We start from the raw sequence: 140692 nt of genomic DNA on the forward strand, positions 1-140692 counted from the left end.
GCAGGCAGAGAATTCCCTGCTAGCACCTTCTCTGTGCCTGTTCACATTGCTTCGCAGAATCGCTTTTGTGCAGAAAACACTAACACTTGTTCAGAACGAAAGAAAGCACAGAGCCCCAGATTTTATGTTGTCCTGGAGAGCTTGCAGAGCACTGGGGAAAGGCAGGCAGAGAATTCCCTGCTAGCACCTTCTCTGTGCCTGGGAAGCAGAAGTGTTCACATTGCTTCGCAGAATCGCTTTTGTGCAGAAAACAATAACACTTGTTCAGAACGAAAGAAAGCACAGAGCCCCAGATTCTATGTTGTCCTGGAGAGCTTGCAGGGCACTGGGGAAAGGCAGGCAGAGAATTCACTGCTAGCACCTTCTCTGTGCCTGGGAAGCAGAAGTGTTCACATTGCTTGGCAGAATCGCTTTTGTGCAGAAAACAGTAACACTTGTTCAGAACAAAAGAAAGCACAGAGCCCCAGATTTTATGTTGTCCTGGAGAGCTTGCAGAGCACTGGGGAAAAGCAGGCAGAGAATTCCCTGCTAGAACCTTCTCTGTACCTGGGAAACAGAAGTGTTCACATTTCTTCGCAGAATCGCTTTTGTGCAGAAAACAGTAACACTTGTTCAGAACGAAAGAAAGCACAGAGCCCCAGATTTTATGTTGTCCTGGAGAGCTTGGAGAGCACTGGGGAAAGGCAGGCAGAGAATTCCCTGCTAGCACCTTCTCTGTGCCTGGGAAGCAGAAGTGTTCACATTGCTTCACAGAATCACTTTTCTGCAGAAAACAGTAACACTTGTTCAGAACGAAAGAAAGCACAGAGCCCCAGATTTGCTGTTGTCCTGGAGAGCTTGCAGAGCACTGGGGAAAGGCAGGCAGAGAATTCCCTGCTAGCACCTTCTCTGTGCCTGGGAAACAGAAGTGTTCCCATTGCTTCGCAGAATCGCTTTTGTGCAGAAAACAGTAACACTTGTTCAGAACGAAAGAAAGCACAGAGCCCCAGATCTGCTGTTGTCCTGGAGAGCTTGCAGGGCACTGGGGAAAGGCAGGCAGAGAATTCCCTGCTAGCACCTTCTCTGTGCCTGGGAAACAGAAGTGTTCCCATTGCTTCGCAGAATCGCTTTTGTGCAGAAAACAGTAACACTTGTTCAGAACGAAACAAAGCACAGAGCCCCAGATTTTATGTTGTGATGGAGAGCTTGCAGAGCACTGGGGAAAGGCAGGCAGAGAATTCCCTGCTAGCACCTTCTATGTGCCTGGGAAGCAGAAGTGTTCACATTCCTTCGCAGAATCGCTTTTGTGCAGAAAACAGTAACACCTGTTCAGAACGAAAGAAAGCACAGAGCCCCAGATTTTATGTTGTCCTGGAGAGCTTGCAGAGCACTGGGGAAAGGCAGGCAGAGAATTCCCTGCTAGCACCTTCTCTGTGCCTGGGAAGCAGAAGTGTTCACATTGCTTCGCAGAATCGCTTTTGTGCAGAAAACAATAACACCTGTTCAGAACGAAAGAAAGCACAGAGCCCCAGATTTTATGTTGTTCTGGAGAGCTTGCAGAGCACTGGGGAAAGGCAGGCAGAGAATTCCCTGCTAGCACCTTCTCTGTGCCTGGGAAACAGAAGTGTTCACATTGCTTCGCAGAATCGCTTTTGTGCAGAAAACAATAACACTTGTTCAGAACGAAAGAAAGCACAGAGCCCCAGATTTTATGTTGTCCTGGAGAGCTTGCAGAGCACTGGGGAAAAGCAGGCAGAGAATTCCCTGCTAGCACCTTCTCTGTGCCTGTTCACATTGCTTCGCAGAATCGCTTTTGTGCAGAAAACAGTAACACTTGTTCAGACGAAAGAAAGCACAGAGCCCCAGATTTTATGTTGTCCTGGAGAGCTTGCAGAGCACTGGGGAAAGGCAGGCAGAGAATTCCCTGCTAGCACCTTCTCTGTGCCTGTGAAGCAGAAGTGTTCACATTGCTTTGCAGAATCGCTTTTGTGCAGAAAACACTAACACTTGTTCAGAACGAAAGAAAGCACAGAGCCCCAGATTTTATGTTGTCCTGGAGAGCTTGCAGAGCACTGGGGAAAGGCAGGCAGAGAATTCCCTGCTAGCACCTTCTCTGTGCCTGGGAAGCAGAAGTGTTCACATTGCTTCGCAGAATCGCTTTTCTGCAGAAAACAGTAACACTTGTTCAGAACGAAAGAAAGCACAGAGCCCCAGATTTGCTGTTGTCCTGGAGAACTTGCAGAGCACTGGGGAAAGGCAGGCAGAGAATTCCCTGCTAGCACCTTCTCTGTGCCTGGGAAGCAGAAGTCTTCACATTGCTTCGCAGAATCGTTTTTGTGCAGAAAACAATAACACCTGTTCAGAACGAAAGAAAGCACAGAGCCCCAGATTTTATGTTGTCCTGGAGAGCTTGCAGAGCACTGGGGAAAAGCAGGCAGAGAATTCCCTGCTAGCACCTTCTCTGTGCCTGGGAAACAGAAGTGTTCACATTTCTTCGCAGAATCGCTTTTGTGCAGAAAACAGTAACACTTGTTCAGAACGAAAGAAAGCACAGAGCCCCAGATTCTATGTTGTCCTGGAGAGCTTGCAGAGCACTGGGGAAAGGCAGGCAGAGAATTCCCTGCTAGCACCTTCTCTGTGCCTGTTCACATTGCTTCGCAGAATCGCTTTTGTGCAGAAAACACTAACACTTGTTCAGAACGAAAGAAAGCACAGAGCCCCAGATTTTATGTTGTCCTGGAGAGCTTGCAGAGCACTGGGGAAAGGCAGGCAGAGAATTCCCTGCTAGCACCTTCTCTGTGCCTGGGAAGCAGAAGTGTTCACATTGCTTCGCAGAATCGCTTTTGTGCAGAAAACAATAACACTTGTTCAGAACGAAAGAAAGCACAGAGCCCCAGATTCTATGTTGTCCTGGAGAGCTTGCAGGGCACTGGGGAAAGGCAGGCAGAGAATTCCCTGCTAGCACCTTCTCTGTGCCTGGGAAGCAGAAGTGTTCACATTGCTTCGCAGAATCGCTTTTGTGCAGAAAACAATAACACTTGTTCAGAACGAAAGAAAGCACAGAGCCCCAGATTTTATGTTGTCCTGGAGAGCTTGCAGAGCACTGGGGAAAAGCAGGCAGAGAATTCCCTGCTAGCACCTTCTCTGTGCCTGTTCACATTGCTTCGCAGAATCGCTTTTGTGCAGAAAACAGTAACACTTGTTCAGAACGAAAGAAAGCACAGAGCCCCAGATCTGCTGTTGTCCTGGAGAGCTTGCAGAGCACTGGGGAAAAGCAGGCAGAGAATTTCCGGCTAGCACCTTCTCTGTGCCTGGGAAACAGAAGTGTTCCCATTGCTTCGCAGAATCGCTTTTGTGCAGAAAACAATAACACTTGTTCAGAACGAAAGAAAGCACAGAGCCCCAGATTCTATGTTGTCCTGGAGAGCTTGCAGGGCACTGGGGAAAGGCAGGCAGAGAATTCACTGCTAGCACCTTCTCTGTGCCTGGGAAGCAGAAGTGTTCACATTGCTTGGCAGAATCGCTTTTGTGCAGAAAACAGTAACTCTTGTTCAGAACAAAAGAAAGCACAGAGCCCCAGATTTTATGTTGTCCTGGAGAGCTTGCAGAGCACTGGGGAAAAGCAGGCAGAGAATTCCCTGCTAGCACCTTCTCTGTGCCTGGGAAGCAGAAGTGTTCACATTGCTTCGCAGAATCGCTTTTGTGCAGAAAACAGTAACACTTGTTCAGACGAAAGAAAGCACAGAGCCCCAGATTTTATGTTGTCCTGGAGAGCTTGCAGAGCACTGGGGAAAGGCAGGCAGAGAATTCCCTGCTAGCACCTTCTCTGTGCCTGGGAAGCAGAAGTGTTCACATTGCTTCGCAGAATCGCTTTTGTGCAGAAAACACTAACACTTGTTCAGAACGAAAGAAAGCACAGAGCCCCAGATCTGCTGTTGTCCTGGAGAGCTTTCAGAGCACTGGGGAAAGGCAGGCAGAGAATTCCCTGCTAGCACCTTCTCTGTGCCTGGGAAACAGAAGTGTTCACATTGCTTCGCAGAATCACTTTTGTGCAGAAAACAGTAACACTTGTTCAGACGAAAGAAAGCACAGAGCCCCAGATTTTATGTTGTCCTGGAGAGCTTGCAGAGCACTGGGGAAAGGCAGGCAGAGAATTCCCTGCTAGCACCTTCTCTGTGCCTGGGAAGCAGAAGTGTTCACATTGCTTCACAGAATCACTTTTCTGCAGAAAACAGTAACACTTGTTCAGAACGAAAGAAAGCACAGAGCCCCAGATTTGCTGTTGTCCTGGAGAGCTTGCAGAGCACTGGGGAAAGGCAGGCAGAGAATTCCCTGCTAGCACCTTCTCTGTGCCTGGGAAACAGAAGTGTTCCCATTGCTTCGCAGAATCGCTTTTGTGCAGAAAACAGTAACACTTGTTCAGAACGAAAGAAAGCACAGAGCCCCAGATCTGCTGTTGTCCTGGAGAGCTTGCACAGCACTGGGGAAAGGCAGGCAGAGAATTCCCTGCTAGCACCTTCTCTGTGCCTGGGAAACAGAAGCCTTCACATTGCTTCGCAGAATCGCTTTTGTGCAGAAAACAATAACACCTGTTCAGAACGAAAGAAAGCACAGAGCCCCAGATTTTATGTTGTTCTGGAGAGCTTGCAGAGCACTGGGGAAAGGCAGGCAGAGAATTCCCTGCTAGCACCTTCTCTGTGCCTGGGAAACAGAAGTGTTCACATTGCTTCGCAGAATCGCTTTTGTGCAGAAAACAATAACACTTGTTCAGAACGAAAGAAAGCACAGAGCCCCAGATTTTATGTTGTCCTGGAGAGCTTGCAGAGCACTGGGGAAAGGCAGGCAGAGAATTCCCTGCTAGCACCTTCTCTGTGCCTGTTCACATTGCTTCGCAGAATCGCTTTTGTGCAGAAAACAGTAACACTTGTTCAGACGAAAGAAAGCACAGAGCCCCAGATTTTATGTTGTCCTGGAGAGCTTGCAGAGCACTGGGGAAAGGCAGGCAGAGAATTCCCTGCTAGCACCTTCTCTGTGCCTGTGAAATAGAAGTGTTCACATTGCTTCGCAGAATCGCTTTTGTGCAGAAAACACTAACACTTGTTCAGAACGAAAGAAAGCACAGAGCCCCAGATTTTATGTTGTCCTGGAGAGCTTGCAGAGCACTGGGGAAAGGCAGGCAGAGAATTCCCTGCTAGCACCTTCTCTGTGCCTGGGAAGCAGAAGTGTTCACATTGCTTCGCAGAATCGCTTTTCTGCAGAAAACAGTAACACTTGTTCAGAACGAAAGAAAGCACAGAGCCCCAGATTTGCTGTTGTCCTGGAGAACTTGCAGAGCACTGGGGAAAGGCAGGCAGAGAATTCCCTGCTAGCACCTTCTCTGTGCCTGGGAAGCAGAAGTCTTCACATTGCTTCGCAGAATCGCTTTTGTGCAGAAAACAATAACACCTGTTCAGAACGAAAGAAAGCACAGAGCCCCAGATTTTATGTTGTCCTGGAGAGCTTGCAGAGCACTGGGGAAAAGCAGGCAGAGAATTCCCTGCTAGCACCTTCTCTGTGCCTGGGAAACAGAAGTGTTCACATTTCTTCGCAGAATCGCTTTTGTGCAGAAAACAGTAACACTTGTTCAGAACGAAAGAAAGCACAGAGCCCCAGATTCTATGTTGTACTGGAGAGCTTGCAGAGCACTGGGGAAAGGCAGGCAGAGAATTCCCTGCTAGCACCTTCTCTGTGCCTGTTCACATTGCTTCGCAGAATCGCTTTTGTGCAGAAAACACTAACACTTGTTCAGAACGAAAGAAAGCACAGAGCCCCAGATTTTATGTTGTCCTGGAGAGCTTGCAGAGCACTGGGGAAAGGCAGGCAGAGAATTCCCTGCTAGCACCTTCTCTGTGCCTGGGAAGCAGAAGTGTTCACATTGCTTCGCAGAATCGCTTTTGTGCAGAAAACAATAACACTTGTTCAGAACGAAAGAAAGCACAGAGCCCCAGATTCTATGTTGTCCTGGAGAGCTTGCAGGGCACTGGGGAAAGGCAGGCAGAGAATTCACTGCTAGCACCTTCTCTGTGCCTGGGAAGCAGAAGTGTTCACATTGCTTGGCAGAATCGCTTTTGTGCAGAAAACAGTAACACTTGTTCAGAACAAAAGAAAGCACAGAGCCCCAGATTTTATGTTGTCCTGGAGAGCTTGCAGAGCACTGGGGAAAAGCAGGCAGAGAATTCCCTGCTAGAACCTTCTCTGTACCTGGGAAACAGAAGTGTTCACATTTCTTCGCAGAATCGCTTTTGTGCAGAAAACAGTAACACTTGTTCAGAACGAAAGAAAGCACAGAGCCCCAGATTTTATGTTGTCCTGGAGAGCTTGGAGAGCACTGGGGAAAGGCAGGCAGAGAATTCCCTGCTAGCACCTTCTCTGTGCCTGGGAAACAGAAGTGTTCACATTGCTTCGCAGAATCGCTTTTGTGCAGAAAACAATAACACTTGTTCAGAACGAAAGAAAGCACAGAGCCCCAGATTCTATGTTGTCCTGGAGAGCTTGCAGGGCACTGGGGAAAGGCAGGCAGAGAATTCACTGCTAGCACCTTCTCTGTGCCTGGGAAGCAGAAGTGTTCACATTGCTTAGCAGAATCGCTTTTGTGCAGAAAACAGTAACACTTGTTCAGAACAAAAGAAAGCACAGAGCCCCAGATTTTATGTTGTCCTGGAGAGCTTGCAGAGCACTGGGGAAAAGCAGGCAGAGAATTCCCTGCTAGCACCTTCTCTGTGCCTGGGAAGCAGAAGTGTTCACATGGCTTCGCAGAATCGCTTTTGTGCAGAAAACAATAACACTTGTTCAGAACGAAAGAAAGCACAGAGCCCCAGATTCTATGTTGTCCTGGAGAGCTTGCAGAGCACTGGGGAAAGGCAGGCAGAGAATTCCCTGCTAGCACCTTCTCTGTGCCTGTTCACATTGCTTCGCAGAATCGCTTTTGTGCAGAAAACACTAACACTTGTTCAGAACGAAAGAAAGCACAGAGCCCCAGATTTTATGTTGTCCTGGATAGCTTGCAGAGCACTGGGGAAAGGCAGGCAGAGAATTCCCTGCTAGCACCTTCTCTGTGCCTGGGAAGCAGAAGTGTTCACATTGCTTCGCAGAATCGCTTTTGTGCAGAAAACAATAACACTTGTTCAGACGAAAGAAAGCACAGAGCCCCAGATTCTATGTTGTCCTGGAGAGCTTGCAGGGCACTGGGGAAAGGCAGGCAGAGAATTCACTGCTAGCACCTTCTCTGTGCCTGGGAAGCAGAAGTGTTCACATTGCTTCGCAGAATCGCTTTTGTGCAGAAAACAGTAACACTTGTTCAGAACGAAAGAAAGCACAGAGCCCCAGATCTGCTGTTGTCCTGGAGAGCTTGCAGAGCACTGGGGAAAAGCAGGCAGAGAATTCCCTGCTAGAACCTTCTCTGTACCTGGGAAGCAGAAGTGTTCACATTTCTTCGCAGAATCGCTTTTGTGCAGAAAACAGTAACACTTGTTCAGAACGAAAGAAAGCACAGAGCCCCAGATTTTATGTTGTCCTGGAGAGCTTGCAGAGCACTGGGGAAAGGCAGGCAGAGAATTCCCTGCTAGCACCTTCTCTGTGCCTGGGAAACAGAAGTGTTCACATTGCTTCGCAGAATCGCTTTTGTGCAGAAAACAATAACACTTGTTCAGAACGAAAGAAAGCACAGAGCCCCAGATTCTATGTTGTCCTGGAGAGCTTGCAGGGCACTGGGGAAAGGCAGGCAGAGAATTCACTGCTAGCACCTTCTCTGTGCCTGGGAAGCAGAAGTGTTCACATTGCTTCGCAGAATCGCTTTTGTGCAGAAAACAATAACACTTGTTCAGAACGAAAGAAAGCACAGAGCCCCAGATTCTATGTTGTCCTGGAGAGCTTGCAGAGCACTGGGGAAAGGCAGGCAGAGAATTCCCTGCTAGCACCTTCTCTGTGCCTGTTCACATTCCTTCGCAGAATCGCTTTTGTGCAGAAAACAGTAACACTTGTTCAGAACGAAAGAAAGCACAGAGCCCCAGATTTTATGTTGTCCTGGAGAGCTTGCAGAGCACTGGGGAAAGGCAGGCAGAGAATTCCCTGCTAGCACCTTCTCTGTGCCTTGGAAGCAGAAGTGTTCACATTGCTTCGCAGAATCGCTTTTGTGCAGAAAACAATAACACTTGTTCAGAACGAAAGAAAGCACAGAGCCCCAGATTCTATGTTGTCCTGGAGAGCTTGCAGGGCACTGGGGAAAGGCAGGCAGAGAATTCCCTGCTAGCACCTTCTCTGTGCCTGGGAAGCAGAAGTGTTCACATTGCTTGGCAGAATCGCTTTTGTGCAGAAAACAGTAACACTTGTTCAGAACAAAAGAAAGCACAGAGCCCCAGATTTTATGTTGTCCTGGAGAGCTTGCAGAGCACTGGGGAAAAGCAGGCAGAGAATTTCCTGCTAGCACCTTCTCTGTGCCTGGGAAGCAGAAGTGTTCCCATTGCTTCGCAGAATCGCTTTTGTGCAGAAAACACTAACACTTGTTCAGACGAAAGAAAGCACAGAGCCCCAGATTTTATGTTGTCCTGGAGAGCTTGCAGAGCACTGGGGAAAGGCAGGCAGAGAATTCCCTGCTAGCACCTTCTCTGTGCCTGGGAAGCAGAAGTGTTCACATTGCTTCACAGAATCACTTTTCTGCAGAAAACAGTAACACTTGTTCAGAACGAAAGAAAGCACAGAGCCCCAGATTTTATGTTGTCCTGGAGAGCTTGCAGAGCACTGGGGAAAAGCAGGCAGAGAATTCCCTGCTAGCATCTTCTCTGTGCCTGGGAAGCAGAAGTGTTCACATTGCTTCGCAGAATCGCTTTTGTGCAGAAAACACTAACACTTGTTCAGAACGAAAGAAAGCACAGAGCCCCAGATTTGCTGTTGTCCTGGACAGCTTGCAGAGCACTGGGGAAAAGCAGGCAGAGAATTCCCTGCTAGCACCTTCTCTGTGCCTGGGAAGCAGAAGTGTTCACATTGCTTCGCAGAATCGCTTTTGTGCAGAAAACAGTAACACTTGTTCAGAACGAAAGAAAGCACAGAGCCCCAGATCTGCTGTTGTCCTGGAGAGCTTGCACAGCACTGGGGAAAGGCAGGCAGAGAATTCCCTGCTAGCACCTTCTCTGTGCCTGGGAAACAGAAGTGTTCACAGTGCTTCGCAGAATCACTTTTCTGCAGAAAACAGTAACACTTGTTCAGAACGAAAGAAAGCACAGAGCCCCAGATTTTATGTTGTCCTGGAGAGCTTGCAGAGCACTGGGGAAAGGCAGGCAGAGAATTCCCTGCTAGCACCTTCTCTGTGCCTGGGAAGTAGAAGCCTTCACATTGCTTCGCAGAATCGCTTTTGTGCAGAAAACAATAACACCTGTTCAGAACGAAAGAAAGCACAGAGCCCCAGATTTTAGGTTGTTCTGGAGAGCTTGCAGAGCACTGGGGAAAGGCAGGCAGAGAATTCCCTGCTAGCACCTTCTCTGTGCCTGGGAAACAGAAGTGTTCACATTGCTTCGCAGAATCGCTTTTGTGCAGAAAACAATAACACCTGTTCAGAACGAAAGAAAGCACAGAGCCCCAGATTTTATGTTGTCCTGGAGAGCTTGCAGAGCACTGGGGAAAGGCAGGCAGAGAATTCCCTGCTAGCACCTTCTCTGTGGCTGTTCACATTGCTTCGCAGAATCGCTTTTGTGCAGAAAACAGTAACACTTGTTCAGACGAAAGAAAGCACAGAGCCCCAGATTTTATGTTGTCCTGGAGAGCTTGCAGAGCACTGGGGAAAGGCAGGCAGAGAATTCCCTGCTAGCACCTTCTCTGTGCCTGGGAAGCAGAAGTGTTCACATTGCTTCGCAGAATCGCTTTTGTGCAGAAAACACTAACACTTGTTCAGAACTAAAGAAAGCACAGAGCCCCAGATTCTATGCTGTCCTGGAGAGCTTGCAGGGCACTGGGGAAAGACAGGCAGAGAATTCCCTGCTAGCACCTTCTCTGTGCCTGGGAAGCAGAAGTGTTCACATTGCTTCGCAGAATCGCTTTTGTGCAGAAAACAGTAACACTTGTTCAGAACGAAAGAAAGCACAGAGCCCCAGATTTTATGTTGTCCTGGAGAGCTTGCAGAGCACTGGGGAAAAGCAGGCAGAGAATTCCCTGCTAGCACCTTCTCTGTGCCTGGGAAACAGAAGTGTTCACATTGCTTCGCAGAATCGCTTTTGTGCAGAAAACAGTAACACTTGTTCAGAACGAAAGAAAGCACAGAGCCCCAGATTTTATGTTGTCCTGGAGAGCTTGCAGAGCACTGGGGAAAGGCAGGCAGAGAATTCCCTGCTAGCACCTTCTCTGAGCCTGGGAAGCAGAAGTGTTCACATTGCTTCGCAGAATCGCTTTTGTGCAGAAAACAGTAACACTTGTTCAGAACGAAAGAAAGCACAGAGCCCCAGATTTGCTGTTGTCCTGGAGAGCTTGCAGAGCACTGGGGAAAGGCAGGCAGAGAATTCCCTGCTAGCACCTTCTCTGTGCCTGGAAAGCAGAAGTCTTCACATTGCTTTGCAGAATCGCTTTTGTGCAGAAAACAATAACACCTGTTCAGAACGAAAGAAAGCACAGAGCCCCAGATTTTATGTTGTCCTGGAGAGCTTGCAGAGCACTGGGGAAAAGCAGGCAGAGAATTCCCTGCTAGCACCTTCTCTGTGCCTGGGAAACAGAAGTGTTCACATTTCTTCGCAGAATCGCTTTTGTGCAGAAAACAGTAACACTTGTTCAGAACGAAAGAAAGCACAGAGCCCCAGATTCTATGTTGTCCTGGAGAGCTTGCAGAGCACTGGGGAAAGGCAGGCAGAGAATTCCCTGCTAGCACCTTCTCTGTGCCTGTTCACATTGCTTCGCAGAATCGCTTTTGTGCAGAAAACAGTAACACTTGTTCAGAACGAAAGAAAGCACAGAGCCCCAGATTTTATGTTGTCCTGGAGAGCTTGCAGAGCACTGGGGAAAGGCAGGCAGAGAATTCCCTGCTAGCACCTTCTCTGTGCCTGGGAAGCAGAAGTGTTCACATTGCTTCGCAGAATCGCTTTTGTGCAGAAAACAGTAACACTTGTTCAGACGAAAGAAAGCACAGAGCCCCAGATTTTATGTTGTCCTGGAGAGCTTGCAGAGCACTGGGGAAAGGCAGGCAGAGAATTCCCTGCTAGCACCTTCTCTGTGCCTGGGAAGCAGAAGTGTTCACATTGCTTCGCAGAATCGCTTTTGTGCAGAAAACACTAACACTTGTTCAGAACGAAAGAAAGCACAGAGCCCCAGATTTTATGTTGTCCTGGAGAGCTTGCAGAGCACTGGGGAAAAGCAGGCAGAGAATTCCCTGCTAGCACCTTCTCTGTGCCTGGGAAGCAGAAGTGTTCACATTGCTTCGCAGAATCGCTTTTGTGCAGAAAACAGTAACACTTGTTCAGAACGAAAGAAAGCACAGAGCCCCAGATTTTATGTTGTCCTGGAGAGCTTGCAGAGCACTGGGGAAAGGCAGGCAGAGAATTCCCTGCTAGCACCTTCTCTGTGCCTGTTCACATTGCTTCGCAGAATCGCTTTTGTGCAGAAAACAGTAACACTTGTTCAGAACGAAAGAAAGCACAGAGCCCCAGATCTGCTGTTGTCCTGGAGAGCTTGCAGAGCACTGGGGAAAAGCAGGCAGAGAATTCCCTGCTAGCACCTTCTCTGTGCCTGGGAAGCAGAAGTCTTCACATTGCTTCGCAGAATCGCTTTTGTGCAGAAAACAGTAACACTTGTTCAGAACGAAAGAAAGCACAGAGCCCCAGATTTTATGTTGTCCTGGAGAGCTTGCAGAGCACTGGGGAAAGGCAGGCAGACAATTCCCTGCTAGCACCTTCTCTGTGCCTGTTCACATTGCTTCGCAGAATCGCTTTTGTGCAGAAAACAGTAACACTTGTTCAGAACGAAAGAAAGCACAGAGCCCCAGATCTGCTGTTGTCCTGGAGAGCTTGCAGAGCACTGGGGAAAAGCAGGCAGAGAATTTCCTGCTAGCACCTTCTCTGTGCCTGGGAAACAGAAGTGTTCCCATTGCTTCGCAGAATCGCTTTTGTGCAGAAAACACTAACACTTGTTCAGACGAAAGAAAGCACAGAGCCCCAGATTTTATGTTGTCCTGGAGAGCTTGCAGAGCACTGGGGAAAGGCAGGCAGAGAATTCCCTGCTAGCACCTTCTCTGTGCCTGGGAAGCAGAAGTGTTCACATTGCTTCACAGAATCACTTTTCTGCAGAAAACAGTAACACTTGTTCAGAACGAAAGAAAGCACAGAGCCCCAGATTTTATGTTGTCCTGGAGAGCTTGCAGAGCACTGGGGAAAAGCAGGCAGAGAATTCCCTGCTAGCACCTTCTCTGTGCCTGGGAAGCAGAAGTGTTCCCATTGCTTCGCAGAATCGCTTTTGTGCAGAAAACAGTAACACTTGTTCAGAACGAAAGAAAGCACAGAGCCCCAGATTTGCTGTTGTGCTGGAGAGCTTGCAGAGCACTGGGGAAAGGCAGGCAGAGAATTCCCTGCTAGCACCTTCTATGTGCCTGGGAAGCAGAAGTGTTCACATTGCTTCGCAGAATCACTTTTCTGCAGAAAACAGTAACACTTGTTCAGAACGAAAGAAAGCACAGAGCCCCAGATTTGCTGTTGTCCTGGAGAGCTTGCAGAGCACTGGGGAAAGGCAGGCAGAGAATTCCCTGCTAGCACCTTCTCTGTGCCTGGGAAGCAGAAGCCTTCACATTGCTTCGCAGAATCGCTTTTGTGCAGAAAGCAATAACACCTGTTCAGAACGAAAGAAAGCACAGAGCCCCAGATTTTATGTTCTTCTGGAGACCTTTCAGAGCACTGGGGAAAGGCAGGCAGAGAATTCCCTGCTAGCACCTTCTCTGTGCCTGGGAAACAGAAGTGTTCACATTGCTTCGCAGAATCGCTTTTGTGCAGAAAACAGTAACACTTGTTCAGACGAAAGAAAGCACAGAGCCCCAGATTTTATGTTGTCCTGGAGAGCTTGCAGAGCACTGGGGAAAGGCAGGCAGAGAATTCCCTGCTAGCACCTTCTCTGTGCCTGGGAAGCAGAAGTGTTCACATTGCTTCACAGAATCACTTTTGTGCAGAAAACAGTAACACTTGTTCAGAACGAAAGAAAGCACAGAGCCCCAGATTTGCTGTTGTCCTGGAGAGCTTGCAGAGCACTGGGGAAAGGCAGGCAGAGAATTCCCTGCTAGCACCTTCTCTGTGCCTGGGAAACAGAAGTGTTCCCATTGCTTCGCAGAATCGCTTTTGTGCAGAAAACAGTAACACTTGTTCAGAACGAAAGAAAGCACAGAGCCCCAGATCTGCTGTTGTCCTGGAGAGCTTGCACAGCACTGGGGAAAGGCAGGCAGAGAATTCCCTGCTAGCACCTTCTCTGTGCCTGGGAAACAGAAGTGTTCCCATTGCTTCGCAGAATCGCTTTTGTGCAGAAAACAGTAACACTTGTTCAGAACGAAAGAAAGCACAGAGCCCCAGATTTTATGTTGTCCTGGAGAGCTTGCAGAGCACTGGGGAAAGGCAGGCAGAGAATTCCCTGCTAGCACCTTCTCTGTGCCTGGGAAGCAGAAGCCTTCACATTGCTTCGCAGAATCGCTTTTGTGCAGAAAACAATAACACCTGTTCAGAACGAAAGAAAGCACAGAGCCCCAGATTTTATGTTGTTCTGGAGAGCTTGCAGAGCACTGGGGAAAGGCAGGCAGAGAATTCCCTGCTAGCACCTTCTCTGTGCCTGGGAAACAGAAGTGTTCACATTGCTTCGCAGAATCGCTTTTGTGCAGAAAACAATAACACTTGTTCAGAACGAAAGAAAGCACAGAGCCCCAGATTTTATGTTGTCCTGGAGAGCTTGCAGAGCACTGGGGAAAGGCAGGCAGAGAATTCCCTGCTAGCACCTTCTCTGTGCCTGTTCACATTGCTTCGCAGAATCGCTTTTGTGCAGAAAACAGTAACACTTGTTCAGACGAAAGAAAGCACAGAGCCCCAGATTTTATGTTGTCCTGGAGAGCTTGCAGAGCACTGGGGAAAGGCAGGCAGAGAATTCCCTGCTAGCACCTTCTCTGTGCCTGTGAAGCAGAAGTGTTCACATTGCTTCGCAGAATCGCTTTTGTGCAGAAAACACTAACACTTGTTCAGAACGAAAGAAAGCACAGAGCCCCAGATTTTATGTTGTCCTGGAGAGCTTGCAGAGCACTGGGGAAAGGCAGGCAGAGAATTCCCTGCTAGCACCTTCTCTGTGCCTGGGAAGCAGAAGTGTTCACATTTCTTCGCAGAATCGCTTTTGTGCAGAAAACACTAACACTTGTTCAGAACTAAAGAAAGCACAGAGCCCCAGATTCTATGCTGTCCTGGAGAGCTTGCAGGGCACTGGGGAAAGACAGGCAGAGAATTCCCTGCTAGCACCTTCTCTGTGCCTGGGAAGCAGAAGTGTTCACATTGCTTCGCAGAATCGCTTTTGTGCAGAAAACAGTAACACTTGTTCAGAACGAAAGAAAGCACAGAGCCCCAGATTTTATGTTGTCCTGGAGAGCTTGCAGAGCACTGGGGAAAAGCAGGCAGAGAATTCCCTGCTAGCACCTTCTCTGTGCCTGGGAAACAGAAGTGTTCACATTGCTTCGCAGAATCGCTTTTGTGCAGAAAACAGTAACACTTGTTCAGAACGAAAGAAAGCACAGAGCCCCAGATTTTATGTTGTCCTGGAGAGCTTGCAGAGCACTGGGGAAAGGCAGGCAGAGAATTCCCTGCTAGCACCTTCTCTGTGCCTGGGAAGCAGAAGTGTTCACATTGCTTCGCAGAATCGCTTTTGTGCAGAAAACAGTAACACTTGTTCAGAACGAAAGAAAGCACAGAGCCCCAGATTTTATGTTGTCCTGGAGAGCTTGCAGAGCACTGGGGAAAGGCAGGCAGAGAATTCCCTGCTAGCACCTTCTCTGTGCCTGGGAAGCAGAAGTGTTCACATTGCTTCGCAGAATCGCTTTTGTGCAGAAAACAATAACACTTGTTCAGAACGAAAGAAAGCACAGAGCCCCAGATTCTATGTTGTCCTGGAGAGCTTGCAGGGCACTGGGGAAAGGCAGGCAGAGAATTCACTGCTAGCACCTTCTCTGTGCCTGGGAAGCAGAAGTGTTCACATTGCTTGGCAGAATCGCTTTTGTGCAGAAAACAGTAACACTTGTTCAGAACAAAAGAAAGCACAGAGCCCCAGATTTTATGTTGTCCTGGAGAGCTTGCAGAGCACTGGGGAAAAGCAGGCAGAGAGTTCCCTGCTAGAACCTTCTCTGTACCTGGGAAACAGAAGAGTTCACATTTCTTCGCAGAATCGCTTTTGTGCAGAAAACAGTAACACTTGTTCAGAACGAAAGAAAGCACAGAGCCCCAGATTTTATGTTGTCCTGGAGAGCTTGCAGAGCACTGGGGAAAGGCAGGCAGAGAATTCCCTGCTAGCACCTTCTCTGTGCCTGGGAAACAGAAGTGTTCACATTGCTTCGCAGAATCGCTTTTGTGCAGAAAACAATAACACTTGTTCAGAACGAAAGAAAGCACAGAGCCCCAGATTCTATGTTGTCCTGGAGAGCTTGCAGGGCACTGGGGAAAGGCAGGCAGAGAATTCACTGCTAGCACCTTCTCTGTGCCTGGGAAGCAGAAGTGTTCACATTGCTTCGCAGAATCGCTTTTGTGCAGAAAACAGTAACACTTGTTCAGAACAAAAGAAAGCACAGAGCCCCAGATTTTATGTTGTCCTGGAGAGCTTGCAGAGCACTGGGGAAAAGCAGGCAGAGAATTTCCTGCTAGCACCTTCTCTGTGCCTGGGAAGCAGAAGTGTTCACATGGCTTCGCAGAATCGCTTTTGTGCAGAAAACAATAACACTTGTTCAGAACGAAAGAAAGCACAGAGCCCCAGATTCTATGTTGTCCTGGAGAGCTTGCAGAGCACTGGGGAAAGGCAGGCAGAGAATTCCCTGCTAGCACCTTCTCTGTGCCTGTTCACATTCCTTCGCAGAATCGCTTTTGTGCAGAAAACAATAACACTTGTTCAGAACGAAAGAAAGCACAGAGCCCCAGATTTTATGTTGTCCTGGAGAGCTTGCAGAGCACTGGGGAAAGGCAGGCAGAGAATTCCCTGCTAGCACCTTCTCTGTGCCTGGGAAGCAGAAGTGTTCACATTGCTTCGCAGAATCGCTTTTGTGCAGAAAACAATAACACTTGTTCAGAACGAAAGAAAGCACAGAGCCCCAGATTCTATGTTGTCCTGGAGAGCTTGCAGGGCACTGGGGAAAGGCAGGCAGAGAATTCACTGCTAGCACCTTCTCTGTGCCTGGGAAGCAGAAGTGTTCACATTGCTTGGCAGAATCGCTTTTGTGCAGAAAACAGTAACACTTGTTCAGAACAAAAGAAAGCACAGAGCCCCAGATTTTATGTTGTCTTGGAGAGCTTGCAGAGCACTGGGGAAAAGCAGGCAGAGAATTTCCTGCTAGCACCTTCTCTGTGCCTGGGAAACAGAAGTGTTCCCATTGCTTCGCAGAATCGCTTTTGTGCAGAAAACACTAACACTTGTTCAGACGAAAGAAAGCACAGAGCCCCAGATTTTATGTTGTCCTGGAGAGCTTGCAGAGCACTGGGGAAAGGCAGGCAGAGAATTCCCTGCTAGCACCTTCTCTGTGCCTGGGAAGCAGAAGTGTTCACATTGCTTCACAGAATCACTTTTCTGCAGAAAACAGTAACACTTGTTCAGAACGAAAGAAAGCACAGAGCCCCAGATTTTATGTTGTCCTGGAGAGCTTGCAGAGCACTGGGGAAAAGCAGGCAGAGAATTCCCTGCTAGCACCTTCTCTGTGCCTGGGAAGCAGAAGTGTTCACATTGCTTCGCAGAATCGCTTTTGTGCAGAAAACACTAACACTTGTTCAGAACGAAAGAAAGCACAGAGCCCCAGATTTGCTGTTGTCCTGGACAGCTTGCAGAGCACTGGGGAAAAGCAGGCAGAGAATTCCCTGCTAGCACCTTCTCTGTGCCTGGGAAGCAGAAGTGTTCACATTGCTTCGCAGAATCGCTTTTGTGCAGAAAACAGTAACACTTGTTCAGAACGAAAGAAAGCACAGAGCCCCAGATCTGCTGTTGTCCTGGAGAGCTTGCACAGCACTGGGGAAAGGCAGGCAGAGAATTCCCTGCTAGCACCTTCTCTGTGCCTGGGAAACAGAAGTGTTCACAGTGCTTCGCAGAATCACTTTTCTGCAGAAAACAGTAACACTTGTTCAGAACGAAAGAAAGCACAGAGCCCCAGATTTTATGTTGTCCTGGAGAGCTTGCAGAGCACTGGGGAAAGGCAGGCAGAGAATTCCCTGCTAGCACCTTCTCTGTGCCTGGGAAGTAGAAGCCTTCACATTGCTTCGCAGAATCGCTTTTGTGCAGAAAACAATAACACTTGTTCAGAACGAAAGAAAGCACAGAGCCCCAGATTCTATGTTGTCCTGGAGAGCTTGCAGGGCACTGGGGAAAGGCAGGCAGAGAATTCACTGCTAGCACCTTCTCTGTGCCTGGGAAGCAGAAGTGTTCACATTGCTTGGCAGAATCGCTTTTGTGCAGAAAACAGTAACACTTGTTCAGAACAAAAGAAAGCACAGAGCCCCAGATTTTATGTTGTCCTGGAGAGCTTGCAGAGCACTGGGGAAAAGCAGGCAGAGAATTCCCTGCTAGAACCTTCTCTGTACCTGGGAAACAGAAGTGTTCACATTTCTTCGCAGAATCGCTTTTGTGCAGAAAACAGTAACACTTGTTCAGAACGAAAGAAAGCACAGAGCCCCAGATTTTATGTTGTCCTGGAGAGCTTGCAGAGCACTGGGGAAAGGCAGGCAGAGAATTCCCTGCTAGCACCTTCTCTGTGCCTGGGAAACAGAAGTGTTCACATTGCTTCGCAGAATCGCTTTTGTGCAGAAAACAATAACACTTGTTCAGAACGAAAGAAAGCACAGAGCCCCAGATTCTATGTTGTCCTGGAGAGCTTGCAGGGCACTGGGGAAAGGCAGGCAGAGAATTCACTGCTAGCACCTTCTCTGTGCCTGGGAAGCAGAAGTGTTCACATTGCTTCGCAGAATCGCTTTTGTGCAGAAAACAGTAACACTTGTTCAGAACAAAAGAAAGCACAGAGCCCCAGATTTTATGTTGTCCTGGAGAGCTTGCAGAGCACTGGGGAAAGGCAGGCAGAGAATTCCCTGCTAGCACCTTCTCTGTGCCTGGGAAGCAGAAGTGTTCACATTGCTTCGCAGAATCGCTTTTGTGCAGAAAACAGTAACACTTGTTCAGAACGAAAGAAAGCACAGAGCCCCAGATTTACTGTTGTCCTGGAGAGCTTGCAGAGCACTGGGGAAAGGCAGGCAGAGAATTCCCTGCTAGCACCTTCTCTGTGCCTGGGAAGCAGAAGTGTTCACATTGCTTCGCAGAATCGCTTTTGTGCAGAAAACAGTAACACTTGTTCAGAACGAAAGAAAGCACAGAGCCCCAGATTTTATGTTGTCCTGGAGAGCTTGCAGAGCACTGGGGAAAGGCAGGCAGAGAATTCCCTGCTAGCACCTTCTCTGTGCCTGGGAAGCAGAAGTGTTCACATTGCTTCGCAGAATCGCTTTTGTGCAGAAAACAGTAACACTTGTTCAGAACGAAAGAAAGCACAGAGCCCCAGATTTTATGTTGTCCTGGAGAGCTTGCAGAGCACTGGGGAAAGGCAGGCAGAGAATTCCCTGCTAGCACCTTCTCTGTGCCTGGGAAGCAGAAGTGTTCACATTGCTTCGCAGAATCGCTTTTGTGCAGAAAACAGTAACACTTGTTCAGAACGAAAGAAAGCACAGAGCCCCAGATTTTATGTTGTCCTGGAGAGCTTGCAGAGCACTGGGGAAAGGCAGGCAGAGAATTCCCTGCTAGCACCTTCTCTGTGCCTGGGAAGCAGAAGTGTTCACATTGCTTCGCAGAATCGCTTTTGTGCAGAAAACAGTAACACTTGTTCAGAACGAAAGAAAGCACAGAGCCCCAGATTTGCTGTTGTCCTGGAGAGCTTGCAGAGCACTGGGGAAAGGCAGGCAGAGAATTCCCTGCTAGCACCTTCTCTGTGCCTGGGAAGCACAAGTGTTCACATTGCTTCGCAGAATCGCTTTTGTGCAGAAAACAATAACACCTGTTCAGAACGAAAGAAAGCACAGAGCCCCAGATTTTATGTTGTCCTGGAGAGCTTGCAGAGCACTGGGGAAAGGCAGGCAGAGAATTCCCTGCTAGCACCTTCTCTGTGCCTGTTCACATTGCTTCGCAGAATCGCTTTTGTGCAGAAAACACTAACACTTGTTCAGAACGAAAGAAAGCACAGAGCCCCAGATTTTATGTTGTCCTGGAGAGCTTGCAGAGCACTGGGGAAAGGCAGGCAGAGAATTCCCTGCTAGCACCTTCTCTGTGCCTGGGAAGCAGAAGTGTTCACATTGCTTCGCAGAATCGCTTTTGTGCAGAAAACAATAACACTTGTTCAGAACGAAAGAAAGCACAGAGCCCCAGATTCTATGTTGTCCTGGAGAGCTTGCAGGGCACTGGGGAAAGGCAGGCAGAGAATTCACTGCTAGCACCTTCTCTGTGCCTGGGAAGCAGAAGTGTTCACATTGCTTGGCAGAATCGCTTTTGTGCAGAAAACAGTAACACTTGTTCAGAACAAAAGAAAGCACAGAGCCCCAGATTTTATGTTGTCCTGGAGAGCTTGCAGAGCACTGGGGAAAAGCAGGCAGAGAATTCCCTGCTAGAACCTTCTCTGTACCTGGGAAACAGAAGTGTTCACATTTCTTCGCAGAATCGCTTTTGTGCAGAAAACAGTAACACTTGTTCAGAACGAAAGAAAGCACAGAGCCCCAGATTTTATGTTGTCCTGGAGAGCTTGCAGAGCACTGGGGAAAGGCAGGCAGAGAATTCCCTGCTAGCACCTTCTCTGTGCCTGGGAAACAGAAGTGTTCACATTGCTTCGCAGAATCGCTTTTGTGCAGAAAACAATAACACTTGTTCAGAACGAAAGAAAGCACAGAGCCCCAGATTCTATGTTGTCCTGGAGAGCTTGCAGGGCACTGGGGAAAGGCAGGCAGAGAATTCACTGCTAGCACCTTCTCTGTGCCTGGGAAGCAGAAGTGTTCACATTGCTTCGCAGAATCGCTTTTGTGCAGAAAACAGTAACACTTGTTCAGAACAAAAGAAAGCACAGAGCCCCAGATTTTATGTTGTCCTGGAGAGCTTGCAGAGCACTGGGGAAAAGCAGGCAGAGAATTCCCTGCTAGCACCTTCTCTGTGCCTGGGAAGCAGAAGTGTTCACATGGCTTCGCAGAATCGCTTTTGTGCAGAAAACAATAACACTTGTTCAGAACGAAAGAAAGCACAGAGCCCCAGATTCTATGTTGTCCTGGAGAGCTTGCAGAGCACTGGGGAAAGGCAGGCAGAGAATTCCCTGCTAGCACCTTCTCTGTGCCTGTTCACATTCCTTCGCAGAATCGCTTTTGTGCAGAAAACAATAACACTTGTTCAGAACGAAAGAAAGCACAGAGCCCCAGATTTTATGTTGTCCTGGAGAGCTTGCAGAGCACTGGGGAAAGGCAGGCAGAGAATTCCCTGCTAGCACCTTCTCTGTGCCTGGGAAGCAGAAGTGTTCACATTGCTTCGCAGAATCGCTTTTGTGCAGAAAACAATAACACTTGTTCAGAACGAAAGAAAGCACAGAGCCCCAGATTCTATGTTGTCCTGGAGAGCTTGCAGGGCACTGGGGAAAGGCAGGCAGAGAATTCACTGCTAGCACCTTCTCTGTGCCTGGGAAGCAGAAGTGTTCACATTGCTTGGCAGAATCGCTTTTGTGCAGAAAACAGTAACACTTGTTCAGAACAAAAGAAAGCACAGAGCCCCAGATTTTATGTTGTCTTGGAGAGCTTGCAGAGCACTGGGGAAAAGCAGGCAGAGAATTTCCTGCTAGCACCTTCTCTGTGCCTGGGAAACAGAAGTGTTCCCATTGCTTCGCAGAATCGCTTTTGTGCAGAAAACACTAACACTTGTTCAGACGAAAGAAAGCACAGAGCCCCAGATTTTATGTTGTCCTGGAGAGCTTGCAGAGCACTGGGGAAAGGCAGGCAGAGAATTCCCTGCTAGCACCTTCTCTGTGCCTGGGAAGCAGAAGTGTTCACATTGCTTCACAGAATCACTTTTCTGCAGAAAACAGTAACACTTGTTCAGAACGAAAGAAAGCACAGAGCCCCAGATTTTATGTTGTCCTGGAGAGCTTGCAGAGCACTGGGGAAAAGCAGGCAGAGAATTCCCTGCTAGCACCTTCTCTGTGCCTGGGAAGCAGAAGTGTTCACATTGCTTCGCAGAATCGCTTTTGTGCAGAAAACACTAACACTTGTTCAGAACGAAAGAAAGCACAGAGCCCCAGATTTGCTGTTGTCCTGGACAGCTTGCAGAGCACTGGGGAAAAGCAGGCAGAGAATTCCCTGCTAGCACCTTCTCTGTGCCTGGGAAGCAGAAGTGTTCACATTGCTTCGCAGAATCGCTTTTGTGCAGAAAACAGTAACACTTGTTCAGAACGAAAGAAAGCACAGAGCCCCAGATCTGCTGTTGTCCTGGAGAGCTTGCACAGCACTGGGGAAAGGCAGGCAGAGAATTCCCTGCTAGCACCTTCTCTGTGCCTGGGAAACAGAAGTGTTCACAGTGCTTCGCAGAATCACTTTTTTGCAGAAAACAATAACACTTGTTCAGAACGAAAGAAAGCACAGAGCCCCAGATTTTATGTTGTTCTGGAGAGCTTTCAGAGCACTGGGGAAAGGCAGGCAGAGAATTCCCTGCTAGCACCTTCTCTGTGCCTGGGAAGCAGAAGTGTTCACATTGCTTGGCAGAATCGCTTTTGTGCAGAAAACAGTAACACTTGTTCAGAACAAAAGAAAGCACAGAGCCCCAGATTTTATGTTGTCTTGGAGAGCTTGCAGAGCACTGGGGAAAAGCAGGCAGAGAATTTCCTGCTAGCACCTTCTCTGTGCCTGGGAAACAGAAGTGTTCCCATTGCTTCGCAGAATCGCTTTTGTGCAGAAAACACTAACACTTGTTCAGACGAAAGAAAGCACAGAGCCCCAGATTTTATGTTGTCCTGGAGAGCTTGCAGAGCACTGGGGAAAGGCAGGCAGAGAATTCCCTGCTAGCACCTTCTCTGTGCCTGGGAAGCAGAAGTGTTCACATTGCTTCACAGAATCACTTTTCTGCAGAAAACAGTAACACTTGTTCAGAACGAAAGAAAGCACAGAGCCCCAGATTTTATGTTGTCCTGGAGAGCTTGCAGAGCACTGGGGAAAAGCAGGCAGAGAATTCCCTGCTAGCACCTTCTCTGTGCCTGGGAAGCAGAAGTGTTCACATTGCTTCGCAGAATCGCTTTTGTGCAGAAAACAGTAACACTTGTTCAGAACGAAAGAAAGCACAGAGCCCCAGATTTGCTGTTGTCCTGGACAGCTTGCAGAGCACTGGGGAAAAGCAGGCAGAGAATTCCCTGCTAGCACCTTCTCTGTGCCTGGGAAACAGAAGTGTTCACATTGCTTCGCAGAATCGCTTTTGTGCAGAAAACAGTAACACTTGTTCAGAACGAAAGAAAGCACAGAGCCCCAGATCTGCTGTTGTCCTGGAGAGCTTGCACAGCACTGGGGAAAGGCAGGCAGAGAATTCCCTGCTAGCACCTTCTCTGTGCCTGGGAAACAGAAGTGTTCACAGTGCTTCGCAGAATCACTTTTCTGCAGAAAACAGTAACACTTGTTCAGAACGAAAGAAAGCACAGAGCCCCAGATTTTATGTTGTCCTGGAGAGCTTGCAGAGCACTGGGGAAAGGCAGGCAGAGAATTCCCTGCTAGCACCTTCTCTGTGCCTGGGAAGTAGAAGCCTTCACATTGCTTCGCAGAATCGCTTTTGTGCAGAAAACAATAACACCTGTTCAGAACGAAAGAAAGCACAGAGCCCCAGATTTTATGTTGTTCTGGAGAGATTTCAGAGCACTGGGGAAAGGCAGGCAGAGAATTCCCTGCTAGCACCTTCTCTGTGCCTGGGAAACAGAAGTGTTCACATTGCTTCGCAGAATCGCTTTTGTGCAGAAAACAATAACACCTGTTCAGAACGAAAGAAAGCACAGAGCCCCAGATTTTATGTTGTCCTGGAGAGCTTGCAGAGCACTGGGGAAAGGCAGGCAGAGAATTCCCTGCTAGCACCTTCTCTGTGCCTGTTCACATTCCTTCGCAGAATCGCTTTTGTGCAGAAAACACTAACACTTGTTCAGAACGAAAGAAAGCACAGAGCCCCAGATTTTATGTTGTCCTGGAGAGCTTGCAGAGCACTGGGGAAAGGCAGGCAGAGAATTCCCTGCTAGCACCTTCTCTGTGCCTGGGAAGCAGAAGTGTTCACATTGCTTCGCAGAATCGCTTTTGTGCAGAAAACAATAACACTTGTTCAGAACGAAAGAAAGCACAGAGCCCCAGATTCTATGTTGTCCTGGAGAGCTTGCAGGGCACTGGGGAAAGGCAGGCAGAGAAATCACTGGTAGCACCTTCTCTGTGCCTGGGAAGCAGAAGTGTTCACATTGCTTGGCAGAATCGCTTTTGTGCAGAAAACAGTAACACTTGTTCAGAACAAAAGAAAGCACAGAGCCCCAGATTTTATGTTGTCCTGGAGAGCTTGCAGAGCACTGGGGAAAAGCAGGCAGAGAATTCCCTGCTAGAACCTTCTCTGTACCTGGGAAACAGAAGTGTTCACATTTCTTCGCAGAATCGCTTTTGTGCAGAAAACAGTAACACTTGTTCAGAACGAAAGAAAGCACAGAGCCCCAGATTTTATGTTGTCCTGGAGAGCTTGCAGAGCACTGGGGAAAGGCAGGCAGAGAATTCCCTGCTAGCACCTTCTCTGTGCCTGGGAAACAGAAGTGTTCACATTGCTTCGCAGAATCGCTTTTGTGCAGAAAACAATAACACTTGTTCAGAACGAAAGAAAGCACAGAGCCCCAGATTCTATGTTGTCCTGGAGAGCTTGCAGGGCACTGGGGAAAGGCAGGCAGAGAATTCACTGCTAGCACCTTCTCTGTGCCTGGGAAGCAGAAGTGTTCACATTGCTTCGCAGAATCGCTTTTGTGCAGAAAACAGTAACACTTGTTCAGAACAAAAGAAAGCACAGAGCCCCAGATTTTATGTTGTCCTGGAGAGCTTGCAGAGCACTGGGGAAAAGCAGGCAGAGAATTCCCTGCTAGCACCTTCTCTGTGCCTGGGAAGCAGAAGTGTTCACATGGCTTCGCAGAATCGCTTTTGTGCAGAAAACAATAACACTTGTTCAGAACGAAAGAAAGCACAGAGCCCCAGATTCTATGTTGTCCTGGAGAGCTTGCAGAGCACTGGGGAAAGGCAGGCAGAGAATTCCCTGCTAGCACCTTCTCTGTGCCTGTTCACATTCCTTCGCAGAATCGCTTTTGTGCAGAAAACAATAACACTTGTTCAGAACGAAAGAAAGCACAGAGCCCCAGATTTTATGTTGTCCTGGAGAGCTTGCAGAGCACTGGGGAAAGGCAGGCAGAGAATTCCCTGCTAGCACCTTCTCTGTGCCTGGGAAGCAGAAGTGTTCACATTGCTTCGCAGAATCGCTTTTGTGCAGAAAACAATAACACTTGTTCAGAACGAAAGAAAGCACAGAGCCCCAGATTCTATGTTGTCCTGGAGAGCTTGCAGGGCACTGGGGAAAGGCAGGCAGAGAATTCACTGCTAGCACCTTCTCTGTGCCTGGGAAGCAGAAGTGTTCACATTGCTTGGCAGAATCGCTTTTGTGCAGAAAACAGTAACACTTGTTCAGAACAAAAGAAAGCACAGAGCCCCAGATTTTATGTTGTCTTGGAGAGCTTGCAGAGCACTGGGGAAAAGCAGGCAGAGAATTTCCTGCTAGCACCTTCTCTGTGCCTGGGAAACAGAAGTGTTCCCATTGCTTCGCAGAATCGCTTTTGTGCAGAAAACACTAACACTTGTTCAGACGAAAGAAAGCACAGAGCCCCAGATTTTATGTTGTCCTGGAGAGCTTGCAGAGCACTGGGGAAAGGCAGGCAGAGAATTCCCTGCTAGCACCTTCTCTGTGCCTGGGAAGCAGAAGTGTTCACATTGCTTCACAGAATCACTTTTCTGCAGAAAACAGTAACACTTGTTCAGAACGAAAGAAAGCACAGAGCCCCAGATTTGCTGTTGTCCTGGAGAGCTTGCAGAGCACTGGGGAAAAGCAGGCAGAGAATTCCCTGCTAGCACCTTCTCTGTGCCTGGGAAGCAGAAGTGTTCACATTGCTTCGCAGAATCGCTTTTGTGCAGAAAACACTAACACTTGTTCAGAACGAAAGAAAGCACAGAGCCCCAGATTTGCTGTTGTCCTGGACAGCTTGCAGAGCACTGGGGAAAAGCAGGCAGAGAATTCCCTGCTAGCACCTTCTCTGTGCCTGGGAAGCAGAAGTGTTCACATTGCTTCGCAGAATCGCTTTTGTGCAGAAAACAGTAACACTTGTTCAGAACGAAAGAAAGCACAGAGCCCCAGATCTGCTGTTGTCCTGGAGAGCTTGCACAGCACTGGGGAAAGGCAGGCAGAGAATTCCCTGCTAGCACCTTCTCTGTGCCTGGGAAACAGAAGTGTTCACATTGCTTCGCAGAATCGCTTTTGTGCAGAAAACACTAACACTTGTTCAGAACTAAAGAAAGCACAGAGCCCCAGATTCTATGCTGTCCTGGAGAGCTTGCAGGGCACTGGGGAAAGACAGGCAGAGAATTCCCTGCTAGCACCTTCTCTGTGCCTGGGAAGCAGAAGTGTTCACATTGCTTCGCAGAATCGCTTTTGTGCAGAAAACAGTAACACTTGTTCAGAACGAAAGAAAGCACAGAGCCCCAGATTTTATGTTGTCCTGGAGAGCTTGCAGAGCACTGGGGAAAAGCAGGCAGAGAATTCCCTGCTAGCACCTTCTCTGTGCCTGGGAAACAGAAGTGTTCACATTGCTTCGCAGAATCGCTTTTGTGCAGAAAACAGTAACACTTGTTCAGAACGAAAGAAAGCACAGAGCCCCAGATTTTATGTTGTCCTGGAGAGCTTGCAGAGCACTGGGGAAAGGCAGGCAGAGAATTCCCTGCTAGCACCTTCTCTGTGCCTGGGAAGCAGAAGTGTTCACATTGCTTCGCAGAATCGCTTTTGTGCAGAAAACAGTAACACTTGTTCAGAACGAAAGAAAGCACAGAGCCCCAGATTTTATGTTGTCCTGGAGAGCTTGCAGAGCACTGGGGAAAGGCAGGCAGAGAATTCCCTGCTAGCACCTTCTCTGTGCCTGTTCACATTCCTTCGCAGAATCGCTTTTGTGCAGAAAACAGTAACACTTGTTCAGAACGAAAGAAAGCACAGAGCCCCAGATTTTATGTTGTCCTGGAGAGCTTGCAGAGCACTGGGGAAAGGCAGGCAGAGAATTCCCTGCTAGCACCTTCTCTGTGCCTGGGAAGCAGAAGTGTTCACATTGCTTCGCAGAATCGCTTTTGTGCAGAAAACAGTAACACTTGTTCAGACGAAAGAAAGCACAGAGCCCCAGATTTTATGTTGTCCTGGAGAGCTTGCAGAGCACTGGGGAAAGGCAGGCAGAGAATTCCCTGCTAGCACCTTCTCTGTGCCTGGGAAGCAGAAGTGTTCACATTGCTTCGCAGAATCGCTTTTGTGCAGAAAACACTAACACTTGTTCAGAACGAAAGAAAGCACAGAGCCCCAGATTTTATGTTGTCCTGGAGAGCTTGCAGAGCACTGGGGAAAAGCAGGCAGAGAATTCCCTGCTAGCACCTTCTCTGTGCCTGGGAAGCAGAAGTGTTCACATTGCTTCGCAGAATCGCTTTTGTGCAGAAAACAGTAACACTTGTTCAGAACGAAAGAAAGCACAGAGCCCCAGATTTTATGTTGTCCTGGAGAGCTTGCAGAGCACTGGGGAAAGGCAGGCAGAGAATTCCCTGCTAGCACCTTCTCTGTGCCTGTTCACATTGCTTCGCAGAATCGCTTTTGTGCAGAAAACAGTAACACTTGTTCAGAACGAAAGAAAGCACAGAGCCCCAGATCTGCTGTTGTCCTGGAGAGCTTGCAGAGCACTGGGGAAAAGCAGGCAGAGAATTCCCTGCTAGCACCTTCTCTGTGCCTGGGAAGCAGAAGTCTTCACATTGCTTCGCAGAATCGCTTTTGTGCAGAAAACAATAACACTTGTTCAGAACGAAAGAAAGCACAGAGCCCCAGATTTTATGTTGTCCTGGAGAGCTTGCAGAGCACTGGGGAAAGGCAGGCAGACAATTCCCTGCTAGCACCTTCTCTGTGCCTGTTCACATTGCTTCGCAGAATCGCTTTTGTGCAGAAAACAGTAACACTTGTTCAGAACGAAAGAAAGCACAGAGCCCCAGATCTGCTGTTGTCCTGGAGAGCTTGCAGAGCACTGGGGAAAAGCAGGCAGAGAATTTCCTGCTAGCACCTTCTCTGTGCCTGGGAAACAGAAGTGTTCCCATTGCTTCGCAGAATCGCTTTTGTGCAGAAAACAGTAACACTTGTTCAGACGAAAGAAAGCACAGAGCCCCAGATTTTATGTTGTCCTGGAGAGCTTGCAGAGCACTGGGGAAAGGCAGGCAGAGAATTCCCTGCTAGCACCTTCTCTGTGCCTGGGAAGCAGAAGTGTTCACATTGCTTCACAGAATCACTTTTCTGCAGAAAACAGTAACACTTGTTCAGAACGAAAGAAAGCACAGAGCCCCAGATTTGCTGTTGTCCTGGAGAGCTTGCAGAGCACTGGGGAAAAGCAGGCAGAGAATTCCCTGCTAGCACCTTCTCTGTGCCTGGGAAGCAGAAGTGTTCACATTGCTTTGCAGAATCGCTTTTGTGCAGAAAACAATAACACCTGTTCAGAACGAAAGAAAGCACAGAGCCCCAGATTTTATGTTGTCCTGGAGAGCTTGCAGAGCACTGGGGAAAAGCAGGCAGAGAATTCCCTGCTAGCACCTTCTCTGTGCCTGGGAAACAGAAGTGTTCACATTTCTTCGCAGAATCGCTTTTGTGCAGAAAACAGTAACACTTGTTCAGAACGAAAGAAAGCACAGAGCCCCAGATTCTATGTTGTCCTGGAGAGCTTGCAGAGCACTGGGGAAAGGCAGGCAGAGAATTCCCTGCTAGCACCTTCTCTGTGCCTGGGAAGCAGAAGTGTTCACATTGCTTCGCAGAATCGCTTTTGTGCAGAAAACAGTAACACTTGTTCAGACGAAAGAAAGCACAGAGCCCCAGATTTTATGTTGTCCTGGAGAGCTTGCAGAGCACTGGGGAAAGGCAGGCAGAGAATTCCCTGCTAGCACCTTCTCTGTGCCTGGGAAGCAGAAGTGTTCACATTGCTTCGCAGAATCGCTTTTGTGCAGAAAACACTAACACTTGTTCAGAACGAAAGAAAGCACAGAGCCCCAGATTTTATGTTGTCCTGGAGAGCTTGCAGAGCACTGGGGAAAAGCAGGCAGAGAATTCCCTGCTAGCACCTTCTCTGTGCCTGGGAAGAAGAAGTGTTCACATTGCTTCGCAGAATCGCTTTTGTGCAGAAAACAGTAACACTTGTTCAGAACGAAAGAAAGCACAGAGCCCCAGATTTTATGTTGTCCTGGAGAGCTTGCAGAGCACTGGGGAAAGGCAGGCAGAGAATTCCCTGCTAGCACCTTCTCTGTGCCTGTTCACATTGCTTCGCAGAATCGCTTTTGTGCAGAAAACAGTAACACTTGTTCAGAACGAAAGAAAGCACAGAGCCCCAGATCTGCTGTTGTCCTGGAGAGCTTGCAGAGCACTGGGGAAAAGCAGGCAGAGAATTCCCTGCTAGCACCTTCTCTGTGCCTGGGAAGCAGAAGTCTTCACATTGCTTCGCAGAATCGCTTTTGTGCAGAAAACAATAACACTTGTTCAGAACGAAAGAAAGCACAGAGCCCCAGATTTTATGTTGTCCTGGAGAGCTTGCAGAGCACTGGGGAAAGGCAGGCAGACAATTCCCTGCTAGCACCTTCTCTGTGCCTGTTCACATTGCTTCGCAGAATCGCTTTTGTGCAGAAAACAGTAACACTTGTTCAGAACGAAAGAAAGCACAGAGCCCCAGATCTGCTGTTGTCCTGGAGAGCTTGCAGAGCACTGGGGAAAAGCAGGCAGAGAATTTCCTGCTAGCACCTTCTCTGTGCCTGGGAAACAGAAGTGTTCCCATTGCTTCGCAGAATCGCTTTTGTGCAGAAAACACTAACACTTGTTCAGACGAAAGAAAGCACAGAGCCCCAGATTTTATGTTGTCCTGGAGAGCTTGCAGAGCACTGGGGAAAGGCAGGCAGAGAATTCCCTGCTAGCACCTTCTCTGTGCCTGGGAAGCAGAAGTGTTCACATTGCTTCACAGAATCACTTTTCTGCAGAAAACAGTAACACTTGTTCAGAACGAAAGAAAGCACAGAGCCCCAGATTTTATGTTGTCCTGGAGAGCTTGCAGAGCACTGGGGAAAAGCAGGCAGAGAATTCCCTGCTAGCACCTTCTCTGTGCCTGGGAAGCAGAAGTGTTCCCATTGCTTCGCAGAATCGCTTTTGTGCAGAAAACAGTAACACTTGTTCAGAACGAAAGAAAGCACAGAGCCCCAGATCTGCTGTTGTTCTGGAGAGCTTGCACAGCACTGGGGAAAGGCAGGCAGAGAATTCCCTGCTAGCACCTTCTCTGTGCCTGGGAAACAGAAGTGTTCCCATTGCTTCGCAGAATCGCTTTTGTGCAGAAAACAGTAACACTTGTTCAGAACGAAACAAAGCACAGAGCCCCAGATTTGCTGTTGTGCTGGAGAGCTTGCAGAGCACTGGGGAAAGGCAGGCAGAGAATTCCCTGCTAGCACCTTCTATGTGCCTGGGAAGCAGAAGTGTTCACATTGCTTCGCAGAATCACTTTTCTGCAGAAAACAGTAACACTTGTTCAGAACGAAAGAAAGCACAGAGCCCCAGATTTTATGTTGTCCTGGAGAGCTTGCAGAGCACTGGGGAAAGGCAGGCAGAGAATTCCCTGCTAGCACCTTCTCTGTGCCTGGGAAGCAGAAGCCTTCACATTGCTTCGCAGAATCGCTTTTGTGCAGAAAGCAATAACACCTGTTCAGAACGAAAGAAAGCACAGAGCCCCAGATTCTATGTTGTTCTGGAGAGCTTTCAGAGCACTGGGGAAAGGCAGGCAGAGAATTCCCTGCTAGCACCTTCTCTGTGCCTGGGAAACAGAAGTGTTCACATTGCTTCGCAGAATCGCTTTTGTGCAGAAAACAATAACACCTGTTCAGAACGAAAGAAAGCACAGAGCCCCAGATTTTATGTTGTCCTGGAGAGCTTGCAGAGCACTGGGGAAAGGCAGGCAGAGAATTCCCTGCTAGCACCTTCTCTGTGCCTGTTCACATTGCTTCGCAGAATCGCTTTTGTGCAGAAAACAGTAACACTTGTTCAGACGAAAGAAAGCACAGAGCCCCAGATTTTATGTTGTCCTGGAGAGCTTGCAGAGCACTGGGGAAAGGCAGGCAGAGAATTCCCTGCTAGCACCTTCTCTGTGCCTGTTCACATTCCTTCGCAGAATCGCTTTTGTGCAGAAAACAGTAACACTTGTTCAGAACGAAAGAAAGCACAGAGCCCCAGATTCTATGTTGTCCTGGAGAGCTTGCAGGGCACTGGGGAAAGGCAGGCAGAGAATTCACTGCTAGCACCTTCTCTGTGCCTGGGAAGCAGAAGTGTTCACATTGCTTCGCAGAATCACTTTTGTGCAGAAAACAGTAACACTTGTTCAGAACGAAAGAAAGCACAGAGCCCCAGATTTTATGTTGTCCTGGAGAGCTTGCAGAGCACTGGGGAAAAGCAGGCAGAGAATTCCCTGCTAGCACCTTCTCTGTGCCTGGGAAACAGAAGTGTTCACATTGCTTCGCAGAATCGCTTTTGTGCAGAAAACAGTAACACTTGTTCAGAACGAAAGAAAGCACAGAGCCCCAGATTTTATGTTGTCCTGGAGAGCTTGCAGAGCACTGGGGAAAGGCAGGCAGAGAATTCCCTGCTAGCACCTTCTCTGTGCCTGGAAAGCAGAAGTCTTCACATTGCTTTGCAGAATCGCTTTTGTGCAGAAAACAATAACACCTGTTCAGAACGAAAGAAAGCACAGAGCCCCAGATTTTATGTTGTCCTGGAGAGCTTGCAGAGCACTGGGGAAAAGCAGGCAGAGAATTCCCTGCTAGCACCTTCTCTGTGCCTGGGAAACAGAAGTGTTCACATTTCTTCGCAGAATCGCTTTTGTGCAGAAAACAGTAACACTTGTTCAGAACGAAAGAAAGCACAGAGCCCCAGATTTTATGTTGTTCTGGAGAGCTTGCAGAGCACTGGGGAAAGGCAGGCAGACAATTCCCTGCTAGCACCTTCTCTGTGCCTGTTCACATTGCTTCGCAGAATCGCTTTTGTGCAGAAAACAGTAACACTTGTTCAGAACGAAAGAAAGCACAGAGCCCCAGATCTGCTGTTGTCCTGGAGAGCTTGCAGAGCACTGGGGAAAGGCAGGCAGAGAATTCCCTGCTAGCACCTTCTCTGTGCCTGGGAAGCAGAAGTGTTCACATTGCTTCGCAGAATCGCTTTTGTGCAGAAAACAATAACACTTGTTCAGAACGAAAGAAAGCACAGAGCCCCAAATTCTATGTTGTCCTGGAGAGCTTGCAGGGCACTGGGGAAAGGCAGGCAGAGAATTCCCTGCTAGCACCTTCTCTGTGCCTGTTCACATTCCTTCGCAGAATCGCTTTTGTGCAGAAAACAGTAACTCTTGTTCAGAACAAAAGAAAGCACAGAGCACCAGATTTTATGTTGTCCTGGAGAGCTTGCAGAGCACTGGGGAAAAGCAGGCAGAGAATTCCCTGCTAGCACCTTCTCTGTGCCTGGGAAACAGAAGTGTTCACATTGCTTCGCAGAATCGCTTTTGTGCAGAAAACAGTAACACTTGTTCAGACGAAAGAAAGCACAGAGCCCCAGATTTTATGTTGTCCTGGAGAGCTTGCAGAGCACTGGGGAAAGGCAGGCAGAGAATTCCCTGCTAGCACCTTCTCTGTGCCTGGGAAGCAGAAGTGTTCACATTGCTTCGCAGAATCGCTTTTGTGCAGAAAACACTAACACTTGTTCAGAACGAAAGAAAGCACAGAGCCCCAGATTTTATGTTGTCCTGGAGAGCTTGCAGAGCACTGGGGAAAAGCAGGCAGAGAATTCCCTGCTAGCACCTTCTCTGTGCCTGGGAAGCAGAAGTGTTCACATTGCTTCGCAGAATCGCTTTTGTGCAGAAAACAGTAACACTTGTTCAGAACGAAAGAAAGCACAGAGCCCCAGATCTGCTGTTGTCCTGGAGAGCTTGCAGAGCACTGGGGAAAAGCAGGCAGAGAATTCCCTGCTAGCACCTTCTCTGTGCCTGCGAAACACAAGTGTTCACATTGCTTCGCAGAATCGCTTTTGTGCAGAAAACAGTAACACTTGTTCAGACGAAAGAAAGCACAGAGCCCCAGATTTTATGTTGTCCTGGAGAGCTTGCAGAGCACTGGGGAAAGGCAGGCAGAGAATTCCCTGCTAGCACCTTCTCTGTGCCTGGGAAGCAGAAGTGTTCACATTGCTTCGCAGAATCGCTTTTGTGCAGAAAACACTAACACTTGTTCAGAACGAAAGAAAGCACAGAGCCCCAGATTTTATGTTGTCCTGGAGAGCTTGCAGAGCACTGGGGAAAAGCAGGCAGAGAATTCCCTGCTAGCACCTTCTCTGTGCCTGGGAAGCAGAAGTGTTCACATTCCTTCGCAGAAACGCTTTTGTGCAGAAAACAGTAACACTTGTTCAGAACGAAAGAAAGCACAGAGCCCCAGATCTGCTGTTGTTCTGGAGAGCTTGCACAGCACTGGGGAAAGGCAGGCAGAGAATTCCCTGCTAGCACCTTCTCTGTGCCTGGGAAACAGAAGTGTTCCCATTGCTTCGCAGAATCGCTTTTGTGCAGAAAACAGTAACACTTGTTCAGAACGAAACAAAGCACAGAGCCCCAGATTTGCTGTTGTGCTGGAGAGCTTGCAGAGCACTGGGGAAAGGCAGGCAGAGAATTCCCTGCTAGCACCTTCTATGTGCCTGGGAAGCAGAAGTGTTCACATTGCTTCGCAGAATCACTTTTCTGCAGAAAACAGTAACACTTGTTCAGAACGAAAGAAAGCACAGAGCCCCAGATTTTATGTTGTCCTGGAGAGCTTGCAGAGCACTGGGGAAAGGCAGGCAGAGAATTCCCTGCTAGCACCTTCTCTGTGCCTGGGAAGCAGAAGCCTTCACATTGCTTCGCAGAATCGCTTTTGTGCAGAAAGCAATAACACCTGTTCAGAACGAAAGAAAGCACAGAGCCCCAGATTTGCTGTTGTCCTGGAGAGCTTTCAGAGCACTGGGGAAAGGCAGGCAGACAATTCCTTGCTAACACCTTCTCTGTGCCTGTTCACATTGCTTCGCAGAATCGCTTTTGTGCAGAAAACAGTAACACTTGTTCAGAACGAAAGAAAGCACAGAGCCCCAGATTTTATGTTGTCCTGGAGAGCTTGCAGAGCACTGGGGAAAGGCAGGCAGAGAATTCCCTGCTAGCACCTTCTCTGTGCCTGGGAAGCAGAAGTGTTCACATTGCTTCGCAGAATCGCTTTTGTGCAGAAAACAATAACACTTGTTCAGAACGAAAGAAAGCACAGAGCCCCAGATTCTATGTTGTCCTGGAGAGCTTGCAGGGCACTGGGGAAAGGCAGGCAGACAATTCCCTGCTAGCACCTTCTCTGTGCCTGTTCACATTGCTTCGCAGAATCGCTTTTGTGCAGAAAACAGTAACACTTGTTCAGAACGAAAGAAAGCACAGAGCCCCAGATCTGCTGTTGTCCTGGAGAGCTTGCAGAGCACTGGGGAAAAGCAGGCAGAGAATTCCCTGCTAGCACCTTCTCTGTGCCTGGGAAACAGAAGTGTTCCCATTGCTTCGCAGAATCGCTTTTGTGCAGAAAACAGTAACACTTGTTCAGACGAAAGAAAGCACAGAGCCCCAGATTTTATGTTGTCCTGGAGAGCTTGCAGAGCACTGGGGAAAGGCAGGCAGAGAATTCCCTGCTAGCACCTTCTCTGTGCCTGGGAAACAGAAGCCTTCACATTGCTTCGCAGAATCGCTTTTGTGCAGAAAACAATAACACCTGTTCAGAACGAAAGAAAGCACAGAGCCCCAGATTTTATGTTGTTCTGAAGAGCTTGCAGGGCACTGGGGAAAGGCAGGCAGAGAATTCCCTGCTAGCACCTTCTCTGTGCCTGGGAAACAGAAGTGTTCACATTGCTTCGCAGAATCTCTTTTGTGCAGAAAACAATAACACTTGTTCAGAACGAAAGAAAGCACAGAGCCCCAGATTTTATGTTGTCCTGGAGAGCTTGCAGAGCACTGGGGAAAGGCAGGCAGAGAATTCCCTGCTAGCACCTTCTCTGTGCCTGTTCACATTGCTTCGCAGAATCGCTTTTGTGCAGAAAACAGTAACACTTGTTCAGACGAAAGAAAGCACAGAGCCCCAGATTTTATGTTGTCCTGGAGAGCTTGCAGAGCACTGGGGAAAGGCAGGCAGAGAATTCCTTGCTAGCACCTTCTCTGTGCCTGGGAAGCAGAAGTGTTCCCATTGCTTCGCAGAATCGCTTTTGTGCAGAAAACACTAACACTTGTTCAGAACGAAAGAAAGCACAGAGCCCCAGATTCTATGTTGTCCTGGAGAGCTTGCAGGGCACTGGGGAAAGGCAGGCAGAGAATTCCCTGCTAGCACCTTCTCTGTGCCTGGGAAGCAGAAGTGTTCACATTGCTTCGCAGAATCGCTTTTGTGCAGACAACACTAACACTTTTTCAGAACAAAAGAAAGCACAGAGCCCCAGATTTTATGTTGTCCTGGAGAGCTTGCAGAGCACTGGGGAAAAGCAGGCAGAGAATTCCCTGCTAGCACCTTCTCTGTGCCTGGGAAACAGAAGTGTTCACATTGCTTCGCAGAATCGCTTTTGTGCAGAAAACAGTAACACTTGTTCGGAACGAAAGAAAGCACAGAGCCCCAGATTTTATGTTGTCCTGGAGAGCTTGCAGAGCACTGGGGAAAGGCAGGCCGAGAATTCCCTGCTAGCACCTTCTCTGTGCCTGTTCACATTGCTTCGCAGAATCGCTTTTGTGCAGAAAACAGTAACACATGTTCAGACGAAAGAAAGTACAGAGCCCCAGATTTTATGTTGTCCTGGAGAGCTTGCAGAGCACTGGGGAAAAGCAGGCAGAGAATTCCCTGCTAGCACCTTCTCTGTGCCTGGGAAACAGAAGTGTTCCCATTGCTTCGCAGAATCGCTTTTGTGCAGAAAACACTAACACTTGTTCAGAACGAAAGAAAGCACAGAGCCCCAGATTTTATGTTGTCCTGGAGAGCTTGCAGAGCACTGGGGAAAGGCAGGCAGAGAATTCCCTGCTAGCACCTTCTCTGTGCCTGGGAAGCAGAAGTGTTCACATTGGTTCGCAGAATCACTTTTGTGCAGAAAACAGTAACACTTGTTCAGAACGAAAGAAAGCACAGAGCCCCAGATTTTATGTTGTCCTGGAGAGCTTTCAGAGCACTGGGGAAAGGCAGGTAGACAATTCCTTGCTAACACCTTCTCTGTGCCTGTTCACATTCCTTCGCAGAATCGCTTTTGTGCAGAAAACAGTAACACTTGTTCAGAACGAAAGAAAGCACAGAGCCCCAGATTTTATGTTGTCCTGGAGAGCTTGCAGAGCACTGGGGAAAAGCAGGCAGAGAATTCCCTGCTAGCACCTTCTCTGTGCCTGGGAAGCAGAAGTGTTCACATTCCTTCGCAGAAACGCTTTTGTGCAGAAAACAATAACACTTGTTCAGAACGAAAGAAAGCACAGAGCCCCAGATCTGCTGTTGTTCTGGAGAGCTTGCACAGCACTGGGGAAAGGCAGGCAGAGAATTCCCTGCTAGCACCTTCTCTGTGCCTGGGAAACAGAAGTGTTCCCATTGCTTCGCAGAATCGCTTTTGTGCAGAAAACAGTAACACTTGTTCAGAACGAAACAAAGCACAGAGCCCCAGATTTGCTGTTGTGCTGGAGAGCTTGCAGAGCACTGGGGAAAGGCAGGCAGAGAATTCCCTGCTAGCACCTTCTCTGTGCCTGGGAAGCAGAAGTGTTCACATTGCTTCGCAGAATCACTTTTCTGCAGAAAACAGTAACACTTGTTCAGAACGAAAGAAAGCACAGAGCCCCAGATTTTATGTTGTCCTGGAGAGCTTGCAGAGCACTGGGGAAAGGCAGGCAGAGAATTCCCTGCTAGCACCTTCTCTGTGCCTGGGAAGCAGAAGCCTTCACATTGCTTCGCAGAATCGCTTTTGTGCAGAAAGCAATAACACCTGTTCAGAACGAAAGAAAGCACAGAGCCCCAGATTTGCTGTTGTCCTGGAGAGCTTTCAGAGCACTGGGGAAAGGCAGGCAGACAATTCCTTGCTAACACCTTCTCTGTGCCTGTTCACATTGCTTCGCAGAATCGCTTTTGTGCAGAAAACAGTAACACTTGTTCAGAACGAAAGAAAGCACAGAGCCCCAGATTTTATGTTGTCCTGGAGAGCTTGCAGAGCACTGGGGAAAGGCAGGCAGAGAATTCCCTGCTAGCACCTTCTCTGTGCCTGGGAAGCAGAAGTGTTCACATTGCTTCGCAGAATCGCTTTTGTGCAGAAAACAATAACACTTGTTCAGAACGAAAGAAAGCACAGAGCCCCAGATTCTATGTTGTCCTGGAGAGCTTGCAGGGCACTGGGGAAAGGCAGGCAGACAATTCCCTGCTAGCACCTTCTCTGTGCCTGTTCACATTGCTTCGCAGAATCGCTTTTGTGCAGAAAACAGTAACACTTGTTCAGAACGAAAGAAAGCACAGAGCCCCAGATCTGCTGTTGTCCTGGAGAGCTTGCAGAGCACTGGGGAAAAGCAGGCAGAGAATTCCCTGCTAGCACCTTCTCTGTGCCTGGGAAACAGAAGTGTTCCCATTGCTTCGCAGAATCGCTTTTGTGCAGAAAACAGTAACACTTGTTCAGACGAAAGAAAGCACAGAGCCCCAGATTTTATGTTGTCCTGGAGAGCTTGCAGAGCACTGGGGAAAGGCAGGCAGAGAATTCCCTGCTAGCACCTTCTCTGTGCCTGGGAAACAGAAGCCTTCACATTGCTTCGCAGAATCGCTTTTGTGCAGAAAACAATAACACCTGTTCAGAACGAAAGAAAGCACAGAGCCCCAGATTTTATGTTGTTCTGAAGAGCTTGCAGGGCACTGGGGAAAGGCAGGCAGAGAATTCCCTGCTAGCACCTTCTCTGTGCCTGGGAAACAGAAGTGTTCACATTGCTTCGCAGAATCTCTTTTGTGCAGAAAACAATAACACTTGTTCAGAACGAAAGAAAGCACAGAGCCCCAGATTTTATGTTGTCCTGGAGAGCTTGCAGAGCACTGGGGAAAGGCAGGCAGAGAATTCCCTGCTAGCACCTTCTCTGTGCCTGTTCACATTGCTTCGCAGAATCGCTTTTGTGCAGAAAACAGTAACACTTGTTCAGACGAAAGAAAGCACAGAGCCCCAGATTTTATGTTGTCCTGGAGAGCTTGCAGAGCACTGGGGAAAGGCAGGCAGAGAATTCCTTGCTAGCACCTTCTCTGTGCCTGGGAAGCAGAAGTGTTCCCATTGCTTCGCAGAATCGCTTTTGTGCAGAAAACACTAACACTTGTTCAGAACGAAAGAAAGCACAGAGCCCCAGATTCTATGTTGTCCTGGAGAGCTTGCAGGGCACTGGGGAAAGGCAGGCAGAGAATTCCCTGCTAGCACCTTCTCTGTGCCTGGGAAGCAGAAGTGTTCACATTGCTTCGCAGAATCGCTTTTGTGCAGACAACACTAACACTTTTTCAGAACAAAAGAAAGCACAGAGCCCCAGATTTTATGTTGTCCTGGAGAGCTTGCAGAGCACTGGGGAAAAGCAGGCAGAGAATTCCCTGCTAGCACCTTCTCTGTGCCTGGGAAACAGAAGTGTTCACATTGCTTCGCAGAATCGCTTTTGTGCAGAAAACAGTAACACTTGTTCGGAACGAAAGAAAGCACAGAGCCCCAGATTTTATGTTGTCCTGGAGAGCTTGCAGAGCACTGGGGAAAGGCAGGCCGAGAATTCCCTGCTAGCACCTTCTCTGTGCCTGTTCACATTGCTTCGCAGAATCGCTTTTGTGCAGAAAACAGTAACACATGTTCAGACGAAAGAAAGTACAGAGCCCCAGATTTTATGTTGTCCTGGAGAGCTTGCAGAGCACTGGGGAAAAGCAGGCAGAGAATTCCCTGCTAGCACCTTCTCTGTGCCTGGGAAACAGAAGTGTTCCCATTGCTTCGCAGAATCGCTTTTGTGCAGAAAACACTAACACTTGTTCAGAACGAAAGAAAGCACAGAGCCCCAGATTTTATGTTGTCCTGGAGAGCTTGCAGAGCACTGGGGAAAGGCAGGCAGAGAATTCCCTGCTAGCACCTTCTCTGTGCCTGGGAAGCAGAAGTGTTCACATTGGTTCGCAGAATCACTTTTGTGCAGAAAACAGTAACACTTGTTCAGAACGAAAGAAAGCACAGAGCCCCAGATTTTATGTTGTCCTGGAGAGCTTGCAGAGCACTGGGGAAAAGCAGGCAGAGAATTCCCTGCTAGCACCTTCTCTGTGCCTGGGAAGCAGAAGTGTTCACATTCCTTCGCAGAAACGCTTTTGTGCAGAAAACAATAACACTTGTTCAGAACGAAAGAAAGCACAGAGCCCCAGATCTGCTGTTGTTCTGGAGAGCTTGCACAGCACTGGGGAAAGGCAGGCAGAGAATTCCCTGCTAGCACCTTCTCTGTGCCTGGGAAACAGAAGTGTTCCCATTGCTTCGCAGAATCGCTTTTGTGCAGAAAACAGTAACACTTGTTCAGAACGAAACAAAGCACAGAGCCCCAGATTTGCTGTTGTGCTGGAGAGCTTGCAGAGCACTGGGGAAAGGCAGGCAGAGAATTCCCTGCTAGCACCTTCTCTGTGCCTGGGAAGCAGAAGTGTTCACATTGCTTCGCAGAATCACTTTTCTGCAGAAAACAGTAACACTTGTTCAGAACGAAAGAAAGCACAGAGCCCCAGATTTTATGTTGTCCTGGAGAGCTTGCAGAGCACTGGGGAAAGGCAGGCAGAGAATTCCCTGCTAGCACCTTCTCTGTGCCTGGGAAGCAGAAGTGTTCACATTGCTTCGCAGAATCGCTTTTGTGCAGAAAACAATAACACTTGTTCAGAACGAAAGAAAGCACAGAGCCCCAGATTCTATGTTGTCCTGGAGAGCTTGCAGGGCACTGGGGAAAGGCAGGCAGACAATTCCCTGCTAGCACCTTCTCTGTGCCTGTTCACATTGCTTCGCAGAATCGCTTTTGTGCAGAAAACAGTAACACTTGTTCAGAACGAAAGAAAGCACAGAGCCCCAGATCTGCTGTTGTCCTGGAGAGCTTGCAGAGCACTGGGGAAAAGCAGGCAGAGAATTCCCTGCTAGCACCTTCTCTGTGCCTGGGAAACAGAAGTGTTCCCATTGCTTCGCAGAATCGCTTTTGTGCAGAAAACAGTAACACTTGTTCAGACGAAAGAAAGCACAGAGCCCCAGATTTTATGTTGTCCTGGAGAGCTTGCAGAGCACTGGGGAAAGGCAGGCAGAGAATTCCCTGCTAGCACCTTCTCTGTGCCTGGGAAGTAGAAGCCTTCACATTGCTTCGCAGAATCGCTTTTGTGCAGAAAACAATAACACCTGTTCAGAACGAAAGAAAGCACAGAGCCCCAGATTTTATGTTGTTCTGAAGAGCTTGCAGGGCACTGGGGAAAGGCAGGCAGAGAATTCCCTGCTAGCACCTTCTCTGTGCCTGGGAAACAGAAGTGTTCACATTGCTTCGCAGAATCTCTTTTGTGCAGAAAACAATAACACTTGTTCAGAACGAAAGAAAGCACAGAGCCCCAGATTTTATGTTGTCCTGGAGAGCTTGCAGAGCACTGGGGAAAGGCAGGCAGAGAATTCCCTGCTAGCACCTTCTCTGTGCCTGTTCACATTGCTTCGCAGAATCGCTTTTGTGCAGAAAACAGTAACACTTGTTCAGACGAAAGAAAGCACAGAGCCCCAGATTTTATGTTGTCCTGGAGAGCTTGCAGAGCACTGGGGAAAGGCAGGCAGAGAATTCCTTGCTAGCACCTTCTCTGTGCCTGGGAAGCAGAAGTGTTCCCATTGCTTCGCAGAATCGCTTTTGTGCAGAAAACACTAACACTTGTTCAGAACGAAAGAAAGCACAGAGCCCCAGATTCTATGTTGTCCTGGAGAGCTTGCAGGGCACTGGGGAAAGGCAGGCAGAGAATTCCCTGCTAGCACCTTCTCTGTGCCTGGGAAGCAGAAGTGTTCACATTGCTTCGCAGAATCGCTTTTGTGCAGACAACACTAACACTTTTTCAGAACAAAAGAAAGCACAGAGCCCCAGATTTTATGTTGTCCTGGAGAGCTTGCAGAGCACTGGGGAAAAGCAGGCAGAGAATTCCCTGCTAGCACCTTCTCTGTGCCTGGGAAACAGAAGTGTTCCCATTGCTTCGCAGAATCGCTTTTGTGCAGAAAACACTAACACTTGTTCAGAACGAAAGAAAGCACAGAGCCCCAGATTTTATGTTGTCCTGGAGAGCTTGCAGAGCACTGGGGAAAGGCAGGCAGAGAATTCCCTGCTAGCACCTTCTCTGTGCCTGGGAAGCAGAAGTGTTCACATTGGTTCGCAGAATCACTTTTGTGCAGAAAACAGTAACACTTGTTCAGAACGAAAGAAAGCACAGAGCCCCAGATTTTATGTTGTCCTGGAGAGCTTTCAGAGCACTGGGGAAAGGCAGGCAGACAATTCCTTGCTAACACCTTCTCTGTGCCTGTTCACATTCCTTCGCAGAATCGCTTTTGTGCAGAAAACAGTAACACTTGTTCAGAACGAAAGAAAGCACAGAGCCCCAGATTTTATGTTGTCCTGGAGAGCTTGCAGAGCACTGGGGAAAAGCAGGTAGAGAATTCCCTGCTAGCACCTTCTCTGTGCCTGTTCACATTGCTTCGCAGAATCGCTTTTGTGCAGAAAACAGTAACACTTGTTCAGACGAAAGAAAGCACAGAGCCCCAGATTTTATGTTGTCCTGGAGAGCTTGCAGAGCACTGGGGAAAGGCAGGCAGAGAATTCCTTGCTAGCACCTTCTCTGTGCCTGGGAAGCAGAAGTGTTCCCATTGCTTCGCAGAATCGCTTTTGTGCAGAAAACACTAACACTTGTTCAGAACGAAAGAAAGCACAGAGCCCCAGATTCTATGTTGTCCTGGAGAGCTTGCAGGGCACTGGGGAAAGGCAGGCAGAGAATTCCCTGCTAGCACCTTCTCTGTGCCTGGGAAGCAGAAGTGTTCACATTGCTTCGCAGAATCGCTTTTGTGCAGACAACACTAACACTTTTTCAGAACAAAAGAAAGCACAGAGCCCCAGATTTTATGTTGTCCTGGAGAGCTTGCAGAGCACTGGGGAAAAGCAGGCAGAGAATTCCCTGCTAGCACCTTCTCTGTGCCTGGGAAACAGAAGTGTTCCCATTGCTTCGCAGAATCGCTTTTGTGCAGAAAACACTAACACTTGTTCAGAACGAAAGAAAGCACAGAGCCCCAGATTTTATGTTGTCCTGGAGAGCTTGCAGAGCACTGGGGAAAGGCAGGCAGAGAATTCCCTGCTAGCACCTTCTCTGTGCCTGGGAAGCAGAAGTGTTCACATTGGTTCGCAGAATCACTTTTGTGCAGAAAACAGTAACACTTGTTCGGAACGAAAGAAAGCACAGAGCCCCAGATTTTATGTTGTCCTGGAGAGCTTGCAGAGCACTGGGGAAAGGCAGGCCGAGAATTCCCTGCTAGCACCTTCTCTGTGCCTGTTCACATTGCTTCGCAGAATCGCTTTTGTGCAGAAAACAGTAACACATGTTCAGACGAAAGAAAGTACAGAGCCCCAGATTTTATGTTGTCCTGGAGAGCTTGCAGAGCACTGGGGAAAAGCAGGCAGAGAATTCCCTGCTAGCACCTTCTCTGTGCCTGGGAAACAGAAGTGTTCACATTGCTTCGCAGAATCGCTTTTGTGCAGAAAACAATAACACTTGTTCAGAACGAAAGAAAGCACAGAGCCCCAGATTTTATGTTGTCCTGGAGAGCTTGCAGAGCACTGGGGAAAGGCAGGCAGAGAATTCCCTGCTAGCACCTTCTCTGTGCCTGGGAAGCAGAAGTGTTCACATTGGTTCGCAGAATCACTTTTGTGCAGAAAACAGTAACACTTGTTCAGAACGAAAGAAAGCACAGAGCCCCAGATTTTATGTTGTCCTGGAGAGCTTGCAGAGCACTGGGGAAAGGCAGGCAGAGAATTCCCTGCTAGCACCTTCTCTGTGCCTGGGAAGCAGAAGTGTTCACATTGCTTCGCAGAATCGCTTTTGTGCAGAAAACAATAACACTTGTTCAGAACGAAAGAAAGCACAGAGCCCCAGATTCTATGTTGTCCTGGAGAGCTTGCAGGGCACTGGGGAAAGGCAGGCAGACAATTCCCTGCTAGCACCTTCTCTGTGCCTGTTCACATTGCTTCGCAGAATCGCTTTTGTGCAGAAAACAGTAACACTTGTTCAGAACGAAAGAAAGCACAGAGCCCCAGATCTGCTGTTGTCCTGGAGAGCTTGCAGAGCACTGGGGAAAAGCAGGCAGAGAATTCCCTGCTAGCACCTTCTCTGTGCCTGGGAAACAGAAGTGTTCCCATTGCTTCGCAGAATCGCTTTTGTGCAGAAAACAGTAACACTTGTTCAGACGAAAGAAAGCACAGAGCCCCAGATTTTATGTTGTCCTGGAGAGCTTGCAGAGCACTGGGGAAAGGCAGGCAGAGAATTCCCTGCTAGCACCTTCTCTGTGCCTGGGAAACAGAAGCCTTCACATTGCTTCGCAGAATCGCTTTTGTGCAGAAAACAATAACACCTGTTCAGAACGAAAGAAAGCACAGAGCCCCAGATTTTATGTTGTTCTGAAGAGCTTGCAGGGCACTGGGGAAAGGCAGGCAGAGAATTCCCTGCTAGCACCTTCTCTGTGCCTGGGAAACAGAAGTGTTCACATTGCTTCGCAGAATCTCTTTTGTGCAGAAAACAATAACACTTGTTCAGAACGAAAGAAAGCACAGAGCCCCAGATTTTATGTTGTCCTGGAGAGCTTGCAGAGCACTGGGGAAAGGCAGGCAGAGAATTCCCTGCTAGCACCTTCTCTGTGCCTGTTCACATTGCTTCGCAGAATCGCTTTTGTGCAGAAAACAGTAACACTTGTTCAGACGAAAGAAAGCACAGAGCCCCAGATTTTATGTTGTCCTGGAGAGCTTGCAGAGCACTGGGGAAAGGCAGGCAGAGAATTCCTTGCTAGCACCTTCTCTGTGCCTGGGAAGCAGAAGTGTTCCCATTGCTTCGCAGAATCGCTTTTGTGCAGAAAACACTAACACTTGTTCAGAACGAAAGAAAGCACAGAGCCCCAGATTCTATGTTGTCCTGGAGAGCTTGCAGGGCACTGGGGAAAGGCAGGCAGAGAATTCCCTGCTAGCACCTTCTCTGTGCCTGGGAAGCAGAAGTGTTCACATTGCTTCGCAGAATCGCTTTTGTGCAGACAACACTAACACTTTTTCAGAACAAAAGAAAGCACAGAGCCCCAGATTTTATGTTGTCCTGGAGAGCTTGCAGAGCACTGGGGAAAAGCAGGCAGAGAATTCCCTGCTAGCACCTTCTCTGTGCCTGGGAAACAGAAGTGTTCACATTGCTTCGCAGAATCGCTTTTGTGCAGAAAACAGTAACACTTGTTCGGAACGAAAGAAAGCACAGAGCCCCAGATTTTATGTTGTCCTGGAGAGCTTGCAGAGCACTGGGGAAAGGCAGGCCGAGAATTCCCTGCTAGCACCTTCTCTGTGCCTGTTCACATTGCTTCGCAGAATCGCTTTTGTGCAGAAAACAGTAACACATGTTCAGACGAAAGAAAGTACAGAGCCCCAGATTTTATGTTGTCCTGGAGAGCTTGCAGAGCACTGGGGAAAAGCAGGCAGAGAATTCCCTGCTAGCACCTTCTCTGTGCCTGGGAAACAGAAGTGTTCCCATTGCTTCGCAGAATCGCTTTTGTGCAGAAAACACTAACACTTGTTCAGAACGAAAGAAAGCACAGAGCCCCAGATTTTATGTTGTCCTGGAGAGCTTGCAGAGCACTGGGGAAAGGCAGGCAGAGAATTCCCTGCTAGCACCTTCTCTGTGCCTGGGAAGCAGAAGTGTTCACATTGGTTCGCAGAATCACTTTTGTGCAGAAAACAGTAACACTTGTTCAGAACGAAAGAAAGCACAGAGCCCCAGATTTTATGTTGTCCTGGAGAGCTTGCAGAGCACTGGGGAAAAGCAGGCAGAGAATTCCCTGCTAGCACCTTCTCTGTGCCTGGGAAGCAGAAGTGTTCACATTCCTTCGCAGAAACGCTTTTGTGCAGAAAACAATAACACTTGTTCAGAACGAAAGAAAGCACAGAGCCCCAGATCTGCTGTTGTTCTGGAGAGCTTGCACAGCACTGGGGAAAGGCAGGCAGAGAATTCCCTGCTAGCACCTTCTCTGTGCCTGGGAAACAGAAGTGTTCCCATTGCTTCGCAGAATCGCTTTTGTGCAGAAAACAGTAACACTTGTTCAGAACGAAACAAAGCACAGAGCCCCAGATTTGCTGTTGTGCTGGAGAGCTTGCAGAGCACTGGGGAAAGGCAGGCAGAGAATTCCCTGCTAGCACCTTCTCTGTGCCTGGGAAGCAGAAGTGTTCACATTGCTTCGCAGAATCACTTTTCTGCAGAAAACAGTAACACTTGTTCAGAACGAAAGAAAGCACAGAGCCCCAGATTTTATGTTGTCCTGGAGAGCTTGCAGAGCACTGGGGAAAGGCAGGCAGAGAATTCCCTGCTAGCACCTTCTCTGTGCCTGGGAAGCAGAAGCCTTCACATTGCTTCGCAGAATCGCTTTTGTGCAGAAAGCAATAACACCTGTTCAGAACGAAAGAAAGCACAGAGCCCCAGATTTGCTGTTGTCCTGGAGAGCTTTCAGAGCACTGGGGAAAGGCAGGCAGACAATTCCTTGCTAACACCTTCTCTGTGCCTGTTCACATTGCTTCGCAGAATCGCTTTTGTGCAGAAAACAGTAACACTTGTTCAGAACGAAAGAAAGCACAGAGCCCCAGATTTTATGTTGTCCTGGAGAGCTTGCAGAGCACTGGGGAAAGGCAGGCAGAGAATTCCCTGCTAGCACCTTCTCTGTGCCTGGGAAGCAGAAGTGTTCACATTGCTTCGCAGAATCGCTTTTGTGCAGAAAACAATAACACTTGTTCAGAACGAAAGAAAGCACAGAGCCCCAGATTCTATGTTGTCCTGGAGAGCTTGCAGGGCACTGGGGAAAGGCAGGCAGACAATTCCCTGCTAGCACCTTCTCTGTGCCTGTTCACATTGCTTCGCAGAATCGCTTTTGTGCAGAAAACAGTAACACTTGTTCAGAACGAAAGAAAGCACAGAGCCCCAGATCTGCTGTTGTCCTGGAGAGCTTGCAGAGCACTGGGGAAAAGCAGGCAGAGAATTCCCTGCTAGCACCTTCTCTGTGCCTGGGAAACAGAAGTGTTCCCATTGCTTCGCAGAATCGCTTTTGTGCAGAAAACAGTAACACTTGTTCAGACGAAAGAAAGCACAGAGCCCCAGATTTTATGTTGTCCTGGAGAGCTTGCAGAGCACTGGGGAAAGGCAGGCAGAGAATTCCCTGCTAGCACCTTCTCTGTGCCTGGGAAGTAGAAGCCTTCACATTGCTTCGCAGAATCGCTTTTGTGCAGAAAACAATAACACCTGTTCAGAACGAAAGAAAGCACAGAGCCCCAGATTTTATGTTGTTCTGAAGAGCTTGCAGGGCACTGGGGAAAGGCAGGCAGAGAATTCCCTGCTAGCACCTTCTCTGTGCCTGGGAAACAGAAGTGTTCACATTGCTTCGCAGAATCTCTTTTGTGCAGAAAACAATAACACTTGTTCAGAACGAAAGAAAGCACAGAGCCCCAGATTTTATGTTGTCCTGGAGAGCTTGCAGAGCACTGGGGAAAGGCAGGCAGAGAATTCCCTGCTAGCACCTTCTCTGTGCCTGTTCACATTGCTTCGCAGAATCGCTTTTGTGCAGAAAACAGTAACACTTGTTCAGACGAAAGAAAGCACAGAGCCCCAGATTTTATGTTGTCCTGGAGAGCTTGCAGAGCACTGGGGAAAGGCAGGCAGAGAATTCCTTGCTAGCACCTTCTCTGTGCCTGGGAAGCAGAAGTGTTCCCATTGCTTCGCAGAATCGCTTTTGTGCAGAAAACACTAACACTTGTTCAGAACGAAAGAAAGCACAGAGCCCCAGATTCTATGTTGTCCTGGAGAGCTTGCAGGGCACTGGGGAAAGGCAGGCAGAGAATTCCCTGCTAGCACCTTCTCTGTGCCTGGGAAGCAGAAGTGTTCACATTGCTTCGCAGAATCGCTTTTGTGCAGACAACACTAACACTTTTTCAGAACAAAAGAAAGCACAGAGCCCCAGATTTTATGTTGTCCTGGAGAGCTTGCAGAGCACTGGGGAAAAGCAGGCAGAGAATTCCCTGCTAGCACCTTCTCTGTGCCTGGGAAACAGAAGTGTTCCCATTGCTTCGCAGAATCGCTTTTGTGCAGAAAACAGTAACACTTGTTCAGAACGAAAGAAAGCACAGAGCCCCAGATTTTATGTTGTCCTGGAGAGCTTGCAGAGCACTGGGGAAAGGCAGGCAGAGAATTCCCTGCTAGCACCTTCTCTGTGCCTGGGAAGCAGAAGTGTTCACATTGGTTCGCAGAATCACTTTTGTGCAGAAAACAGTAACACTTGTTCAGAACGAAAGAAAGCACAGAGCCCCAGATTTTATGTTGTCCTGGAGAGCTTTCAGAGCACTGGGGAAAGGCAGGCAGACAATTCCTTGCTAACACCTTCTCTGTGCCTGTTCACATTCCTTCGCAGAATCGCTTTTGTGCAGAAAACAGTAACACTTGTTCAGAACGAAAGAAAGCACAGAGCCCCAGATTTTATGTTGTCCTGGAGAGCTTGCAGAGCACTGGGGAAAAGCAGGTAGAGAATTCCCTGCTAGCACCTTCTCTGTGCCTGTTCACATTGCTTCGCAGAATCGCTTTTGTGCAGAAAACAGTAACACTTGTTCAGACGAAAGAAAGCACAGAGCCCCAGATTTTATGTTGTCCTGGAGAGCTTGCAGAGCACTGGGGAAAGGCAGGCAGAGAATTCCTTGCTAGCACCTTCTCTGTGCCTGGGAAGCAGAAGTGTTCCCATTGCTTCGCAGAATCGCTTTTGTGCAGAAAACACTAACACTTGTTCAGAACGAAAGAAAGCACAGAGCCCCAGATTCTATGTTGTCCTGGAGAGCTTGCAGGGCACTGGGGAAAGGCAGGCAGAGAATTCCCTGCTAGCACCTTCTCTGTGCCTGGGAAGCAGAAGTGTTCACATTGCTTCGCAGAATCGCTTTTGTGCAGACAACACTAACACTTTTTCAGAACAAAAGAAAGCACAGAGCCCCAGATTTTATGTTGTCCTGGAGAGCTTGCAGAGCACTGGGGAAAAGCAGGCAGAGAATTCCCTGCTAGCACCTTCTCTGTGCCTGGGAAACAGAAGTGTTCCCATTGCTTCGCAGAATCGCTTTTGTGCAGAAAACACTAACACTTGTTCAGAACGAAAGAAAGCACAGAGCCCCAGATTTTATGTTGTCCTGGAGAGCTTGCAGAGCACTGGGGAAAGGCAGGCAGAGAATTCCCTGCTAGCACCTTCTCTGTGCCTGGGAAGCAGAAGTGTTCACATTGCTTCGCAGAATCGCTTTTGTGCAGAAAACACTAACACTTGTTCAGAACGAAAGAAAGCACAGAGCCCCAGATTTTATGTTGTCCTGGAGAGCTTGCAGAGCACTGGGGAAAAGCAGGCAGAGAATTCCCTGCTAGCACCTTCTCTGTGCCTGGGAAACAGAAGTGTTCACATTGCTTCGCAGAATCGCTTTTGTGCAGAAAACAGTAACACTTGTTCAGACGAAAGAAAGTACAGAGCCCCAGATTTTATGTTGTCCTGGAGAGCTTGCAGAGCACTGGGGAAAGGCAGGCAGAGAATTCCCTGCTAGCACCTTCTCTGTGCCTGGGAAGCAGAAGTGTTCACATTGCTTCGCAGAATCGCTTTTGTGCAGAAAACAGTAACACTTGTTCAGAACGAAACAAAGCACAGAGTCCCAGATTTGCTGTTGTCCTGGAGAGCTTGCAGAGCACTGGGGAAAGGCAGGCAGACAATTCCCTGCTAGCACCTTCTCTGTGCCTGTTCACATTGCTTCGCAGAATCGCTTTTGTGCAGAAAACAGTAACACTTGTTCAGAACGAAAGAAAGCACAGAGCCCCAGATCTGCTGTTGTCCTGGAGAGCTTGCAGAGCACTGGGGAAAAGCAGGCAGAGAATTCCCTGCTAGCACCTTCTCTGTGCCTGGGAAACAGAAGTGTTCACATTGCTTCGCAGAATCGCTTTTGTGCAGAAAACAGTAACACTTGTTCAGACGAAAGAAAGCACAGAGCCCCAGATTTTATGTTGTCCTGGAGAGCTTGCAGAGCACTGGGGAAAGGCAGGCAGATAATTCCCTGCTAGCACCTTCTCTGTGCCTGGGAAGCAGAAGTGTTCACATTGCTTCACAGAATCACTTTTCTGCAGAAAACAGTAACACTTGTTCAGAACGAAAGAAAGCACAGAGCCCCAGATTTTATGTTGTCCTGGAGAGCTTGCAGAGCACTGGGGAAAAGCAGGCAGAGAATTCCCTGCTAGCACCTTCTCTGTGCCTGGGAAGCAGAAGTGTTCACATTGCTTCGCAGAATCGCTTTTGTGCAGAAAACACTAACACTTGTTCAGAACGAAAGAAAGCACAGAGCCCCAGATTTGCTGTTGTCCTGGAGAGCTTGCAGAGCACTGGGGAAAGGCAGGCAGAGAATTCCCTGCTAGCACCTTCTCTGTGCCTGGGAAACAGAAGTGTTCCCATTGCTTCGCAGAATCGCTTTTGTGCAGAAAACAGTAACACTTGTTCAGAACGAAAGAAAGCACAGAGCCCCAGATCTGCTGTTGTCCTGGAGAGCTTGCACAGCACTGGGGAAAGGCAGGCAGAGAATTCCCTGCTAGCACCTTCTCTGTGCCTGGGAAACAGAAGTGTTCACATTGCTTCGCAGAATCGCTTTTGTGCAGAAAACACTAACACTTGTTCAGAACGAAAGAAAGCACAGAGCCCCAGATTTTATGTTGTCCTGGAGAGCTTGCAGAGCACTGGGGAAAGGCAGGCAGAGAATTCCCTGCTAGCACCTTCTCTGTGCCTGTTCACATTGCTTCGCAGAATCGCTTTTGTGCAGAAAACAGTAACACTTGTTCAGAACGAAAGAAAGCACAGAGCCCCAGATTTTATGTTGTCCTGGAGAGCTTGCAGAGCACTGGGGAAAAGCATGCAGAGAATTCCCTGCTAGCACCTTCTCTGTGCCTGGGAAGCAGAAGTGTTCACATTGCTTCGCAGAATCGCTTTTGTGCAGAAAACAGTAACACTTGTTCAGAACGAAAGAAAGCACAGAGTCCCAGATTCTATGTTGTCCTGGAGAGCTTGCAGGGCACTGGGGAAAGGCAGGCAGAGAATTCCCTGCTAGCACCTTCTCTGTGCCTGTTCACATTGCTTCGCAGAATCGTTTTTGTGCAGAAAACAGTAACACTTGTTCAGAACAAAAGAAAGCACAGAGCCCCAGATTTTATGTTGTCCTGGAGAGCTTGCAGAGCACTGGGGAAAAGCAGGCAGAGAATTCCCTGCTAGCACCTTCTCTGTGCCTGGGAAACAGAAGTGTTCACATTGCTTTGCAGAATCGCTTTTGTGAAGAAAACAATAACACTTGTTCAGAACGAAAGAAAGCACAGAGCCCCAGATTCTATGTTGTCCTGGAGAGCTTGCAGAGCACTGGGGAAAAGCAGGCAGAGAATTCCCTGCTAGCACCTTCTCTGTGCCTGGGAAACAGAAGTGTTCACATTGCTTCGCAGAATCGCTTTTGTGCAGAAAACAGTAACACTTGTTCAGACGAAAGAAAGCACAGAGCCCCAGATTTTATGTTGTCCTGGAGAGCTTGCAGAGCACTGGGGAAAGGCAGGCAGAGAATTCCCTGCTAGCACCTTCTCTGTGCCTGGGAAGCAGAAGTGTTCACATTGCTTCGCAGAATCGCTTTTGTGCAGAAAACACTAACACTTGTTCAGAACGAAAGAAAGCACAGAGCCCCAGATTTTATGTTGTCCTGGAGAGCTTGCAGAGCACTGGGGAAAAGCAGGCAGAGAATTCCCTGCTAGCACCTTCTCTGTGCCTGGGAAACAGAAGTGTTCACATTGCTTCGCAGAATCGCTTTTGTGCAGAAAACAGTAACACTTGTTCAGACGAAAGAAAGTACAGAGCCCCAGATTTTATGTTGTCCTGGAGAGCTTGCAGAGCACTGGGGAAAGGCAGGCAGAGAATTCCCTGCTAGCACCTTCTCTGTGCCTGGGAAGCAGAAGTGTTCACATTGCTTCGCAGAATCGCTTTTGTGCAGAAAACAGTAACACTTGTTCAGAACGAAACAAAGCACAGAGTCCCAGATTTGCTGTTGTCCTGGAGAGCTTGCAGAGCACTGGGGAAAGGCAGGCAGACAATTCCCTGCTAGCACCTTCTCTGTGCCTGTTCACATTGCTTCGCAGAATCGCTTTTGTGCAGAAAACAGTAACACTTGTTCAGAACGAAAGAAAGCACAGAGCCCCAGATCTGCTGTTGTCCTGGAGAGCTTGCAGAGCACTGGGGAAAAGCAGGCAGAGAATTCCCTGCTAGCACCTTCTCTGTGCCTGGGAAACAGAAGTGTTCACATTGCTTCGCAGAATCGCTTTTGTGCAGAAAACAGTAACACTTGTTCAGACGAAAGAAAGCACAGAGCCCCAGATTTTATGTTGTCCTGGAGAGCTTGCAGAGCACTGGGGAAAGGCAGGCAGATAATTCCCTGCTAGCACCTTCTCTGTGCCTGGGAAGCAGAAGTGTTCACATTGCTTCACAGAATCACTTTTCTGCAGAAAACAGTAACACTTGTTCAGAACGAAAGAAAGCACAGAGCCCCAGATTTTATGTTGTCCTGGAGAGCTTGCAGAGCACTGGGGAAAAGCAGGCAGAGAATTCCCTGCTAGCACCTTCTCTGTGCCTGGGAAGCAGAAGTGTTCACATTGCTTCGCAGAATCGCTTTTGTGCAGAAAACACTAACACTTGTTCAGAACGAAAGAAAGCACAGAGCCCCAGATTTGCTGTTGTCCTGGAGAGCTTGCAGAGCACTGGGGAAAGGCAGGCAGAGAATTCCCTGCTAGCACCTTCTCTGTGCCTGGGAAACAGAAGTGTTCCCATTGCTTCGCAGAATCGCTTTTGTGCAGAAAACAGTAACACTTGTTCAGAACGAAAGAAAGCACAGAGCCCCAGATCTGCTGTTGTCCTGGAGAGCTTGCACAGCACTGGGGAAAGGCAGGCAGAGAATTCCCTGCTAGCACCTTCTCTGTGCCTGGGAAACAGAAGTGTTCACATTGCTTCGCAGAATCGCTTTTGTGCAGAAAACACTAACACTTGTTCAGAACGAAAGAAAGCACAGAGCCCCAGATTTTATGTTGTCCTGGAGAGCTTGCAGAGCACTGGGGAAAGGCAGGCAGAGAATTCCCTGCTAGCACCTTCTCTGTGCCTGGGAAGCAGAAGTGTTCACATTGCTTCGCAGAATCGCTTTTGTGCAGAAAACACTAACACTTGTTCAGAACGAAAGAAAGCACAGAGCCCCAGATTTTATGTTGTCCTGGAGAGCTTGCAGAGCACTGGGGAAAAGCAGGCAGAGAATTCCCTGCTAGCACCTTCTCTGTGCCTGGGAAACAGAAGTGTTCACATTGCTTCGCAGAATCGCTTTTGTGCAGAAAACAGTAACACTTGTTCAGACGAAAGAAAGTACAGAGCCCCAGATTTTATGTTGTCCTGGAGAGCTTGCAGAGCACTGGGGAAAGGCAGGCAGAGAATTCCCTGCTAGCACCTTCTCTGTGCCTGGGAAGCAGAAGTGTTCACATTGCTTCGCAGAATCGCTTTTGTGCAGAAAACAGTAACACTTGTTCAGAACGAAACAAAGCACAGAGCCCCAGATTTGCTGTTGTCCTGGAGAGCTTGCAGAGCACTGGGGAAAGGCAGGCAGACAATTCCCTGCTAGCACCTTCTCTGTGCCTGTTCACATTGCTTCGCAGAATCGCTTTTGTGCAGAAAACAGTAACACTTGTTCAGAACGAAAGAAAGCACAGAGCCCCAGATCTGCTGTTGTCCTGGAGAGCTTGCAGAGCACTGGGGAAAAGCAGGCAGAGAATTCCCTGCTAGCACCTTCTCTGTGCCTGGGAAACAGAAGTGTTCACATTGCTTCGCAGAATCGCTTTTGTGCAGAAAACAGTAACACTTGTTCAGACGAAAGAAAGCACAGAGCCCCAGATTTTATGTTGTCCTGGAGAGCTTGCAGAGCACTGGGGAAAGGCAGGCAGATAATTCCCTGCTAGCACCTTCTCTGTGCCTGGGAAGCAGAAGTGTTCACATTGCTTCACAGAATCACTTTTCTGCAGAAAACAGTAACACTTGTTCAGAACGAAAGAAAGCACAGAGCCCCAGATTTTATGTTGTCCTGGAGAGCTTGCAGAGCACTGGGGAAAAGCAGGCAGAGAATTCCCTGCTAGCACCTTCTCTGTGCCTGGGAAGCAGAAGTGTTCACATTGCTTCGCAGAATCGCTTTTGTGCAGAAAACACTAACACTTGTTCAGAACGAAAGAAAGCACAGAGCCCCAGATTTGCTGTTGTCCTGGAGAGCTTGCAGAGCACTGGGGAAAGGCAGGCAGAGAATTCCCTGCTAGCACCTTCTCTGTGCCTGGGAAACAGAAGTGTTCCCATTGCTTCGCAGAATCGCTTTTGTGCAGAAAACAGTAACACTTGTTCAGAACGAAAGAAAGCACAGAGCCCCAGATCTGCTGTTGTCCTGGAGAGCTTTCACAGCACTGGGGAAAGGCAGGCAGAGAATTCCCTGCTAGCACCTTCTCTGTGCCTGGGAAACAGAAGTGTTCACATTGCTTCGCAGAATCGCTTTTGTGCAGAAAACACTAACACTTGTTCAGAACGAAAGAAAGCACAGAGCCCCAGATTTTATGTTGTCCTGGAGAGCTTGCAGAGCACTGGGGAAAGGCAGGCAGAGAATTCCCTGCTAGCACCTTCTCTGTGCCTGTTCACATTGCTTCGCAGAATCGCTTTTGTGCAGAAAACAGTAACACTTGTTCAGACGAAAGAAAGCACAGAGCCCCAGATTTTATGTTGTCCTGGAGAGCTTGCAGAGCACTGGGGAAAGGCAGGCAGAGAATTCCCTGCTAGCACCTTCTCTGTGCCTGGGAAGCAGAAGTGTTCACATTGCTTCGCAGAATCGCTTTTGTGCAGACAACACTAACACTTTTTCAGAACAAAAGAAAGCACAGAGCCCCAGATTCTATGTTGTCCTGGAGAGCTTGCAGAGCACTGGGGAAAAGCAGGCAGAGAATTCCCTGCTAGCACCTTCTCTGTGCCTGGGAAGCAGAAGTGTTCACATTGCTTCGCAGAATCGCTTTTGTGCAGAAAACAGTAACACTTGTTCAGAACGAAAGAAAGCACAGAGCCCCAGATTTTATGTTGTCCTGGAGAGCTTGCAGAGCACTGGGGAAAGGCAGGCAGAGAATTCCCTGCTAGCACCTTCTCTGTGCCTGTTCACATTGCTTCGCAGAATCGCTTTTGTGCAGAAAACAGTAACACTTGTTCAGAACGAAAGAAAGCACAGAGCCCCAGATTTTATGTTGTACTGGAGAGCTTGCAGAGCACTGGGGAAAAGCAGGCAGAGAATTCCCTGCTAGCACCTTCTCTGTGCCTGGGAAGCAGAAGTGTTCACATTGCTTTGCAGAATCGCTTTTGTGCAGAAAACAGTAACACTTGTTCAGAACGAAAGAAAGCACAGAGCCCCAGATTTTATGTTGTCCTGGAGAGCTTGCAGAGCACTGGGGAAAAGCAGGCAGAGAATTCCCTGCTAGCACCTTCTCTGTGCCTGGGAAACAGAAGTGTTCACATTGCTTCGCAGAATCGCTTTTGTGCAGAAAACAGTAACACTTGTTCAGACGAAAGAAAGCACAGAGCCCCAGATTTTATGTTGTCCTGGAGAGCTTGCAGAGCACTGGGGAAAGGCAGGCAGAGAATTCCCTGCTAGCACCTTCTCTGTGCCTGGGAAGCAGAAGTGTTCACATTGCTTCACAGAATCACTTATCTGCAGAAAACAGTAACACTTGTTCAGAACGAAAGAAAGCACAGAGCCCCAGATTTTATGTTGTCCTGGAGAGCTTGCAGAGCACTGGGGAAAAGCAGGCAGAGAATTCCCTGCTAGCACCTTCTCTGTGCCTGGGAAGCAGAAGTGTTCACATTGCTTCGCAGAATCGCTTTTGTGCAGAAAACACTAACACTTGTTCAGAACGAAAGAAAGCACAGAGCCCCAGATTTGCTGTTGTCCTGGAGAGCTTGCAGAGCACTGGGGAAAGGCAGGCAGAGAATTCCCTGCTAGCACCTTCTCTGTGCCTGGGAAACAGAAGTGTTCCCATTGCTTCGCAGAATCGCTTTTGTGCAGAAAACAGTAACACTTGTTCAGAACGAAAGAAAGCACAGAGCCCCAGATCTGCTGTTGTCCTGGAGAGCTTGCACAGCACTGGGGAAAGGCAGGCAGAGAATTCCCTGCTAGCACCTTCTCTGTGCCTGGGAAACAGAAGTGTTCCCATTGCTTCTCAGAATCGCTTTTGTGCAGAAAACAGTAACACTTGTTCAGAACGAAACAAAGCACAGAGCACCAGATTTTATGTTGTGCTGGAGAGCTTGCAGAGCACTGGGGAAAGGCAGGCAGAGAATTCCCTGCTAGCACCTTCTATGTGCCTGGGAAGCAGAAGTGTTCACATTGCTTCGCAGAATCACTTTTCTGCAGAAAACAGTAACACTTGTTCAGAACGAAAGAAAGCACAGAGCCCCAGATTTTATGTTGTCCTGGAGAGCTTGCAGAGCACTGGGGAAAGGCAGGCAGAGAATTCCCTGCTAGCACCTTCTCTGTGCCTGTTCACATTGCTTCGCAGAATCGCTTTTGTGCAGAAAACAGTAACACTTGTTCAGACGAAAGAAAGCACAGAGCCCCAGATTTTATGTTGTCCTGGAGAGCTTGCAGAGCACTGGGGAAAGGCAGGCAGAGAATTCCCTGCTAGCACCTTCTCTGTGCCTGGGAAGCAGAAGTGTTCACATTGCTTCGCAGAATCGCTTTTGTGCAGACAACACTAACACTTTTTCAGAACAAAAGAAAGCACAGAGCCCCAGATTCTATGTTGTCCTGGAGAGCTTGCAGAGCACTGGGGAAAAGCAGGCAGAGAATTCCCTGCTAGCACCTTCTCTGTGCCTGGGAAACAGAAGTGTTCACATTGCTTCGCAGAATCGCTTTTGTGCAGAAAACAGTAACACTTGTTCAGAACGAAACAAAGCACAGAGCCCCAGATTTTATGTTGTCCTGGAGAGCTTGCAGAGCACTGGGGAAAGGCAGGCAGAGAATTCCCTGCTAGCACCTTCTCTGTGCCTGTTCACATTGCTTCGCAGAATCGCTTTTGTGCAGAAAACAGTAACACTTGTTCAGAACGAAAGAAAGCACAGAGCCCCAGATTTTATGTTGTCCTGGAGAGCTTGCAGAGCACTGGGGAAAGGCAGGCAGAGAATTCCCTGCTAGCACCTTCTCTGTGCCTGGGAAGCAGAAGTGTTCACATTGCTTCGCAGAATCGCTTTTGTGCAGACAACACTAACACTTTTTCAGAACAAAAGAAAGCACAGAGCCCCAGATTCTATGTTGTCCTGGAGAGCTTTCAGAGCACTGGGGAAAAGCAGGCAGAGAATTCCCTGCTAGCACCTTCTCTGTGCCTGGGAAACAGAAGTGTTCACATTGCTTCGCAGAATCGCTTTTGTGCAGAAAACAGTAACACTTGTTCAGAACGAAAGAAAGCACAGAGCCCCAGATTTTATGTTGTCCTGGAGAGCTTGCAGAGCACTGGGGAAAGGCAGGCAGAGAATTCCCTGCTAGCACCTTCTCTGTGCCTGTTCACATTGCTTCGCAGAATCGCTTTTGTGCAGAAAACAGTAACACTTGTTCAGAACGAAAGAAAGCACAGAGCCCCAGATTTTATGTTGTACTGGAGAGCTTGCAGAGCACTGGGGAAAAGCAGGCAGAGAATTCCCTGCTAGCACCTTCTCTGTGCCTGGGAAGCAGAAGTGTTCACATTGCTTTGCAGAATCGCTTTTGTGCAGAAAACAGTAACACTTGTTCAGAATGAAAGAAAGCACAGAGCCCCAGATTTTATGTTGTCCTGGAGAGCTTGCAGAGCACTGGGGAAAGGCAGGCAGAGAATTCCCTGCTAGCACCTTCTCTGTGCCTGTTCACATTGCTTCGCAGAATCGCTTTTGTGCAGAAAACAGTAACACTTGTTCAGAACGAAAGAAAGCACAGAGCCCCAGATCTGCTGTTGTCCTGGAGAGCTTGCAGAGCACTGGGGAAAAGCAGGCAGAGAATTCCCTGCTAGCACCTTCTCTGTGCCTGGGAAACAGAAGTGTTCACATTGCTTCGCAGAATCGCTTTTGTGCAGAAAACAGTAACACTTGTTCAGACGAAAGAAAGCACAGAGCCCCAGATTTTATGTTGTCCTGGAGAGCTTGCAGAGCACTGGGGAAAGGCAGGCAGAGAATTCCCTGCTAGCACCTTCTCTGTGCCTGGGAAGCAGAAGTGTTCACATTGCTTCACAGAATCACTTTTCTGCAGAAAACAGTAACACTTGTTCAGAACGAAAGAAAGCACAGAGCCCCAGATTTTATGTTGTCCTGGAGAGCTTGCAGAGCACTGGGGAAAAGCAGGCAGAGAATTCCCTGCTAGCACCTTCTCTGTGCCTGGGAAGCAGAAGTGTTCACATTGCTTCGCAGAATCGCTTTTGTGCAGAAAACACTAACACTTGTTCAGAACGAAAGTAAGCACAGAGCCCCAGATTTGCTGTTGTCCTGGAGAGCTTGCAGAGCACTGGGGAAAGGCAGGCAGAGAATTCCCTGCTAGCACCTTCTCTGTGCCTGGGAAACAGAAGTGTTCCCATTGCTTCGCAGAATCGCTTTTGTGCAGAAAACAGTAACACTTGTTCAGAACGAAAGAAAGCACATAGCCCCAGATCTGCTGTTGTCCTGGAGAGATTGCAGAGCACTGGGGAAAGGCAGGCAGAGAATTCCCTGCTAGCACCTTCTCTGTGCCTGGGAAGCAGAAGTGTTCACATTGCTTTGCAGAATCGCTTTTGTGCAGAAAACAGTAACACTTGTTCAGAACGAAAGAAAGCACAGAGCCCCAGATTTTATGTTGTCCTGGAGAGCTTGCAGAGCACTGGGGAAAGGCAGGCAGAGAATTCCCTGCTAGCACCTTCTCTGTGCCTGTTCACATTGCTTCGCAGAATCGCTTTTGTGCAGAAAACAGTAACACTTGTTCAGAACGAAAGAAAGCACAGAGCCCCAGATCTGCTGTTGTCCTGGAGAGCTTGCAGAGCACTGGGGAAAAGCAGGCAGAGAATTCCCTGCTAGCACCTTCTCTGTGCCTGGGAAACAGAAGTGTTCACATTGCTTCGCAGAATCGCTTTTGTGCAGAAAACAGTAACACTTGTTCAGACGAAAGAAAGCACAGAGCCCCAGATTTTATGTTGTCCTGGAGAGCTTGCAGAGCACTGGGGAAAGGCAGGCAGAGAATTCCCTGCTAGCACCTTCTCTGTGCCTGGGAAGCAGAAGTGTTCACATTGCTTCACAGAATCACTTTTCTGCAGAAAACAGTAACACTTGTTCAGAACGAAAGAAAGCACAGAGCCCCAGATTTTATGTTGTCCTGGAGAGCTTGCAGAGCACTGGGGAAAAGCAGGCAGAGAATTCCCTGCTAGCACCTTCTCTGTGCCTGGGAAGCAGAAGTGTTCACATTGCTTCGCAGAATCGCTTTTGTGCAGAAAACACTAACACTTGTTCAGAACGAAAGAAAGCACAGAGCCCCAGATTTGCTGTTGTCCTGGAGAGCTTGCAGAGCACTGGGGAAAGGCAGGCAGAGAATTCCCTGCTAGCACCTTCTCTGTGCCTGGGAAACAGAAGTGTTCCCATTGCTTCGCAGAATCGCTTTTGTGCAGAAAACAGTAACACTTGTTCAGAACGAAAGAAAGCACAGAGCCCCAGATCTGCTGTTGTCCTGGAGAGATTGCAGAGCACTGGGGAAAGGCAGGCAGAGAATTCCCTGCTAGCACCTTCTCTGTGCCTGGGAAACAGAAGTGTTCCCATTGCTTCTCAGAATCGCTTTTGTGCAGAAAACACTAACACTTGTTCAGAACGAAAGAAAGCACAGAGCCCCAGATTTTATGTTGTCCTGGAGAGCTTGCAGAGCACTGGGGAAAAGCAGGCAGATAATTCCCTGCTAGCACCTTCTATGTGCCTGGGAAGCAGAAGTGTTCACATTGCTTCGCAGAATCACTTTTCTGCAGAAAACAGTAACACTTGTTCAGAACGAAAGAAAGCACAGAGCCCCAGATTTTATGTTGTCCTGGAGAGCTTGCAGAGCACTGGGGAAAGGCAGGCAGAGAATTCCCTGCTAGCACCTTCTCTGTGCCTGGGAAGCAGAAGCCTTCACATTGCTTCGCAGAATCGCTTTTGTGCAGAAAACAATAACACCTGTTCAGAACGAAAGAAAGCACAGAGCCCCAGATTTTATGTTGTTCTGGAGAGCTTTCAGAGCACTGGGGAAAGGCAGGCAGAGAATTCCCTGCTAGCACCTTCTCTGTGCCTGTTCACATTGCTTCGCAGAATCGCTTTTGTGCAGAAAACAATAACACCTGTTCAGAACGAAAGAAAGCACAGAGCCCCAGATTTTATGTTGTTCTGGAGAGCTTGCAGAGCACTGGGGAAAGGCAGGCAGAGAATTCCCTGCTAGCACCTTCTCTGTGCCTGTTCACATTGCTTCGCAGAATCGCTTTTGTGCAGAAAACAGTAACACTTGTTCAGACGAAAGAAAGCACAGAGCCCCAGATTTTATGTTGTCCTGGAGAGCTTGCAGAGCACTGGGGAAAGGCAGACAGAGAATTCCCTGCTAGCACCTTCTCTGTGCCTGGGAAGCAGAAGTGTTCACATTGCTTCGCAGAATCGCTTTTGTGCAGACAACACTAACACTTGTTCAGAACAAAAGAAAGCACAGAGCCCCAGATTCTATGTTGTCCTGGAGAGCTTGCAGAGCACTGGGGAAAAGCAGGCAGAGAATTCCCTGCTAGCACCTTCTCTGTGCCTGGGAAACAGAAGTGTTCACATTGCTTCGCAGAATCGCTTTTGTGCAGAAAACAGTAACACTTGTTCAGAACGAAAGAAAGCACAGAGCCCCAGATTTTATGTTGTCCTGGAGAGCTTGCAGAGCACTGGGGAAAGGCAGGCAGAGAATTCCCTGCTAGCACCTTCTCTGTGCCTGTTCACATTGCTTCGCAGAATCGCTTTTGTGCAGAAAACAGTAACACTTGTTCAGAACGAAAGAAAGCACAGAGCCCCAGATTTTATGTTGTACTGGAGAGCTTGCAGAGCACTGGGGAAAAGCAGGCAGAGAATTCCCTGCTAGCACCTTCTCTGTGCCTGGGAAGCAGAAGTGTTCACATTGCTTTGCAGAATCGCTTTTGTGCAGAAAACAGTAACACTTGTTCAGAACGAAAGAAAGCACAGAGCCCCAGATTTTATGTTGTCCTGGAGAGCTTGCAGAGCACTGGGGAAAAGCAGGCAGAGAATTCCCTGCTATCACCTTCTCTGTGCCTGTTCACATTGCTTCGCAGAATCGCTTTTGTGCAGAAAACACTAACACTTGTTCAGAACGAAAGAAAGCACAGAGCCCCAGATTCTATGTTGTCCTGGAGAGCTTGCAGAGCACTGGGGAAAGGCAGGCAGAGAATTCCCTGCTAGCACCTTCTCTGTGCCTGGGAAGCAGAAGTGTTCACATTGCTTCGCAGAATCACTTTTGTGCAGAAAACAGTAACACTTGTTCAGAACGAAAGAAAGCACAGAGCCCCAGATTTGCTGTTGTCCTGGAGAGCTTGCAGAGCACTGGGGAAAGGCAGGCAGAGAATTCCCTGCTAGCACCTTCTCTGTGCCTGTTCACATTCCTTCGCAGAATCGCTTTTGTGCAGAAAACAGTAACACTTGTTCAGAACGAAAGAAAGCACAGAGCCCCAGATTTTATGTTGTGCTGGAGAGCTTGCAGAGCACTGGGGAAAAGCAGGCAGAGAATTCCCTGCTAGCACCTTCTCTGTGCCTGGGAAACAGAAGTGTTCCCATTGCTTCGCAGAATCACTTTTCTGCAGAAAACAGTAACACTTGTTCAGAACGAAAGAAAGCACAGAGCCCCAGATTTTATGTTGTCCTGGAGAGCTTGCAGAGCACTGGGGAAAGGCAGGCAGAGAATTCCCTGCTAGCACCTTCTCTGTGCCTGGGAAGCAGAAGCCTTCACATTGCTTCGCAGAATCGCTTTTGTGCAGAAAACAATAACACCTGTTCAGAACGAAAGAAAGCACAGAGCCCCAGATTTTATGTTGTTCTGGAGAGCTTTCAGAGCACTGGGGAAAGGCAGGCAGAGAATTCCCTGCTAGCACCTTCTCTGTGCCTGGGAAGCAGAAGTGTTCACATTGCTTCGCAGAATCGCTTTTGTGCAGACAACACTAACACTTTTTCAGAACGAAAGAAAGCACAGAGCCCCAGATTCTATGTTGTCCTGGAGAGCTTGCAGAGCACTGGGGAAAAGCAGGCAGAGAATTCCCTGCTAGCACCTTCTCTGTGCCTGGGAAACAGAAGTGTTCACATTGCTTCGCAGAATCGCTTTTGTGCAGAAAACAGTAACACTTGTTCAGAACGAAAGAAAGCACAGAGCCCCAGATTTTATGTTGTCCTGGAGAGCTTGCAGAGCACTGGGGAAAGGCAGGCAGAGAATTCCCTGCTAGCACCTTCTCTGTGCCTGTTCACATTGCTTCGCAGAATCGCTTTTGTGCAGAAAACAGTAACACTTGTTCAGAACGAAAGAAAGCACAGAGCCCCAGATTTTATGTTGTACTGGAGAGCTTGCAGAGCACTGGGGAAAAGCAGGCAGAGAATTCCCTGCTAGCACCTTCTCTGTGCCTGGGAAGCAGAAGTGTTCACATTGCTTTGCAGAATCGCTTTTGTGCAGAAAACAGTAACACTTGTTCAGAACGAAAGAAAGCACAGAGCCCCAGATTTTATGTTGTCCTGGAGAGCTTGCAGAGCACTGGGGAAAAGCAGGCAGAGAATTCCCTGCTATCACCTTCTCTGTGCCTGTTCACATTGCTTCGCAGAATCGCTTTTGTGCAGAAAACACTAACACTTGTTCAGAACGAAAGAAAGCACAGAGCCCCAGATTCTATGTTGTCCTGGAGAGCTTGCAGAGCACTGGGGAAAGGCAGGCAGAGAATTCCCTGCTAGCACCTTCTCTGTGCCTGGGAAGCAGAAGTGTTCACATTGCTTCGCAGAATCACTTTTGTGCAGAAAACAGTAACACTTGTTCAGAACGAAAGAAAGCACAGAGCCCCAGATTTGCTGTTGTCCTGGAGAGCTTTCAGAGCACTGGGGAAAGGCAGGCAGACAATTCCTTGTTAAGACCTTCTCTGTGCCTGTTCACATTCCTTCGCAGAATCGCTTTTGTGCAGAAAACAGTAACACTTGTTCAGAACGAAAGAAAGCACAGAGCCCCAGATTTTATGTTGTCCTGGAGAGCTTGCAGAGCACTGGGGAAAAGCAGGCAGAGCATTTCCTGCTAGCACCTTCTCTGTGCCTGGGAAGCAGAAGTGTTCACATTGCTTGGCAGAATCGCTTTTGTGCAGAAAACAGTAACACTTGTTCAGAACGAAAGAAAGCACAGAGCCCCAGATTTTATGTTGTCCTGGAGAGCTTGCAGAGCACTGGGGAAAAGCAGGCAGAGAATTCCCTGCTAGCACCTTCTCTGTGCCTGGGAAACACAAGTGTTCCCATTACTTCGCAGAATCGCTTTTGTGCAGAAAACAGTAACACTTGTTCAGAACGAAACAAAGCACAGAGCCCCAAATTTGCTGTTGTCCTGGAGAGCTTGCAGAGCACTGGGGAAAGGCAGGCAGAGAATTCCCTGCTAGCACCTTCTCTGTGCCTGTTCACATTCCTTCGCAGAATCGCTTTTGTGCAGAAAACAGTAACACTTGTTCAGAACGAAAGAAAGCACAGAGCCCCAGATTTTATGTTGTCCTGGAGAGCTTGCAGAGCACTGGGGAAAAGCAGGCAGAGAATTCCCTGCTAGCACCTTCTCTGTGCCTGGGAAACAGAAGTGTTCCCATTGCTTCGCAGAATCACTTTTCTGCAGAAAACAGTAACACTTGTTCAGAACGAAAGAAAGCACAGAGCCCCAGATTTTATGTTGTCCTGGAGAGCTTGCAGAGCACTGGGGAAAGGCAGGCAGAGAATTCCCTGCTAGCACCTTCTCTGTGCCTGGGAAGCAGAAGCCTTCACATTGCTTCGCAGAATCGCTTTTGTGCAGAAAACAATAACACCTGTTCAGAACGAAAGAAAGCACAGAGCCCCAGATTTTATGTTGTTCTGGAGAGCTTTCAGAGCACTGGGGAAAGGCAGGCAGAGAATTCCCTGCTAGCACCTTCTCTGTGCCTGGGAAACAGAAGTGTTCACATTGCTTCGCAGAATCGCTTTTGTGCAGAAAACAATAACACTTGTTCAGAACGAAAGAAAGCACAGAGCCCCAGATTTTATGTTGTCCTGGAGAGCTTGCAGAGCACTGGGGAAAGGCAGGCAGAGAATTCCCTGCTAGCACCTTCTCTGTGCCTGGGAAACAGAAGTGTTCACATTGCTTCGCAGAATCGCTTTTGTGCAGAAAACAGTAACACTTGTTCAGAACGAAAGAAAGCACAGAGCCCCAGATTTTATGTTGTCCTGGAGAGCTTGCAGAGCACTGGGGAAAGGCAGGCAGAGAATTCCCTGCTAGCACCTTCTCTGTGCCTGTTCACATTGCTTCGCAGAATCGCTTTTGTGCAGAAAACAGTAACACTTGTTCAGACGAAAGAAAGCACAGAGCCCCAGATTTTATGTTGTCCTGGAGAGCTTGCAGAGCACTGGGGAAAAGCAGGCAGAGAATTCCCTGCTAGCACCTTCTCTGTGCCTGGGAAGCAGAAGTGTTCACATTGCTTCGCAGAATCGCTTTTGTGCAGAAAACACTAACACTTGTTCAGAACGAAACAAAGCACAGAGCCCCAGATTTTATGTTGTCCTGGAGAGCTTGCAGAGCACTGGGGAAAGGCAGGCAGAGAATTCCCTGCTAGCACCTTCTTTGTGCCTGTTCACATTGCTTCGCAGAATCGCTTTTGTGCAGAAAACAGTAACACTTGTTCAGAAGGAAAGAAAGCACAGAGCCCCAGATTTTATGTTGTACTGGAGAGCTTGCAGAGCACTGGGGAAAAGCAGGCAGAGAATTCCCTGCTAGCACCTTCTCTGTGCCTGGGAAACAGAAGTGTTCACATTGCTTTGCAGAATCGCTTTTGTGCAGAAAACAGTAACACTTGTTCAGAACGAAAGAAAGCACAGAGCCCCAGATTTTATGTTGTCCTGGAGAGCTTGCAGAGCACTGGGGAAAAGCAGGCAGAGAATTCCCTGCTAGCACCTTCTCTGTGCCTGTTCACATTGCTTCGCAGAATCGCTTTTGTGCAGAAAACAGTAACACTTGTTCAGACGAAAGAAAGCACAGAGCCCCAGATTTTATGTTGTCCTGGAGAGCTTGCAGAGCACTGGGGAAAGGCAGGCAGAGAATTCCCTGCTAGCACCTTCTCTGTGCCTGGGAAGCAGAAGTGTTCACATTGCTTCGCAGAATCGCTTTTGTGCAGAAAACACTAACACTTGTTCAGAACGAAAGAAAGCACAGAGCCCCAGATTTTATGTTGTTCTGGAGAGCTTTCAGAGCACTGGGGAAAGGCAGGCAGAGAATTCCCTGCTAGCACCTTCTCTGTGCCTGGGAAACAGAAGTGTTCACATTGCTTCACAGAATCGCTTTTGTGCAGAAAACAATAACACTTGTTCAGAACGAAAGAAAGCACAGAGCCCCAGATTTTATGTTGTCCTGGAGAGCTTGCAGAGCACTGGGGAAAGGCAGGCAGAGAATTCCCTGCTAGCACCTTCTCTGTGCCTGTTCACATTGCTTCGCAGAATCGCTTTTGTGCAGAAAACAGTAACACTTGTTCAGACGAAAGAAAGCACAGAGCCCCAGATTTTATGTTGTCCTGGAGAGCTTGCAGAGCACTGGGGAAAGGCAGGCAGAGAATTCCCTGCTAGCACCTTCTCTGTGCCTGGGAAGCAGAAGCCTTCACATTGCTTCGCAGAATCGCTTTTGTGCAGAAAACACTAACACTTGTTCAGAACGAAAGAAAGCACAGAGCCCCAGATTCTATGTTGTCCTGGAGAGCTTGCAGGGCACTGGGGAAAGGCAGGCAGAGAATTCCCTGCTAGCACCTTCTCTGTGCCTGGGAAGCAGAAGTGTTCACATTGCTTCGCAGAATCGCTTTTGTGCAGACAACACTAACACTTTTTCAGAACAAAAGAAAGCACAGAGCCCCAGATTCTATGTTGTCCTGGAGAGCTTGCAGAGCACTGGGGAAAAGCAGGCAGAGAATTCCCTGCTAGCACCTTCTCTGTGCCTGGGAAACAGAAGTGTTCACATTGCTTCGCAGAATCGCTTTTGTGCAGAAAACAGTAACACTTGTTCAGAGCGAAAGAAAGCACAGAGCCCCAGATTTTATGTTGTCCTGGAGAGCTTGCAGAGCACTGGGGAAAGGCAGGCAGAGAATTCCCTGCTAGCACCTTCTCTGTGCCTGTTCACATTGCTTCGCAGAATCGCTTTTGTGCAGAAAACAGTAACACTTGTTCAGAACGAAAGAAAGCACAGAGCCCCAGATTTTATGTTGTCCTGGAGAGCTTGCAGAGCACTGGGGAAAGGCAGGCAGAGAATTCCCTGCTAGCACCTTCTCTGTGCCTGGGAAGCAGAAGTGTTCACATTGCTTCGCAGAATCGCTTTTGTGCAGACAACACTAACACTTTTTCAGAACAAAAGAAAGCACAGAGCCCCAGATTCTATGTTGTCCTGGAGAGCTTGCAGAGCACTGGGGAAAAGCAGGCAGAGAATTCCCTGCTAGCACCTTCTCTGTGCCTGGGAAACAGAAGTGTTCACATTGCTTCGCAGAATCGCTTTTGTGCAGAAAACAGTAACACTTGTTCAGAACGAAAGAAAGCACAGAGCCCCAGATTTTATGTTGTACTGGAGAGCTTGCAGAGCACTGGGGAAAAGCAGGCAGAGAATTCCCTGCTAGCACCTTCTCTGTGCCTGGGAAGCAGAAGTGTTCACATTGCTTTGCAGAATCGCTTTTGTGCAGAAAACAGTAACACTTGTTCAGAACGAAAGAAAGCACAGAGCCCCAGATTTTATGTTGTCCTGGAGAGCTTGCAGAGCACTGGGGAAAGGCAGGCAGAGAATTCCCTGCTAGCACCTTCTCTGTGCCTGTTCACATTGCTTCGCAGAATCGCTTTTGTGCAGAAAACAGTAACACTTGTTCAGAACGAAAGAAAGCACAGAGCCCCAGATCTGCTGTTGTCCTGGAGAGCTTGCAGAGCACTGGGGAAAAGCAGGCAGAGAATTCCCTGCTATCACCTTCTCTGTGCCTGGGAAACAGAAGTGTTCACATTGCTTCGCAGAATCGCTTTTGTGCAGAAAACAGTAACACTTGTTCAGACGAAAGAAAGCACAGAGCCCCAGATTTTATGTTGTCCTGGAGAGCTTGCAGAGCACTGGGGAAAGGCAGGCAGAGAATTCCCTGCTAGCACCTTCTCTGTGCCTGGGAAGCAGAAGTGTTCACATTGCTTCACAGAATCACTTTTCTGCAGAAAACAGTAACACTTGTTCAGAACGAAAGAAAGCACAGAGCCCCAGATTTTATGTTGTCCTGGAGAGCTTGCAGAGCACTGGGGAAAAGCAGGCAGAGAATTCCCTGCTAGCACCTTCTCTGTGCCTGTTCACATTGCTTCGCAGAATCGCTTTTGTGCAGAAAACACTAACACTTGTTCAGAACGAAAGAAAGCACAGAGCCCCAGATTCTATGTTGTCCTGGAGAGCTTGCAGAGCACTGGGGAAAGGCAGGCAGAGAATTCCCTGCTAGCACCTTCTCTGTGCCTGGGAAGCAGAAGTGTTCACATTGCTTCGCAGAATCACTTTTGTGCAGAAAACAGTAACACTTGTTCAGAACGAAAGAAAGCACAGAGCCCCAGATTTGCTGTTGTCCTGGAGAGCTTGCAGAGCACTGGGGAAAGGCAGGCAGAGAATTCCCTGCTAGCACCTTCTCTGTGCCTGTTCACATTCCTTCGCAGAATCGCTTTTGTGCAGAAAACAGTAACACTTGTTCAGAACGAAAGAAAGCACAGAGCCCCAGATTTTATGTTGTCCTGGAGAGCTTGCAGAGCACTGGGGAAAAGCAGGCAGAGAATTCCCTGCTAGCACCTTCTCTGTGCCTGGGAAACAGAAGTGTTCCCATTGCTTCGCAGAATCACTTTTCTGCAGAAAACAGTAACACTTGTTCAGAACGAAAGAAAGCACAGAGCCCCAGATTTTATGTTGTCCTGGAGAGCTTGCAGAGCACTGGGGAAAGGCAGGCAGAGAATTCCCTGCTAGCACCTTCTCTGTGCCTGGGAAGCAGAAGCCTTCACATTGCTTCGCAGAATCGCTTTTGTGCAGAAAACAATAACACCTGTTCAGAACGAAAGAAAGCACAGAGCCCCAGATTTTATGTTGTTCTGGAGAGCTTTCAGAGCACTGGGGAAAGGCAGGCAGAGAATTCCCTGCTAGCACCTTCTCTGTGCCTGGGAAGCAGAAGTGTTCACATTGCTTCGCAGAATCGCTTTTGTGCAGACAACACTAACACTTTTTCAGAACGAAAGAAAGCACAGAGCCCCAGATTCTATGTTGTCCTGGAGAGCTTGCAGAGCACTGGGGAAAAGCAGGCAGAGAATTCCCTGCTAGCACCTTCTCTGTGCCTGGGAAACAGAAGTGTTCACATTGCTTCGCAGAATCGCTTTTGTGCAGAAAACAGTAACACTTGTTCAGAACGAAAGAAAGCACAGAGCCCCAGATTTTATGTTGTCCTGGAGAGCTTGCAGAGCACTGGGGAAAGGCAGGCAGAGAATTCCCTGCTAGCACCTTCTCTGTGCCTGTTCACATTGCTTCGCAGAATCGCTTTTGTGCAGAAAACAGTAACACTTGTTCAGAACGAAAGAAAGCACAGAGCCCCAGATTTTATGTTGTACTGGAGAGCTTGCAGAGCACTGGGGAAAAGCAGGCAGAGAATTCCCTGCTAGCACCTTCTCTGTGCCTGGGAAGCAGAAGTGTTCACATTGCTTTGCAGAATCGCTTTTGTGCAGAAAACAGTAACACTTGTTCAGAACGAAAGAAAGCACAGAGCCCCAGATTTTATGTTGTCCTGGAGAGCTTGCAGAGCACTGGGGAAAAGCAGGCAGAGAATTCCCTGCTATCACCTTCTCTGTGCCTGTTCACATTGCTTCGCAGAATCGCTTTTGTGCAGAAAACACTAACACTTGTTCAGAACGAAAGAAAGCACAGAGCCCCAGATTCTATGTTGTCCTGGAGAGCTTGCAGAGCACTGGGGAAAGGCAGGCAGAGAATTCCCTGCTAGCACCTTCTCTGTGCCTGGGAAGCAGAAGTGTTCACATTGCTTCGCAGAATCACTTTTGTGCAGAAAACAGTAACACTTGTTCAGAACGAAAGAAAGCACAGAGCCCCAGATTTGCTGTTGTCCTGGAGAGCTTTCAGAGCACTGGGGAAAGGCAGGCAGACAATTCCTTGTTAACACCTTCTCTGTGCCTGTTCACATTCCTTCGCAGAATCGCTTTTGTGCAGAAAACAGTAACACTTGTTCAGAACGAAAGAAAGCACAGAGCCCCAGATTTTATGTTGTCCTGGAGAGCTTGCAGAGCACTGGGGAAAAGCAGGCAGAGCATTTCCTGCTAGCACCTTCTCTGTGCCTGGGAAGCAGAAGTGTTCACATTGCTTGGCAGAATCGCTTTTGTGCAGAAAACAGTAACACTTGTTCAGAACGAAAGAAAGCACAGAGCCCCAGATTTTATGTTGTCCTGGAGAGCTTGCAGAGCACTGGGGAAAAGCAGGCAGAGAATTCCCTGCTAGCACCTTCTCTGTGCCTGGGAAACACAAGTGTTCCCATTGCTTCGCAGAATCGCTTTTGTGCAGAAAACAGTAACACTTGTTCAGAACGAAACAAAGCACAGAGCCCCAAATTTGCTGTTGTCCTGGAGAGCTTGCAGAGCACTGGGGAAAGGCAGGCAGAGAATTCCCTGCTAGCACCTTCTCTGTGCCTGTTCACATTCCTTCGCAGAATCGCTTTTGTGCAGAAAACAGTAACACTTGTTCAGAACGAAAGAAAGCACAGAGCCCCAGATTTTATGTTGTCCTGGAGAGCTTGCAGAGCACTGGGGAAAAGCAGGCAGAGAATTCCCTGCTAGCACCTTCTCTGTGCCTGGGAAACAGAAGTGTTCCCATTGCTTCGCAGAATCACTTTTCTGCAGAAAACAGTAACACTTGTTCAGAACGAAAGAAAGCACAGAGCCCCAGATTTTATGTTGTCCTGGAGAGCTTGCAGAGCACTGGGGAAAGGCAGGCAGAGAATTCCCTGCTAGCACCTTCTCTGTGCCTGGGAAGCAGAAGTGTTCACATTGCTTCGCAGAATCGCTTTTGTGCAGAAAACAATAACACCTGTTCAGAACGAAAGAAAGCACAGAGCCCCAGATTTTATGTTGTTCTGGAGAGCTTTCAGAGCACTGGGGAAAGGCAGGCAGAGAATTCCCTGCTAGCACCTTCTCTGTGCCTGGGAAACAGAAGTGTTCACATTGCTTCGCAGAATCGCTTTTGTGCAGAAAACAATAACACTTGTTCAGAACGAAAGAAAGCACAGAGCCCCAGATTTTATGTTGTCCTGGAGAGCTTGCAGAGCACTGGGGAAAGGCAGGCAGAGAATTCCCTGCTAGCACCTTCTCTGTGCCTGGGAAACAGAAGTGTTCACATTGCTTCGCAGAATCGCTTTTGTGCAGAAAACAGTAACACTTGTTCAGAACGAAAGAAAGCACAGAGCCCCAGATTTTATGTTGTCCTGGAGAGCTTGCAGAGCACTGGGGAAAGGCAGGCAGAGAATTCCCTGCTAGCACCTTCTCTGTGCCTGTTCACATTGCTTCGCAGAATCGCTTTTGTGCAGAAAACAGTAACACTTGTTCAGACGAAAGAAAGTACAGAGCCCCAGATTTTATGTTGTCCTGGAGAGCTTGCAGAGCACTGGGGAAAAGCAGGCAGAGAATTCCCTGCTAGCACCTTCTCTGTGCCTGGGAAACAGAAGTGTTCCCATTGCTTCGCAGAATCGCTTTTGTGCAGAAAACACTAACACTTGTTCAGAACGAAACAAAGCACAGAGCCCCAGATTTTATGTTGTCCTGGAGAGCTTGCAGAGCACTGGGGAAAGGCAGGCAGAGAATTCCCTGCTAGCACCTTCTTTGTGCCTGTTCACATTGCTTCGCAGAATCGCTTTTGTGCAGAAAACAGTAACACTTGTTCAGAAGGAAAGAAAGCACAGAGCCCCAGATTTTATGTTGTACTGGAGAGCTTGCAGAGCACTGGGGAAAAGCAGGCAGAGAATTCCCTGCTAGCACCTTCTCTGTGCCTGGGAAACAGAAGTGTTCACATTGCTTTGCAGAATCGCTTTTGTGCAGAAAACAGTAACACTTGTTCAGAACGAAAGAAAGCACAGAGCCCCAGATTTTATGTTGTCCTGGAGAGCTTGCAGAGCACTGGGGAAAAGCAGGCAGAGAATTCCCTGCTATCACCTTCTCTGTGCCTGTTCACATTGCTTCGCAGAATCGCTTTTGTGCAGAAAACAGTAACACTTGTTCAGACGAAAGAAAGCACAGAGCCCCAGATTTTATGTTGTCCTGGAGAGCTTGCAGAGCACTGGGGAAAGGCAGGCAGAGAATTCCCTGCTAGCACCTTCTCTGTGCCTGGGAAGCAGAAGTGTTCACATTGCTTCGCAGAATCGCTTTTGTGCAGAAAACACTAACACTTGTTCAGAACGAAAGAAAGCACAGAGCCCCAGATTTTATGTTGTTCTGGAGAGCTTTCAGAGCACTGGGGAAAGGCAGGCAGAGAATTCCCTGCTAGCACCTTCTCTGTGCCTGGGAAACAGAAGTGTTCACATTGCTTCACAGAATCGCTTTTGTGCAGAAAACAATAACACTTGTTCAGAACGAAAGAAAGCACAGAGCCCCAGATTTTATGTTGTCCTGGAGAGCTTGCAGAGCACTGGGGAAAGGCAGGCAGAGAATTCCCTGCTAGCACCTTCTCTGTGCCTGTTCACATTGCTTCGCAGAATCGCTTTTGTGCAGAAAACAGTAACACTTGTTCAGACGAAAGAAAGCACAGAGCCCCAGATTTTATGTTGTCCTGGAGAGCTTGCAGAGCACTGGGGAAAGGCAGGCAGAGAATTCCCTGCTAGCACCTTCTCTGTGCCTGGGAAGCAGAAGCCTTCACATTGCTTCGCAGAATCGCTTTTGTGCAGAAAACACTAACACTTGTTCAGAACGAAAGAAAGCACAGAGCCCCAGATTCTATGTTGTCCTGGAGAGCTTGCAGGGCACTGGGGAAAGGCAGGCAGAGAATTCCCTGCTAGCACCTTCTCTGTGCCTGGGAAGCAGAAGTGTTCACATTGCTTCGCAGAATCGCTTTTGTGCAGACAACACTAACACTTTTTCAGAACAAAAGAAAGCACAGAGCCCCAGATTCTATGTTGTCCTGGAGAGCTTGCAGAGCACTGGGGAAAAGCAGGCAGAGAATTCCCTGCTAGCACCTTCTCTGTGCCTGGGAAACAGAAGTGTTCACATTGCTTCGCAGAATCGCTTTTGTGCAGAAAACAGTAACACTTGTTCAGAACGAAAGAAAGCACAGAGCCCCAGATTTTATGTTGTCCTGGAGAGCTTGCAGAGCACTGGGGAAAGGCAGGCAGAGAATTCCCTGCTAGCACCTTCTCTGTGCCTGTTCACATTGCTTCGCAGAATCGCTTTTGTGCAGAAAACAGTAACACTTGTTCAGAACGAAAGAAAGCACAGAGCCCCAGATTTTATGTTGTCCTGGAGAGCTTGCAGAGCACTGGGGAAAGGCAGGCAGAGAATTCCCTGCTAGCACCTTCTCTGTGCCTGGGAAGCAGAAGTGTTCACATTGCTTCGCAGAATCGCTTTTGTGCAGACAACACTAACACTTTTTCAGAACAAAAGAAAGCACAGAGCCCCAGATTCTATGTTGTCCTGGAGAGCTTGCAGAGCACTGGGGAAAAGCAGGCAGAGAATTCCCTGCTAGCACCTTCTCTGTGCCTGGGAAACAGAAGTGTTCACATTGCTTCGCAGAATCGCTTTTGTGCAGAAAACAGTAACACTTGTTCAGAACGAAAGAAAGCACAGAGCCCCAGATTTTATGTTGTCCTGGAGAGCTTGCAGAGCACTGGGGAAAGGCAGGCAGAGAATTCCCTGCTAGCACCTTCTCTGTGCCTGTTCACATTGCTTCGCAGAATCGCTTTTGTGCAGAAAACAGTAACACTTGTTCAGAACGAAAGAAAGCACAGAGCCCCAGATTTTATGTTGTACTGGAGAGCTTGCAGAGCACTGGGGAAAAGCAGGCAGAGAATTCCCTGCTAGCACCTTCTCTGTGCCTGGGAAGCAGAAGTGTTCACATTGCTTTGCAGAATCGCTTTTGTGCAGAAAACAGTAACACTTGTTCAGAACGAAAGAAAGCACAGAGCCCCAGATTTTATGTTGTCCTGGAGAGCTTGCAGAGCACTGGGGAAAAGCAGGCAGAGAATTCCCTGCTAGCACCTTCTCTGTGCCTGTTCACATTGCTTCGCAGAATCGCTTTTGTGCAGAAAACAGTAACACTTGTTCAGAACGAAAGAAAGCACAGAGCCCCAGATCTGCTGTTGTCCTGGAGAGCTTGCAGAGCACTGGGGAAAAGCAGGCAGAGAATTCCCTGCTAGCACCTTCTCTGTGCCTGGGAAGCAGAAGTGTTCACATTGCTTCGCAGAATCGCTTTTGTGCAGAAAACACTAACACTTGTTCAGAACGAAAGAAAGCACAGAGCCCCAGATTTGCTGTTGTCCTGGAGAGCTTGCAGAGCACTGGGGAAAGGCAGGCAGAGAATTCCCTGCTAGCACCTTCTCTGTGCCTGGGAAACAGAAGTGTTCCCATTGCTTCGCAGAATCGCTTTTGTGCAGAAAACAGTAACACTTGTTCAGAACGAAAGAAAGCACAGAGCCCCTGATCTGCTGTTGTCCTGGAGAGCTTGCACAGCACTGGGGAAAGGCAGGCAGAGAATTCCCTGCTAGCACCTTCTCTGTGCCTGGGAAACAGAAGTGTTCCCATTGCTTCTCAGAATCGCTTTTGTGCAGAAAACAGTAACACTTGTTCAGAACGAAACAAAGCACAGAGCACCAGATTTTATGTTGTGCTGGAGAGCTTGCAGAGCACTGGGGAAAGGCAGGCAGAGAATTCCCTGCTAGCACCTTCTATGTGCCTGGGAAGCAGAAGTGTTCACATTGCTTCGCAGAATCACTTTTCTGCAGAAAACAGTAACACTTGTTCAGAACGAAAGAAAGCACAGAGCCCCAGATTTACTGTTGTCCTGGAGAGCTTGCAGAGCACTGGGGAAAGGCAGGCAGAGAATTCCCTGCTAGCACCTTCTCTGTGCCTGGGAAACAGAAGTGTTCCCATTGCTTCGCAGAATCGCTTTTGTGCAGAAAACACTAACACTTGTTCAGAACGAAAGAAAGCACAGAGCCCCAGATTTGCTGTTGTCCTGGAGAGCTTGCAGAGCACTGGGGAAAGGCAGGCAGAGAATTCCCTGCTAGCACCTTCTCTGTGCCTGGGAAACAGAAGTGTTCCCATTGCTTCGCAGAATCGCTTTTGTGCAGAAAACAGTAACACTTGTTCAGAACGAAAGAAAGCACAGAGCCCCAGATCTGCAGTTGTCCTGGAGAGCTTGCATAGCACTGGGGAAAGGCAGGCAGAGAATTCCCTGCTAGCACCTTCTCTGTGCCTGGGAAACAGAAGTGTTCCCATTGCTTCTCAGAATCGCTTTTGTGCAGACAACAGTAACACTTGTTCAGAACGAAACAAAGCACAGAGCCCCAGATTTTATGTTGTCCTGGAGAGCTTGCAGAGCACTGGGGAAAGGCAGGCAGAGAATTCCCTGCTAGCACCTTCTCTGTGCCTGTTCACATTGCTTCGCAGAATCGCTTTTGTGCAGAAAACAGTAACACTTGTTCAGACGAAAGAAAGCACAGAGCCCCAGATTTTATGTTGTCCTGGAGAGCTTGCAGAGCACTGGGGAAAGGCAGGCAGAGAATTCCCTGCTAGCACCTTCTCTGTGCCTGGGAAGCAGAAGTGTTCACATTGCTTCGCAGAATCGCTTTTGTGCAGACAACACTAACACTTTTTCAGAACAAAAGAAAGCACAGAGCCCCAGATTCTATGTTGTCCTGGAGAGCTTGCAGAGCACTGGGGAAAGGCAGGCAGAGAATTCCCTGCTAGCACCTTCTCTGTGCCTGGGAAACAGAAGTGTTCCCATTGCTTCGCAGAATCGCTTTTGTGCAGAAAACAGTAACACTTGTTCAGAACGAAAGAAAGCACAGAGCCCCAGATCTGCAGTTGTCCTGGAGAGCTTGCACAGCACTGGGGAAAGGCAGGCAGAGAATTCCCTGCTAGCACCTTCTCTGTGCCTGTTCACATTCCTTCGCAGAATCGCTTTTGTGCAGAAAACAGTAACACTTGTTCAGAACGAAAGAAAGCACAGAGCCCCAGATTTTATGTTGTTCTGGAGAGCTTTCAGAGCACTGGGGAAAGGCAGGCAGAGAATTCCCTGCTAGCACCTTCTCTGTGCCTGGGAAGCAGAAGTGTTCACATTGCTTCGCAGAATCGCTTTTGTGCAGACAACACTAACACTTTTTCAGAACGAAAGAAAGCACAGAGCCCCAGATTCTATGTTGTCCTGGAGAGCTTGCAGAGCACTGGGGAAAAGCAGGCAGAGAATTCCCTGCTAGCACCTTCTCTGTGCCTGGGAAACAGAAGTGTTCACATTGCTTCGCAGAATCGCTTTTGTGCAGAAAACAGTAACACTTGTTCAGAACGAAAGAAAGCACAGAGCCCCAGATTTTATGTTGTCCTGGAGAGCTTGCAGAGCACTGGGGAAAGGCAGGCAGAGAATTCCCTGCTAGCACCTTCTCTGTGCCTGTTCACATTGCTTCGCAGAATCGCTTTTGTGCAGAAAACAGTAACACTTGTTCAGAACGAAAGAAAGCACAGAGCCCCAGATTTTATGTTGTACTGGAGAGCTTGCAGAGCACTGGGGAAAAGCAGGCAGAGAATTCCCTGCTAGCACCTTCTCTGTGCCTGGGAAGCAGAAGTGTTCACATTGCTTTGCAGAATCGCTTTTGTGCAGAAAACAGTAACACTTGTTCAGAACGAAAGAAAGCACAGAGCCCCAGATTTTATGTTGTCCTGGAGAGCTTGCAGAGCACTGGGGAAAAGCAGGCAGAGAATTCCCTGCTATCACCTTCTCTGTGCCTGTTCACATTGCTTCGCAGAATCGCTTTTGTGCAGAAAACACTAACACTTGTTCAGAACGAAAGAAAGCACAGAGCCCCAGATTCTATGTTGTCCTGGAGAGCTTGCAGAGCACTGGGGAAAGGCAGGCAGAGAATTCCCTGCTAGCACCTTCTCTGTGCCTGGGAAGCAGAAGTGTTCACATTGGTTCGCAGAATCACTTTTGTGCAGAAAACAGTAACACTTGTTCAGAACGAAAGAAAGCACAGAGCCCCAGATTTGCTGTTGTCCTGGAGAGCTTTCAGAGCACTGGGGAAAGGCAGGCAGACAATTCCTTGTTAACACCTTCTCTGTGCCTGTTCACATTCCTTCGCAGAATCGCTTTTGTGCAGAAAACAGTAACACTTGTTCAGAACGAAAGAAAGCACAGAGCCCCAGATTTTATGTTGTCCTGGAGAGCTTGCAGAGCACTGGGGAAAAGCAGGCAGAGCATTTCCTGCTAGCACCTTCTCTGTGCCTGGGAAGCAGAAGTGGTCACATTGCTTGGCAGAATCGCTTTTGTGCAGAAAACAGTAACACTTGTTCAGAACGAAAGAAAGCACAGAGCCCCAGATCTGCTGTTGTCCTGGAGAGCTTGCAGAGCACTGGGGAAAAGCAGGCAGAGAATTCCCTGCTAGCACCTTCTCTGTGCCTGGGAAACAGAAGTGTTCCCATTGCTTCGCAGAATCGCTTTTGTGCAGAAAACAGTAACACTTGTTCAGAACGAAACAAAGCACAGAGCCCCAGATCTGCAGTTGTCCTGGAGAGCTTGCATAGCACTGGGGAAAGGCAGGCAGAGAATTCCCTGCTAGCACCTTCTCTGTGCCTGGGAAACAGAAGTGTTCCCATTGCTTCTCAGAATCGCTTTTGTGCAGACAACAGTAACACTTGTTCAGAACGAAACAAAGCACAGAGCCCCAGATTTTATGTTGTCCTGGAGAGCTTGCAGAGCACTGGGGAAAGGCAGGCAGAGAATTCCCTGCTAGCACCTTCTCTGTGCCTGTTCACATTGCTTCGCAGAATCGCTTTTGTGCAGAAAACAGTAACACTTGTTCAGACGAAAGAAAGCACAGAGCCCCAGATTTTATGTTGTCCTGGAGAGCTTGCAGAGCACTGGGGAAAGGCAGGCAGAGAATTCCCTGCTAGCACCTTCTCTGTGCCTGGGAAGCAGAAGTGTTCACATTGCTTCGCAGAATCGCTTTTGTGCAGACAACACTAACACTTTTTCAGAACAAAAGAAAGCACAGAGCCCCAGATTCTATGTTGTCCTGGAGAGCTTGCAGAGCACTGGGGAAAGGCAGGCAGAGAATTCCCTGCTAGCACCTTCTCTGTGCCTGGGAAACAGAAGTGTTCCCATTGCTTCGCAGAATCGCTTTTGTGCAGAAAACAGTAACACTTGTTCAGAACGAAAGAAAGCACAGAGCCCCAGATCTGCAGTTGTCCTGGAGAGCTTGCACAGCACTGGGGAAAGGCAGGCAGAGAATTCCCTGCTAGCACCTTCTCTGTGCCTGTTCACATTCCTTCGCAGAATCGCTTTTGTGCAGAAAACAGTAACACTTGTTCAGAACGAAAGAAAGCACAGAGCCCCAGATTTTATGTTGTTCTGGAGAGCTTTCAGAGCACTGGGGAAAGGCAGGCAGAGAATTCCCTGCTAGCACCTTCTCTGTGCCTGGGAAGCAGAAGTGTTCACATTGCTTCGCAGAATCGCTTTTGTGCAGACAACACTAACACTTTTTCAGAACGAAAGAAAGCACAGAGCCCCAGATTCTATGTTGTCCTGGAGAGCTTGCAGAGCACTGGGGAAAAGCAGGCAGAGAATTCCCTGCTAGCACCTTCTCTGTGCCTGGGAAACAGAAGTGTTCACATTGCTTCGCAGAATCGCTTTTGTGCAGAAAACAGTAACACTTGTTCAGAACGAAAGAAAGCACAGAGCCCCAGATTTTATGTTGTCCTGGAGAGCTTGCAGAGCACTGGGGAAAGGCAGGCAGAGAATTCCCTGCTAGCACCTTCTCTGTGCCTGTTCACATTGCTTCGCAGAATCGCTTTTGTGCAGAAAACAGTAACACTTGTTCAGAACGAAAGAAAGCACAGAGCCCCAGATTTTATGTTGTACTGGAGAGCTTGCAGAGCACTGGGGAAAAGCAGGCAGAGAATTCCCTGCTAGCACCTTCTCTGTGCCTGGGAAGCAGAAGTGTTCACATTGCTTTGCAGAATCGCTTTTGTGCAGAAAACAGTAACACTTGTTCAGAACGAAAGAAAGCACAGAGCCCCAGATTTTATGTTGTCCTGGAGAGCTTGCAGAGCACTGGGGAAAAGCAGGCAGAGAATTCCCTGCTATCACCTTCTCTGTGCCTGTTCACATTGCTTCGCAGAATCGCTTTTGTGCAGAAAACACTAACACTTGTTCAGAACGAAAGAAAGCACAGAGCCCCAGATTCTATGTTGTCCTGGAGAGCTTGCAGAGCACTGGGGAAAGGCAGGCAGAGAATTCCCTGCTAGCACCTTCTCTGTGCCTGGGAAGCAGAAGTGTTCACATTGGTTCGCAGAATCACTTTTGTGCAGAAAACAGTAACACTTGTTCAGAACGAAAGAAAGCACAGAGCCCCAGATTTGCTGTTGTCCTGGAGAGCTTTCAGAGCACTGGGGAAAGGCAGGCAGACAATTCCTTGTTAACACCTTCTCTGTGCCTGTTCACATTCCTTCGCAGAATCGCTTTTGTGCAGAAAACAGTAACACTTGTTCAGAACGAAAGAAAGCACAGAGCCCCAGATTTTATGTTGTCCTGGAGAGCTTGCAGAGCACTGGGGAAAAGCAGGCAGAGCATTTCCTGCTAGCACCTTCTCTGTGCCTGGGAAGCAGAAGTGGTCACATTGCTTGGCAGAATCGCTTTTGTGCAGAAAACAGTAACACTTGTTCAGAACGAAAGAAAGCACAGAGCCCCAGATCTGCTGTTGTCCTGGAGAGCTTGCAGAGCACTGGGGAAAAGCAGGCAGAGAATTCCCTGCTAGCACCTTCTCTGTGCCTGGGAAACACAAGTGTTCCCATTGCTTCGCAGAATCGCTTTTGTGCAGAAAACAGTAACACTTGTTCAGAACGAAACAAAGCACAGAGCCCCAAATTTGCTGTTGTCCTGGAGAGCTTGCAGAGCACTGGGGAAAGGCAGGCAGAGAATTCCCTGCTAGCACCTTCTCTGTGCCTGTTCACATTGCTTCGCAGAATCGCTTTTGTGCAGAAAACAGTAACACTTGTTCAGAACGAAAGAAAGCACAGAGCCCCAGATTTTATGTTGTCCTGGAGAGCTTGCAGAGCACTGGGGAAAAGCAGGCAGAGAATTCCCTGCTAGCACCTTCTCTGTGCCTGGGAAACAGAAGTGTTCCCATTGCTTCGCAGAATCACTTTTCTGCAGAAAACAGTAACACTTGTTCAGAACGAAAGAAAGCACAGAGCCCCAGATTTTATGTTGTCCTGGAGAGCTTGCAGAGCACTGGGGAAAGGCAGGCAGAGAATTCCCTGCTAGCACCTTCTCTGTGCCTGGGAAGCAGAAGCCTTCACATTGCTTCGCAGAATCGCTTTTGTGCAGAAAACAATAACACCTGTTCAGAACGAAAGAAAGCACAGAGCCCCAGATTTTATGTTGTTCTGGAGAGCTTTCAGAGCACTGGGGAAAGGCAGGCAGAGAATTCCCTGCTAGCACCTTCTCTGTGCCTGGGAAACAGAAGTGTTCACATTGCTTCGCAGAATCGCTTTTGTGCAGAAAACAATAACACTTGTTCAGAACGAAAGAAAGCACAGAGCCCCAGATTTTATGTTGTCCTGGAGAGCTTGCAGAGCACTGGGGAAAGGCAGGCAGAGAATTCCCTGCTAGCACCTTCTCTGTGCCTGGGAAACAGAAGTGTTCACATTGCTTCGCAGAATCGCTTTTGTGCAGAAAACAGTAACACTTGTTCAGAACGAAAGAAAGCACAGAGCCCCAGATTTTATGTTGTCCTGGAGAGCTTGCAGAGCACTGGGGAAAGGCAGGCAGAGAATTCCCTGCTAGCACCTTCTCTGTGCCTGTTCACATTGCTTCGCAGAATCGCTTTTGTGCAGAAAACAGTAACACTTGTTCAGACGAAAGAAAGTACAGAGCCCCAGATTTTATGTTGTCCTGGAGAGCTTGCAGAGCACTGGGGAAAAGCAGGCAGAGAATTCCCTGCTAGCACCTTCTCTGTGCCTGGGAAACAGAAGTGTTCACATTGCTTCGCAGAATCACTTTTCTGCAGAAAACAGTAACACTTGTTCAGAACGAAAGAAAGCACAGAGCCCCAGATTTACTGTTGTCCTGGAGAGCTTGCAGAGCACTGGGGAAAGGCAGGCAGAGAATTCCCTGCTAGCACCTTCTCTGTGCCTGGGAAACAGAAGTGTTCCCATTGCTTCGCAGAATCGCTTTTGTGCAGAAAACACTAACACTTGTTCAGAACGAAAGAAAGCACAGAGCCCCAGATTTGCTGTTGTCCTGGAGAGCTTGCAGAGCACTGGGGAAAGGCAGGCAGAGAATTCCCTGCTAGCACCTTCTCTGTGCCTGGGAAACAGAAGTGTTCCCATTGCTTCGCAGAATCGCTTTTGTGCAGAAAACAGTAACACTTGTTCAGAACGAAAGAAAGCACAGAGCCCCAGATCTGCAGTTGTCCTGGAGAGCTTGCATAGCACTGGGGAAAGGCAGGCAGAGAATTCCCTGCTAGCACCTTCTCTGTGCCTGGGAAACAGAAGTGTTCCCATTGCTTCTCAGAATCGCTTTTGTGCAGACAACAGTAACACTTGTTCAGAACGAAACAAAGCACAGAGCCCCAGATTTTATGTTGTCCTGGAGAGCTTGCAGAGCACTGGGGAAAGGCAGGCAGAGAATTCCCTGCTAGCACCTTCTCTGTGCCTGTTCACATTGCTTCGCAGAATCGCTTTTGTGCAGAAAACAGTAACACTTGTTCAGACGAAAGAAAGCACAGAGCCCCAGATTTTATGTTGTCCTGGAGAGCTTGCAGAGCACTGGGGAAAGGCAGGCAGAGAATTCCCTGCTAGCACCTTCTCTGTGCCTGGGAAGCAGAAGTGTTCACATTGCTTCGCAGAATCGCTTTTGTGCAGACAACACTAACACTTTTTCAGAACAAAAGAAAGCACAGAGCCCCAGATTCTATGTTGTCCTGGAGAGCTTGCAGAGCACTGGGGAAAGGCAGGCAGAGAATTCCCTGCTAGCACCTTCTCTGTGCCTGGGAAACAGAAGTGTTCCCATTGCTTCGCAGAATCGCTTTTGTGCAGAAAACAGTAACACTTGTTCAGAACGAAAGAAAGCACAGAGCCCCAGATCTGCAGTTGTCCTGGAGAGCTTGCACAGCACTGGGGAAAGGCAGGCAGAGAATTCCCTGCTAGCACCTTCTCTGTGCCTGTTCACATTCCTTCGCAGAATCGCTTTTGTGCAGAAAACAGTAACACTTGTTCAGAACGAAAGAAAGCACAGAGCCCCAGATTTTATGTTGTTCTGGAGAGCTTTCAGAGCACTGGGGAAAGGCAGGCAGAGAATTCCCTGCTAGCACCTTCTCTGTGCCTGGGAAGCAGAAGTGTTCACATTGCTTCGCAGAATCGCTTTTGTGCAGACAACACTAACACTTTTTCAGAACGAAAGAAAGCACAGAGCCCCAGATTCTATGTTGTCCTGGAGAGCTTGCAGAGCACTGGGGAAAAGCAGGCAGAGAATTCCCTGCTAGCACCTTCTCTGTGCCTGGGAAACAGAAGTGTTCACATTGCTTCGCAGAATCGCTTTTGTGCAGAAAACAGTAACACTTGTTCAGAACGAAAGAAAGCACAGAGCCCCAGATTTTATGTTGTCCTGGAGAGCTTGCAGAGCACTGGGGAAAGGCAGGCAGAGAATTCCCTGCTAGCACCTTCTCTGTGCCTGTTCACATTGCTTCGCAGAATCGCTTTTGTGCAGAAAACAGTAACACTTGTTCAGAACGAAAGAAAGCACAGAGCCCCAGATTTTATGTTGTACTGGAGAGCTTGCAGAGCACTGGGGAAAAGCAGGCAGAGAATTCCCTGCTAGCACCTTCTCTGTGCCTGGGAAGCAGAAGTGTTCACATTGCTTTGCAGAATCGCTTTTGTGCAGAAAACAGTAACACTTGTTCAGAACGAAAGAAAGCACAGAGCCCCAGATTTTATGTTGTCCTGGAGAGCTTGCAGAGCACTGGGGAAAAGCAGGCAGAGAATTCCCTGCTATCACCTTCTCTGTGCCTGTTCACATTGCTTCGCAGAATCGCTTTTGTGCAGAAAACACTAACACTTGTTCAGAACGAAAGAAAGCACAGAGCCCCAGATTCTATGTTGTCCTGGAGAGCTTGCAGAGCACTGGGGAAAGGCAGGCAGAGAATTCCCTGCTAGCACCTTCTCTGTGCCTGGGAAGCAGAAGTGTTCACATTGGTTCGCAGAATCACTTTTGTGCAGAAAACAGTAACACTTGTTCAGAACGAAAGAAAGCACAGAGCCCCAGATTTGCTGTTGTCCTGGAGAGCTTTCAGAGCACTGGGGAAAGGCAGGCAGACAATTCCTTGTTAACACCTTCTCTGTGCCTGTTCACATTCCTTCGCAGAATCGCTTTTGTGCAGAAAACAGTAACACTTGTTCAGAACGAAAGAAAGCACAGAGCCCCAGATTTTATGTTGTCCTGGAGAGCTTGCAGAGCACTGGGGAAAAGCAGGCAGAGCATTTCCTGCTAGCACCTTCTCTGTGCCTGGGAAGCAGAAGTGGTCACATTGCTTGGCAGAATCGCTTTTGTGCAGAAAACAGTAACACTTGTTCAGAACGAAAGAAAGCACAGAGCCCCAGATCTGCTGTTGTCCTGGAGAGCTTGCAGAGCACTGGGGAAAAGCAGGCAGAGAATTCCCTGCTAGCACCTTCTCTGTGCCTGGGAAACACAAGTGTTCCCATTGCTTCGCAGAATCGCTTTTGTGCAGAAAACAGTAACACTTGTTCAGAACGAAACAAAGCACAGAGCCCCAAATTTGCTGTTGTCCTGGAGAGCTTGCAGAGCACTGGGGAAAGGCAGGCAGAGAATTCCCTGCTAGCACCTTCTCTGTGCCTGTTCACATTGCTTCGCAGAATCGCTTTTGTGCAGAAAACAGTAACACTTGTTCAGAACGAAAGAAAGCACAGAGCCCCAGATTTTATGTTGTCCTGGAGAGCTTGCAGAGCACTGGGGAAAAGCAGGCAGAGAATTCCCTGCTAGCACCTTCTCTGTGCCTGGGAAACAGAAGTGTTCCCATTGCTTCGCAGAATCACTTTTCTGCAGAAAACAGTAACACTTGTTCAGAACGAAAGAAAGCACAGAGCCCCAGATTTTATGTTGTCCTGGAGAGCTTGCAGAGCACTGGGGAAAGGCAGGCAGAGAATTCCCTGCTAGCACCTTCTCTGTGCCTGGGAAGCAGAAGCCTTCACATTGCTTCGCAGAATCGCTTTTGTGCAGAAAACAATAACACCTGTTCAGAACGAAAGAAAGCACAGAGCCCCAGATTTTATGTTGTTCTGGAGAGCTTTCAGAGCACTGGGGAAAGGCAGGCAGAGAATTCCCTGCTAGCACCTTCTCTGTGCCTGGGAAACAGAAGTGTTCACATTGCTTCGCAGAATCGCTTTTGTGCAGAAAACAATAACACTTGTTCAGAACGAAAGAAAGCACAGAGCCCCAGATTTTATGTTGTCCTGGAGAGCTTGCAGAGCACTGGGGAAAGGCAGGCAGAGAATTCCCTGCTAGCACCTTCTCTGTGCCTGGGAAACAGAAGTGTTCACATTGCTTCGCAGAATCGCTTTTGTGCAGAAAACAGTAACACTTGTTCAGAACGAAAGAAAGCACAGAGCCCCAGATTTTATGTTGTCCTGGAGAGCTTGCAGAGCACTGGGGAAAGGCAGGCAGAGAATTCCCTGCTAGCACCTTCTCTGTGCCTGTTCACATTGCTTCGCAGAATCGCTTTTGTGCAGAAAACAGTAACACTTGTTCAGACGAAAGAAAGTACAGAGCCCCAGATTTTATGTTGTCCTGGAGAGCTTGCAGAGCACTGGGGAAAAGCAGGCAGAGAATTCCCTGCTAGCACCTTCTCTGTGCCTGGGAAACAGAAGTGTTCCCATTGCTTCGCAGAATCGCTTTTGTGCAGAAAACACTAACACTTGTTCAGAACGAAACAAAGCACAGAGCCCCAGATTTTATGTTGTCCTGGAGAGCTTGCAGAGCACTGGGGAAAGGCAGGCAGAGAATTCCCTGCTAGCACCTTCTTTGTGCCTGTTCACATTGCTTCGCAGAATCGCTTTTGTGCAGAAAACAGTAACACTTGTTCAGAAGGAAAGAAAGCACAGAGCCCCAGATTTTATGTTGTACTGGAGAGCTTGCAGAGCACTGGGGAAAAGCAGGCAGAGAATTCCCTGCTAGCACCTTCTCTGTGCCTGGGAAACAGAAGTGTTCACATTGCTTTGCAGAATCGCTTTTGTGCAGAAAACAGTAACACTTGTTCAGAACGAAAGAAAGCACAGAGCCCCAGATTTTATGTTGTCCTGGAGAGCTTGCAGAGCACTGGGGAAAAGCAGGCAGAGAATTCCCTGCTATCACCTTCTCTGTGCCTGTTCACATTGCTTCGCAGAATCGCTTTTGTGCAGAAAACAGTAACACTTGTTCAGACGAAAGAAAGCACAGAGCCCCAGATTTTATGTTGTCCTGGAGAGCTTGCAGAGCACTGGGGAAAGGCAGGCAGAGAATTCCCTGCTAGCACCTTCTCTGTGCCTGGGAAGCAGAAGTGTTCACATTGCTTCGCAGAATCGCTTTTGTGCAGAAAACACTAACACTTGTTCAGAACGAAAGAAAGCACAGAGCCCCAGATTTTATGTTGTTCTGGAGAGCTTTCAGAGCACTGGGGAAAGGCAGGCAGAGAATTCCCTGCTAGCACCTTCTCTGTGCCTGGGAAACAGAAGTGTTCACATTGCTTCACAGAATCGCTTTTGTGCAGAAAACAATAACACTTGTTCAGAACGAAAGAAAGCACAGAGCCCCAGATTTTATGTTGTCCTGGAGAGCTTGCAGAGCACTGGGGAAAGGCAGGCAGAGAATTCCCTGCTAGCACCTTCTCTGTGCCTGTTCACATTGCTTCGCAGAATCGCTTTTGTGCAGAAAACAGTAACACTTGTTCAGACGAAAGAAAGCACAGAGCCCCAGATTTTATGTTGTCCTGGAGAGCTTGCAGAGCACTGGGGAAAGGCAGGCAGAGAATTCCCTGCTAGCACCTTCTCTGTGCCTGGGAAGCAGAAGTGTTCACATTGCTTCGCAGAATCGCTTTTGTGCAGACAACACTAACACTTTTTCAGAACAAAAGAAAGCACAGAGCCCCAGATTCTATGTTGTCCTGGAGAGCTTGCAGAGCACTGGGGAAAAGCAGGCAGAGAATTCCCTGCTAGCACCTTCTCTGTGCCTGGGAAACAGAAGTGTTCACATTGCTTCGCAGAATCGCTTTTGTGCAGAAAACAGTAACACTTGTTCAGAACGAAAGAAAGCACAGAGCCCCAGATTTTATGTTGTCCTGGAGAGCTTGCAGAGCACTGGGGAAAGGCAGGCAGAGAATTCCCTGCTAGCACCTTCTCTGTGCCTGTTCACATTGCTTCGCAGAATCGCTTTTGTGCAGAAAACAGTAACACTTGTTCAGAACGAAAGAAAGCACAGAGCCCCAGATTTTATGTTGTACTGGAGAGCTTGCAGAGCACTGGGGAAAAGCAGGCAGAGAATTCCCTGCTAGCACCTTCTCTGTGCCTGGGAAGCAGAAGTGTTCACATTGCTTTGCAGAATCGCTTTTGTGCAGAAAACAGTAACACTTGTTCAGAACGAAAGAAAGCACAGAGCCCCAGATTTTATGTTGTCCTGGAGAGCTTGCAGAGCACTGGGGAAAGGCAGGCAGAGAATTCCCTGCTAGCACCTTCTCTGTGCCTGTTCACATTGCTTCGCAGAATCGCTTTTGTGCAGAAAACAGTAACACTTGTTCAGAACGAAAGAAAGCACAGAGCCCCAGATCTGCTGTTGTCCTGGAGAGCTTGCAGAGCACTGGGGAAAAGCAGGCAGAGAATTCCCTGCTATCACCTTCTCTGTGCCTGGGAAACAGAAGTGTTCACATTGCTTCGCAGAATCGCTTTTGTGCAGAAAACAGTAACACTTGTTCAGACGAAAGAAAGCACAGAGCCCCAGATTTTATGTTGTCCTGGAGAGCTTGCAGAGCACTGGGGAAAGGCAGGCAGAGAATTCCCTGCTAGCACCTTCTCTGTGCCTGGGAAGCAGAAGTGTTCACATTGCTTCACAGAATCACTTTTCTGCAGAAAACAGTAACACTTGTTCAGAACGAAAGAAAGCACAGAGCCCCAGATTTTATGTTGTCCTGGAGAGCTTGCAGAGCACTGGGGAAAAGCAGGCAGAGAATTCCCTGCTAGCACCTTCTCTGTGCCTGGGAAGCAGAAGTGTTCACATTGCTTCGCAGAATCGCTTTTGTGCAGAAAACAGTAACACTTGTTCAGAACGAAAGAAAGCACAGAGCCCCAGATCTGCAGTTGTCCTGGAGAGCTTGCACAGCACTGGGGAAAGGCAGGCAGAGAATTCCCTGCTAGCACCTTCTCTGTGCCTGGGAAACAGAAGTGTTCCCATTGCTTCTCAGAATCGCTTTTGTGCAGAAAACAGTAACACTTGTTCAGAACGAAACAAAGCACAGAGCCCCAGATTTTATGTTGTCCTGGAGAGCTTGCAGAGCACTGGGGAAAGGCAGGCAGAGAATTCCCTGCTAGCACCTTCTCTGTGCCTGTTCACATTGCTTCGCAGAATCGCTTTTGTGCAGAAAACAGTAACACTTGTTCAGACGAAAGAAAGCACAGAGCCCCAGATTTTATGTTGTCCTGGAGAGCTTGCAGAGCACTGGGGAAAGGCAGGCAGAGAATTCCCTGCTAGCACCTTCTCTGTGCCTGGGAAGCAGAAGTGTTCACATTGCTTCGCAGAATCGCTTTTGTGCAGACAACACTAACACTTTTTCAGAACAAAAGAAAGCACAGAGCCCCAGATTCTATGTTGTCCTGGAGAGCTTGCAGAGCACTGGGGAAAGGCAGGCAGAGAATTCCCTGCTAGCACCTTCTCTGTGCCTGTTCACATTGCTTCGCAGAATCGCTTTTGTGCAGAAAACAGTAACACTTGTTCAGAACGAAAGAAAGCACAGAGCCCCAGATTTTATGTTGTCCTGGAGAGCTTGCAGAGCACTGGGGAAAGGCAGGCAGAGAATTCCCTGCTAGCACCTTCTCTGTGCCTGTTCACATTGCTTCGCAGAATCGCTTTTGTGCAGAAAACAGTAACACTTGTTCAGAACGAAAGAAAGCACAGAGCCCCAGATTTTATGTTGTACTGGAGAGCTTGCAGAGCACTGGGGAAAAGCAGGCAGAGAATTCCCTGCTAGCACCTTCTCTGTGCCTGGGAAGCAGAAGTGTTCACATTGCTTTGCAGAATCGCTTTTGTGCAGAAAACAGTAACACTTGTTCAGAACGAAAGAAAGCACAGAGCCCCAGATTTTATGTTGTCCTGGAGAGCTTGCAGAGCACTGGGGAAAAGCAGGCAGAGAATTCCCTGCTATCACCTTCTCTGTGCCTGTTCACACTGCTTCGCAGAATCGCTTTTGTGCAGAAAACAGTAACACTTGTTCAGAACGAAAGAAAGCACAGAGCCCCAGATCTGCTGTTGTCCTGGAGAGCTTGCAGAGCACTGGGGAAAAGCAGGCAGAGAATTCCCTGCTAGCACCTTCTCTGTGCCTGGGAAACAGAAGTGTTCACATTGCTTCGCAGAATCGCTTTTGTGCAGAAAACAGTAACACTTGTTCAGACGAAAGAAAGCACAGAGCCCCAGATTTTATGTTGTCCTGGAGAGCTTGCAGAGCACTGGGGAAAGGCAGGCAGAGAATTCCCTGCTAGCACCTTCTCTGTGCCTGGGAAGCAGAAGTGTTCACATTGCTTCACAGAATCACTTATCTGCAGAAAACAGTAACACTTGTTCAGAACGAAAGAAAGCACAGAGCCCCAGATTTTATGTTGTCCTGGAGAGCTTGCAGAGCACTGGGGAAAAGCAGGCAGAGAATTCCCTGCTAGCACCTTCTCTGTGCCTGGGAAGCAGAAGTGTTCACATTGCTTCGCAGAATCGCTTTTGTGCAGAAAACACTAACACTTGTTCAGAACGAAAGAAAGCACAGAGCCCCAGATTTGCTGTTGTCCTGGAGAGCTTGCAGAGCACTGGGGAAAAGCAGGCAGAGAATTCCCTGCTAGCACCTTCTCTGTGCCTGGGAAACAGAAGTGTTCACATTGCTTCGCAGAATCGCTTTTGTGCAGAAAACAGTAACACTTGTTCAGAACGAAAGAAAGCACAGAGCCCCAGATCTGCTGTTGTCCTGGAGAGCTTGCAGAGCACTGGGGAAAGGCAGGCAGAGAATTCCCTGCTAGCACCTTCTCTGTGCCTGGGAAACAGAAGTGTTCCCATTGCTTCTCAGAATCGCTTTTGTGCAGAAAACAGTAACACTTGTTCAGAACGAAACAAAGCACAGAGCACCAGATTTTATGTTGTGCTGGAGAGCTTGCAGAGCACTGGGGAAAGGCAGGCAGAGAATTCCCTGCTAGCACCTTCTATGTGCCTGGGAAGCAGAAGTGTTCACATTGCTTCGCAGAATCACTTTTCTGCAGAAAACAGTAACACTTGTTCAGAACGAAAGAAAGCACAGAGCCCCAGATTTGCTGTTGTCCTGGAGAGCTTGCAGAGCACTGGGGAAAGGCAGGCAGAGAATTCCCTGCTAGCACCTTCTCTGTGCCTGGGAAACAGAAGTGTTCCCATTGCTTCGCAGAATCGCTTTTGTGCAGAAAACACTAACACTTGTTCAGAACGAAAGAAAGCACAGAGCCCCAGATTTGCTGTTGTCCTGGAGAGCTTGCAGAGCACTGGGGAAAGGCAGGCAGAGAATTCCCTGCTAGCACCTTCTCTGTGCCTGGGAAACAGAAGTGTTCCCATTGCTTCGCAGAATCGCTTTTGTGCAGAAAACAGTAACACTTGTTCAGAACGAAACAAAGCACAGAGCCCCAGATCTGCAGTTGTCCTGGAGAGCTTGCACAGCACTGGGGAAAGGCAGGCAGAGAATTCCCTGCTAGCACCTTCTCTGTGCCTGGGAAACAGAAGTGTTCCCATTGCTTCTCAGAATCGCTTTTGTGCAGAAAACAGTAACACTTGTTCAGAACGAAACAAAGCACAGAGACCCAGATTTTATGTTGTCCTGGAGAGCTTGCAGAGCACTGGGGAAAGGCAGGCAGAGAATTCCCTGCTAGCACCTTCTCTGTGCCTGTTCACATTGCTTCGCAGAATCGCTTTTGTGCAGAAAACAGTAACACTTGTTCAGACGAAAGAAAGCACAGAGCAACAGATTTTATGTTGTCCTGGAGAGCTTGCAGAGCACTGGGGAAAGGCAGGCAGAGAATTCCCTGCTAGCACCTTCTCTGTGCCTGGGAAGCAGAAGTGTTCACATTGCTTCGCAGAATCGCTTTTGTGCAGACAACACTAACACTTTTTCAGAACAAAAGAAAGCACAGAGCCCCAGATTCTATGTTGTCCTGGAGAGCTTGCAGAGCACTGGGGAAAAGCAGGCAGAGAATTCCCTGCTAGCACCTTCTCTGTGCCTGGGAAGCAGAAGTGTTCACATTGCTTCGCAGAATCGCTTTTGTGCAGAAAACACTAACACTTGTTCAGAACGAAAGAAAGCACAGAGCCCCAGATTTGCTGTTGTCCTGGAGAGCTTGCAGAGCACTGGGGAAAGGCAGGCAGAGAATTCCCTGCTAGCACCTTCTCTGTGCCTGGGAAACAGAAGTGTTCCCATTGCTTCGCAGAATCGCTTTTGTGCAGAAAACAGTAACACTTGTTCAGAACGAAAGAAAGCACAGAGCCCCAGATCTGCAGTTGTCCTGGAGAGCTTGCACAGCACTGGGGAAAGGCAGGCAGAGAATTCCCTGCTAGCACCTTCTCTGTGCCTGGGAAACAGAAGTGTTCCCATTGCTTCTCAGAATCGCTTTTGTGCAGAAAACAGTAACACTTGTTCAGAACGAAACAAAGCACAGAGCCCCAGATTTTATGTTGTCCTGGAGAGCTTGCAGAGCACTGGGGAAAGGCAGGCAGAGAATTCCCTGCTAGCACCTTCTCTGTGCCTGTTCACATTGCTTCGCAGAATCGCTTTTGTGCAGAAAACAGTAACACTTGTTCAGACGAAAGAAAGCACAGAGCCCCAGATTTTATGTTGTCCTGGAGAGCTTGCAGAGCACTGGGGAAAGGCAGGCAGAGAATTCCCTGCTAGCACCTTCTCTGTGCCTGGGAAGCAGAAGTGTTCACATTGCTTCGCAGAATCGCTTTTGTGCAGACAACACTAACACTTTTTCAGAACAAAAGAAAGCACAGAGCCCCAGATTCTATGTTGTCCTGGAGAGCTTGCAGAGCACTGGGGAAAGGCAGGCAGAGAATTCCCTGCTAGCACCTTCTCTGTGCCTGTTCACATTGCTTCGCAGAATCGCTTTTGTGCAGAAAACAGTAACACTTGTTCAGAACGAAAGAAAGCACAGAGCCCCAGATTTTATGTTGTCCTGGAGAGCTTGCAGAGCACTGGGGAAAGGCAGGCAGAGAATTCCCTGCTAGCACCTTCTCTGTGCCTGTTCACATTGCTTCGCAGAATCGCTTTTGTGCAGAAAACAGTAACACTTGTTCAGAACGAAAGAAAGCACAGAGCCCCAGATTTTATGTTGTACTGGAGAGCTTGCAGAGCACTGGGGAAAAGCAGGCAGAGAATTCCCTGCTAGCACCTTCTCTGTGCCTGGGAAGCAGAAGTGTTCACATTGCTTTGCAGAATCGCTTTTGTGCAGAAAACAGTAACACTTGTTCAGAACGAAAGAAAGCACAGAGCCCCAGATTTTATGTTGTCCTGGAGAGCTTGCAGAGCACTGGGGAAAAGCAGGCAGAGAATTCCCTGCTATCACCTTCTCTGTGCCTGTTCACACTGCTTCGCAGAATCGCTTTTGTGCAGAAAACAGTAACACTTGTTCAGAACGAAAGAAAGCACAGAGCCCCAGATCTGCTGTTGTCCTGGAGAGCTTGCAGAGCACTGGGGAAAAGCAGGCAGAGAATTCCCTGCTAGCACCTTCTCTGTGCCTGGGAAACAGAAGTGTTCACATTGCTTCGCAGAATCGCTTTTGTGCAGAAAACAGTAACACTTGTTCAGACGAAAGAAAGCACAGAGCCCCAGATTTTATGTTGTCCTGGAGAGCTTGCAGAGCACTGGGGAAAGGCAGGCAGAGAATTCCCTGCTAGCACCTTCTCTGTGCCTGGGAAGCAGAAGTGTTCACATTGCTTCACAGAATCACTTTTCTGCAGAAAACAGTAACACTTGTTCAGAACGAAAGAAAGCACAGAGCCCCAGATTTTATGTTGTCCTGGAGAGCTTGCAGAGCACTGGGGAAAAGCAGGCAGAGAATTCCCTGCTAGCACCTTCTCTGTGCCTGGGAAGCAGAAGTGTTCACATTGCTTCGCAGAATCGCTTTTGTGCAGAAAACACTAACACTTGTTCAGAACGAAAGAAAGCACAGAGCCCCAGATTTGCTGTTGTCCTGGAGAGCTTGCAGAGCACTGGGGAAAGGCAGGCAGAGAATTCCCTGCTAGCACCTTCTCTGTGCCTGGGAAACAGAAGTGTTCCCATTGCTTCGCAGAATCGCTTTTGTGCAGAAAACAGTAACACTTGTTCAGAACGAAAGAAAGCACAGAGCCCCAGATCTGCTGTTGTCCTGGAGAGCTTGCACAGCACTGGGGAAAGGCAGGCAGAGAATTCCCTGCTAGCACCTTCTCTGTGCCTGGGAAACAGAAGTGTTCCCATTGCTTCTCAGAATCGCTTTTGTGCAGAAAACAGTAACACTTGTTCAGAACGAAACAAAGCACAGAGCACCAGATTTTATGTTGTGCTGGAGAGCTTGCAGAGCACTGGGGAAAGGCAGGCAGAGAATTCCCTGCTAGCACCTTCTATGTGCCTGGGAAGCAGAAGTGTTCACATTGCTTCGCAGAATCACTTTTCTGCAGAAAACAGTAACACTTGTTCAGAACGAAAGAAAGCACAGAGCCCCAGATTTTATGTTGTCCTGGAGAGCTTGCAGAGCACTGGGGAAAGGCAGGCAGAGAATTCCCTGCTAGCACCTTCTCTGTGCCTGTTCACATTGCTTCGCAGAATCGCTTTTGTGCAGAAAACAGTAACACTTGTTCAGACGAAAGAAAGCACAGAGCCCCAGATTTTATGTTGTCCTGGAGAGCTTGCAGAGCACTGGGGAAAGGCAGGCAGAGAATTCCCTGCTAGCACCTTCTCTGTGCCTGGGAAGCAGAAGTGTTCACATTGCTTCGCAGAATCGCTTTTGTGCAGACAACACTAACACTTTTTCAGAACAAAAGAAAGCACAGAGCCCCAGATTCTATGTTGTCCTGGAGAGCTTGCAGAGCACTGGGGAAAAGCAGGCAGAGAATTCCCTGCTAGCACCTTCTCTGTGCCTGGGAAACAGAAGTGTTCACATTGCTTCGCAGAATCGCTTTTGTGCAGAAAACAGTAACACTTGTTCAGAACGAAAGAAAGCACAGAGCCCCAGATTTTATGTTGTCCTGGAGAGCTTGCAGAGCACTGGGGAAAGGCAGGCAGAGAATTCCCTGCTAGCACCTTCTCTGTGCCTGTTCACATTGCTTCGCAGAATCGCTTTTGTGCAGAAAACAGTAACACTTGTTCAGAACGAAAGAAAGCACAGAGCCCCAGATTTTATGTTGTCCTGGAGAGCTTGCAGAGCACTGGGGAAAGGCAGGCAGAGAATTCCCTGCTAGCACCTTCTCTGTTCCTGGGAAGCAGAAGTGTTCACATTGCTTCGCAGAATCGCTTTTGTGCAGACAACACTAACACTTTTTCAGAACAAAACAAAGCACAGAGCCCCAGATTCTATGTTGTCCTGGAGAGCTTGCAGAGCACTGGGGAAAAGCAGGCAGAGAATTCCCTGCTAGCACCTTCTCTGTGCCTGGGAAACAGAAGTGTTCACATTGCTTCGCAGAATCGCTTTTGTGCAGAAAACAGTAACACTTGTTCAGAACGAAAGAAAGCACAGAGCCCCAGATTTTATGTTGTCCTGGAGAGCTTGCAGAGCACTGGGGAAAGGCAGGCAGAGAATTCCCTGCTAGCACCTTCTCTGTGCCTGTTCACATTGCTTCGCAGAATCGCTTTTGTGCAGAAAACAGTAACACTTGTTCAGAACGAAAGAAAGCACAGAGCCCCAGATTTTATGTTGTCCTGGAGAGCTTGCAGAGCACTGGGGAAAAGCAGGCAGAGAATTCCCTGCTAGCACCTTCTCTGTGCCTGGGAAGCAGAAGTGTTCACATTGCTTTGCAGAATCGCTTTTGTGCAGAAAACAGTAACACTTGTTCAGAACGAAAGAAAGCACAGAGCCCCAGATTTTATGTTGTCCTGGAGAGCTTGCAGAGCACTGGGGAAAGGCAGGCAGAGAATTCCCTGCTAGCACCTTCTCTGTGCCTGTTCACATTGCTTCGCAGAATCGCTTTTGTGCAGAAAACACTAACACTTGTTCAGAACGAAAGAAAGCACAGAGCCCCAGATCTGCTGTTGTCCTGGAGAGCTTGCAGAGCACTGGGGAAAAGCAGGCAGAGAATTCCCTGCTAGCACCTTCTCTGTGCCTGGGAAACAGAAGTGTTCACATTGCTTCGCAGAATCGCTTTTGTGCAGAAAACAGTAACACTTGTTCAGACGAAAGAAAGCACAGAGCCCCAGATTTTATGTTGTCCTGGAGAGCTTGCAGAGCACTGGGGAAAGGCAGGCAGAGAATTCCCTGCTAGCACCTTCTCTGTGCCTGGGAAGCAGAAGTGTTCACATTGCTTCACAGAATCACTTTTCTGCAGAAAACAGTAACACTTGTTCAGAACGAAAGAAAGCACAGAGCCCCAGATTTTATGTTGTCCTGGAGAGCTTGCAGAGCACTGGGGAAAAGCAGGCAGAGAATTCCCTGCTAGCACCTTCTCTGTGCCTGGGAAGCAGAAGTGTTCACATTGCTTCGCAGAATCGCTTTTGTGCAGAAAACACTAACACTTGTTCAGAACGAAAGAAAGCACAGAGCCCCAGATTTGCTGTTGTCCTGGAGAGCTTGCAGAGCACTGGGGAAAGGCAGGCAGAGAATTCCCTGCTAGCACCTTCTCTGTGCCTGGGAAACAGAAGTGTTCCCATTGCTTCGCAGAATCGCTTTTGTGCAGAAAACAGTAACACTTGTTCAGAACGAAAGAAAGCACAGAGCCCCAGATTTTATGTTGTCCTGGAGAGCTTGCAGAGCACTGGGGAAAGGCAGGCAGAGAATTCCCTGCTAGCACCTTCTCTGTGCCTGTTCACATTGCTTCGCAGAATCGCTTTTGTGCAGAAAACAGTAACACTTGTTCAGAACGAAAGAAAGCACAGAGCCCCAGATTTTATGTTGTCCTGGAGAGCTTGCAGAGCACTGGGGAAAAGCAGGCAGAGAATTCCCTGCTAGCACCTTCTCTGTGCCTGGGAAGCAGAAGTGTTCACATTGCTTTGCAGAATCGCTTTTGTGCAGAAAACAGTAACACTTGTTCAGAACGAAAGAAAGCACAGAGCCCCAGATTTTATGTTGTCCTGGAGAGCTTGCAGAGCACTGGGGAAAGGCAGGCAGAGAATTCCCTGCTAGCACCTTCTCTGTGCCTGTTCACATTGCTTCGCAGAATCGCTTTTGTCCAGAAAACAGTAACACTTGTTCAGAACGAAAGAAAGCACAGAGCCCCAGATCTGCTGTTGTCCTGGAGAGCTTGCAGAGCACTGGGGAAAAGCAGGCAGAGAATTCCCTGCTAGCACCTTCTCTGTGCCTGGGAAACAGAAGTGTTCACATTGCTTCGCAGAATCGCTTTTGTGCAGAAAACAGTAACACTTGTTCAGACGAAAGAAAGCACAGAGCCCCAGATTTTATGTTGTCCTGGAGAGCTTGCAGAGCACTGGGGAAAGGCAGGCAGAGAATTCCCTGCTAGCACCTTCTCTGTGCCTGGGAAGCAGAAGTGTTCACATTGCTTCACAGAATCACTTTTCTGCAGAAAACAGTAACACTTGTTCAGAACGAAAGAAAGCACAGAGCCCCAGATTTTATGTTGTCCTGGAGAGCTTGCAGAGCACTGGGGAAAAGCAGGCAGAGAATTCCCTGCTAGCACCTTCTCTGTGCCTGGGAAGCAGAAGTGTTCACATTGCTTCGCAGAATCGCTTTTGTGCAGAAAACACTAACACTTGTTCAGAACGAAAGAAAGCACAGAGCCCCAGATTTGCTGTTGTCCTGGAGAGCTTGCAGAGCACTGGGGAAAGGCAGGCAGAGAATTCCCTGCTAGCACCTTCTCTGTGCCTGGGAAACAGAAGTGTTCCCATTGCTTCGCAGAATCGCTTTTGTGCAGAAAACAGTAACACTTGTTCAGAACGAAAGAAAGCACAGAGCCCCAGATTTTATGTTGTCCTGGAGAGCTTGCAGAGCACTGGGGAAAGGCAGGCAGAGAATTCCCTGCTAGCACCTTCTCTGTGCCTGTTCACATTGCTTCGCAGAATCGCTTTTGTGCAGAAAACAGTAACACTTGTTCAGAACGAAAGAAAGCACAGAGCCCCAGATTTTATGTTGTCCTGGAGAGCTTGCAGAGCACTGGGGAAAAGCAGGCAGAGAATTCCCTGCTAGCACCTTCTCTGTGCCTGGGAAGCAGAAGTGTTCACATTGCTTTGCAGAATCGCTTTTGTGCAGAAAACAGTAACACTTGTTCAGAACGAAAGAAAGCACAGAGCCCCAGATTTTATGTTGTCCTGGAGAGCTTGCAGAGCACTGGGGAAAGGCAGGCAGAGAATTCCCTGCTAGCACCTTCTCTGTGCCTGTTCACATTGCTTCGCAGAATCGCTTTTGTGCAGAAAACAGTAACACTTGTTCAGAACGAAAGAAAGCACAGAGCCCCAGATCTGCTGTTGTCCTGGAGAGCTTGCAGAGCACTGGGGAAAAGCAGGCAGAGAATTCCCTGCTAGCACCTTCTCTGTGCCTGGGAAACAGAAGTGTTCACATTGCTTCGCAGAATCGCTTTTGTGCAGAAAACAGTAACACTTGTTCAGACGAAAGAAAGCACAGAGCCCCAGATTTTATGTTGTCCTGGAGAGCTTGCAGAGCACTGGGGAAAGGCAGGCAGAGAATTCCCTGCTAGCACCTTCTCTGTGCCTGGGAAGCAGAAGTGTTCACATTGCTTCACAGAATCACTTTTCTGCAGAAAACAGTAACACTTGTTCAGAACGAAAGAAAGCACAGAGCCCCAGATTTTATGTTGTCCTGGAGAGCTTGCAGAGCACTGGGGAAAAGCAGGCAGAGAATTCCCTGCTAGCACCTTCTCTGTGCCTGGGAAGCAGAAGTGTTCACATTGCTTCGCAGAATCGCTTTTGTGCAGAAAACACTAACACTTGTTCAGAACGAAAGAAAGCACAGAGCCCCAGATTTGCTGTTGTCCTGGAGAGCTTGCAGAGCACTGGGGAAAGGCAGGCAGAGAATTCCCTGCTAGCACCTTCTCTGTGCCTGGGAAACAGAAGTGTTCCCATTGCTTCGCAGAATCGCTTTTGTGCAGAAAACAGTAACACTTGTTCAGAACGAAAGAAAGCACAGAGCCCCAGATCTGCTGTTGTCCTGGAGAGATTGCAGAGCACTGGGGAAAGGCAGGCAGAGAATTCCCTGCTAGCACCTTCTCTGTGCCTGGGAAGCAGAAGTGTTCCCATTGCTTCTCAGAATCGCTTTTGTGCAGAAAACAGTAACACTTGTTCAGAACGAAACAAAGCACAGAGCACCAGATTTTATGTTGTGCTGGAGAGCTTGCAGAGCACTGGGGAAAGGCAGGCAGAGAATTCCCTGCTAGCACCTTCTATGTGCCTGGGAAGCAGAAGTGTTCACATTGCTTCGCAGAATCACTTTTCTGCAGAAAACAGTAACACTTGTTCAGAACGAAAGAAAGCACAGAGCCCCAGATTTTATGTTGTCCTGGAGAGCTTGCAGAGCACTGGGGAAAGGCAGGCAGAGAATTCCCTGCTAGCACCTTCTCTGTGCCTGGGAAGCAGAAGCCTTCACATTGCTTCGCAGAATCGCTTTTGTGCAGAAAACAATAACACCTGTTCAGAACGAAAGAAAGCACAGAGCCCCAGATTTTATGTTGTTCTGGAGAGCTTTCAGAGCACTGGGGAAAGGCAGGCAGAGAAATCCCTGCTAGCACCTTCTCTGTGCCTGGGAAACAGAAGTGTTCACATTGCTTCGCAGAATCGCTTTTGTGCAGAAAACAGTAACACTTGTTCAGAACGAAAGAAAGCACAGAGCCCCAGATTTTATGTTGTCCTGGAGAGCTTGCAGAGCACTGGGGAAAGGCAGGCAGAGAATTCCCTGCTAGCACCTTCTCTGTGCCTGTTCACATTGCTTCGCAGAATCGCTTTTGTGCAGAAAACAGTAACACTTGTTCAGAACGAAAGAAAGCACAGAGCCCCAGATTTTATGTTGTCCTGGAGAGCTTGCAGAGCACTGGGGAAAAGCAGGCAGAGAATTCCCTGCTAGCACCTTCTCTGTGCCTGGGAAGCAGAAGTGTTCACATTGCTTTGCAGAATCGCTTTTGTGCAGAAAACAGTAACACTTGTTCAGAACGAAAGAAAGCACAGAGCCCCAGATTTTATGTTGTCCTGGAGAGCTTGCAGAGCACTGGGGAAAGGCAGGCAGAGAATTCCCTGCTAGCACCTTCTCTGTGCCTGGGAAGCAGAAGTGTTCACATTGCTTCGCAGAATCGCTTTTGTGCAGACAACACTAACACTTTTTCAGAACAAAAGAAAGCACAGAGCCCCAGATTTTATGTTGTCCTGGAGAGCTTGCAGAGCACTGGGGAAAAGCAGGCAGAGAATTCCCTGCTAGCACCTTCTCTGTGCCTGTTCACATTGCTTCGCAGAATCGCTTTTGTGCAGAAAACAGTAACACTTGTTCAGACGAAAGAAAGCACAGAGCCCCAGATTTTATGTTGTGCTGGAGAGCTTGCAGAGCACTGGGGAAAGGCAGGCAGAGAATTCCCTGCTAGCACCTTCTCTGTGCCTGGGAAGCAGAAGTGTTCACATTGCTTCACAGAATCACTTTTCTGCAGAAAACAGTAACACTTGTTCAGAACGAAAGAAAGCACAGAGCCCCAGATTTTATGTTGTCCTGGAGAGCTTGCAGAGCACTGGGGAAAAGCAGGCAGAGAATTCCCTGCTAGCACCTTCTCTGTGCCTGGGAAGCAGAAGTGTTCACATTGCTTCGCAGAATCGCTTTTGTGCAGAAAACACTAACACTTGTTCAGAACGAAAGAAAGCACAGAGCCCCAGATTTGCTGTTGTCCTGGAGAGCTTGCAGAGCACTGGGGAAAGGCAGGCAGAGAATTCCCTGCTAGCACCTTCTCTGTGCCTGGGAAACAGAAGTGTTCCCATTGCTTCGCAGAATCGCTTTTGTGCAGAAAACAGTAACACTTGTTCAGAACGAAAGAAAGCACAGAGCCCCAGATTTTATGTTGTCCTGGAGAGCTTGCAGAGCACTGGGGAAAGGCAGGCAGAGAATTCCCTGCTAGCACCTTCTCTGTGCCTGTTCACATTGCTTCGCAGAATCGCTTTTGTGCAGAAAACAGTAACACTTGTTCAGAACGAAAGAAAGCACAGAGCCCCAGATTTTATGTTGTCCTGGAGAGCTTGCAGAGCACTGGGGAAAAGCAGGCAGAGAATTCCCTGCTAGCACCTTCTCTGTGCCTGGGAAGCAGAAGTGTTCACATTGCTTTGCAGAATCGCTTTTGTGCAGAAAACAGTAACACTTGTTCAGAACGAAAGAAAGCACAGAGCCCCAGATTTTATGTTGTCCTGGAGAGCTTGCAGAGCACTGGGGAAAGGCAGGCAGAGAATTCCCTGCTAGCACCTTCTCTGTGCCTGTTCACATTGCTTCGCAGAATCGCTTTTGTGCAGAAAACAGTAACACTTGTTCAGAACGAAAGAAAGCACAGAGCCCCAGATCTGCTGTTGTCCTGGAGAGCTTGCAGAGCACTGGGGAAAAGCAGGCAGAGAATTCCCTGCTAGCACCTTCTCTGTGCCTGGGAAACAGAAGTGTTCACATTGCTTCGCAGAATCGCTTTTGTGCAGAAAACAGTAACACTTGTTCAGACGAAAGAAAGCACAGAGCCCCAGATTTTATGTTGTCCTGGAGAGCTTGCAGAGCACTGGGGAAAGGCAGGCAGAGAATTCCCTGCTAGCACCTTCTCTGTGCCTGGGAAGCAGAAGTGTTCACATTGCTTCACAGAATCACTTTTCTGCAGAAAACAGTAACACTTGTTCAGAACGAAAGAAAGCACAGAGCCCCAGATTTTATGTTGTCCTGGAGAGCTTGCAGAGCACTGGGGAAAAGCAGGCAGAGAATTCCCTGCTAGCACCTTCTCTGTGCCTGGGAAGCAGAAGTGTTCACATTGCTTCGCAGAATCGCTTTTGTGCAGAAAACACTAACACTTGTTCAGAACGAAAGAAAGCACAGAGCCCCAGATTTGCTGTTGTCCTGGAGAGATTGCAGAGCACTGGGGAAAGGCAGGCAGAGAATTCCCTGCTAGCACCTTCTCTGTGCCTGGGAAACAGAAGTGTTCCCATTGCTTCTCAGAATCGCTTTTGTGCAGAAAACAGTAACACTTGTTCAGAACGAAACAAAGCACAGAGCACCAGATTTTATGTTGTGCTGGAGAGCTTGCAGAGCACTGGGGAAAGGCAGGCAGAGAATTCCCTGCTAGCACCTTCTATGTGCCTGGGAAGCAGAAGTGTTCACATTGCTTCGCAGAATCACTTTTCTGCAGAAAACAGTAACACTTGTTCAGAACGAAAGAAAGCACAGAGCCCCAGATTTTATGTTGTCCTGGAGAGCTTGCAGAGCACTGGGGAAAGGCAGGCAGAGAATTCCCTGCTAGCACCTTCTCTGTGCCTGGGAAGCAGAAGCCTTCACATTGCTTCGCAGAATCGCTTTTGTGCAGAAAACAATAACACCTGTTCAGAACGAAAGAAAGCACAGAGCCCCAGATTTTATGTTGTTCTGGAGAGCTTTCAGAGCACTGGGGAAAGGCAGGCAGAGAAATCCCTGCTAGCACCTTCTCTGTGCCTGGGAAACAGAAGTGTTCACATTGCTTCGCAGAATCGCTTTTGTGCAGAAAACAATAACACTTGTTCAGAACGAAAGAAAGCACAGAGCCCCAGATTTTATGTTGTCCTGGAGAGCTTGCAGAGCACTGGGGAAAGGCAGGCAGAGAATTCCCTGCTAGCACCTTCTCTGTGCCTGTTCACATTGCTTCGCAGAATCGCTTTTGTGCAGAAAACAGTAACACTTGTTCAGAACGAAAGAAAGCACAGAGCCCCAGATTTTATGTTGTCCTGGAGAGCTTGCAGAGCACTGGGGAAAGGCAGGCAGAGAATTCCCTGCTAGCACCTTCTCTGTTCCTGGGAAGCAGAAGTGTTCACATTGCTTCGCAGAATCGCTTTTGTGCAGACAACACTAACACTTTTTCAGAACAAAACAAAGCACAGAGCCCCAGATTCTATGTTGTCCTGGAGAGCTTGCAGAGCACTGGGGAAAAGCAGGCAGAGAATTCCCTGCTAGCACCTTCTCTGTGCCTGGGAAACAGAAGTGTTCACATTGCTTCGCAGAATCGCTTTTGTGCAGAAAACAGTAACACTTGTTCAGAACGAAAGAAAGCACAGAGCCCCAGATTTGCTGTTGTCCTGGAGAGCTTGCAGAGCACTGGGGAAAGGCAGGCAGAGAATTCCCTGCTAGCACCTTCTCTGTGCCTGGGAAACAGAAGTGTTCCCATTGCTTCGCAGAATCGCTTTTGTGCAGAAAACAGTAACACTTGTTCAGAACGAAAGAAAGCACAGAGCCCCAGATCTGCTGTTGTCCTGGAGAGATTGCAGAGCACTGGGGAAAGGCAGGCAGAGAATTCCCTGCTAGCACCTTCTCTGTGCCTGGGAAACAGAAGTGTTCCCATTGCTTCTCAGAATCGCTTTTGTGCAGAAAACAGTAACACTTGTTCAGAACGAAACAAAGCACAGAGCACCAGATTTTATGTTGTGCTGGAGAGCTTGCAGAGCACTGGGGAAAGGCAGGCAGAGAATTCCCTGCTAGCACCTTCTATGTGCCTGGGAAGCAGAAGTGTTCACATTGCTTCGCAGAATCACTTTTCTGCAGAAAACAGTAACACTTGTTCAGAACGAAAGAAAGCACAGAGCCCCAGATTTTATGTTGTCCTGGAGAGCTTGCAGAGCACTGGGGAAAGGCAGGCAGAGAATTCCCTGCTAGCACCTTCTCTGTGCCTGGGAAGCAGAAGCCTTCACATTGCTTCGCAGAATCGCTTTTGTGCAGAAAACAATAACACCTGTTCAGAACGAAAGAAAGCACAGAGCCCCAGATTTTATGTTGTTCTGGAGAGCTTTCAGAGCACTGGGGAAAGGCAGGCAGAGAAATCCCTGCTAGCACCTTCTCTGTGCCTGGGAAACAGAAGTGTTCACATTGCTTCGCAGAATCGCTTTTGTGCAGAAAACAATAACACTTGTTCAGAACGAAAGAAAGCACAGAGCCCCAGATTTTATGTTGTCCTGGAGAGCTTGCAGAGCACTGGGGAAAGGCAGGCAGAGAATTCCCTGCTAGCACCTTCTCTGTGCCTGTTCACATTGCTTCGCAGAATCGCTTTTGTGCAGAAAACAGTAACACTTGTTCAGAACGAAAGAAAGCACAGAGCCCCAGATTTTATGTTGTCCTGGAGAGCTTGCAGAGCACTGGGGAAAGGCAGGCAGAGAATTCCCTGCTAGCACCTTCTCTGTTCCTGGGAAGCAGAAGTGTTCACATTGCTTCGCAGAATCGCTTTTGTGCAGACAACACTAACACTTTTTCAGAACAAAACAAAGCACAGAGCCCCAGATTCTATGTTGTCCTGGAGAGCTTGCAGAGCACTGGGGAAAAGCAGGCAGAGAATTCCCTGCTAGCACCTTCTCTGTGCCTGGGAAACAGAAGTGTTCACATTGCTTCGCAGAATCGCTTTTGTGCAGAAAACAGTAACACTTGTTCAGAACGAAAGAAAGCACAGAGCCCCAGATTTTATGTTGTCCTGGAGAGCTTGCAGAGCACTGGGGAAAGGCAGGCAGAGAATTCCCTGCTAGCACCTTCTCTGTGCCTGTTCACATTGCTTCGCAGAATCGCTTTTGTGCAGAAAACAGTAACACTTGTTCAGAACGAAAGAAAGCACAGAGCCCCAGATTTTATGTTGTCCTGGAGAGCTTGCAGAGCACTGGGGAAAAGCAGGCAGAGAATTCCCTGCTAGCACCTTCTCTGTGCCTGGGAAGCAGAAGTGTTCACATTGCTTTGCAGAATCGCTTTTGTGCAGAAAACAGTAACACTTGTTCAGAACGAAAGAAAGCACAGAGCCCCAGATTTTATGTTGTCCTGGAGAGCTTGCAGAGCACTGGGGAAAGGCAGGCAGAGAATTCCCTGCTAGCACCTTCTCTGTGCCTGTTCACATTGCTTCGCAGAATCGCTTTTGTGCAGAAAACAGTAACACTTGTTCAGAACGAAAGAAAGCACAGAGCCCCAGATCTGCTGTTGTCCTGGAGAGCTTGCAGAGCACTGGGGAAAAGCAGGCAGAGAATTCCCTGCTAGCACCTTCTCTGTGCCTGGGAAACAGAAGTGTTCACATTGCTTCGCAGAATCGCTTTTGTGCAGAAAACAGTAACACTTGTTCAGACGAAAGAAAGCACAGAGCCCCAGATTTTATGTTGTCCTGGAGAGCTTGCAGAGCACTGGGGAAAGGCAGGCAGAGAATTCCCTGCTAGCACCTTCTCTGTGCCTGGGAAACAGAAGTGTTCACATTGCTTCGCAGAATCGCTTTTGTGCAGAAAACAATAACACTTGTTCAGAACGAAAGAAAGCACAGAGCCCCAGATTTTATGTTGTCCTGGAGAGCTTGCAGAGCACTGGGGAAAGGCAGGCAGAGAATTCCCTGCTAGCACCTTCTCTGTGCCTGTTCACATTGCTTCGCAGAATCGCTTTTGTGCAGAAAACAGTAACACTTGTTCAGAACGAAAGAAAGCACAGAGCCCCAGATTTTATGTTGTCCTGGAGAGCTTGCAGAGCACTGGGGAAAGGCAGGCAGAGAATTCCCTGCTAGCACCTTCTCTGTTCCTGGGAAGCAGAAGTGTTCACATTGCTTCGCAGAATCGCTTTTGTGCAGACAACACTAACACTTTTTCAGAACAAAACAAAGCACAGAGCCCCAGATTCTATGTTGTCCTGGAGAGCTTGCAGAGCACTGGGGAAAAGCAGGCAGAGAATTCCCTGCTAGCACCTTCTCTGTGCCTGGGAAACAGAAGTGTTCACATTGCTTCGCAGAATCGCTTTTGTGCAGAAAACAGTAACACTTGTTCAGAACGAAAGAAAGCACAGAGCCCCAGATTTTATGTTGTCCTGGAGAGCTTGCAGAGCACTGGGGAAAGGCAGGCAGAGAATTCCCTGCTAGCACCTTCTCTGTGCCTGTTCACATTGCTTCGCAGAATCGCTTTTGTGCAGAAAACAGTAACACTTGTTCAGAACGAAAGAAAGCACAGAGCCCCAGATTTTATGTTGTCCTGGAGAGCTTGCAGAGCACTGGGGAAAAGCAGGCAGAGAATTCCCTGCTAGCACCTTCTCTGTGCCTGGGAAGCAGAAGTGTTCACATTGCTTTGCAGAATCGCTTTTGTGCAGAAAACAGTAACACTTGTTCAGAACGAAAGAAAGCACAGAGCCCCAGATTTTATGTTGTCCTGGAGAGCTTGCAGAGCACTGGGGAAAGGCAGGCAGAGAATTCCCTGCTAGCACCTTCTCTGTGCCTGTTCACATTGCTTCGCAGAATCGCTTTTGTGCAGAAAACAGTAACACTTGTTCAGAACGAAAGAAAGCACAGAGCCCCAGATCTGCTGTTGTCCTGGAGAGCTTGCAGAGCACTGGGGAAAAGCAGGCAGAGAATTCCCTGCTAGCACCTTCTCTGTGCCTGGGAAACAGAAGTGTTCACATTGCTTCGCAGAATCGCTTTTGTGCAGAAAACAGTAACACTTGTTCAGACGAAAGAAAGCACAGAGCCCCAGATTTTATGTTGTCCTGGAGAGCTTGCAGAGCACTGGGGAAAGGCAGGCAGAGAATTCCCTGCTAGCACCTTCTCTGTGCCTGGGAAGCAGAAGTGTTCACATTGCTTCACAGAATCACTTTTCTGCAGAAAACAGTAACACTTGTTCAGAACGAAAGAAAGCACAGAGCCCCAGATTTTATGTTGTCCTGGAGAGCTTGCAGAGCACTGGGGAAAGGCAGGCAGAGAATTCCCTGCTAGCACCTTCTCTGTGCCTGTTCACATTGCTTCGCAGAATCGCTTTTGTGCAGAAAACAGTAACACTTGTTCAGAACGAAAGAAAGCACAGAGCCCCAGATCTGCTGTTGTCCTGGAGAGCTTGCAGAGCACTGGGGAAAAGCAGGCAGAGAATTCCCTGCTAGCACCTTCTCTGTGCCTGGGAAACAGAAGTGTTCACATTGCTTCGCAGAATCGCTTTTGTGCAGAAAACAGTAACACTTGTTCAGACGAAAGAAAGCACAGAGCCCCAGATTTTATGTTGTCCTGGAGAGCTTGCAGAGCACTGGGGAAAGGCAGGCAGAGAATTCCCTGCTAGCACCTTCTCTGTGCCTGGGAAGCAGAAGTGTTCACATTGCTTCACAGAATCACTTTTCTGCAGAAAACAGTAACACTTGTTCAGAACGAAAGAAAGCACAGAGCCCCAGATTTTATGTTGTCCTGGAGAGCTTGCAGAGCACTGGGGAAAAGCAGGCAGAGAATTCCCTGCTAGCACCTTCTCTGTGCCTGGGAAGCAGAAGTGTTCACATTGCTTCGCAGAATCGCTTTTGTGCAGAAAACACTAACACTTGTTCAGAACGAAAGAAAGCACAGAGCCCCAGATTTGCTGTTGTCCTGGAGAGCTTGCAGAGCACTGGGGAAAGGCAGGCAGAGAATTCCCTGCTAGCACCTTCTCTGTGCCTGGGAAACAGAAGTGTTCCCATTGCTTCGCAGAATCGCTTTTGTGCAGAAAACAGTAACACTTGTTCAGAACGAAAGAAAGCACAGAGCCCCAGATCTGCTGTTGTCCTGGAGAGATTGCAGAGCACTGGGGAAAGGCAGGCAGAGAATTCCCTGCTAGCACCTTCTCTGTGCCTGGGAAACAGAAGTGTTCCCATTGCTTCTCAGAATCGCTTTTGTGCAGAAAACAGTAACACTTGTTCAGAACGAAACAAAGCACAGAGCACCAGATTTTATGTTGTGCTGGAGAGCTTGCAGAGCACTGGGGAAAGGCAGGCAGAGAATTCCCTGCTAGCACCTTCTATGTGCCTGGGAAGCAGAAGTGTTCACATTGCTTCGCAGAATCACTTTTCTGCAGAAAACAGTAACACTTGTTCAGAACGAAAGAAAGCACAGAGCCCCAGATTTTATGTTGTCCTGGAGAGCTTGCAGAGCACTGGGGAAAGGCAGGCAGAGAATTCCCTGCTAGCACCTTCTCTGTGCCTGGGAAGCAGAAGCCTTCACATTGCTTCGCAGAATCGCTTTTGTGCAGAAAACAATAACACCTGTTCAGAACGAAAGAAAGCACAGAGCCCCAGATTTTATGTTGTTCTGGAGAGCTTTCAGAGCACTGGGGAAAGGCAGGCAGAGAAATCCCTGCTAGCACCTTCTCTGTGCCTGGGAAACAGAAGTGTTCACATTGCTTCGCAGAATCGCTTTTGTGCAGAAAACAATAACACTTGTTCAGAACGAAAGAAAGCACAGAGCCCCAGATTTTATGTTGTCCTGGAGAGCTTGCAGAGCACTGGGGAAAGGCAGGCAGAGAATTCCCTGCTAGCACCTTCTCTGTGCCTGTTCACATTGCTTCGCAGAATCGCTTTTGTGCAGAAAACAGTAACACTTGTTCAGAACGAAAGAAAGCACAGAGCCCCAGATTTTATGTTGTCCTGGAGAGCTTGCAGAGCACTGGGGAAAGGCAGGCAGAGAATTCCCTGCTAGCACCTTCTCTGTTCCTGGGAAGCAGAAGTGTTCACATTGCTTCGCAGAATCGCTTTTGTGCAGACAACACTAACACTTTTTCAGAACAAAACAAAGCACAGAGCCCCAGATTCTATGTTGTCCTGGAGAGCTTGCAGAGCACTGGGGAAAAGCAGGCAGAGAATTCCCTGCTAGCACCTTCTCTGTGCCTGGGAAACAGAAGTGTTCACATTGCTTCGCAGAATCGCTTTTGTGCAGAAAACAGTAACACTTGTTCAGAACGAAAGAAAGCACAGAGCCCCAGATTTTATGTTGTCCTGGAGAGCTTGCAGAGCACTGGGGAAAGGCAGGCAGAGAATTCCCTGCTAGCACCTTCTCTGTGCCTGTTCACATTGCTTCGCAGAATCGCTTTTGTGCAGAAAACAGTAACACTTGTTCAGAACGAAAGAAAGCACAGAGCCCCAGATTTTATGTTGTCCTGGAGAGCTTGCAGAGCACTGGGGAAAAGCAGGCAGAGAATTCCCTGCTAGCACCTTCTCTGTGCCTGGGAAGCAGAAGTGTTCACATTGCTTTGCAGAATCGCTTTTGTGCAGAAAACAGTAACACTTGTTCAGAACGAAAGAAAGCACAGAGCCCCAGATTTTATGTTGTCCTGGAGAGCTTGCAGAGCACTGGGGAAAGGCAGGCAGAGAATTCCCTGCTAGCACCTTCTCTGTGCCTGTTCACATTGCTTCGCAGAATCGCTTTTGTGCAGAAAACAGTAACACTTGTTCAGAACGAAAGAAAGCACAGAGCCCCAGATCTGCTGTTGTCCTGGAGAGCTTGCAGAGCACTGGGGAAAAGCAGGCAGAGAATTCCCTGCTAGCACCTTCTCTGTGCCTGGGAAACAGAAGTGTTCACATTGCTTCGCAGAATCGCTTTTGTGCAGAAAACAGTAACACTTGTTCAGACGAAAGAAAGCACAGAGCCCCAGATTTTATGTTGTCCTGGAGAGCTTGCAGAGCACTGGGGAAAGGCAGGCAGAGAATTCCCTGCTAGCACCTTCTCTGTGCCTGGGAAGCAGAAGTGTTCACATTGCTTCACAGAATCACTTTTCTGCAGAAAACAGTAACACTTGTTCAGAACGAAAGAAAGCACAGAGCCCCAGATTTTATGTTGTCCTGGAGAGCTTGCAGAGCACTGGGGAAAAGCAGGCAGAGAATTCCCTGCTAGCACCTTCTCTGTGCCTGGGAAGCAGAAGTGTTCACATTGCTTCGCAGAATCGCTTTTGTGCAGAAAACACTAACACTTGTTCAGAACGAAAGAAAGCACAGAGCCCCAGATTTGCTGTTGTCCTGGAGAGCTTGCAGAGCACTGGGGAAAGGCAGGCAGAGAATTCCCTGCTAGCACCTTCTCTGTGCCTGGGAAACAGAAGTGTTCCCATTGCTTCGCAGAATCGCTTTTGTGCAGAAAACAGTAACACTTGTTCAGAACGAAAGAAAGCACAGAGCCCCAGATCTGCTGTTGTCCTGGAGAGATTGCAGAGCACTGGGGAAAGGCAGGCAGAGAATTCCCTGCTAGCACCTTCTCTGTGCCTGGGAAACAGAAGTGTTCCCATTGCTTCTCAGAATCGCTTTTGTGCAGAAAACAGTAACACTTGTTCAGAACGAAACAAAGCACAGAGCACCAGATTTTATGTTGTGCTGGAGAGCTTGCAGAGCACTGGGGAAAGGCAGGCAGAGAATTCCCTGCTAGCACCTTCTATGTGCCTGGGAAGCAGAAGTGTTCACATTGCTTCGCAGAATCACTTTTCTGCAGAAAACAGTAACACTTGTTCAGAACGAAAGAAAGCACAGAGCCCCAGATTTTATGTTGTCCTGGAGAGCTTGCAGAGCACTGGGGAAAGGCAGGCAGAGAATTCCCTGCTAGCACCTTCTCTGTGCCTGGGAAGCAGAAGCCTTCACATTGCTTCGCAGAATCGCTTTTGTGCAGAAAACAATAACACCTGTTCAGAACGAAAGAAAGCACAGAGCCCCAGATTTTATGTTGTTCTGGAGAGCTTTCAGAGCACTGGGGAAAGGCAGGCAGAGAAATCCCTGCTAGCACCTTCTCTGTGCCTGGGAAACAGAAGTGTTCACATTGCTTCGCAGAATCGCTTTTGTGCAGAAAACAATAACACTTGTTCAGAACGAAAGAAAGCACAGAGCCCCAGATTTTATGTTGTCCTGGAGAGCTTGCAGAGCACTGGGGAAAGGCAGGCAGAGAATTCCCTGCTAGCACCTTCTCTGTGCCTGTTCACATTGCTTCGCAGAATCGCTTTTGTGCAGAAAACAGTAACACTTGTTCAGACGAAAGAAAGCACAGAGCCCCAGATTTTATGTTGTCCTGGAGAGCTTGCAGAGCACTGGGGAAAGGCAGGCAGAGAATTCCCTGCTAGCACCTTCTCTGTGCCTGGGAAGCAGAAGTGTTCACATTGCTTCGCAGAATCGCTTTTGTGCAGACAACACTAACACTTTTTCAGAACAAAAGAAAGCACAGAGCCCCAGATTCTATGTTGTCCTGGAGAGCTTGCAGAGCACTGGGGAAAAGCAGGCAGAGAATTCCCTGCTAGCACCTTCTCTGTGCCTGGGAAACAGAAGTGTTCACATTGCTTCGCAGAATCGCTTTTGTGCAGAAAACAGTAACACTTGTTCAGAACGAAAGAAAGCACAGAGCCCCAGATTTTATGTTGTCCTGGAGAGCTTGCAGAGCACTGGGGAAAGGCAGGCAGAGAATTCCCTGCTAGCACCTTCTCTGTGCCTGTTCACATTGCTTCGCAGAATCGCTTTTGTGCAGAAAACAGTAACACTTGTTCAGAACGAAAGAAAGCACAGAGCCCCAGATTTTATGTTGTACTGGAGAGCTTGCAGAGCACTGGGGAAAAGCAGGCAGAGAATTCCCTGCTAGCACCTTCTCTGTGCCTGGGAAGCAGAAGTGTTCACATTGCTTTGCAGAATCGCTTTTGTGCAGAAAACAGTAACACTTGTTCAGAACGAAAGAAAGCACAGAGCCCCAGATTTTATGTTGTCCTGGAGAGCTTGCAGAGCACTGGGGAAAAGCAGGCAGAGAATTCCCTGCTATCACCTTCTCTGTGCCTGTTCACATTGCTTCGCAGAATCGCTTTTGTGCAGAAAACACTAACACTTGTTCAGAACGAAAGAAAGCACAGAGCCCCAGATTCTATGTTGTCCTGGAGAGCTTGCAGAGCACTGGGGAAAGGCAGGCAGAGAATTCCCTGCTAGCACCTTCTCTGTGCCTGGGAAGCAGAAGTGTTCACATTGGTTCGCAGAATCACTTTTGTGCAGAAAACAGTAACACTTGTTCAGAACGAAAGAAAGCACAGAGCCCCAGATTTGCTGTTGTCCTGGAGAGCTTTCAGAGCACTGGGGAAAGGCAGGCAGACAATTCCTTGTTAACACCTTCTCTGTGCCTGTTCACATTCCTTCGCAGAATCGCTTTTGTGCAGAAAACAGTAACACTTGTTCAGAACGAAAGAAAGCACAGAGCCCCAGATTTTATGTTGTCCTGGAGAGCTTGCAGAGCACTGGGGAAAAGCAGGCAGAGCATTTCCTACTAGCACCTTCTCTGTGCCTGGGAAGCAGAAGTGTTCCCATTGCTTCGCAGAATCGCTTTTGTGCAGAAAACAGTAACACTTGTTCAGAACGAAACAAAGCACAGAGCACCAGATTTTATGTTGTGCTGGAGAGCTTGCAGAGCACTGGGGAAAGGCAGGCAGAGAATTCCCTGCTAGCACCTTCTATGTGCCTGGGAAGCAGAAGTGTTCACATTGCTTCGCAGAATCACTTTTCTGCAGAAAACAGTAACACTTGTTCAGAACGAAAGAAAGCACAGAGCCCCAGATTTTATGTTGTCCTGGAGAGCTTGCAGAGCACTGGGGAAAGGCAGGCAGAGAATTCCCTGCTAGCACCTTCTCTGTGCCTGGGAAGCAGAAGCCTTCACATTGCTTCGCAGAATCGCTTTTGTGCAGAAAACAATAACACCTGTTCAGAACGAAAGAAAGCACAGAGCCCCAGATTTTATGTTGTTCTGGAGAGCTTTCAGAGCACTGGGGAAAGGCAGGCAGAGAAATCCCTGCTAGCACCTTCTCTGTGCCTGGGAAACAGAAGTGTTCACATTGCTTCGCAGAATCGCTTTTGTGCAGAAAACAATAACACTTGTTCAGAACGAAAGAAAGCACAGAGCCCCAGATTTTATGTTGTCCTGGAGAGCTTGCAGAGCACTGGGGAAAGGCAGGCAGAGAATTCCCTGCTAGCACCTTCTCTGTGCCTGTTCACATTGCTTCGCAGAATCGCTTTTGTGCAGAAAACAGTAACACTTGTTCAGACGAAAGAAAGCACAGAGCCCCAGATTTTATGTTGTCCTGGAGAGCTTGCAGAGCACTGGGGAAAGGCAGGCAGAGAATTCCCTGCTAGCACCTTCTCTGTGCCTGGGAAGCAGAAGTGTTCACATTGCTTCGCAGAATCGCTTTTGTGCAGACAACACTAACACTTTTTCAGAACAAAAGAAAGCACAGAGCCCCAGATTCTATGTTGTCCTGGAGAGCTTGCAGAGCACTGGGGAAAAGCAGGCAGAGAATTCCCTGCTAGCACCTTCTCTGTGCCTGGGAAACAGAAGTGTTCACATTGCTTCGCAGAATCGCTTTTGTGCAGAAAACAGTAACACTTGTTCAGAACGAAAGAAAGCACAGAGCCCCAGATTTTATGTTGTCCTGGAGAGCTTGCAGAGCACTGGGGAAAGGCAGGCAGAGAATTCCCTGCTAGCACCTTCTCTGTGCCTGTTCACATTGCTTCGCAGAATCGCTTTTGTGCAGAAAACAGTAACACTTGTTCAGAACGAAAGAAAGCACAGAGCCCCAGATTTTATGTTGTACTGGAGAGCTTGCAGAGCACTGGGGAAAAGCAGGCAGAGAATTCCCTGCTAGCACCTTCTCTGTGCCTGGGAAGCAGAAGTGTTCACATTGCTTTGCAGAATCGCTTTTGTGCAGAAAACAGTAACACTTGTTCAGAACGAAAGAAAGCACAGAGCCCCAGATTTTATGTTGTCCTGGAGAGCTTGCAGAGCACTGGGGAAAAGCAGGCAGAGAATTCCCTGCTATCACCTTCTCTGTGCCTGTTCACATTCCTTCGCAGAATCGCTTTTGTGCAGAAAACAGTAACACTTGTTCAGAACGAAAGAAAGCACAGAGCCCCAGATTTTATGTTGTCCTGGAGAGCTTGCAGAGCACTGGGGAAAAGCAGGCAGAGCATTTCCTACTAGCACCTTCTCTGTGCCTGGGAAGCAGAAGTGTTCCCATTGCTTCGCAGAATCGCTTTTGTGCAGAAAACAGTAACACTTGTTCAGAACAAAAGAAAGCACATAGCCCCAGATTTTATGTTGTGCTGGAGAGCTTGCAGAGCACTGGGGAAAAGCAGGCAGAGAATTCCCTGCTAGCACCTTCTCTGTGCTTGGGAAACACAAGTGTTCACATTGCTTCGCAGAATCGCTTTTGTGCAGAAAACAGTAACACTTGTTCAGAACGAAAGAAAGCACAGAGCCCCAGATTTTATGTTGTCCTGGAGAGCTTGCAGAGCACTGGGGAAAAGCAGGCAGAGAATTCCCTGCTAGCACCTTCTCTGTGCCTGGGAAACAGAAGTGTTCCCATTGCTTCGCAGAATCGCTTTTGTGCAGAAAACAGTAACACTTGTTCAGAACGAAACAAAGCACAGAGCCCCAGATTTGCTGTTGTCCTGGAGAGCTTGCAGAGCACTGGGGAAAGGCAGGCAGAGAATTCCCTGCTAGCACCTTCTCTGTGCCTGTTCACATTCCTTCGCAGAATCGCTTTTGTGCAGAAAACAGTAACACTTGTTCAGAACGAAAGAAAGCACAGAGCCCCAGATTTTATGTTGTCCTGGAGAGCTTGCAGAGCACTGGGGAAAAGCAGGCAGAGAATTCCCTGCTAGCACCTTCTCTGTGCCTGGGAAACAGAAGTGTTCCCATTGCTTCGCAGAATCGCTTTTGTGCAGAAAACAGTAACACTTGTTCAGAACGAAACAAAGCACAGAGCCCCAGATTTGCTGTTGTGCTGGAGAGCTTGCAGAGCACTGGGGAAAGGCAGGCAGAGAATTCCCTGCTAGCACCTTCTATGTGCCTGGGAAGCAGAAGTGTTCACATTGCTTCGCAGAATCACTTTTCTGCAGAAAACAGTAACACTTGTTCAGAACGAAAGAAAGCACAGAGCCCCAGATTTTATGTTGTCCTGGAGAGCTTGCAGAGCACTGGGGAAAGGCAGGCAGAGAATTCCCTGCTAGCACCTTCTCTGTGCCTGGGAAGCAGAAGCCTTCACATTGCTTCGCAGAATCGCTTTTGTGCAGAAAACAATAACACCTGTTCAGAACGAAAGAAAGCACAGAGCCCCAGATTTTATGTTGTTCTGGAGAGCTTTCAGAGCACTGGGGAAAGGCAGGCAGAGAATTCCCTGCTAGCACCTTCTCTGTGCCTGTTCACATTGCTTCGCAGAATCGCTTTTGTGCAGAAAACAGTAACACTTGTTCAGACGAAAGAAAGCACAGAGCCCCAGATTTTATGTTGTCCTGGAGAGCTTGCAGAGCACTGGGGAAAGGCAGGCAGAGAATTCCCTGCTAGCACCTTCTCTGTGCCTGGGAAGCAGAAGTGTTCACATTGCTTCGCAGAATCGCTTTTGTGCAGACAACACTAACACTTTTTCAGAACAAAAGAAAGCACAGAGCCCCAGATTCTATGTTGTCCTGGAGAGCTTGCAGAGCACTGGGGAAAAGCAGGCAGAGAATTCCCTGCTAGCACCTTCTCTGTGCCTGGGAAACAGAAGTGTTCACATTGCTTCGCAGAATCGCTTTTGTGCAGAAAACAGTAACACTTGTTCAGAACGAAAGAAAGCACAGAGCCCCAGATTTTATGTTGTCCTGGAGAGCTTGCAGAGCACTGGGGAAAGGCAGGCAGAGAATTCCCTGCTAGCACCTTCTCTGTGCCTGTTCACATTGCTTCGCAGAATCGCTTTTGTGCAGAAAACAGTAACACTTGTTCAGAACGAAAGAAAGCACAGAGCCCCAGATTTTATGTTGTACTGGAGAGCTTGCAGAGCACTGGGGAAAAGCAGGCAGAGAATTCCCTGCTAGCACCTTCTCTGTGCCTGGGAAGCAGAAGTGTTCACATTGCTTTGCAGAATCGCTTTTGTGCAGAAAACAGTAACACTTGTTCAGAACGAAAGAAAGCACAGAGCCCCAGATTTTATGTTGTCCTGGAGAGCTTGCAGAGCACTGGGGAAAAGCAGGCAGAGAATTCCCTGCTATCACCTTCTCTGTGCCTGTTCACATTCCTTCGCAGAATCGCTTTTGTGCAGAAAACAGTAACACTTGTTCAGAACGAAAGAAAGCACAGAGCCCCAGATTTTATGTTGTCCTGGAGAGCTTGCAGAGCACTGGGGAAAAGCAGGCAGAGCATTTCCTACTAGCACCTTCTCTGTGCCTGGGAAGCAGAAGTGTTCCCATTGCTTCGCAGAATCGCTTTTGTGCAGAAAACAGTAACACTTGTTCAGAACAAAAGAAAGCACATAGCCCCAGATTTTATGTTGTGCTGGAGAGCTTGCAGAGCACTGGGGAAAAGCAGGCAGAGAATTCCCTGCTAGCACCTTCTCTGTGCTTGGGAAACACAAGTGTTCACATTGCTTCGCAGAATCGCTTTTGTGCAGAAAACAGTAACACTTGTTCAGAACGAAAGAAAGCACAGAGCCCCAGATTTTATGTTGTCCTGGAGAGCTTGCAGAGCACTGGGGAAAAGCAGGCAGAGAATTCCCTGCTAGCACCTTCTCTGTGCCTGGGAAACAGAAGTGTTCCCATTGCTTCGCAGAATCGCTTTTGTGCAGAAAACAGTAACACTTGTTCAGAACGAAACAAAGCACAGAGCCCCAGATTTGCTGTTGTCCTGGAGAGCTTGCAGAGCACTGGGGAAAGGCAGGCAGAGAATTCCCTGCTAGCACCTTCTCTGTGCCTGTTCACATTCCTTCGCAGAATCGCTTTTGTGCAGAAAACAGTAACACTTGTTCAGAACGAAAGAAAGCACAGAGCCCCAGATTTTATGTTGTCCTGGAGAGCTTGCAGAGCACTGGGGAAAAGCAGGCAGAGAATTCCCTGCTAGCACCTTCTCTGTGCCTGGGAAACAGAAGTGTTCCCATTGCTTCGCAGAATCGCTTTTGTGCAGAAAACAGTAACACTTGTTCAGAACGAAACAAAGCACAGAGCCCCAGATTTGCTGTTGTGCTGGAGAGCTTGCAGAGCACTGGGGAAAGGCAGGCAGAGAATTCCCTGCTAGCACCTTCTATGTGCCTGGGAAGCAGAAGTGTTCACATTGCTTCGCAGAATCACTTTTCTGCAGAAAACAGTAACACTTGTTCAGAACGAAAGAAAGCACAGAGCCCCAGATTTTATGTTGTCCTGGAGAGCTTGCAGAGCACTGGGGAAAGGCAGGCAGAGAATTCCCTGCTAGCACCTTCTCTGTGCCTGGGAAGCAGAAGCCTTCACATTGCTTCGCAGAATCGCTTTTGTGCAGAAAACAATAACACCTGTTCAGAACGAAAGAAAGCACAGAGCCCCAGATTTTATGTTGTTCTGGAGAGCTTTCAGAGCACTGGGGAAAGGCAGGCAGAGAATTCCCTGCTAGCACCTTCTCTGTGCCTGGGAAACAGAAGTGTTCACATTGCTTCGCAGAATCACTTTTGTGCAGAAAACAATAACACTTGTTCAGAACGAAAGAAAGCACAGAGCCCCAGATTTTATGTTGTCCTGGAGAGCTTGCAGAGCACTGGGGAAAGGCAGGCAGAGAATTCCCTGCTAGCACCTTCTCTGTGCCTGGGAAACAGAAGTGTTCACATTGCTTCGCAGAATCGCTTTTGTGCAGAAAACAGTAACACTTGTTCAGAACGAAACAAAGCACAGAGCCCCAGATTTTATGTTGTCCTGGAGAGCTTGCAGAGCACTGGGGAAAGGCAGGCAGAGAATTCCCTGCTAGCACCTTCTCTGTGCCTGTTCACATTGCTTCGCAGAATCGCTTTTGTGCAGAAAACAGTAACACTTGTTCAGACGAAAGAAAGTACAGAGCCCCAGATTTTATGTTGTCCTGGAGAGCTTGCAGAGCACTGGGGAAAAGCAGGCAGAGAATTCCCTGCTAGCACCTTCTCTGTGCCTGGGAAACAGAAGTGTTCCCATTGCTTCGCAGAATCGCTTTTGTGCAGAAAACACTAACACTTGTTCAGAACGAAAGAAAGCACAGAGCCCCAGATTTTATGTTGTCCTGGAGAGCTTGCAGAGCACTGGGGAAAGGCAGGCAGAGAATTCCCTGCTAGCACCTTCTTTGTGCCTGTTCACATTGCTTCGCAGAATCGCTTTTGTGCAGAAAACAGTAACACTTGTTCAGAAGGAAAGAAAGCACAGAGCCCCAGATTTTATGTTGTACTGGAGAGCTTGCAGAGCACTGGGGAAAAGCAGGCAGAGAATTCCCTGCTAGCACCTTCTCTGTGCCTGGGAAACAGAAGTGTTCACATTGCTTTGCAGAATCGCTTTTGTGCAGAAAACAGTAACACTTGTTCAGAACGAAAGAAAGCACAGAGCCCCAGATTTTATGTTGTCCTGGAGAGCTTGCAGAGCACTGGGGAAAAGCAGGCAGAGAATTCCCTGCTATCACCTTCTCTGTGCCTGTTCACATTGCTTCGCAGAATCGCTTTTGTGCAGAAAACAGTAACACTTGTTCAGACGAAAGAAAGCACAGAGCCCCAGATTTTATGTTGTCCTGGAGAGCTTGCAGAGCACTGGGGAAAGGCAGGCAGAGAATTCCCTGCTAGCACCTTCTCTGTGCCTGGGAAGCAGAAGTGTTCACATTGCTTCGCAGAATCGCTTTTGTGCAGAAAACACTAACACTTGTTCAGAACGAAAGAAAGCACAGAGCCCCAGATTTTATGTTGTCCTGGAGAGCTTTCAGAGCACTGGGGAAAGGCAGGCAGAGAATTCCCTGCTAGCACCTTCTCTGTGCCTGGGAAACAGAAGTGTTCACATTGCTTCACAGAATCGCTTTTGTGCAGAAAACAATAACACTTGTTCAGAACGAAAGAAAGCACAGAGCCCCAGATTTTATGTTGTCCTGGAGAGCTTGCAGAGCACTGGGGAAAGGCAGGCAGAGAATTCCCTGCTAGCACCTTCTCTGTGCCTGTTCACATTGCTTCGCAGAATCGCTTTTGTGCAGAAAACAGTAACACTTGTTCAGACGAAAGAAAGCACAGAGCCCCAGATTTTATGTTGTCCTGGAGAGCTTGCAGAGCACTGGGGAAAGGCAGGCAGAGAATTCCCTGCTAGCACCTTCTCTGTGCCTGGGAAGCAGAAGTGTTCACATTGCTTCGCAGAATCGCTTTTGTGCAGAAAACACTAACACTTGTTCAGAACGAAAGAAAGCACAGAGCCCCAGATTCTATGTTGTCCTGGAGAGCTTGCAGGGCACTGGGGAAAGGCAGGCAGAGAATTCCCTGCTAGCACCTTCTCTGTGCCTGGGAAGCAGAAGTGTTCACATTGCTTCGCAGAATCGCTTTTGTGCAGAAAACAGTAACACTTGTTCAGAACAAAAGAAAGCACAGAGCCCCAGATTTTATGTTGTCCTGGAGAGCTTGCAGAGCACTGGGGAAAAGCAGGCAGAGAATTCCCTGCTAGCACCTTCTCTGTGCCTGGGAAACAGAAGTGTTCACATTGCTTCGCAGAATCGCTTTTGTGCAGAAAACAGTAACACTTGTTCAGAACGAAAGAAAGCACAGAGCAACAGATTTTATGTTGTCCTGGAGAGCTTGCAGAGCACTGGGGAAAGGCAGGCAGAGAATTCCCTGCTAGCACCTTCTCTGTGCCTGTTCACATTGCTTCGCAGAATCGCTTTTGTGCAGAAAACAGTAACACTTGTTCAGAACGAAAGAAAGTACAGAGCCCCAGATTTTATGTTGTCCTGGAGAGCTTGCAGAGCACTGGGGAAAAGCAGGCAGAGAATTCCCTGCTAGCACCTTCTCTGTGCCTGGGAAACAGAAGTGTTCCCATTGCTTCGCAGAATCGCTTTTGTGCAGAAAACACTAACACTTGTTCAGAACGAAAGAAAGCACAGAGCCCCAGATTTTATGTTGTCCTGGAGAGCTTGCAGAGCACTGGGGAAAGGCAGGCAGAGAATTCCCTGCTAGCACCTTCTTTGTGCCTGTTCACATTGCTTCGCAGAATCGCTTTTGTGCAGAAAACAGTAACACTTGTTCAGAAGGAAAGAAAGCACAGAGCCCCAGATTTTATGTTGTACTGGAGAGCTTGCAGAGCACTGGGGAAAAGCAGGCAGAGAATTCCCTGCTAGCACCTTCTCTGTGCCTGGGAAACAGAAGTGTTCACATTGCTTTGCAGAATCGCTTTTGTGCAGAAAACAGTAACAGTTGTTCAGAACGAAAGAAAGCACAGAACCCCAGATTTTATGTTGTCCTGGAGAGCTTGCAGAGCACTGGGGAAAAGCAGGCAGAGAATTCCCTGCTATCACCTTCTCTGTGCCTGTTCACATTGCTTCGCAGAATCGCTTTTGTGCAGAAAACAGTAACACTTGTTCAGACGAAAGAAAGCACAGAGCCCCAGATTTTATGTTGTCCTGGAGAGCTTGCAGAGCACTGGGGAAAGGCAGGCAGAGAATTCCCTGCTAGCACCTTCTCTGTGCCTGGGAAGCAGAAGTCTTCACATTGCTTCGCAGAATCGCTTTTGTGCAGAAAACACTAACACTTGTTCAGAACGAAAGAAAGCACAGAGCCCCAGATTCTATGTTGTCCTGGAGAGCTTTCAGAGCACTGGGGAAAGGCAGGCAGAGAATTCCCTGCTAGCACCTTCTCTGTGCCTGGGAAGCAGAAGTGTTCACATTGGTTCGCAGAATCACTTTTGTGCAGAAAACAGTAACACTTGTTCAGAACGAAAGAAAGCACAGAGCCCCAGATTTGCTGTTGTCCTGGAGAGCTTTCAGAGCACTGGGGAAAGGCAGGCAGACAATTCCTTGCTAACACCTTCTCTGTGCCTGTTCACATTCCTTCGCAGAATCGCTTTTGTGCAGAAAACAGTAACACTTGTTCAGAACGAAAGAAAGCACAGAGCCCCAGATTTTATGTTGTCCTGGAGAGCTTGCAGAGCACTGGGGAAAAGCAGGCAGAGAATTTCCTGCTAGCACCTTCTCTGTGCCTGGGAAGCAGAAGTGTTCACATTGCTTGGCAGAATCGCTTTTGTGCAGAAAACAGTAACACTTGTTCAGAACAAAAGAAAGCACAGAGCCCCAGATTTTATGTTGTCCTGGAGAGCTTGCAGAGCACTGGGGAAAAGCAGGCAGAGAATTCCCTGCTAGCACCTTCTCTGTGCCTGGGAAACACAAGTGTTCACATTGCTTCGCAGAATCGCTTTTGTGCAGAAAACAGTAACACTTGTTCAGAACGAAAGAAAGCACAGAGACCCAGATTTTATGTTGTCCTGGAGAGCTTGCAGAGCACTGGGGAAAAGCAGGCAGAGAATTCCCTGCTAGCACCTTCTCTGTGCCTGGGAAACAGAAGTGTTCCCATTGCTTCGCAGAATCGCTTTTGTGCAGAAAACAGTAACACTTGTTCAGAACGAAACAAAGCACAGAGCCCCAGATTTGCTGTTGTCCTGGAGAGCTTGCAGAGCACTGGGGAAAGGCAGGCAGAGAATTCCCTGCTAGCACCTTCTCTGTGCCTGTTCACATTGCTTCGCAGAATCGCTTTTGTGCAGAAAACAGTAACACTTGTTCAGAACGAAAGAAAGCACAGAGCCCCAGATTTTATGTTGTCCTGGAGAGCTTGCAGAGCACTGGGGAAAAGCAGGCAGAGAATTCCCTGCTAGCACCTTCTCTGTGCCTGGGAAGCAGAAGTGTTCACATTGCTTCGCAGAATCGCTTTTGTGCAGAAAACACTAACACTTGTTCAGAACGAAAGAAAGCACAGAGCCCCAGATTCTATGTTGTCCTGGAGAGCTTGCAGGGCACTGGGGAAAGGCAGGCAGAGAATTCCCTGCTAGCACCTTCTCTGTGCCTGGGAAGCAGAAGTGTTCACATTGCTTCGCAGAATCGCTTTTGTGCAGACAACACTAACACTTTTTCAGAACAAAAGAAAGCACAGAGCCCCAGATTTTATGTTGTCCTGGAGAGCTTGCAGAGCACTGGGGAAAAGCAGGCAGAGAATTCCCTGCTAGCACCTTCTCTGTGCCTGGGAAACAGAAGTGTTCACATTGCTTCGCAGAATCGCTTTTGTGCAGAAAACAGTAACACTTGTTCAGAACGAAAGAAAGCACAGAGCCCCAGATTTTATGTTGTCCTGGAGAGCTTGCAGAGCACTGGGGAAAGGCAGGCAGAGAATTCCCTGCTAGCACCTTCTCTGTGCCTGGGAAGCAGAAGCCTTCACATTGCTTCGCAGAATCGCTTTTGTGCAGAAAACAATAACACCTGTTCAGAACGAAAGAAAGCACAGAGCCCCAGATTTTATGTTGTCCTGGAGAGCTTGCAGAGCACTGGGGAAAAGCAGGCAGAGAATTCCCTGCTAGCACCTTCTCTGTGCCTGGGAAACAGAAGTGTTCCCATTGCTTCGCAGAATCGCTTTTGTGCAGAAAACAGTAACACTTGTTCAGAACGAAACAAAGCACAGAGCCCCAGATTTGCTGTTGTCCTGGAGAGCTTGCAGAGCACTGGGGAAAGGCAGGCAGAGAATTCCCTGCTAGCACCTTCTCTGTGCCTGTTCACATTCCTTCGCAGAATCGCTTTTGTGCAGAAAACAGTAACACTTGTTCAGAACGAAAGAAAGCACAGAGCCCCAGATTTTATGTTGTCCTGGAGAGCTTGCAGAGCACTGGGGAAAAGCAGGCAGAGAATTCCCTGCTAGCACCTTCTCTGTGCCTGGGAAGCAGAAGTGTTCACATTGCTTCGCAGAATCGCTTTTGTGCAGAAAACACTAACACTTGTTCAGAACGAAAGAAAGCACAGAGCCCCAGATTCTATGTTGTCCTGGAGAGCTTGCAGGGCACTGGGGAAAGGCAGGCAGAGAATTCCCTGCTAGCACCTTCTCTGTGCCTGGGAAGCAGAAGTGTTCACATTGCTTCGCAGAATTCTTTTGTGCAGACAACACTAACACTTTTTCAGAACAAAAGAAAGCACAGAGCCCCAGATTTTATGTTGTCCTGGAGAGCTTGCAGAGCACTGGGGAAAAGCAGGCAGAGAATTCCCTGCTAGCACCTTCTCTGTGCCTGGGAAACAGAAGTGTTCACATTGCTTCGCAGAATCGCTTTTGTGCAGAAAACAGTAACACTTGTTCAGAACGAAAGAAAGCACAGAGCCCCAGATTTTATGTTGTCCTGGAGAGCTTGCAGAGCACTGGGGAAAGGCAGGCAGAGAATTCCCTGCTAGCACCTTCTCTGTGCCTGTTCACATTGCTTCGCAGAATCGCTTTTGTGCAGAAAACAGTAACACTTGTTCAGACGAAAGAAAGCACAGAGCCCCAGATTTTATGTTGTCCTGGAGAGCTTGCAGAGCACTGGGGAAAGGCAGGCAGAGAATTCCCTGCTAGCACCTTCTCTGTGCCTGGGAAGCAGAAGTGTTCACATTGCTTCGCAGAATCGCTTTTGTGCAGAAAACACTAACACTTGTTCAGAACGAAAGAAAGCACAGAGCCCCAGATTCTATGTTGTCCTGGAGAGCTTGCAGGGCACTGGGGAAAGGCAGGCAGAGAATTCCCTGCTAGCACCTTCTCTGTGCCTGGGAAGCAGAAGTGTTCACATTGCTTCGCAGAATCGCTTTTGTGCAGACAACACTAACACTTTTTCAGAACAAAAGAAAGCACAGAGCCCCAGATTTTATGTTGTCCTGGAGAGCTTGCAGAGCACTGGGGAAAAGCAGGCAGAGAATTCCCTGCTAGCACCTTCTCTGTGCCTGGGAAACAGAAGTGTTCACATTGCTTCGCAGAATCGCTTTTGTGCAGAAAACAGTAACACTTGTTCAGAACGAAAGAAAGCACAGAGCCCCAGATTTTATGTTGTCCTGGAGAGCTTGCAGAGCACTGGGGAAAGGCAGGCAGAGAATTCCCTGCTAGCACCTTCTCTGTGCCTGTTCACATTGCTTCGCAGAATCGCTTTTGTGCAGAAAACAGTAACACTTGTTCAGACGAAAGAAAGTACAGAGCCCCAGATTTTATGTTGTCCTGGAGAGCTTGCAGAGCACTGGGGAAAAGCAGGCAGAGAATTCCCTGCTAGCACCTTCTCTGTGCCTGGGAAACAGAAGTGTTCCCATTGCTTCGCAGAATCGCTTTTGTGCAGAAAACACTAACACTTGTTCAGAACGAAAGAAAGCACAGAGCCCCAGATTTTATGTTGTCCTGGAGAGCTTGCAGAGCACTGGGGAAAGGCAGGCAGAGAATTCCCTGCTAGCACCTTCTCTGTGCCTGTTCACATTCCTTCGCAGAATCGCTTTTGTGCAGAAAACAGTAACACTTGTTCAGACGAAAGAAAGTACAGAGCCCCAGATTTTATGTTGTCCTGGAGAGCTTGCAGAGCACTGGGGAAAAGCAGGCAGAGAATTCCCTGCTAGCACCTTCTCTGTGCCTGGGAAGCAGAAGTGTTCACATTGGTTCGCAGAATCACTTTTGTGCAGAAAACAGTAACACTTGTTCAGAACGAAAGAAAGCACAGAGCCCCAGATTTGCTGTTGTCCTGGAGAGCTTTCAGAGCACTGGGGAAAGGCAGGCAGACAATTCCTTGCTAACACCTTCTCTGTGCCTGTTCACATTCCTTCGCAGAATCGCTTTTGTGCAGAAAACAGTAACACTTGTTCAGAACGAAAGAAAGCACAGAGCCCCAGATTTGCTGTTGTCCTGGAGAGCTTGCAGAGCACTGGGGAAAGGCAGGCAGAGAATTCCCTGCTAGCACCTTCTCTGTGCCTGTTCACATTCCTTCGCAGAATCGCTTTTGTGCAGAAAACAGTAACACTTGTTCAGAACGAAAGAAAGCACAGAGCCCCAGATTTTATGTTGTCCTGGAGAGCTTGCAGAGCACTGGGGAAAAGCAGGCAGAGAATTCCCTGCTAGCACCTTCTCTGTGCCTGGGAAGCAGAAGTGTTCACATTGCTTCGCAGAATCGCTTTTGTGCAGAAAACACTAACACTTGTTCAGAACGAAAGAAAGCACAGAGCCCCAGATTCTATGTTGTCCTGGAGAGCTTGCAGGGCACTGGGGAAAGGCAGGCAGAGAATTCCCTGCTAGCACCTTCTCTGTGCCTGGGAAGCAGAAGTGTTCACATTGCTTCGCAGAATTCTTTTGTGCAGACAACACTAACACTTTTTCAGAACAAAAGAAAGCACAGAGCCCCAGATTTTATGTTGTCCTGGAGAGCTTGCAGAGCACTGGGGAAAAGCAGGCAGAGAATTCCCTGCTAGCACCTTCTCTGTGCCTGGGAAACAGAAGTGTTCACATTGCTTCGCAGAATCGCTTTTGTGCAGAAAACAGTAACACTTGTTCAGAACGAAAGAAAGCACAGAGCCCCAGATTTTATGTTGTCCTGGAGAGCTTGCAGAGCACTGGGGAAAGGCAGGCAGAGAATTCCCTGCTAGCACCTTCTCTGTGCCTGTTCACATTGCTTCGCAGAATCGCTTTTGTGCAGAAAACAGTAACACTTGTTCAGACGAAAGAAAGCACAGAGCCCCAGATTTTATGTTGTCCTGGAGAGCTTGCAGAGCCCTGGGGAAAGGCAGGCAGAGAATTCCCTGCTAGCACCTTCTCTGTGCCTGGGAAGCAGAAGTGTTCACATTGCTTCGCAGAATCGCTTTTGTGCAGAAAACACTAACACTTGTTCAGAACGAAAGAAAGCACAGAGCCCCAGATTCTATGTTGTCCTGGAGAGCTTGCAGGGCACTGGGGAAAGGCAGGCAGAGAATTCCCTGCTAGCACCTTCTCTGTGCCTGGGAAGCAGAAGTGTTCACATTGCTTCGCAGAATCGCTTTTGTGCAGAAAACAGTAACACTTTTTCAGAACAAAAGAAAGCACAGAGCCCCAGATTTTATGTTGTCCTGGAGAGCTTGCAGAGCACTGGGGAAAAGCAGGCAGAGAATTCCCTGCTAGCACCTTCTCTGTGCCTGGGAAACAGAAGTGTTCACATTGCTTCGCAGAATCGCTTTTGTGCAGAAAACAGTAACACTTGTTCAGAACGAAAGAAAGCACAGAGCCCCAGATTTTATGTTGTCCTGGAGAGCTTGCAGAGCACTGGGGAAAGGCAGGCAGAGAATTCCCTGCTAGCACCTTCTCTGTGCCTGTTCACATTGCTTCGCAGAATCGCTTTTGTGCAGAAAACAGTAACACTTGTTCAGACGAAAGAAAGTACAGAGCCCCAGATTTTATGTTGTCCTGGAGAGCTTGCAGAGCACTGGGGAAAAGCAGGCAGAGAATTCCCTGCTAGCACCTTCTCTGTGCCTGGGAAACAGAAGTGTTCCCATTGCTTCGCAGAATCGCTTTTGTGCAGAAAACACTAACACTTGTTCAGAACGAAAGAAAGCACAGAGCCCCAGATTTTATGTTGTCCTGGAGAGCTTGCAGAGCACTGGGGAAAGGCAGGCAGAGAATTCCCTGCTAGCACCTTCTCTGTGCCTGTTCACATTGCTTCGCAGAATCGCTTTTGTGCAGAAAACAGTAACACTTGTTCAGACGAAAGAAAGTACAGAGCCCCAGATTTTATGTTGTCCTGGAGAGCTTGCAGAGCACTGGGGAAAAGCAGGCAGAGAATTCCCTGCTAGCACCTTCTCTGTGCCTGGGAAGCAGAAGTGTTCACATTGGTTCGCAGAATCACTTTTGTGCAGAAAACAGTAACACTTGTTCAGAACGAAAGAAAGCACAGACCCCCAGATTTGCTGTTGTCCTGGAGAGCTTTCAGAGCACTGGGGAAAGGCAGGCAGACAATTCCTTGCTAACACCTTCTCTGTGCCTGTTCACATTCCTTCGCAGAATCGCTTTTGTGCAGAAAACAGTAACACTTGTTCAGAACGAAAGAAAGCACAGAGCCCCAGATTTTATGTTGTCCTGGAGAGCTTGCAGAGCACTGGGGAAAAGCAGGCAGAGAATTTCCTGCTAGCACCTTCTCTGTGCCTGGGAAGCAGAAGTGTTCACATTGCTTCGCAGAATCGCTTTTGTGCAGAAAACAGTAACACTTGTTCAGAACAAAAGAAAGCACATAGCCCCAGATTTTATGTTGTCCTGGAGAGCTTGCAGAGCACTGGGGAAAAGCAGGCAGAGAATTCCCTGCTAGCACCTTCTCTGTGCCTGGGAAACACAAGTGTTCACATTGCTTCGCAGAATCGCTTTTGTGCAGAAAACAGTAACACTTGTTCAGAACGAAAGAAAGCACAGAGCCCCAGATTTTATGTTGTCCTGGAGAGCTTGCAGAGCACTGGGGAAAAGCAGGCAGAGAATTTCCTGCTAGCACCTTCTCTGTGCCTGGGAAGCAGAAGTGTTCACATTGCTTCGCAGAATTGCTTTTGTGCAGAAAACAGTAACACTTGTTCAGAACGAAACAAAGCACAGAGCCCCAGATTTGCTGTTGTCCTGGAGAGCTTGCAGAGCACTGGGGAAAGGCAGGCAGAGAATTCCCTGCTAGCACCTTCTCTGTGCCTGTTCACATTCCTTCGCAGAATCGCTTTTGTGCAGAAAACAGTAACACTTGTTCAGAACGAAAGAAAGCACAGAGCCCCAGATTTTATGTTGTCCTGGAGAGCTTGCAGAGCACTGGGGAAAGGCAGGCAGAGAATTCCCTGCTAGCACCTTCTCTGTGCCTGTTCACATTGCTTCGCAGAATCGCTTTTGTGCAGAAAACAGTAACACTTGTTCAGACGAAAGAAAGTACAGAGCCCCAGATTTTATGTTGTCCTGGAGAGCTTGCAGAGCACTGGGGAAAAGCAGGCAGAGAATTCCCTGCTAGCACCTTCTCTGTGCCTGGGAAACAGAAGTGTTCCCATTGCTTCGCAGAATCGCTTTTGTGCAGAAAACACTAACACTTGTTCAGAACGAAAGAAAGCACAGAGCCCCAGATTTGCTGTTGTCCTGGAGAGCTTGCAGAGCACTGGGGAAAGGCAGGCAGAGAATTCCCTGCTAGCACCTTCTCTGTGCCTGTTCACATTCCTTCGCAGAATCGCTTTTGTGCAGAAAACAGTAACACTTGTTCAGAACGAAAGAAAGCACAGAGCCCCAGATTTTATGTTGTCCTGGAGAGCTTGCAGAGCACTGGGGAAAGGCAGGCAGAGAATTCCCTGCTAGCACCTTCTCTGTGCCTGTTCACATTGCTTCGCAGAATCGCTTTTGTGCAGAAAACAGTAACACTTGTTCAGACGAAAGAAAGTACAGAGCCCCAGATTTTATGTTGTCCTGGAGAGCTTGCAGAGCACTGGGGAAAAGCAGGCAGAGAATTCCCTGCTAGCACCTTCTCTGTGCCTGGGAAACAGAAGTGTTCCCATTGCTTCGCAGAATCGCTTTTGTGCAGAAAACACTAACACTTGTTCAGAACGAAAGAAAGCACAGAGCCCCAGATTTTATGTTGTCCTGGAGAGCTTGCAGAGCACTGGGGAAAGGCAGGCAGAGAATTCCCTGCTAGCACCTTCTCTGTGCCTGTTCACATTGCTTCGCAGAATCGCTTTTGTGCAGAAAACAGTAACACTTGTTCAGACGAAAGAAAGTACAGAGCCCCAGATTTTATGTTGTCCTGGAGAGCTTGCAGAGCACTGGGGAAAAGCAGGCAGAGAATTCCCTGCTAGCACCTTCTCTGTGCCTGGGAAACACAAGTGTTCACATTGCTTCGCAGAATCGCTTTTGTGCAGAAAACAGTAACACTTGTTCAGAACGAAAGAAAGCACAGAGCCCCAGATTTTATGTTGTCCTGGAGAGCTTGCAGAGCACTGGGGAAAAGCAGGCAGAGAATTTCCTGCTAGCACCTTCTCTGTGCCTGGGAAGCAGAAGTGTTCACATTGCTTCGCAGAATTGCTTTTGTGCAGAAAACAGTAACACTTGTTCAGAACGAAACAAAGCACAGAGCCCCAGATTTGCTGTTGTCCTGGAGAGCTTGCAGAGCACTGGGGAAAGGCAGGCAGAGAATTCCCTGCTAGCACCTTCTCTGTGCCTGTTCACATTCCTTCGCAGAATCGCTTTTGTGCAGAAAACAGTAACACTTGTTCAGAACGAAAGAAAGCACAGAGCCCCAGATTTTATGTTGTCCTGGAGAGCTTGCAGAGCACTGGGGAAAAGCAGGCAGAGAATTCCCTGCTAGCACCTTCTCTGTGCCTGGGAAGCAGAAGTGTTCACATTGCTTCGCAGAATCGCTTTTGTGCAGAAAACAGTAACACTTGTTCAGAACGAAAGAAAGCACAGAGCCCCAGATTTTATGTTGTCCTGGAGAGCTTGCAGAGCACTGGGGAAAGGCAGGCAGAGAATTCCCTGCTAGCACCTTCTCTGTGCCTGTTCACATTGCTTCGCAGAATCGCTTTTGTGCAGAAAACAGTAACACTTGTTCAGACGAAAGAAAGCACAGAGCCCCAGATTTTATGTTGTCCTGGAGAGCTTGCAGAGCACTGGGGAAAAGAAGGCAGAGAATTCCCTGCTAGCACCTTCTCTGTGCCTGGGAAACAGAAGTGTTCCCATTGCTTCGCAGAATCGCTTTTGTGCAGAAAACACTAACACTTGTTCAGAACGAAAGAAAGCACAGAGCCCCAGATTTTATGTTGTCCTGGAGAGCTTGCAGAGCACTGGGGAAAGGCAGGCAGAGAATTCCCTGCTAGCACCTTCTTTGTGCCTGTTCACATTGCTTCGCAGAATCGCTTTTGTGCAGAAAACAGTAACACTTGTTCAGAAGGAAAGAAAGCACAGAGCCCCAGATTTTATGTTGTACTGGAGAGCTTGCAGAGCACTGGGGAAAAGCAGGCAGAGAATTCCCTGCTAGCACCTTCTCTGTGCCTGGGAAACAGAAGTGTTCACATTGCTTTGCAGAATCGCTTTTGTGCAGAAAACAATAACACTTGTTCAGAACGAAAGAAAGCACAGAGCCCCAGATTTTATGTTGTCCTGGAGAGCTTGCAGAGCACTGGGGAAAAGCAGGCAGAGAATTCCCTGCTATCACCTTCTCTGTGCCTGTTCACATTGCTTCGCAGAATCGCTTTTGTGCAGAAAACAGTAACACTTGTTCAGACGAAAGAAAGCACAGAGCCCCAGATTTTATGTTGTCCTGGAGAGCTTGCAGAGCACTGGGGAAAGGCAGGCAGAGAATTCCCTGCTAGCACCTTCTCTGTGCCTGGGAAGCAGAAGTGTTCACATTGGTTCGCAGAATCACTTTTGTGCAGAAAACAGTAACACTTGTTCAGAACGAAAGAAAGCACAGAGCCCCAGATTTGCTGTTGTCCTGGAGAGCTTTCAGAGCACTGGGGAAAGGCAGGCAGACAATTCCTTGCTAACACCTTCTCTGTGCCTGTTCACATTGCTTCGCAGAATCGCTTTTGTGCAGAAAACAGTAACACTTGTTCAGAACGAAAGAAAGCACAGAGCCCCAGATTTTATGTTGTCCTGGAGAGCTTGCAGAGCACTGGGGAAAAGCAGGCAGAGAATTTCCTGCTAGCACCTTCTCTGTGCCTGGGAAGCAGAAGTGTTCACATTGCTTCGCAGAATCGCTTTTGTGCAGAAAACAGTAACACTTGTTCAGAACAAAAGAAAGCACATAGCCCCAGATTTTATGTTGTCCTGGAGAGCTTGCAGAGCACTGGGGAAAAGCAGGCAGAGAATTTCCTGCTAGCACCTTCTCTGTGCCTGGGAAGCAGAAGTGTTCACATTGCTTCGCAGAATCGCTTTTGTGCAGAAAACAGTAACACTTGTTCAGAACGAAACAAAGCACAGAGCCCCAGATTTGCTGTTGTCCTGGAGAGCTTGCAGAGCACTGGGGAAAGGCAGGCAGAGAATTCCCTGCTAGCACCTTCTCTGTGCCTGTTCACATTCCTTCGCAGAATCGCTTTTGTGCAGAAAACAGTAACACTTGTTCAGAACGAAAGAAAGCACAGAGCCCCAGATTCTATGTTGTCCTGGAGAGCTTGCAGGGCACTGGGGAAAGGCAGGCAGAGAATTCCCTGCTAGCACCTTCTCTGTGCCTGGGAAGCAGAAGTGTTCACATTGCTTCGCAGAATCGCTTTTGTGCAGACAACACTAACACTTTTTCAGAACAAAAGAAAGCACAGAGCCCCAGATTTTATGTTGTCCTGGAGAGCTTGCAGAGCACTGGGGAAAAGCAGGCAGAGAATTCCCTGCTAGCACCTTCTCTGTGCCTGGGAAACAGAAGTGTTCACATTGCTTCGCAGAATCGCTTTTGTGCAGAAAACAGTAACACTTGTTCAGAACGAAAGAAAGCACAGAGCCCCAGATTTTATGTTGTTCTGGAGAGCTTGCAGAGCACTGGGGAAAGGCAGGCAGAGAATTCCCTGCTAGCACCTTCTTTGTGCCTGTTCACATTGCTTCGCAGAATCGCTTTTGTGCAGAAAACAGTAACACTTGTTCAGAAGGAAAGAAAGCACAGAGCCCCAGATTTTATGTTGTACTGGAGAGCTTGCAGAGCACTGGGGAAAAGCAGGCAGAGAATTCCCTGCTAGCACCTTCTCTGTGCCTGGGAAACAGAAGTGTTCACATTGCTTTGCAGAATCGCTTTTGTGCAGAAAACAATAACACTTGTTCAGAACGAAAGAAAGCACAGAGCCCCAGATTTTATGTTGTCCTGGAGAGCTTGCAGAGCACTGGGGAAAAGCAGGCAGAGAATTCCCTGCTATCACCTTCTCTGTGCCTGTTCACATTGCTTCGCAGAATCGCTTTTGTGCAGAAAACAGTAACACTTGTTCAGACGAAAGAAAGCACAGAGCCCCAGATTTTATGTTGTCCTGGAGAGCTTGCAGAGCACTGGGGAAAGGCAGGCAGAGAATTCCCTGCTAGCACCTTCTATGTGCCTGGGAAGCAGAAGTGTTCACATTGGTTCGCAGAATCACTTTTGTGCAGAAAACAGTAACACTTGTTCAGAACGAAAGAAAGCACAGAGCCCCAGATTTGCTGTTGTCCTGGAGAGCTTTCAGAGCACTGGGGAAAGGCAGGCAGACAATTCCTTGCTAACACCTTCTCTGTGCCTGTTCACATTGCTTCGCAGAATCGCTTTTGTGCAGAAAACAGTAACACTTGTTCAGAACGAAAGAAAGCACAGAGCCCCAGATTTTATGTTGTCCTGGAGAGCTTGCAGAGCACTGGGGAAAAGCAGGCAGAGAATTTCCTGCTAGCACCTTCTCTGTGCCTGGGAAGCAGAAGTGTTCACATTGCTTCGCAGAATCGCTTTTGTGCAGAAAACAGTAACACTTGTTCAGAACAAAAGAAAGCACATAGCCCCAGATTTTATGTTGTCCTGGAGAGCTTGCAGAGCACTGGGGAAAAGCAGGCAGAGAATTTCCTGCTAGCACCTTCTCTGTGCCTGGGAAGCAGAAGTGTTCACATTGCTTCGCAGAATCGCTTTTGTGCAGAAAACAGTAACACTTGTTCAGAACGAAACAAAGCACAGAGCCCCAGATTTGCTGTTGTCCTGGAGAGCTTGCAGAGCACTGGGGAAAGGCAGGCAGAGAATTCCCTGCTAGCACCTTCTCTGTGCCTGTTCACATTCCTTCGCAGAATCGCTTTTGTGCAGAAAACAGTAACACTTGTTCAGAACGAAAGAAAGCACAGAGCCCCAGATTCTATGTTGTCCTGGAGAGCTTGCAGGGCACTGGGGAAAGGCAGGCAGAGAATTCCCTGCTAGCACCTTCTCTGTGCCTGGGAAGCAGAAGTGTTCACATTGCTTCGCAGAATCGCTTTTGTGCAGACAACACTAACACTTTTTCAGAACAAAAGAAAGCACAGAGCCCCAGATTTTATGTTGTCCTGGAGAGCTTGCAGAGCACTGGGGAAAAGCAGGCAGAGAATTCCCTGCTAGCACCTTCTCTGTGCCTGGGAAACACAAGTGTTCACATTGCTTCGCAGAATCGCTTTTGTGCAGAAAACAGTAACACTTGTTCAGAACGAAAGAAAGCACAGAGCCCCAGATTTTATGTTGTTCTGGAGAGCTTGCAGAGCACTGGGGAAAGGCAGGCAGAGAATTCCCTGCTAGCACCTTCTCTGTGCCTGTTCACATTGCTTCGCAGAATCGCTTTTGTGCAGAAAACAGTAACACTTGTTCAGACGAAAGAAAGTACAGAGCCCCAGATTTTATGTTGTCCTGGAGAGCTTGCAGAGCACTGGGGAAAAGCAGGCAGAGAATTCCCTGCTAGCACCTTCTCTGTGCCTGGGAAACACAAGTGTTCACATTGCTTCGCAGAATCGCTTTTGTGCAGAAAACAGTAACACTTGTTCAGAACGAAAGAAAGCACAGAGCCCCAGATTTTATGTTGTCCTGGAGAGCTTGCAGAGCACTGGGGAAAAGCAGGCAGAGAATTCCCTGCTAGCACCTTCTCTGTGCCTGGGAAGCAGAAGTGTTCACATTGCTTCGCAGAATCGCTTTTGTGCAGAAAACAGTAACACTTGTTCAGAACGAAAGAAAGCACAGAGCCCCAGATTTTATGTTGTCCTGGAGAGCTTGCAGAGCACTGGGGAAAGGCAGGCAGAGAATTCCCTGCTAGCACCTTCTCTGTGCCTGTTCACATTGCTTCGCAGAATCGCTTTTGTGCAGAAAACAGTAACACTTGTTCAGACGAAAGAAAGTACAGAGCCCCAGATTTTATGTTGTCCTGGAGAGCTTGCAGAGCACTGGGGAAAAGAAGGCAGAGAATTCCCTGCTAGCACCTTCTCTGTGCCTGGGAAACAGAAGTGTTCCCATTGCTTCGCAGAATCGCTTTTGTGCAGAAAACACTAACACTTGTTCAGAACGAAAGAAAGCACAGAGCCCCAGATTTTATGTTGTCCTGGAGAGCTTGCAGAGCACTGGGGAAAGGCAGGCAGAGAATTCCCTGCTAGCACCTTCTTTGTGCCTGTTCACATTGCTTCGCAGAATCGCTTTTGTGCAGAAAACAGTAACACTTGTTCAGAAGGAAAGAAAGCACAGAGCCCCAGATTTTATGTTGTACTGGAGAGCTTGCAGAGCACTGGGGAAAAGCAGGCAGAGAATTCCCTGCTAGCACCTTCTCTGTGCCTGGGAAACAGAAGTGTTCACATTGCTTTGCAGAATCGCTTTTGTGCAGAAAACAATAACACTTGTTCAGAACGAAAGAAAGCACAGAGCCCCAGATTTTATGTTGTCCTGGAGAGCTTGCAGAGCACTGGGGAAAAGCAGGCAGAGAATTCCCTGCTATCACCTTCTCTGTGCCTGTTCACATTGCTTCGCAGAATCGCTTTTGTGCAGAAAACAGTAACACTTGTTCAGACGAAAGAAAGCACAGAGCCCCAGATTTTATGTTGTCCTGGAGAGCTTGCAGAGCACTGGGGAAAGGCAGGCAGAGAATTCCCTGCTAGCACCTTCTCTGTGCCTGGGAAGCAGAAGTGTTCACATTGGTTCGCAGAATCACTTTTGTGCAGAAAACAGTAACACTTGTTCAGAACGAAAGAAAGCACAGAGCCCCAGATTTGCTGTTGTCCTGGAGAGCTTTCAGAGCACTGGGGAAAGGCAGGCAGACAATTCCTTGCTAACACCTTCTCTGTGCCTGTTCACATTCCTTCGCAGAATCGCTTTTGTGCAGAAAACAGTAACACTTGTTCAGAACGAAAGAAAGCACAGAGCCCCAGATTTTATGTTGTCCTGGAGAGCTTGCAGAGCACTGGGGAAAAGCAGGCAGAGAATTTCCTGCTAGCACCTTCTCTGTGCCTGGGAAGCAGAAGTGTTCACATTGCTTCGCAGAATCGCTTTTGTGCAGAAAACAGTAACACTTGTTCAGAACAAAAGAAAGCACATAGCCCCAGATTTTATGTTGTCCTGGAGAGCTTGCAGAGCACTGGGGAAAAGCAGGCAGAGAATTCCCTGCTAGCACCTTCTCTGTGCCTGGGAAACACAAGTGTTCACATTGCTTCGCAGAATCGCTTTTGTGCAGAAAACAGTAACACTTGTTCAGAACGAAAGAAAGCACAGAGCCCCAGATTTTATGTTGTCCTGGAGAGCTTGCAGAGCACTGGGGAAAAGCAGGCAGAGAATTTCCTGCTAGCACCTTCTCTGTGCCTGGGAAGCAGAAGTGTTCACATTGCTTCGCAGAATCGCTTTTGTGCAGAAAACAGTAACACTTGTTCAGAACGAAACAAAGCACAGAGCCCCAGATTTGCTGTTGTCCTGGAGAGCTTGCAGAGCACTGGGGAAAGGCAGGCAGAGAATTCCCTGCTAGCACCTTCTCTGTGCCTGTTCACATTCCTTCGCAGAATCGCTTTTGTGCAGAAAACAGTAACACTTGTTCAGAACGAAAGAAAGCACAGAGCCCCAGATTCTATGTTGTCCTGGAGAGCTTGCAGGGCACTGGGGAAAGGCAGGCAGAGAATTCCCTGCTAGCACCTTCTCTGTGCCTGGGAAGCAGAAGTGTTCACATTGCTTCGCAGAATCGCTTTTGTGCAGACAACACTAACACTTTTTCAGAACAAAAGAAAGCACAGAGCCCCAGATTTTATGTTGTCCTGGAGAGCTTGCAGAGCACTGGGGAAAAGCAGGCAGAGAATTCCCTGCTAGCACCTTCTCTGTGCCTGGGAAACAGAAGTGTTCACATTGCTTCGCAGAATCGCTTTTCTGCAGAAAACACTAACACTTGTTCAGAACGAAAGAAAGCACAGAGCCCCAGATTTTATGTTGTCCTGGAGAGCTTGCAGAGCACTGGGGAAAGGCAGGCAGAGAATTCCCTGCTAGCACCTTCTCTGTGCCTGTTCACATTGCTTCGCAGAATCGCTTTTGTGCAGAAAACAGTAACACTTGTTCAGACGAAAGAAAGTACAGAGCCCCAGATTTTATGTTGTCCTGGAGAGCTTGCAGAGCACTGGGGAAAAGCAGGCAGAGAATTCCCTGCTAGCACCTTCTCTGTGCCTGGGAAACAGAAGTGTTCCAATTGCTTCGCAGAATCGCTTTTGTGCAGAAAACACTAACACTTGTTCAGAACGAAAGAAAGCACAGAGCCCCAGATTTTATGTTGTCCTGGAGAGCTTGCAGAGCACTGGGGAAAGGCAGGCAGAGAATTCCCTGCTAGCACCTTCTCTGTGCCTGTTCACATTGCTTCGCAGAATCGCTTTTGTGCAGAAAACAGTAACACTTGTTCAGACGAAAGAAAGTACAGAGCCCCAGATTTTATGTTGTCCTGGAGAGCTTGCAGAGCACTGGGGAAAAGCAGGCAGAGAATTCCCTGCTAGCACCTTCTCTGTGCCTGGGAAGCAGAAGTGTTCACATTGGTTCGCAGAATCACTTTTGTGCAGAAAACAGTAACACTTGTTCAGAACGAAAGAAAGCACAGAGCCCCAGATTTGCTGTTGTCCTGGAGAGCTTTCAGAGCACTGGGGAAAGGCAGGCAGACAATTCCTTGCTAACACCTTCTCTGTGCCTGTTCACATTCCTTCGCAGAATCGCTTTTGTGCAGAAAACAGTAACACTTGTTCAGAACGAAAGAAAGCACAGAGCCCCAGATTTTATGTTGTCCTGGAGAGCTTGCAGAGCACTGGGGAAAAGCAGGCAGAGAATTTCCTGCTAGCACCTTCTCTGTGCCTGGGAAGCAGAAGTGTTCACATTGCTTGGCAGAATCGCTTTTGTGCAGAAAACAGTAACACTTGTTCAGAACAAAAGAAAGCACATAGCCCCAGATTTTATGTTGTCCTGGAGAACTTGCAGAGCACTGGGGAAAAGCAGGCAGAGAATTCCCTGCTAGCACCTTCTCTGTGCCTGGGAAACACAAGTGTTCACATTGCTTCGCAGAATCGCTTTTGTGCAGGAAACAGTAACACTTGTTCAGAACGAAAGAAAGCACAGAGCCCCAGATTTTATGTTGTCCTGGAGAGCTTGCAGAGCACTGGGGAAAAGCAGGCAGAGAATTCCCTGCTAGCACCTTCTCTGTGCCTGGGAAGCAGAAGTGTTCACATTGCTTCGCAGAATCGCTTTTGTGCAGAAAACAGTAACACTTGTTCAGAACGAAAGAAAGCACAGAGCCCCAGATTTTATGTTGTCCTGGAGAGCTTGCAGAGCACTGGGGAAAGGCAGGCAGAGAATTCCCTGCTAGCACCTTCTCTGTGCCTGTTCACATTGCTTCGCAGAATCGCTTTTGTGCAGAAAACAGTAACACTTGTTCAGAAGGAAAGAAAGCACAGAGCCCCAGATTTTATGTTGTACTGGAGAGCTTGCAGAGCACTGGGGAAAAGCAGGCAGAGAATTCCCTGCTAGCACCTTCTCTGTGCCTGGGAAACAGAAGTGTTCACATTGCTTTGCAGAATCGCTTTTGTGCAGAAAACAATAACACTTGTTCAGAACGAAAGAAAGCACAGAGCCCCAGATTTTATGTTGTCCTGGAGAGCTTGCAGAGCACTGGGGAAAAGCAGGCAGAGAATTCCCTGCTATCACCTTCTCTGTGCCTGTTCACATTGCTTCGCAGAATCGCTTTTGTGCAGAAAACAGTAACACTTGTTCAGACGAAAGAAAGCACAGAGCCCCAGATTTTATGTTGTCCTGGAGAGCTTGCAGAGCACTGGGGAAAGGCAGGCAGAGAATTCCCTGCTAGCACCTTCTCTGTGCCTGGGAAGCAGAAGTGTTCACATTGGTTCGCAGAATCACTTTTGTGCAGAAAACAGTAACACTTGTTCAGAACGAAAGAAAGCACAGAGCCCCAGATTTGCTGTTGTCCTGGAGAGCTTTCAGAGCACTGGGGAAAGGCAGGCAGACAATTCCTTGCTAACACCTTCTCTGTGCCTGTTCACATTCCTTCGCAGAATCGCTTTTGTGCAGAAAACAGTAACACTTGTTCAGAACGAAAGAAAGCACAGAGCCCCAGATTTTATGTTGTCCTGGAGAGCTTGCAGAGCACTGGGGAAAAGCAGGCAGAGAATTTCCTGCTAGCACCTTCTCTGTGCCTGGGAAGCAGAAGTGTTCACATTGCTTCGCAGAATCGCTTTTGTGCAGAAAACAGTAACACTTGTTCAGAACAAAAGAAAGCACATAGCCCCAGATTTTATGTTGTCCTGGAGAGCTTGCAGAGCACTGGGGAAAAGCAGGCAGAGAATTTCCTGCTAGCACCTTCTCTGTGCCTGGGAAGCAGAAGTGTTCACATTGCTTCGCAGAATCGCTTTTGTGCAGAAAACAGTAACACTTGTTCAGAACGAAACAAAGCACAGAGCCCCAGATTTGCTGTTGTCCTGGAGAGCTTGCAGAGCACTGGGGAAAGGCAGGCAGAGAATTCCCTGCTAGCACCTTCTCTGTGCCTGTTCACATTCCTTCGCAGAATCGCTTTTGTGCAGAAAACAGTAACACTTGTTCAGAACGAAAGAAAGCACAGAGCCCCAGATTCTATGTTGTCCTGGAGAGCTTGCAGGGCACTGGGGAAAGGCAGGCAGAGAATTCCCTGCTAGCACCTTCTCTGTGCCTGGGAAGCAGAAGTGTTCACATTGCTTCGCAGAATCGCTTTTGTGCAGACAACACTAACACTTTTTCAGAACAAAAGAAAGCACAGAGCCCCAGATTTTATGTTGTCCTGGAGAGCTTGCAGAGCACTGGGGAAAAGCAGGCAGAGAATTCCCTGCTAGCACCTTCTCTGTGCCTGGGAAACAGAAGTGTTCACATTGCTTCGCAGAATCGCTTTTGTGCAGAAAACAGTAACACTTGTTCAGAACGAAAGAAAGCACAGAGCCCCAGATTTTATGTTGTCCTGGAGAGCTTGCAGAGCACTGGGGAAAGGCAGGCAGAGAATTCCCTGCTAGCACCTTCTCTGTGCCTGTTCACATTGCTTCGCAGAATCGCTTTTGTGCAGAAAACAGTAACACTTGTTCAGACGAAAGAAAGTACAGAGCCCCAGATTTTATGTTGTCCTGGAGAGCTTGCAGAGCACTGGGGAAAAGCAGGCAGAGAATTCCCTGCTAGCACCTTCTCTGTGCCTGGGAAACACAAGTGTTCACATTGCTTCGCAGAATCGCTTTTGTGCAGAAAACAGTAACACTTGTTCAGAACGAAAGAAAGCACAGAGCCCCAGATTTTATGTTGTCCTGGAGAGCTTGCAGAGCACTGGGGAAAAGCAGGCAGAGAATTCCCTGCTAGCACCTTCTCTGTGCCTGGGAAGCAGAAGTGTTCACATTGCTTCGCAGAATCGCTTTTGTGCAGAAAACAGTAACACTTGTTCAGAACGAAAGAAAGCACAGAGCCCCAGATTTTATGTTGTCCTGGAGAGCTTGCAGAGCACTGGGGAAAGGCAGGCAGAGAATTCCCTGCTAGCACCTTCTCTGTGCCTGTTCACATTGCTTCGCAGAATCGCTTTTGTGCAGAAAACAGTAACACTTGTTCAGACGAAAGAAAGTACAGAGCCCCAGATTTTATGTTGTCCTGGAGAGCTTGCAGAGCACTGGGGAAAAGAAGGCAGAGAATTCCCTGCTAGCACCTTCTCTGTGCCTGGGAAACAGAAGTGTTCCCATTGCTTCGCAGAATCGCTTTTGTGCAGAAAACACTAACACTTGTTCAGAACGAAAGAAAGCACAGAGCCCCAGATTTTATGTTGTCCTGGAGAGCTTGCAGAGCACTGGGGAAAGGCAGGCAGAGAATTCCCTGCTAGCACCTTCTCTGTGCCTGGGAAGCAGAAGTGTTCACATTGGTTCGCAGAATCACTTTTGTGCAGAAAACAGTAACACTTGTTCAGAACGAAAGAAAGCACAGAGCCCCAGATTTGCTGTTGTCCTGGAGAGCTTTCAGAGCACTGGGGAAAGGCAGGCAGACAATTCCTTGCTAACACCTTCTCTGTGCCTGTTCACATTCCTTCGCAGAATCGCTTTTGTGCAGAAAACAGTAACACTTGTTCAGAACGAAAGAAAGCACAGAGCCCCAGATTTTATGTTGTCCTGGAGAGCTTGCAGAGCACTGGGGAAAAGCAGGCAGAGAATTTCCTGCTAGCACCTTCTCTGTGCCTGGGAAGCAGAAGTGTTCACATTGCTTCGCAGAATCGCTTTTGTGCAGAAAACAGTAACACTTGTTCAGAACAAAAGAAAGCACATAGCCCCAGATTTTATGTTGTCCTGGAGAGCTTGCAGAGCACTGGGGAAAAGCAGGCAGAGAATTCCCTGCTAGCACCTTCTCTGTGCCTGGGAAACACAAGTGTTCACATTGCTTCGCAGAATCGCTTTTGTGCAGAAAACAGTAACACTTGTTCAGAACGAAAGAAAGCACAGAGCCCCAGATTTTATGTTGTCCTGGAGAGCTTGCAGAGCACTGGGGAAAAGCAGGCAGAGAATTTCCTGCTAGCACCTTCTCTGTGCCTGGGAAGCAGAAGTGTTCACATTGCTTCGCAGAATCGCTTTTGTGCAGAAAACAGTAACACTTGTTCAGAACGAAACAAAGCACAGAGCCCCAGATTTGCTGTTGTCCTGGAGAGCTTGCAGAGCACTGGGGAAAGGCAGGCAGAGAATTCCCTGCTAGCACCTTCTCTGTGCCTGTTCACATTCCTTCGCAGAATCGCTTTTGTGCAGAAAACAGTAACACTTGTTCAGAACGAAAGAAAGCACAGAGCCCCAGATTCTATGTTGTCCTGGAGAGCTTGCAGGGCACTGGGGAAAGGCAGGCAGAGAATTCCCTGCTAGCACCTTCTCTGTGCCTGGGAAGCAGAAGTGTTCACATTGCTTCGCAGAATCGCTTTTGTGCAGACAACACTAACACTTTTTCAGAACAAAAGAAAGCACAGAGCCCCAGATTTTATGTTGTCCTGGAGAGCTTGCAGAGCACTGGGGAAAAGCAGGCAGAGAATTCCCTGCTATCACCTTCTCTGTGCCTGTTCACATTGCTTCGCAGAATCGCTTTTGTGCAGAAAACAGTAACACTTGTTCAGACGAAAGAAAGCACAGAGCCCCAGATTTTATGTTGTCCTGGAGAGCTTGCAGAGCACTGGGGAAAGGCAGGCAGAGAATTCCCTGCTAGCACCTTCTCTGTGCCTGGGAAGCAGAAGTGTTCACATTGGTTCGCAGAATCACTTTTGTGCAGAAAACAGTAACACTTGTTCAGAACGAAAGAAAGCACAGAGCCCCAGATTTTATGTTGTCCTGGAGAGCTTGCAGAGCACTGGGGAAAAGCAGGCAGAGAATTTCCTGCTAGCACCTTCTCTGTGCCTGGGAAGCAGAAGTGTTCACATTGCTTCGCAGAATCGCTTTTGTGCAGAAAACAGTAACACTTGTTCAGAACAAAAGAAAGCACATAGCCCCAGATTTTATGTTGTCCTGGAGAGCTTGCAGAGCACTGGGGAAAAGCAGGCAGAGAATTCCCTGCTAGCACCTTCTCTGTGCCTGGGAAACACAAGTGTTCACATTGCTTCGCAGAATCGCTTTTGTGCAGAAAACAGTAACACTTGTTCAGAACGAAAGAAAGCACAGAGCCCCAGATTTTATGTTGTCCTGGAGAGCTTGCAGAGCACTGGGGAAAAGCAGGCAGAGAATTTCCTGCTAGCACCTTCTCTGTGCCTGGGAAGCAGAAGTGTTCACATTGCTTCGCAGAATCGCTTTTGTGCAGAAAACAGTAACACTTGTTCAGAACGAAACAAAGCACAGAGCCCCAGATTTGCTGTTGTCCTGGAGAGCTTGCAGAGCACTGGGGAAAGGCAGGCAGAGAATTCCCTGCTAGCACCTTCTCTGTGCCTGTTCACATTCCTTCGCAGAATCGCTTTTGTGCAGAAAACAGTAACACTTGTTCAGAACGAAAGAAAGCACAGAGCCCCAGATTCTATGTTGTCCTGGAGAGCTTGCAGGGCACTGGGGAAAGGCAGGCAGAGAATTCCCTGCTAGCACCTTCTCTGTGCCTGGGAAGCAGAAGTGTTCACATTGCTTCGCAGAATCGCTTTTGTGCAGACAACACTAACACTTTTTCAGAACAAAAGAAAGCACAGAGCCCCAGATTTTATGTTGTCCTGGAGAGCTTGCAGAGCACTGGGGAAAAGCAGGCAGAGAATTCCCTGCTAGCACCTTCTCTGTGCCTGGGAAACAGAAGTGTTCACATTGCTTCGCAGAATCGCTTTTCTGCAGAAAACACTAACACTTGTTCAGAACGAAAGAAAGCACAGAGCCCCAGATTTTATGTTGTCCTGGAGAGCTTGCAGAGCACTGGGGAAAGGCAGGCAGAGAATTCCCTGCTAGCACCTTCTCTGTGCCTGTTCACATTGCTTCGCAGAATCGCTTTTGTGCAGAAAACAGTAACACTTGTTCAGACGAAAGAAAGTACAGAGCCCCAGATTTTATGTTGTCCTGGAGAGCTTGCAGAGCACTGGGGAAAAGCAGGCAGAGAATTCCCTGCTAGCACCTTCTCTGTGCCTGGGAAGCAGAAGTGTTCACATTGGTTCGCAGAATCACTTTTGTGCAGAAAACAGTAACACTTGTTCAGAACGAAAGAAAGCACAGAGCCCCAGATTTGCTGTTGTCCTGGAGAGCTTGCAGAGCACTGGGGAAAAGCAGGCAGAGAATTTCCTGCTAGCACCTTCTCTGTGCCTGGGAAGCAGAAGTGTTCACATTGCTTGGCAGAATCGCTTTTGTGCAGAAAACAGTAACACTTGTTCAGAACAAAAGAAAGCACATAGCCCCAGATTTTATGTTGTCCTGGAGAGCTTGCAGAGCACTGGGGAAAAGCAGGCAGAGAATTCCCTGCTAGCACCTTCTCTGTGCCTGGGAAACACAAGTGTTCACATTGCTTCGCAGAATCGCTTTTGTGCAGGAAACAGTAACACTTGTTCAGAACGAAAGAAAGCACAGAGCCCCAGATTTTATGTTGTCCTGGAGAGCTTGCAGAGCACTGGGGAAAAGCAGGCAGAGAATTCCCTGCTAGCACCTTCTCTGTGCCTGGGAAGCAGAAGTGTTCCCATTGCTTCGCAGAATCGCTTTTGTGCAGAAAACAGTAACACTTGTTCAGAACGAAAGAAAGCACAGAGCCCCAGATTTTATGTTGTCCTGGAGAGCTTGCAGAGCACTGGGGAAAGGCAGGCAGAGAATTCCCTGCTAGCACCTTCTCTGTGCCTGTTCACATTGCTTCGCAGAATCGCTTTTGTGCAGAAAACAGTAACACTTGTTCAGACGAAAGAAAGTACAGAGCCCCAGATTTTATGTTGTCCTGGAGAGCTTGCAGAGCACTGGGGAAAAGCAGGCAGAGAATTCCCTGCTAGCACCTTCTCTGTGCCTGGGAAACAGAAGTGTTCCCATTGCTTCGCAGAATCGCTTTTGTGCAGAAAACACTAACACTTGTTCAGAACGAAAGAAAGCACAGAGCCCCAGATTTTATGTTGTCCTGGAGAGCTTGCAGAGCACTGGGGAAAGGCAGGCAGAGAATTCCCTGCTAGCACCTTCTTTGTGCCTGTTCACATTGCTTCGCAGAATCGCTTTTGTGCAGAAAACAGTAACACTTGTTCAGAAGGAAAGAAAGCACAGAGCCCCAGATTTTATGTTGTACTGGAGAGCTTGCAGAGCACTGGGGAAAAGCAGGCAGAGAATTCCCTGCTAGCACCTTCTCTGTGCCTGGGAAACAGAAGTGTTCACATTGCTTTGCAGAATCGCTTTTGTGCAGAAAACAATAACACTTGTTCAGAACGAAAGAAAGCACAGAGCCCCAGATTTTATGTTGTCCTGGAGAGCTTGCAGAGCACTGGGGAAAAGCAGGCAGAGAATTCCCTGCTAGCACCTTCTCTGTGCCTGGGAAACAGAAGTGTTCCCATTGCTTCGCAGAATCGCTTTTGTGCAGAAAACACTAACACTTGTTCAGAACGAAAGAAAGCACAGAGCCCCAGATTTTATGTTGTCCTGGAGAGCTTGCAGAGCACTGGGGAAAGGCAGGCAGAGAATTCCCTGCTAGCACCTTCTCTGTGCCTGGGAAGCAGAAGTGTTCACATTGCTTCGCAGAATCGCTTTTGTGCAGACAACACTAACACTTTTTCAGAACAAAAGAAAGCACAGAGCCCCAGATTTTATGTTGTCCTGGAGAGCTTGCAGAGCACTGGGGAAAAGCAGGCAGAGAATTCCCTGCTAGC

The sequence above is a fragment of the Strix uralensis genome, chromosome 2 (genome assembly GCF_047716275.1).
Source record: "Strix uralensis isolate ZFMK-TIS-50842 chromosome 2, bStrUra1, whole genome shotgun sequence".
Lineage (NCBI taxonomy): Eukaryota > Metazoa > Chordata > Aves > Strigiformes > Strigidae > Strix > Strix uralensis.